The 144,179-nt window shown below is 43.4% G+C and overlaps 1 protein-coding gene across 1 annotated transcript; it reads right to left on the bottom strand.

Annotated features, from left to right (window-relative positions):
• Window positions 1-38,625: 38,625 nt before the first annotated feature.
• Window positions 38,626-115,257, bottom strand: LOC124794832 (leucine-rich repeat-containing protein 15-like). The gene is made up of 4 exons (XM_047258500.1): window positions 115,130-115,257; window positions 86,775-86,849; window positions 57,301-57,725; window positions 38,626-40,457 (listed from the first exon to the last, which is right to left on the bottom strand). Exons 2-4 carry the CDS (start codon window positions 86,799-86,801, stop codon window positions 39,725-39,727), a joined length of 1,185 nt encoding a protein of 394 aa, XP_047114456.1. The 5' UTR covers window positions 86,802-86,849; window positions 115,130-115,257; the 3' UTR covers window positions 38,626-39,724.
• Between the last annotated feature and the right edge of the window lie 28,922 nt (window positions 115,258-144,179).

A 144,179-nucleotide genomic window follows, 5' to 3' on the forward strand; every position in this document is an offset into this window, starting at 1 on the left:
GACACATGATGGAATCCCTCTTGAATTTTGCAAAAGATATTTTGATCTTATGGGCCCACCGAGGGTCAGGATGTACAGAGAGCTCCTGAACACCGGTTTTGAAGTAGCACCAGCATTCACCGAGGGTCTCTTGATTCTGGTGCCTTAACCCGACGGAGGCTGTCGCCCGCAAGATTTTCGCCGATTGATTATGCTAAACATCGCCTACAAACTGTTGACTCACGTCCTCAGTGAGGAGCTGAAATCTACGGTAATGGTGCCCATTCACACGGATCAACCCTGCCTTGAAAGCAGCAGTAACGATCCCTTATATACACCTGGTGGCACTCTTGTTGTGCTGTATTCTGACCATGCTTTCCTTCGATTTCCTGGGCACAGTTATGGAAAGGCATCGGTATATACCGCGCGTGTTGGCTTCGTTTGATCCATGGAGCGATCACGAAGATTATGGTAAACAGTTATCGGTCCGCCACGTCCGTGTCAACAGGCCCGTCAGACAGGGCTGTCTTCTTTCTGCCATGTTATTCGCCATTGCCCTCGAATTCACTCTTTGTCGATTCCGGTGATGCTTGTAAGGACTTAACCTGCGCTCCATGATCTTCAGATGTGGCCCCTAGGCCGATGACCTGATGTTCTTAGCATGGACTGATGACGTAATACGTACGAGGCTTTTCTGGCTCCTTGCGTTGAGGCTGTGGCAGACAGTGTGATCAACTAGCAGAAATCAGGCTAATCGGAGGTGGGACGAAGCATTCCTGCACAACTGCAAAACTGACAACTGACAAAGATCACAATGCTCAAATGCTTAAGAATATCCTTCCATCGACGAATACAACGTGCGGCGGCCTTTACGTATCGTAAGGTCTTACAAAGACACTAATGATGCTTGCCTAGACAAATTTAGATCTTTCGACATTCTGCGACGAGCTCTGTACGTCACTGTATGCTTGGCTTCTCAACTTAATCATTATGCCCACATATTACCGATAACAGACACTTTGGGTTCCAGGATACAGGCAGTGTTCGGACACTTGTTGAACGCTGCAGTTTTTAAATCCGTTTCGTCGCTCTTACTTCCTTACTTCCTTCCATAAAGGAGGTGCTGAACTCACTCACGTCAAGCACAGAGCTCTGGTGCTGTACCTTCGCTCAGTGCGACGACTCTGGTATTCAACAACAGACAATCTTTCTGGCATCCTGATAGCAGAGGTTGCTCCAGTCACGCTGAGCCGACCGATACCTGTTGGACATTTATCAAAAATGGTTGAAATGGCTCTGAGCACTATGGGAGTTAACATCTGAGGTCATCAGTCTCCTAGAACTTAGAACTACTTAAACCTAACTAACCTAAGGACATCACACACATCCATGCCTGAGGCAGGATTCGAACCTGCGACCGTAGCGGTCATGCGGTTCCAGACTGTAGCGCCTAGAACCGCTCGGCCACTTCGGCCGGCGGACATTTATCGCCCTCGCTACCTCATATTAGGACGCATCTCGTGGAACACAGCTACATGTTGACAGATTCATTACAGTGTTCTCCAATGCTGGAATCCGGCTAACGACGTTGTACGACGACATCCCACGTCGAATGGACGCTGATTTAGCGAGCCATCCGTTCGTCCATCCTGTCCACTTTAGTGCTGTCGACATGGTATGTGGTCACTAACGAGAAATTTCCGACCCGGCGAAGGCGTCATGCCAGTTATCTGACGATCCCATATCCCCGTTGCGCGATGGTAGATATGGACGAACAGATTGAGCTCTGGCTCCGCACCCATGTGCTGGAAACTGATCCGCCAGGTACTGGCTTTCCTGCTACGCCGCCCCTTCGCTTCGACTGTGCCCCTGGACCTCTTTCATCCCGTCGCCGTCTATTCTCTGATGACCCGGATGAATGCGGTCGGTTGGGTAAAAGGAATGGCGATTCACTATATGTACCGCGACGACGAAAGGGAAGTCATCGATTTGTGGCAGTACATGATGGCCGGGTTCGTGGTCTTAGAGAACAGAACGAAATACTACAACCTTTCTCTAACCATTTCGTGTCGTCGTTCATAGACCTACCGCCGAGCTGGGGTGCGTCGGGTGTGAGAAAAAGTTGAGCTGCCGACGTGATGTTTCCACGATCCCCATACGGTAACAGAAACAAAATCTGTGTGCAGCAGTCCCGGACACTCCGACGGTTGACGACTGATGATACCCCTTGCAATGACGACAGCCTGTTACTGGCCGCCCGTTTCTATAAGGTAATGCCAGCGGGCAAGATGGGTCTTTTCGTTCACATGATCGTCATAATTTTTGGGTTATGGCTCCCTTATATTTGTCCATTAAAAAAAAAAAAAAGAATTGTGACGGTGCACTTCGGTGATGGGAGGGGTTAGACTTTACGGCGACGCCTCGGAATTCGACCATTACTCCTTTTCTTCCTCTAGCTTGTTGCTGACTGTGCTCCTCAATAAAAAAATACATAAAATAGAATAAAAAACTTAACAGGCTGCGGCGATTTGTATAAGTGTTTCTTTGACTTTGTTATTTCTTTCCGCACCCAGTAAGCAAAAATAAGAAAGAGCGCAGTTTACCGATCGCTGGTTCAAGTTCGCATTAGTCTTTTTCTTCTTTCAATTTGAAATATTTAAGAAAATCAAATAGAAAATCAAAATAATCAAAGGGGTAACGTAAAAGATGAACTCGGGAGAGCGCTTACCCACGCAAAAGAAAAAAAAATGGTAAGGCGCCCTTTCATGACAAGCGTGAAATCCGGGTTCGAGTCCCGGTCCAGCACAAATTTTCATTGTTTTCATTCTATTATATAACTGAGGATTGTCCACGTTCCCTACTGCGAATACCTTTCGTATAGCTTCAGAATTTAAATTTGTGATTGTGAAATTGATGAAGAAAATTGGTGTCGCACTTTGGAAGGAAATATCCAGACGTTCGTCTTTAATGAATTACAGAAAGTACAGAAAATCTAAACCTGCATGGCCAGGCAGTAATTACAATTCATCTCTCTCAAAAAGCGTTCGCAGTGATGAAACTAATGGCGGAGAGCTTCCTTCGGTGCATAATAATACTACGGTGTATACTATGCTATGTCACTGAAAACCACTCTAAAAATACGTCCAATGTAAAGTAATGTATATCTGCAAATGACTATGTTTTCAGAAGTAGTAATATTCACGAAAAGTTTGTAACAGTAACCCAAGTGCAAGGAGAACATACACAAATCCAATGGTTCGGTATGGTGCTTCTGGATGGATGTACACAAGACTTAGGAAAACTGGTCAAAGAAATGGACAGTATACTTAGGTCACTACACGTACAAACGACAAACAAAGCAAAAAATGAGTTGATGAAGAATAGTAACAAGTAGAATAACATCTTGTTTAACATCGTAATTGGGAGGTGGAAGAGTCAAATAAATTCTGTTTAGGTACTAAATTTACGCAGAGTACAAGGAGCAAAGAACATGTCAGAACCAGATTGGTACTGGCAAAGAAAGCAATCGCCACCTGCCTTCGTAGCTTAACGAGCAGCGCCCAAACTTTCGAAACAGGTAGGTGAGTCGACACAGTTAGAAGCTGCCGGCGGAGTAATAAGTGGGCAGGTACGGTACTGTAATGACACATTCCGATGCAGAGACATACAATACCTTAAAGGCTGCGCCAAAGATTAAATTGAGAGGCATGTAGATTATAATCTTTGTAATGTTCACATTGGATTCTCTTTTGTTTCATATTCCAAGAAGGAGTTAAGAGACACTTTCGATTGTTGCCTTGTAGAGGATGGACGTAATTTTTGGAGTGTGCGGAAAGGCATCCATATAGTTAGTTATTATGGTTTATGCGACGAGCAGAGCAAGTCTTATTGTGTTGTGAATAAAAAAATAGTGAGAAGTATCTAAGTTTTAGGAGAATTATTTAAAGCGACGTAGCATTGTATTCCTTGGTTTCCACCTTCTTCGTGAAGTGAACCGATGCCGACTCAGGAAGGTACACACGGTCAACAAAGAGAAGAACATCGATGGCGAATAATGAATTAATATTGAGGCAGAAGGACGAATTCGATGTCTAAGGTGAGAACTCTGAATAAATCAACGATGACGTAGAATTCAAAAATGTAATTAATCGTAATGGTAAATTATATTACAGGCAAATTTCACACAGCACTGAATTTGTCCGCATTCAATACGGTCAATACAGTCCGTTAAAAAGCCTTTCAAAAATTCTAAAGTTACACTTCCATGTCCATAATTGTTCATCTTTAAAAAAAACCAATAAATTTAATTTTTTTTATTTATTTCGCCACACTGGCGACCGTGACAGGACAGTGTTGGTGGAACAAAGAGTAAGTACTTGATTGTTGTACTACAAATGTACCTGTAGTAATTACTGTTTCTCTGTTACATGACGCACATGGAAAATGACGAATTAGGTGAAACAATATTAACTGTATAAACGGATGGCACAATAACCAGAAGGAACAAGGACAAGGATTTACAAAACTAACGTAATCGTGAGTGACGCAGCTCAGCCGGAATTAAGGTAGGAAAGCGCAAACGCATGCAGCGGCTGCATCTTGGCTTAGCTCCACTTAAAGCTGAACCTTTTCCGTCCATATTAAAATCCTGTTAGTGTTGGTGGCAACACACAATTACACTTTGGTAATTACTTTTTTATGTTCAACAATCGCAGAATTAGAAGACGTAGTGCACCATCTTGTAAATTTCCGACGCGCAACAAATAACAATCACGAGATATTTTTATTAATTCAACTGTGAGAGAATTTAAAGATTTAGATTAACAGTAAAGTACAGATAAAAATAATATCTTCTCAATGGAATCGGAGAGCTTTAATTTGACAAATGTTCATGGACACGTCACCGATTCTGACAATAGTGACGTAAATGATGGCGCAATTAGTTTTTCAGCACAACATAATGTAGAAGCAAATACAATTCAATTGCATTCCACAGGGATTAGCAACAACGAACCACTTGCAAATGAAACCTTGTACACAGTCGATGAAGCATCGATTACCAGATCAGATGAAAATATTTCGCGTGAAATCAGTGAACTTAGCCCGGTTTCGATTCAATCAGACTGTGGTAGAGAAACAATGGCTACAAATAATGGCATAAGTACAAACACACAAACTTCGTCAGTTACGCTTGAGGCATTATATAGTCTGATGTCACACATGAGCGAGCAGTTATCTGATTTAAAGATCAGTCACAACACAGCGAACACAAAACTGTCGAGTCGAGTCTAGAAATCGGCCACAACACAACGAACACAAAACTGTCGAATCTAGAAATCAGCCACAACATGACAAACACAAAATTGTCAAACATTGAAATTGGGTTCCAACAGCAGTTTTCAAGTGCAAACACGCAATTTAAAAATATGCACAAACATTTCGATCAACGCTTAAATAAACTCACCAATGAAATCGATCAAAAGATCGAAGACAAAGTCATCAAAACAGTCAATAGTGTATACGATGTATTGGCAAATGATTTAGAAAAGAAATTGTCAGGTCTTACAAACAAACAGGAACAGAAACTGTCGGAAATCGGAGAAACACAAAATCTAACACAAACGGTACAAAAAAAAATACATGAAAACGTACAGGCTATTCAATTAAATTTAACCAGAGTACAGTCCGCATGTGAAGAAATACCTGACCAAGTTAATAAAGTTAACGAAGAAGTCGGTCTTCTGAAACAGGAGACTGGACGTATCAAGGCGGATATTATCAAAATAAATGAAACTTCAGAAACCGTTAATGTAAATGAATCAATAGCTGACCGGGAAACAGAACTATTTGAAAAATTAGGTAATGAAATAAAAGTAGCCGAGGACAGAATATTTAAGGAAATTGCGGGTAGACTGAATGTTTCAAATGATTTGCCTACGTCAAGCAACAGGCTGCGTGATACTTATTCCCCCGTGCCAGATTACGATGTCAATAACGCAGAATATCACGCGCCCAGTCCGGCGTATGTGCACGCAACGGCGCAGGCAAACAATGGCTATTCGCCAAACGCGGTGCTGCAACAGGCAGTAGGCGTATCGCCTTGCATCTCGACGATTCTAGTCGATGAGAGCCTGTTGAATCATAGACAGTTTCCAATTTTCTCCACAGAATCCAGAAAAACTCGTCCAGTCGTATTCGTAAGAGCATTTAAAAATGTCTTACCAAGAAACTGGACTGAGGCACAGAAGATTAGATATGTAGTAGGCTTCACTCAAGGCGACGCACTTTTGTGGGCCACAGACATGGCTGAACAGTACGTCACCTACGAACAATTTGAACGGGCTTTCTTGGAGAAATATTGGTCTACTGGGGCCCAAGAAAGACTGCGACGTGAGGTATTCAGCACACAAGCGTCCAACCTAAAAAACGGCGGGGTGAGAAAGTATTTCGAAAGCTATTTGAATAAGACGCGCTATTGGAACAATCCAATACCTTACGCAGATGTTCTCAAAATTCTGAAAAAACAGACTACCCGCGAACTCACGCGAAAAATTGGTAACCATACCGGAGAACGACCCTGAATACTTTCTTTCCGTGCTTGACTCAATTGATCTAATATATGAAGAAGAGCCGAGCACAAGTAATCGGAATGAACACGCCGTAGCCAATAAAAACAACGGTAACGGGAATCATTTTAATGGCAGTGGACAAAACCAACACAGTCGGCATCCGTATGCAACAAGGCCAAATAATGGAAACTGGAATTACGGAAATCGGAGGAATTCGGCGCCACACAGACGTCAAGTCCGAAGATATAGTACAGATTACGGTCCACGCCGGTATGGATATAACAGAAATCACGTGAATGATTGGTCAGGTCCGCGTTATGAAAGGCGGCACACAAATGAAAATTACAAAAGTTACGGTAATAGGAATGACCGACCAAGGAGAAACAGCGACGACCGGCCGCAAGAAAATGTTGCACGCAGCGGTCCGGAAACTAATTGGCGACAGAATAACCACTCAGTACACTTCGTAGAGGTAACGGACAGTAATGAAGCAACGCCGTTGTCTCCACCGATAAACAACAATCAGTCGCAATGAGCCCCCACCGGCCGACCGATTTGACAACAGGGGGCACAAACAAGCACTCATTACATCTTAAACAATTATTTTTAAGATACGATCAGGATGGTCCCGTAGAAGATGATCTATATGAAGAAGAAAGCGCCAGACAAGGTAAGTGACCTCGTGCAGGCTGTAATAACAGCAAAGATAGGAACTATAATTACCAACGTAATTTTAGACACAGGCGCATCTACGACTATTATTTCTAACAGTTTATTTAAAGAAGTTTCGAAAGCATTAAAAGTACCAGTGTTGCCAACGGAAAATTGTAAAATCTTGACAGCTGTAGATAACAAGTCAAAAAGTATTAAGTGGCAGACGCAAATACCTGTTACCATTAGCGATGTCACGATAAACTGTACATTCTTAATCGTTGACAAATTAATCGTTAATTGTATTTTAGGTATGGAAGTTTTCCGGCAGCATAAAGTAAACATCGACATAGGCAGTGGACTTTGTGAAGTAAAATTAGTTTATCCACAAGTGTTACTGATAGATATTCCTTTACCCGAACAATTAGACACGGAAATAATTAACGAACAGGCCACCCATGAGAAGGTAGGAAAATCCACTTGTCTTTCAGAAACTCAACAAAATGAACTAGCAGATCTTATTTATGAATACCGAGACATTTTTAGAAAACAGCCGACAATAATCAAAAATTATGAATACAAAATGGAAGTCTACCCACATAAAACGTACTGCCATAAATCATATGCGATACCATGGGCAAAGAAGGAAGCGGTTCGCAAAGAAATAGACAGAATGGTTCTGTGGAAGGTAATAGAACCTTCGCATTCACCGTACTGCAGTCCCATCCTAGCTGTCAGCAAACCTGACGGGTCAGTCAGATTAGTACTTGATGCGCGGGAAATTAATAAGATCATCGTACCAATACGCGCTAGGGCGGAGAACTTAGATGAGCAATTGTTTAAATTTCATGGAGTGAAGTATTTAACATCCGTTGACATGAAGGCTTCGTATTGGCAAATAGCCCTACATGCTGGCAGAAGCTATCAATTCCAAGTACTGCCATTTGGGCTCAATGTCAGTGCTGGGGTGTTTATAGAGGCTTTAGGCAGAGTATTGGGTCCAGAACTGATTAGCAAAGTGACGTTGTATGTAGACGATCTCTTGATAGCCACGGAGACCTGGCAAGAGCATGTAGAATCGGCACACAAGGTGTTCGAACAGTTCCGAGAAAATATGACGTCACAGCAAATTTTAAGAAGTCCGAATTCGGAAGGGATCGAATAAAATTTTTAGGCCACATTATTTCACTAGGCGGAATTTTATCAGATCCAATAAGCTTGATGCTATAAAATATTTCCCCTCACCACAAACACGTAAACAATTGAAAGCTTTTCTGTTGGTCACGTCATTTTTTCGAAAATTCATGCCCAAACAGTTACTGAATAGTGATTCCCTACTCAACCTTTTAAGGAAAAACCACACATGGTTGTGGACAGAAAAATGTGAGGAAGATTTCGTAAAAATCAAACAGGCACTCATAAACGCACCCATTTTGAAGCATCCTAAGATGAACTACAACTTTTGTTTGAGCTCGGACGCCTCATGTCAGGGATTAGGCTCTTGTCTGTTCCAGTTAGTAAATGATAATGGAGAACAGAAAGTAAACATTATTAATTTTGCCAGTAGAACGTTAACGGAATGTGAAAGAACCTATTCGGCAACTGAACTTGAAGCGTTAGCTGTAGTGTGGGCTTTCCGCAAGTTCCAATACTATCTCTGGGGAAGGCATACACGAGTATTTTGTGAACATCAAGAATTATCGTTTTTACTCACATGTAAATTGTTGCACAAACGGATTGCACGTTGGTGTTTATTCCTCTAGGAATTTGATTTCTAGATAGTTTATATCAAGGGTGAACAGAATGTAACTGTCGACGCATTATCGCGCTTGCCACAAGGCTTGAGCGAGTTCAATGAATTGATCGAACAGACTTCCGATTTTAGATTTTTTCTCATGCGTCATGGCACATTTGAACCATATTACAGAAAGATGTGTAAAGGCATGAGCAAACTACAAAAGGAAGACAATAGATGGACGCAAGTTATACAAAAACTACAGGCAGATGACAATAGTACATTGAAACAATATTACACATCGTCAAACGATGTTCTTTTCTACAGGCGCAATCCACAATACAACACCTGGTGTGTATGCATCCCGGAAGAATACATAGACAATCTGATAAGACACACACATAGAGCATGGGGACACTATGGGGTATCAAAATGTACAGTGAAAATATCAACGTATTGTTACTTCCCGAATCTCAGACGCAGGGTTGAACAAATAATAAAAATGTGTACAATATGCCATAAGGTTAAACATCTTAACAGATCTTGTTTGGACGTATTACACCCTATCATTCCCACTAGACCAAGAGAACTTGTTTCTGCGGACGCAGCAGGACCTAATCCACGAGCTAGGAGAGGAGTTAGATATGTGATCGCATTTTATGATGTCTTCACAAAGTACTTAAGAATGTATGCTATAAAAGCAGTACTGTCGGGATCAGTAATCAAACGCATGATAGAAGACTACATACCACTAGTGGGAAAACAGAAAATTATATTAACTGATAATGCAACAAACTTCATAAGTAATAAATGGAAAACATTTCTCGAATCTCAAACATTAAACATATATTGGTATCCAAATTTCACCCAGAATCGAGCCCGATTGAGAGAAATTTTAAAGAATTTAATCACTTTATAAAAACTTATGAACCAAATAAACAGACAAATTGGGTGGAATACATAGCCCCATTTCAGCATATTGTCAATAATTTAATTCATACTTCAACATGCTTTACACCTACAGAGTTAATGTTTCAAGGCACAGAACTTGGCGAATGGGTTAAACCTTTACCTAAATTAGGTAATAACACTAGACGAAAAGGTACGTCAAGCATTACTACAGATGGAAGAACAAGCAGAAATAAGGAGAAAACAATTCAACAAAAAGATAAGAAAGGTTACAGAATTTAACATTGGACAGGAAGTACTATTACGTACCCACCCAAAATCCTCTAAAATTAAGGCATTAAACAAAAAGTGGCAGTTGTTGTATGATGGCCCTTTCATTATAATAGACAAACCTCACCCAGGATGTTATCTGTTAGGTAACACACGAACGGGCAAGGTGAAAGGGTTATACCCCCACAAAGACATCAAGGAATTTTTTCATTAAAGGTTATATGTTATTTTAGCAAAATTGAAATTATACAGCCTTGGATCACATAGTAAATTAGCTGTCATTAACCTAAGAAACTAGCGATAACGAAGAAAAAAAAAATACTGTAAGTCCGGTGTTTGTAGTTTAACAAGTACATTGAAAAAGAGAGTCAGTTAGCGAAAAACATGCATTAAACTAGAAAACATAACTGAAGTTTCAATTAAACATCGAAACTAGTAACCAACTCGGGGCATACGCCAGCTTAAGAACGCATAGTTAACCACACCTAATGATATATGTGTTACTGGGAGTCTTAACACCATAAAATAAACCATGCGGCACTTTTGTAGTCTACCTCAGTTATTTAAGAGAGAGAAACAAAGAAAAATTAGCGCGAAGGTCAGAGTTTGTTCGCTTGAGACGAGCAACAAACCACGCGTCAAAGTTGCAATACAACGCTCAGCTGACGAGCACGCGATAGCGGCATGGCATTGGCCGCGCTGTAGGAAGCGAGCCGGGGAGAAGTCTTCCCCCCTTCCCTGTCCGATCAGCTGAGTATATACAAAGCGCGAAGGCGCATGCGCGGTCGAGTCCAGACGACACACGACTCATATTACACGATGGCGGCCATCACAAAGAATGTTCACCAACAATGCAGAGTTTTCCCCGTGCCTACAGTCCAGTCGTGGTACATAAGCGTGCATCCGGTTAAAAGTTTGAGGCCACGCTTACTATGAGACACAGTGACGAAATCCATTCAAAAACAAGAAGGAAAAGGGTACACAAGTCCTGTAAATAGTAGCTTAGAAAATTTAATTATAAGCTGGTACTACGTAATAAAAGTGAACATAAAAGTACATACTGGTCATGGACGGTATTGTAATATTATATTATATTGAGTAAAATCTTAGCTTGTACGGAAGGAGAAAGAAAATACCTCAATAGAAAAAAATAAATAATGCAGATATATAACAGAAAGGAAGGCTATGTACACGAGAACAACACACAATTACATATAGTGAAAAGCTAGCAGTAAAGAGGAAAGCAAAGAGATAACACATACATTTACATTACACAGTAGCGAGAGATTTTCAGAATGAACAACAAGGCAAATGAGTTAATTTTTGTAACTAAGGAAGCGAATGACACAAGCTTTAAAATAGGAAAATAATAAACAAATCTATGCAGCGTGAGTAATGCACGGAATCACCCTCAAAACAAATACCTAGGCTTTATAGAGAGAGAAACACATTAACGTTAGGAAACACCTAATGCACTCAGCAAAAAACTTTGTAGCACGAGGGTACATGTACGAAAGCGATAGCTAAAGTGTAAAGGAGGAAAATTGGAATGATGGCACATTAACGGACCGTAAGGCAGTTATGTATGTAAGATGAAATATTTAGTTCTAAGTATTATTAGTATGAGGGGACGATGCTCAGCACACCCTGAATTATTTTGGAATATTGAGGGAATGGTGCAGGGTACCGAAAAAGGACCCCACCAGCAAAGTGTATATTATAGTGGTAGATATTTTTTGCGTGTATAAACGTATGTATGAATATGTGAAAGGCGAAAGAAGCTCTGTACATGTACGGAACCTAAACAGCGTAGAAGTGTATAAGGAAAATTAAACTCTAAGACAACCTCATATAAACACGTAAACCTAACGTCAAGAAACAACTTAATTAAAACCGTAAGACTCTACGAGTTTACGAGAAAATACGAAAAACCTGATACACAGTGCAACATTAGCGATGCTTCACTCATGTATGCAGAAGGAAGGTATGAATTAGTTTACACACTTGAAACATGAAATGATAAATCATGTCACAATTATATCTTTCATACATATCACGATTAACAGTCACAAAAAATGAAAATGATATCGCCGCTATACGATAAACAGGTAAGTAGTGTGATCGACGACCTGTAAGCGAAGGAATCGTCTATAAAATGAATTATGAACAACAATTTCATACAGAATTTTATGCTGCACTGAAACTATGAAAGTCGGATTATTCGTGTACATAGATTTTCATGAGAACTCTTGCATATTTTTTTTCTTCTCATGGTAGCACAAGGAGCCTACAAGCACACTTTAATTAAAGATGATACACGCACACATGGGCATGCCGCTATTATGGAACACTGTTCATAGTAATAGTAGTTATACCCTGAATTTCAAGAATTTATGTTTATATGTCAATGTTAATGTGGGAAGTTTTATTAAGGGTAATGAGTTAGAAGCACACCAGAACGTGCTTAAGCACAAAACACTGTACATATTTGGGTTATGCTGCATATAAATGATTATTTCGTGGGTCTTCAGATTTTATACGTAAAAACAGTAGCATACACGTAGTCGTTGCCATTACCTTGAGTAGAAGGTAGAAAATTCCCTTCCCAAGCTTTAGTGGAGCGGCTACAGGTGTATTCTCTGCATGCTGATGCATGTCGTTGCGTATGAAGAATACGTAACGAAGGTAAACCTTAACTTACACTCGAGTTGAAGGATGAAAACAAAGGACTTGTTTCTTCTAACAGATTAATGGAAAAAGGTGTGTGTGTGTCAGTAAAATCCAAGACGAAGAAGCCACTATAAGCGATCAAAAATTTTTTCAATTTTAGTCGATAGTTTTTTTTTCTGTAATTAATGTAAACAATGTATTGTATGTGTTATATGTTATTCCATTGTATGTGATGTACTTTGTATTTCATGCCAAGTCCCGTGACTTACAAATTTGTGAATATTTCTGTACATTGACCAGAAGTATTGAGGGAAATGAATCTCGGTACAATAAGTAAAAGGGGTTAATGCGAAGAAAAAAGTGTAGTGAAAAAGAAAGTTTAGATCGCAATACTCTCGGTTAAAGTGGTGTGTGTAGAAATTAAAATTGTGCAAAGTAGTGCTACGTTGCAAGTGTCAGCGAGCCTAAACAAGTGACATCGAAAATTGAACATATTCCAATGTACCTCGTCGTATGCAGTCCAAGTGCTGTAAGGAACTACAAAAAGCACACGCATACTGAGGTTCGGAAGTCTCGACGGTACCCGCACGTCGGTGTATATTCAGTGCACTGGTGCGAACATTCAACCAATGTAGCCCGCTAACGGACGACCAAACAATCAGGCGCGCGTATCACCCGCCCATGTTCAACACTGGGGCTGGCGGACGAAGCTCGTCGCCCCAGAATAAATACAGAAAGCAATACAAGGACTTAATTTTCACCTGTGATGAGGAAGGAAACATTTGTAAATAACGTTGTATTCATTGTATATTTTATTGTACAAACTTTACTACATGATGTCGTTTTCTCAGTATTATCCAAAACTTTGTATATTAGGATTAAGGTTTGTAAATATTAGAATAAGTATACCAAAAAACTGACACACACTCAGTAATACCAATGAATTCACAGTGCCGTGAAAACGAGACAGTAAAAATGAAGTTTGTAAATAAAAGAGCCCCCAAACTTATCAGTTGCAAGTTCGACTACTGTATCCTGTCAACCAAATAAAATTTTCTAGTGACAGTATACAGCAGGGGTTAGTTGTAATGACACATTCCGATGCAGAGACATACAATACCTTAAAAGCTGCGCCAAAGATTAAATTGAGAGGCATGTAGATTATAATCTTTGTAATGTTCACATTGGATTCTCTTTTGTTTCATACTCCAAGAAGGAGTTAAGAGACACTTTCGATTGTTGCCTTGTAGAGGATGGACGTAATATTTGGAGTGTGTGGAAAGGCAGCCATATAGTTAGTAATTATGGTTTGTGCGGCGAGCAGAGCAAGTCTTTTTGTGTTGTGAATAAAAAATAGTGAGAATATCTAAGTTTTAGGAGAATTATTTAAAGCGACGTAGCATTGTATTCCTTGGTTTCCACCGTCTTCGTGAAGTGAACCGATGCCGACTCAGGAAGGTACACACGGTCAACAAAGAGAAGAACATCGATGGCGAATAATGAATTAATATTGTGGCAGAAGGACGAATTCTACGTCTAAGGTGAGAACTCTGAATAAATCAACAGTGACGTAGAAATCAAAAATGTAATAATCGGAATGGTAAATTATACTACAGGCAAATTTCACACAGCACTGAATTTGTCCGCATTCAATACGGTCAATACAGTCCGTTTAAATGCCTTCCATGTCCGTAATTGCTCCTCTTTTTAAAATAAAAAAAAAGAAAATTATTTATTTCGCCACAGTACTCCCGACAGCATAAGTGTGGTTTTTCGGAGGTTTCCCGCTCTAATTTCAGCAGATACTGAACTCACCTCAACACTGAGTTTTTTCAGTGAATACGATACACAAAGAGTTAATATACGGTCACGTACGAACAGACCCGTAGTTACACGACTGACAGAGAAATGGCGCACACGACTTCCTTCCCGTATGTTACCTTAAAGACCGTGGCGTCAGAAAGGGCATCGGCGACAGAGCGGACCATTTACAAGACGTGATTGACACTAGGGAAAAGAAGAAGAAGAAAGCTCTCTTCGATAACGAAGTTCTGTTGCGAATAGGCATTGGTATGGAAAGAGGGAAGTGGTTACTGGAAGTGCAGCATTGTGCTGAAGTGAAACGTGGACCATCGAGAAACTGCGGAGACAGTTTAATGGATAGGCAAGGCACCGCACAGAATGTGAAAGATATCGGGTACATCTAGTCGGTGGGGCAGTGGGTAACAAGTCTATTGAAGACAGACACGTTGGTGGGACGTCTCGCACGCCATTCAGAAATAACTTGGAGCTGAAAGGATAAGTGCTCTAAGAAAATACTAAGGCTGGAAAAATCCTAGAATTCGCTGAGAAAGTTTATAAAAGAAACTGGGTGTAGCATATTCATTGAAAAGATGGTGAGCATAACATAGGTGTAGACTATAAATTTAAAAACTTTTACTGTTTTATATAAGCCGATTCACTATATGTAATATCGGCTGTGAAGTAGTTATAAATGCAGCACTTGCTGATCACGATGGAAGAAGAAGCCATCCAGCGTCTTCTCATTGCGCGATATGTACGATGTTAGCTTTCAATCGATATGTGTAATCACAGAAAATGTAAAAGAAAGATGCCACTATTTCACAATAAGAATCTCGTATGTTTACCACGTGTACAATACTGATTTTCGCCCTCTTTTTCTCGTCTAACTGTACAGAATACAAGACTGTTTAATAGAAGAACTGACTAATAGAAAAATAATGTAGATCTTCATAGAGAATTTTAAAATCTTTGATCGATTTTCACATATGGAGGAACAATTGCATAATGGCTAGTAGTTCGGAATCACGTACATCTATTTCACCACACAAAAAAAAGCTTTATTTGCAGTTTTGTGAATCTCATATACTCCACATTCCATAGATCTTCGGAGGATAGAGTGGCATATTTTGCTTTGCTAGTCGATAATTTAATGAACACAGACTATAGAGAGTAATTTTTGAAATGAGGCGACGGTCATTAATTGCAAAGAATGTCCTTATACCACTTCTAGACCTTCAGTCGACAGGTCAGTATTCATATCTTGATCGCTGTGAACTTGAAACCTATGGTTCCATGCTGGAAAGAATAAAATCAGTCACAGGTTGCTGGCTTGCTTTGTGACTATTTCTTCCATTCTCTTAATTTCTGTATGTTGTACCACTACGTAAAGCCTTTCAACACGGCAAACTGTTCGGTGCGAAATGTTGTTGATTCCTCGGGTAAGACATTATCCTTCTATTGCATAATCTACAGTTCCGTTACCTGTGGGTGTTAGTTAGGATTTCAACAGACAATTAGCACAACAAGCAAACATTCTAACGGCGGATGAGTGGCACATAGGAATGGCTGCTCCGACAGGAAAAAATTGATCGTTCACGTCGACAAAAAACGCAGATGACGTAAGAGTATCGGCAAACGCATGAAACAGGTCTGTAACACATGCTTTTTATGTCCTTCCGGTTGTAAGAGGTATGCGATGTATGCGCTGCCTGCAACGGGCAAGACTTAGGCGAGTCTCTGACCAGAGAGCAGTATGTAGTTAGTTGTTGCTTGTCGCTAGTCGGCATCAGTCTTGAGTAGTCTGCGTGAGTCGGCAGTAGAGTGCAGTAGTCTTCAGTAGTCTGCGTGAGTCGGCAGTAGTCGGCAGGAGTCGGCGCGTGTCTGCGCTTGTGTGTAGTCTGCTCTGGTCGTGATTCTGGACGATGAGTATTATTGTTTAAGGTAAAGAAGCAGCCTTGCGCATATCTAGTAATATACGTTAACTGTCATCCAATTTCTTTAAAAAATGCCCCAATAATAATTTTTATAATATAAAGTATTTTTTTTTTTTTAAAAAGCATTCATTTCAATTTAAAGAATATATACAATGGATGATCATTCCTTTCATCAATCACAAAGCATAGGCCAGCATTGCACGGAGCTGTGCCGAAATTTTTTTAGGTAAGAGCAGATATATTCGCAGTTTTTATTGAGGTAAGAATCTTTCTTTTTTTTATTCAGAATACAGGGCCGAGGCGCAGCGCTGCTGTCGTCATAAAATCTACCAGGTTACTGATTTTTTTATTATTTTTGGGTTTCGGAATTTTTCTGCTTCGAACTTAACATTAAATGAGAAAAGAATTTTGTGGATACATTAAATGTGAATGCATTTCTGCACAGAGATTATCAATGGGAACTAATTTTGTTCAGAGGTTACAATATTTAAAATTCATTTAATTATTAATTCCGTGGGGAGGTTACATCTTGTTCATTATAATATTTTTGTGGGGAGGTTACATTTGGTTAATTTTAATAATTCTGTGGCGAGGTTACACTTGGTTCATTTTATTAATTTATGTGGGGAGGTTACACGGTCACTGGCTCAGAGTAGACAGAGAAGTTCGATAATAAATTCTGACAGTTTGTGATGTAGCCCACAATTTTGAGGCCTAGTTGCGTCAGCAGATCTGTACCTCCGGAAAATTCTCGAACATCATCACAGAAAGGAACACTATTCGGGTCATTCCGCAAATGTTGCCTATTTACATCAACAAGGACGTGTGGGACGAAAATCTGCAACACCGTCCAACAGTATTGCAGATAAAGCTGTGCATTGTGCTCACCCAAAAGCGTGACTTCACTTCGTTCAGCAATGACGCAACCACCCGTGCAAGGAAGTGAATTTTAAGCATAGCTCGAGAAGTCTGGTGTACCGCTAAACGCTTGTGACTGTGTGGAGCGCACTTGATGATAAGCTTCCCGAAACACAAGTGTCTCCAGTACCTTCACAAGTCTAATGAGTGTTCAGTAGATAGTGTAACGACACACCACAACGGGCGAAGCAACGAAGTCCATTTCTTGCAATTCTGCTCGCTTGAATGAAGCAACGTGCACACTACTCGATTAGTTAGCGTTATAAATTCACCATTAGTTCCTTAAGGATTGTCTGTGACCTTCTTCTTCGACACTTTTTTATTGTTGGTCTCCACCCAGTATGCGAACTGCTCCACCCGTGCGTATCTTGGAAGTTGGAGACAAAACAGTGATCAAACGCAGTTCTACAGCCTTCTTCCGGACGCTGAGTGGACGTATTATCGGAATAGTTATATGGATATATCCATATAACTATATAGTTCTGGCAATACTGGCCATGACCTTCTTCTTCTGTGCGGATGCATACATATTCCCCGAACTCGTAGGGGACTTGGTAAGTATGTCTTCCACGAGTAATGAGTATGTTAGGGTGGGACACAACGAATGTAATATGTGGACATACAAGGTGAGAATGTGGGTCTCGCGGGAGGCGTGAGTGAGATAATCCTTGGAGTCGCGGTATCCGCTGTGCCCTCGGTGACTCAGATGGATAGAGAACCTGCCAAGCATGAGATCCCGGGTTCGAGTCCCGGTCGGGGCACACCTTTCCCCGTTGATATATATCAACGATCGTTAACAGCCGAATGTAATAATATATTTTTCTAATTTTGCTATCGGAATGTTCGAATATTGGTGTGCAATATTGTCAGTTATTCGTGTCGACACCACAAATCAGTTTTTTGATGAAGAAATGGTTAACCATTACCAGTTTTCGTCTTAAAATGGTAGCACAGATTACGTTCACATGTGCGTGAACTTTTGCCTCTAGCCAGCCCTGTAATGGATGTTTAATACAATTTCTTATTCATAAATTACTCCAAAATAATAAGGTTTTTTCAAATCTGAAAAAGTTACCTAGGTACAAATAATCTGTTCAAATTTGAAAGTGTTGCCATCGAGAAAATCTTGAGAACACTGTATTTAATGGTCTATATGTTACATTATTACTTTAGTACACATCAATAGTCAACAAGCCAAGACAGATTAAGAATTATAAAAATCTGTTTCAGGTTAAAGCATTTTGAAATAAAAATCTATTGGTGGCTAATACGAATTTCCATCTTGAAGACCGGGAAAAATTTTAAATAGAAAAAACTTATTTGTTTTTCAAATATCAAGTGTTCCCTGTAAAAGACGTTCTTTCGTTTCAAGGTTTAAGATGGTGCACGACTAACGAAGTATGGATAACCGTACACACGTTACGTAACTAAATTTAAATACATGCAGAGTTTCACTCACTGTAAAAGTCTATAACTGAAGAATTAACATATCCTCTAAATAGCTGTAATAAATTTGAAACTTCCCCTTTGAACAATTTATACAAGACTGTGCTTATACTGACACACAATGTTTTTTAGCGCAACGCAATCTGACTTTCAAAATTCCCTACTAAAGAATGGCCCTGACTAACATTAAACTACACCTTTCACAAATCACTTACCTCACAAAAATCTTCGCTGCTCAAGCTACTGCAATACAGCGAGCGCCACTACTGCCAGCTAAATAAAAGATTCAAACTATGGAAGGCACTAACTACTGATAGGGATAGTTAGCAAATGAAAGATATTAGTAGAGAACAAACAATGTATTTACCTTGATATCATCATATATAAATATAGCAGTTCATGACAAATTACAAATCTCCGCCATCTCTCTCCCCACATCCACCACTGCTGGCGGCTCACCTCCAACTGCACAACGCTACGCGCTGTTCACAGCCAGCTGCCTAACACCACAATGGCGAGTATTACAACAATGCAAAGCAGCCACAGACTGCACACAGCACAGCCAGTGATTTTCATACAGAGGTGGCGTTACCAATAAAAAAACCTAAACAGCCTACTTACAAATTACACACCACTTCAATATAATATCGTAGTAGTTACAAACGCTGCACAAAAAACGCCATATCCCACAACATCATAAATGTACGGAGCGAGATGGCGCAGTGTTTAGCACACTGGACTCGCATTCGGGAGGACGACGGTTCGAAATGGCGGCCGGCCATCCTAATTTAGGTTTTCCGTGATTTCACTAAATTTCTTCAGGCAAATGCAGGGATGGTTCCGTTGAAAGGATACGCCCGACTTCCATCCCCATCCTTCCCTAACACGATGGGTCCGATGACCTCGCTGTTTGATTCCCTCCCACAAATTAACCAACCAACCAATATAATAAATGCAGGAAATTGTTTATGGCGGTTTATAGTGAGCATTCCTTCATGTGATTGTAATATTAGTCAGTGTACTGAAATACCGAGCAGGAAACATCTATCCCTGGGTACATTATCCTGCAGATTCAACGCTATCACGTTACTAAAGCAAAGAAGAAACTGGTTCAAATGCAAACCAACGGACACTCTAGATTTCTATTTGGCTTCTAAACTAAGATATATTGTAGACTTCACAAATGCATGACAAACTGGCCATTAACACCAGGAAGGATAGAAAATAAGGAAATATTTCTTATTCTATTATACAGGGTACTTGTGAAAAAATTGTTCACCCTTTTATAGGTTTTCTGTTCGCTCAAGATTTATTGTTCCAACAGTGCCTATGGAGTACCCGAAATAGCACAACGGTACAAACGATTCTGCGGTACCAGGTATCAATCCATGCTGAAACAGCCATATACTACGTTGTGTAGTCTCCACCTGCGGCAATACAGGCACTGAATCTGGCTTTCAGACTGTCGTACAGATGGCGAATACTGTCCTGAGATACAATACGCCACGCCTGCTCGGTCTGTTTATGCAGTTCTCTGCGAGTTGTTGGTTGACGTGTCGCATGAGACACTTTTCAAACCATCGGTCCCTACAGTCTGGAGATTGCGCTGGCCAGGTGAGTTGCTGCACGTCTTGCAGAGCACGTCGTTTCAAGGACAATGTGTGGGCGAGCATTATCCAGTTGGAACAACTCATAACTTTCCTTTTCCAAGAAAGGCTAAAGAATGGGTCTGCAGGTACCGAAGTTGATTAGCTTTCCCTCCAGATACACCAAAGGTGAACGAGAGTTGTATCTTTTAGTACCATACACGATAAGGCTACGAGTGGGGAAAGTCTGCCTTGGACGAATGCACTCTAGGAGGCAGCGCTCACCAGGTTTGTAGCGTATGCACAAGCGACCATCACTTTTGCACAGGCGGAACCTGCTTTCATTGCTGCACACCATTCCATCACTCAAGTGATCGAGCTATGCACATCGATGCTGTGGAAGACGGATTAGAGGTGTGCGTGCCCATAGTGTCACTGCTAATAATCGGTTCGCAACATTTCGTTCTGGTCCAGACACACCAGCCATCTTATCTGTGATGTGGTAACTGTACGACCTGTCACTGCTGCCCTTATAATACGACGATCCTGTTGGATGTCTCTGCTGCATGGACGTCCAGAACCTCGTCTACGAGTTTGAGTGTCTTCAGTGTCTTCAGGGACCCACTTATACCAGCATCGTTGCGCAGCTTGAGCGGTAATTCATCATAAGGATCATCCTGCCACTCGGAAGATCACAATTTGATCCTTTTGAAATTCTCTCAGTTTTCTGTAGGAAGCACGATTGCGTTTATGTGGCGCGGTTGTCTGATTGCTTCAAACGTTTGCACACTCTGAGCCCTCTGGGCCGGCCGCGGTGGTCTAGCGGTTCTAGGCACGCAGTCCGGAACCGCGCGGCTGCTACGGTCGCAGGTTCGAATCCTGCCTCGGGCATGGATGTGTGTGATGTCCTTAGGTTAGTTAGGTTTAAGTAGTTCTAAGTTCTAGGGGACTGATGACCATAGATGTTAAGTCCCATAGTGCTCAGAGCCATTTTGAGCCCTCTGGCTGTAAGCATTCCCTATTAAAGACACACATGGCGCTCTAGCAGGTATGCTACAACACTATCTGGTGGCGGACGGCGTTGGAGCAATTATCAGTACATCTACTATCCTCCAGGCGCCATATGCCGTCATCGGTTCTAGCTCTACGGCGCCTTCCAGGAGTATTAATTTTTTTCCAGCAGTGTGTATTTTAGGGGTAGTACGTTCAACAAATAATGAAAATTACCAAGGTCCCCGGTGATACCAGATACTGCTTCAGTTTTAAATAAATTCATCAGAAATGGTGACCGAACGTTTTTGATATAAAGAGTCAGGCTCGTTCTGCCAGTGGACTTCCCGAAGACGGCGTACATGGAATACTCTTGTTCGTGAAAAGTGGAAGAATCAGCAATGAACAATGACATAAAGACACAGAGGGCGATGGAAATTACTACATAAAATACACAATATACGTATCCACAAAAACGGTGGCCAGTTATTGCATGATTTCTTCATTGGCAAAAAATTATGGACTAATCCGTCATTCATATCTCTTGGTGGAGACCACCAAAGATAGCTAAGCATGAGAAAAAGACTAATCAACGGAAGGGTAATCTCTTACGACCCGAAGCATGCAATGCGGTAGGAAAAATATAAAACCAGAAAAGGAAGATGTGAAAGCTCGATCTACATACAGTGGGAGTCTCTGAAATGAAAGGAAATGAAAATAATGATTTCTGGTCGGATGAATGTAGGGTAAAATTAATAGTAGCAGAAAATGGTATAACGAGAATAAGGTTACGAATAGGAAAGCTGGGAAGAGTGTGACTTCCGGTGAACGGTTCAGTAACAGGACTCCTGTCATCAGAATCATGATTCTGGTATACATTCCCGCGTCAGAAACAGATACTAAAGAGTAAGAGGAAGAGGAATTATGTTAGGATGCTGAACGGTTAATTCAATATGCAAAAAGGTATCGCATTCTAATATTCAAGAAGGATTGGAACGCAGTAGTAGTGGAATTAATGGAAGAATAAGTTACGGGAGAATATGCGGTTGGTATTAAATGAGAGGGAAGCAAGAGAAAGTTCTGCAATAAATTTAAGCTAGTAATAGCGAATATATTGTTCAAACAACCTAAGAGAAGGAGTTATACTTGGAAAAGGCAAGGTAACACGGGAAGACATATTACCTATTGGCTTCTGCTTCGGGTTCTACGGCTGACGTTTCTTTGATGAATTCGTCAGCGGACAGTACGCCTCCAATAACGCATGATGAAGCTTTCAAAATGTCAGCCACCCGTACTGGTGAGGTGTCAGAAAGAATCATAGTAAAAACGTCGGCCGAAGAATCCGGGACGGAAGCCATAGGGCAGTACGTCAACAGGTGGACACGAAAGTTGCAACAACATTTTAGATACGGAAAGATTCCAGCTGGTTTCCGTCAAAGGCAGACAGAGATTTGTAAATCGGATGTTAGACTGTAAGGCGTACCCAGGTGCATTTACATTGATCACAATTTAGTAATGAAGTTGAAGAGAACGGTTGGGAATAATCAATTCGGAATGGAGTGGAATAGTGAAGTATGGAGGAATGATGAAATTGTTGATACTGCGATAATGAATACCACAGTGGGAATCGACTTCTCTAAAAAGGGCAGTCACCGAAGTTGGGCAGACGCACAGAACGTAACTGTGAACAAACCATGAGTAACAGGATAGATATCAAAAATGTTCTGGGGAAGACAGGAAAACTGCGGTACAAATTATTTAGGATTGAAAGAAACGGGACCCGCAGGGAGCCAATATGAAATGGCTGCAGCAAAAATGAGAAGAAATCGAAAAAGAAATGGTCATGTAGAGACTGATTCAGCAAGTACAAAAGCCCAAAGAACCTAGCTAGGACACAACACTACGAGTGCAATAGTAATTCCATTGTTAAACCCAGAGGGAAGAACAGACAGTTGGAATGAGTACATTGAAGGCCAATATCTGGACAAAGAAGTACCTGAGGGCTTCATAGAAGAGGAAAAGGAATCGGTGTGGATGACGTAGGATATCAGGTATTGGGGTCAGAGTTTAACATGGTCTTGGTAGACTAGCCATTAAATAAGACAGAAGAGATAAATAACATTCTTTCAAAATTTCTAAAATCACTGGGAGAAGCGGCAATCAAATGATTGTTCAAGTTCGTAAGTAAAATTATCAAACCAGAGATATTCCATCAGACCTCCGGCAAAATGCCATCCTTGCAGTCCCGGGGACAGAAGGTCAAAGAATGGCGAGAATATATCATCCAATGAAGATCTGTTAGATGATGCTGATATAATACCTAAAAACCAAGAGATGACAATAAAAGTGTAAGGCCAAAATAGAAATGGTCAGAAAGGGTGTAAGGCTGGGATGCAGTCTTTCAACTCTGCTATTCGCTCTATACTTCGAAGAAATAATGACGGAAACAAAATGAAATTTCAAGTGTGGGGATAAAATCCATGGTAATGAAATGAAATGAAATGTGTGGCTAGGGCCTCCTGTCGGGTAGACCGTTCGCCTGGTGCATGTCTTTCAAGTTGACGCCACTTCGGCGACCTGCGCGTCGATGGGGATGAAATGATGACGATTAGGACAACACAACATCCAGTCCCTGAGTGGAGAAATTCTCCGACCCAGCCGGGAATCGAACCCAGGACCTTAGGCTTGACATTCCGTCATGCTGACCACTTTTTTTTTTTTTTTTTTTTAACAGAAGATTTTAAAACAAATCACAAATTGAAAGGAACAGGGGTGTTGTTTTTATTTATTTATTTTCAATAAGGATCACTCTGTTAAAAGGAACATATAGACCATTTCATCGAATAGTATGTGCATTACATAGTGAGTGGTGAGAGAAGCGTGAGGTTCATCATCAGCTGTCAAATGTGCACACCGACTGCACCCGGCACATTCCAACTTCGTGGGGGGTCAAGGAAGACTGCCTGAAGATAATTGACAAAGGTTCTCCGATAGTGTGACCATCTATGAACCTCACTGTGGGCTTGCTGCAAGAAATACCAAAAGTCAAGTCGCGACGTGGCAGTATCCCCATAGAGGTACGCGATCGTCCAACCTTTGATCCAGATGATCGACTGTGATATAGTCGCCGGAAAGTAGTCACTCTCCGGATGTAAGAAGGAAGCAGGTGTAATATGTTGCGAGGTAACACGGAGGTAGCAAGCCACCATCTGTCTTCCTAGGAGCCAGACGTCCTCCACCGCGATACAAGTCAAGCGGTGATGGTCGTCATCCACTTGGTGACATTTCGGGCATAGTGGAGTGTCCAGTAGTCCAATTGCATGGAGCCGTTGGTGGGTGTTGAACTTGCCACAGGCGACAGAGAACCACAGTGCCCGAACGAAGGTAGGAAAGAATTTTTGGTGCACATGTCTCCAAATCTTCGGCCAATGCAACCTGGGGTGTTTCAGTCCAATTACATTACAACTTATCCGTCGTAGCAGCCAAACATAAAAATCCTTCGCGCATGGCGGTCTCGTGCGCGGAAGCTCGTCTCTGATATAACTAAGTTCCACGATAAATGTTGAGACATGCGCAAAATGTGGCATAATGTTGCCCACCGCCACCAGAGGTGTGAGGGACGCTGGAACCAGGAGATCCAGTAGGCGGGATGTAAGGGAATCACGCCCGCTACGCCATTGCTTATACATTGTGGCTAGAAGGAGCGCCGTCGCACGGCAGTGAACATTCGTAAGTCCGAGTCCCCCCTTGTCCGTAGGGAGAGTGAGCGTTTCGTATCGCACCTTGAGGGGCGATCCAATCATCACGAAATAGCCTAGTGCTGATTGAAGTCGACGTCCGAGCGTGAGTGGTAGGGGCAGGATCTGCGAAATATGCACCATTCGAGAAACCACATGGGTGTTCAGGTACTCGACTCGCTGCAAAGGATCAAGGCACCGTAGGAGATGTTGTCGGACCATGGTACGTGTTGTCTGTAAAATACGTCGGTAGTTAACTGCTGCAGTATGTTTTACAGATGAGGTAAAGTCTATGCCGAGATAGCGGAATCGTTGCACATAAGGAAACGGACTGATTTCTTCCGGCGTAAGGCCCCTTCCCACCGGCATTGCCGCCGATTTGTTCATGTTCACTGCACTACCCGCGATCACACTGTGGTCCAACAACAGTTCAAGGACCGTCTTCACCTCTTCCTCAGAACGAACGAGCAGCAGGAGGTCGTCCGCATAGGCACGACATTTGAAGGTGTAGCCCCGTAGTTCCATCCCAGAAAGAGAATTGGTGAGCCTCCCAATTAATAGTTCCAACGCTATCGCGAACAGCAGCATCGAAAGAGGGCAGCCCTGGCGAATGGATCGTCGAATTTGAATGGGCCCTGCTATACGCCCATTAACCTGTACCAAGGATTGTGCGCCCCCGTAAATCCTTCTAATGAGACCAGTAAAACGGTCTGGAAAACCCATTTGTTCCAGTACAGCATACAGATAGTTGTGGCGCACCTTATCAAAAGCACTGTCAAAATCAACCGCCACCATCGCCGCTTTAAGCCGGCACTCCTCCGCCAGCGCTATCACATCACGGCATTCGCCAGTAGCTGTTGGCACATTCACCGATCCACCCGGTGTCGTCTGTTCCGGAGAGAGAACGCTACGAATTAACATACGACATCGGGACGCTAGCAACCGTGCAAAGATCTTATAGTTGGCATTAAGCAGGGTGATGGGGCGATAATGTGTGACCGTAATTCCTGGCTTCGGTTTATGTACTGGCACCAGGAGGCCTTCCATAAAAGCCGGTGGAATAGGCGCAGCGGAATTTAACATCTCGTTGTACATTTCCGTCCATCGCGGTGCCATTTCGTTGCGAAATTCGCGATAGAATTCAGCAGGAAGCCCATCAATGCCTGGGGACAGATTCAACGCACCTTGTGCGATCGCATCATGTACTTCCTCACAGCTAATGGCTTCCAGTAAGGTTCCCGCGGCTTCCACCGTCAGTGTACGGGAGACGGACGCGGCTATACGGTCGAGGTCATCGAAAGAGGCTGCTTCTTCCCGATAGATGTGTTGGTAATGGTCGACGAATGCAGAGACAATGTCCGCTTGACGCGTCACTCTTCGGTCTTCGCGGGTGATTAACTCCCGTACCAAAACGCGTCGTCGGTGCTTTCGTTCATTCACGACGTGGTGCATGGAAGGAATCTCGTGCCTTATCGGATCGTGACATCTGGCGCGCGCCATGGTTCCCTGAAGTTGTTTCCGAGCTAAAGCCACTAGTTTAGCTTTTATCCTTTTGCGTTCGATCCAGATGTCCTGTCCCGGCGGGCCATCATCCAGGTCGCGCAGTGCTGCAAAATAAAAGTCGGTGGTACGGCGGCGCCATTCTGCCATTTCCCTGCTATATGAGATGAACGTACGGCGAAGCGCCGGTTTAGCACAAGTCAGCCACCAATCAAGCTTCGTCGCATACCTTCCAACCCTTCGCTCGCACATCGTCCATGTCTCAAGGATCCGTTGACGGCATTCAGAATCATGTAGATGTTGAATGTTTAGTTTCCACGGGGCCTTACTGTTCCACACCTCTCTACGGGGAAGAAGCACCGTACAGATGTAAGCGCTGTGATCGGAAAATGCCAATGGCCAGCGTTCCGCGTCCTGGACATCATTTTCATGAGCCCGTGAGATATAAATGCGATCTAATCTGCTCGCCGAATGACTTGTCACATAGGTGTATCCCGGTGCAGCTCCATGTCATAATTCCCACGTGTTACTAAGTACAAGGTCGTTGACAACGATTCGCAACTCCTGGCTGATGTTTGCTTGCAGCCATTGGTCTTTCTGGCTGAGAACACAGTTGAAATCTCCACCAATTATTACACATTCAGAACGTCCATGGAATAGTGGAGCAATGTCTTCTGCATAAAATCGCGCCCTTTCCAGCCGCCGATTGTTCCCGACGGTGCATAAAGATTGATGATGCGTGTCCCAAACGTCGTGAAAGCCATTCCCCTGGCCGACGGAAGATAACACACGTTTTCCACTGGGGAGCCATCTCGCACGTAAACTGCCACCCCACTCCCATTGTGATCTCCATGTGACGAATAGGATTGGTAGCCTGCGATGTATGGGAGTGCAGCTATGTGGACTTCCTGCAGCAAAGCAATATCCACATCAGATGCCCAAACCGTTTCCTTCAATAGGTGTATTTTGGCCGGTGAACGCACGTCATTGATATTTAATGTCGCAATACGGTTCGCATGGCGTTGAATCCCACTCTGTCGAGGCGCAACAACATCACCCTGCACCGGCGCCGGGGACTGAGTTAGAAAACGTTCTCTCGCCCCTCTCCCTTCACCTTCAGCAATTATTAGTCCGTCTTCGTGAGTGCCGGCTGCCTCTGTATGACGTCCGGCGCCTCCTCAATATCCTCATACCACATCTTTTCAGGCTGTGATATATTCGTGTCCTAGCCACAGCATCTGCGTCTGGAGAGCCAACTGGCTGTGATATCTCTTCAGCATCACCACGTCCCGGTACCGTCAATGTGACAGACCGCTGTGGGTCGGATCGAACAGTTCCCAGTGCCTCATCCTGTTTCGTAGAGGCTGTTGTGTCGTCTTGGTCCACGGGCACATCGTCGTCGAGGCAAGGGGAGTCATCCCGAGGAGATGTCGTGCGACGCCGCCGTTTCCTCCTTTTCGGCGAACGCTGTTTGCGTGATCTTCCGTCCGTGTCCTCAGATTGCAGGGAATCACGGCTGCCCGACAGAAAAGCATCCGTAGGAACTGGAAGTGTTTCGAGTCCCATCGTTGAACTTGGCGGGAGTTCGGTCGAAACTAATGATGTCGTCTCAGAGTGCGTTTCAGACGGAACAGCATCCGTGGTGGCTGGAACTGCTTCTTGTACTATCGGTGTGCTGGGTGGGAGTTCGGTCTCATCTGATGTCGCCGTAGATTGTATGCTCGACGGAGCAGCATGCTCTGTCATCCCGACGTCTGCGACAAGGTTTCGGAGAGTGCCATCTTGATCTTCCACCGAGGCTGTGTCCTTTCGGTCATCAGCGGACGCAGTGAGGGCTTTGGCATAGGTGATCGGTAGCACTGTCATCGCCGGCGACGGCTCCCGCACATCTGAAGGCAGTTGCGTACTCAGCCGTTGCATACAGTTCGACCTGAGGTGTCCCTCCTGGCCACATCCAGAACATGTACGTGGTTGACCATCGTAAATCACCACCGCCCGACAACCACCAATTGTCAGATAGGCCGGTACATGCTTCTGAAGATCAATACTGATCTGCCGCACTCCGTTAAGAACGGGGTATGTGGCGAATTGTGTCCAGCGTTCTGCTGTGTGACCATGTACTGTGCCGTATGGCTTAAAAGCCTCGATAACTTCGTCAGCCGGGAGCTCAAACGGCAGCTCAAAAACACGTATTGTCCGTATACCCAGACCAGCATGTTCTACAGTTACCGTGCCGACATTCCCGTCACTATGGCAAAATCGGAGACCTGCTTTTGTCGCCTGTAGAATTCTCTCACACGCCGCGTCATTTACCATCTTAACATACACCGTGGGACTAACGATGGATGGGTGAATTCCGATAATATCGTTTGGCGGTATCTTGACGTCCTCTCGAATGAATCGTTCCACTGCTAAAGCCTTTGGTCGTTCGTAGTCTTTGCAGAAATTGAATCGTAATGTAGTTTTCCTGTACTTGTTCGCCATGATCGGTGTTACTAGCCCGCGTGCAGACTAAGTCCACAAGTAAACAAAGACTCGCACACGCCGCACAGGCGGAAGTATCGGACCTCCGCTTCGCACGGCCGCTAGCGCCGAACTGTCTACTCAGCTACCGGGGCCGGACGAAAGGATAAGAGTGATATGACTTGGTGATGGCATCCCTTTCCTTAGCGAAAGCGAAGAGAAGGCACAAAATCTGTTGGATAGAATGAACGTTTTAGTGAGTACGGAATACTGATTGAGCGTTTGCCGAAGAAGAAAGTAATGAGTAATTGCAGCGATTCTAATGAATTCGGAACAGTGATTGAGAGTAAACCGAAGATAGAAGAAAATAATGAGAAATAGATTAAATAGTTCAGGGATAACCTTAACATCGAGACAAATGGTCACAAAGTGGTGAAATGATTGATTTACTCTACCTTGAAAGCAAATTAATACATTAGAAACGAAGCAACGTGGGAAAAGAAATGTGTCTAGCACCGGCATTAAGGGCACCCGTGGCCAAAAGAGACCTATTAGTGTTAAAAATAAATGTCAAGCAATGTCCTTAATCTGATAAAATAAATTCTAAAACAATACATTTGGAGTAGAGTATTGTATTGAAGTGAATTATTGTATTATAGTGAATCATGGACTATGGGAAACGTGGAAAGGAAGAAAATCGATGAGTCTGAGTTGTGGTGCTGTAGAAGGATTTTGAAAATTAGGTAAACTGAATATATAGTGAGTGAGAACTCCTCACGGTGTCGGTGAATAAAGGAACGTATGGAAAATACTGACAAAAAATGACTGGATGACAGGACATGTGTTAAGACATCATGTAATGGTACTAGAGGGAGCCGTAGAGGGTAAAAACTGTAGAGGAAGTTAGAGATTGGCATATGTCAAATAAATTATTCGGGACAAAGGATGCATGAGTTATTTTCAGATGAGTCGGTTGGAACTGGAGAGGAATTCGTGGCGAGCTGTCTCAGTCCACATAGCAGCAGCTCTGGCAGCAACAACAGGACTAACTCAGCTGGGCAGCGTGTCGAACTCAGCTTGAATTGTAGACGTCATGCTACCGTCATTGCACGCTGCGGCAACGCCAAACAAAGTATCTGTCGTGTAGTGGCATGCCAGTCTAGCAGCAGTGAGAGACTTAGGCAACGTGCTGGAAGTGGCAACAGTCGAACGCCTTCTATATCGGAAAAGGTCAATAGAGCACTGGCGTTATCGTGTTGAAAGATAACGTCACAGATCCCTCGACTGCAGCGCACAGCCACCGGCCTTAACACGTTAGAAATATAACACCTGCTATGCACACTGGATCTGACAGTGTCATCCACCCTAGGGCATTCCATACCATCACACGAAGTGCTGGACCTGAATACAGCCTGGCAACATTTGGTCTTGTCGTAGCATGTATACACTGATTCGTCCTTATGGTGTTTTGACTAGTCATTACAGCTTTGCCAAGTATTGCTGTTGTGCTCACCACTGTCGGCGTCGTTCTGCTGCCACTTCAAGAGAAACTGCAACAGTGATGGCCTCACTGACAATTCATGGTGCTCTGTACGCTGCACTGTAAGAGCTCATTTCCTGCCTAAAGGTAAATGACACGAATGATTGTACGAATACTGTGTCTGTCTTCTTGGACGCTAGTCGCGTGGCGTCGCAATGGTACTGCGTTGAGTACGGTCCTCTTCAACCCTTCAGATCCACATTCGCATTACGGTTGTGGGATCGGAAATGTCGCAGGTCGGAACAACGAACCACAGATTCGTCAGGTCGCGATTCTGTTGTTGTCCAATTCTGAATCGTGATAGTTTCTCCTCCTTGTAACAATGTCATCACTTTCTCACAAGAAACTAACTTTCAACTGCAACTTCTGCTTTGTGCACGTGTTCTGATATCCTGGCCACTTGGTTTTGCAGGTATGTGGTGGACTACTACACCTACTGCGCAAGACAATTAACGGCCCTTGGCGGAGGGCACCTTGTACCACTATATGTCATTTCCTTTCCTCTTCCACTCGCAAACAGAGCGAGGCAAAAACGACTATCTATAGGCCTCCGTATGAGCCTCAATTTCTCGTATTTTGTCTTCGTGGTACTTACGAGCAATATATGTTGCCGGGAATAGAACCGTTCGGCAGTCAGCTTCATATGCCGGTTCTCTAAATTTTCTCAATAATTTTTCTCGAAAAGAACGTTGCCTCCTCTCTGAGGATTCTCATCGCGAAGCACCTCCGTAACACTTACATGTTGTTCGAAACTATCGGTAACAAATCTAACAGCCCGTCTACGAAGGGCTTCGATGTCTTCCTACCATCCGATCCGGCACGGATTCCAAACACTCGAGCAGTACTCAAGAATAAGTCGCACCAGCGTCCTATGTGCGGTCTCCTTTACAGGTGAACCACTCTTTCCTAAAATTCTCCCAATGTACCGAAGTCGACCATTCGCCTTCCCTACCACAATTCTCACATGCTCCTTCCACCTCGTATCGCTTTGCAACGGTACGCCCAGATATTTAAACGCAGGACACTAGTAATTCTGTATCCGAACATTATAAGTCTGATCTTGCTACTCATCCGCACTAACTTACATTTTTTCACATTTAGGGCTAGCTGCTATAAACCACACCAACTGGAAATTTTGTCTATCTTCCTAAAGTCATTCAACTTCGACATCTTACCGTACACCACATCATCATCATCACCAAATAATCACAGATTGCTGCCCATACTGACGGCTAAATCATTTACGTATATAGAGAATAATAGTGGCACTATCACACTTCCCTGGAGCACTCCTGACGATACCTTTGTCTGCGATGAACACTCGCCGTCGAGGAAGACATACTCGGGTCTATTGTTTAAGAAGTCTTCGAGCCACTCGTATGTCTGTGAACCTATTACATATGCTCGTACCTTCGTTAACAGCCTGCAATGGGGCAACGTGTCAAATACTTTCCGGAAATGTAAAAATATGGAAACTACCTGTTGCCCTTCATCCATTGTTCGCAATATGTCAAGTGAGAAAAGGGCAAGCTGAGTTTCGCACGAGCGATACTTCCTAAAACTGCGCTGATTCTTGGGCGTAAGCTTCTCAGTCTCAAGAAAGTTTATTATATTCGAACTGAGAATATGCTAAGGATTCTGCAGCAAAGAGAAGTTGCCGATATTGGTCTGTAATTTTTCAGGTTCACTGTTTTACGCTTCTTATATACGGGAGTCATCTTTGCATTCTTCCAGTCTCTCGGGACTTTGTGTTGGACGAGAGATTCATGATAAATGCAAGCTAGGTAAGGGGCTAATGCCGTAGAGCACTCTTTGTAAAATAGAACTGGGGTTCCATCTGAACTTGATGATTTATTTGCTTTCAAATCTTTCAGCTGTTTCTCTATGCCTGGTACGCTTATGAATATGGGTCCAAAGGTCAAATGACGGTATTTTTGTACTATCCTTCTGTGTGAACGACTTCCTGAACGTGAAATTTGAAACTTCGGCTTTCGTTTTGCTAACTTCAGTTGCCACACTAGACTGGTCAACAAGGGAGTGAATGGAAGACTGAGACCCGCTTAGCGATTTACGTAAGACAAGAATTTTCACGGTTTCTCTGCCACATATTTTGCTGTGACGATGGTAGTTGTACGCTTCGCTCATAGGTCTTCTCACAGATGCACGAATCTCTACTAACCTTCACGTGTCTCCATCTGTGCGTTCCCTTTTGAATCGAGAGTGCAACAGTCTCTGCTTTCTCAGTTTCATCGAATTTAGTTATTAAAACATGGTGGGTCTTTTCCATTCTTGCATTGATGCCAATTCACTGTCTAAGCGAGATGCTAATAAGTGCTGATCTGTTGTATCTAGCAGAAACACTCTCCTGGGCTTGTTGACTGGTTTATTAAGTTACGTAATCATAGTTCCTGTAACGACAACATGATCGCTAACCCCTGTTTCTGTACCGACTTTGTCGATAAGGTCGGGACTATTTGTAGCTACAAGTTCTAAGAGATTTCCATTGCGTGCGTGTTGCCGACTAGCTGCTAAAGACAATTTTCAGCAAAAATGTTCAAAAGTATTTCGCATGATTCTCTGCTTCTACCTCCCGCAATTAATCCATAGACATCCCAGCCTATACGCGGCAGGTTTAAATCGCCTCCAACTAGTATTGCACGATCGGGGTATTTACGCACTATTGACAGTAGACATTGACCTCATTTGTTGTTGTGGTCTTCAGTCCAGAGACTGGTTTGATGCAGCTCTCCATGCTACTCTATCCTGTGCAAGCTTTTTCATCTCCCAGTACCTACTGCAACCTACATCCTTCTGAATCTGCTTAGTGTATTCATCTCTGGGTCTCCCTCTACGATTTTTACCCTCCACACTGCCCTCCAATACTAAATTGGTCATCCCTTGATGCCTCAACACATGTCCTACCAACCGATCCCTTCTTCTAGTCAAGTTGTGCCACAAACTTCTCTTCTCCCCAATCCTATTCAATACTCCCTCATTAGTTATGTGATCTACCCATCTAATCTTCAGCATTCTTCTGTAGCACCACATTTCGAAAACTTCTATTCTCTTCTTGTCTAAACTATTTGTCGTCCATGTTTCACTTCCATACATGGCTACACTCCATACGAATACTTTCAGAAATGACTTCCTGACACTTAAATCAATACTGGATGTTAACAAATTTCTCTTCTTCAGAAACGCTTTCCTTGCCATTGCCAGCCTACATTTTATATCCTCTCTACTTCGACCATCATCTGTTATATTGCTCCCCAAATAGCAAAACTCCTTTACTACTTTAAGTGCCTCATTTCCTAATCTAATTCCCTCAGCATCACCCGACTTAGTTAGACTACATTCCATTATCCTTGTTTTGCTTTTGTTGATGTTCATCTTATATCTTCCTTTCAAGACACTGTCCATTCCATTCAACTGCTCTTCCAAGTCCTTTGCTGTCTCTGACAGAATTACAATGTCATCGGCGAACCTCAAAGTTTTTATTTCTTCTCCATGAATTTTAATACCTACTCCGAATTTTTCTTTTGTTTCCTTTACTGCTTGCTCAATATACAGATTGAACAACGTCGGGGAGAGGCTACAACCCTGTCTTACTCCCTTCCCAACCACTGCTTCCCTTTCATGTCCCTCGACTCTTATAACTGCCATCTGGTTTCTGTACAAATTGTAAATAGCCTTTCGCTCCCTGTATTTTATCCCTGACACCTTTAGAATTTGAAAGAGAGTATTCCAGTCAACATTGTCAAAAGATTTATTTGACCTCAATAGAACAATATTATTGTCAACTGCAATGAACACTCCCCCCTCTTATGGCCTCTAATCAGTCTATCCGATACACGTCCCACGACTCGCTAAATATATCAGTTCCACTTCCGGTTTCAGCCAGCTCTCGGTCACAACAATAATTTGAGCTCAAGAACTCTCCTCGAGGGCAGTAAATTCAGGAATTATAACTATGTCGACAGTTTACTGATAAAATTGTGACAATCGAGGTGTCTTTATTCTGAATACCGAGTGTTCATCAGAGCACTTCAAAGCAGTGCCTAGCCTAAAAAAAACCTCATACGCACTCCACAAGTACTACGTCTAGCTGCTTCCTTTCTGTAGTGGATCCCTGAACTATCAAGAGGAGGTCTGGAAATCCGCACTAGATAAAGCACGTCTAGAAATCTGAAGGCAAGACCACCATAGTGTGACGAAGCCTTTGTTTGAGACCCTCGACTCGGCTCCAAACCAAATACTCCGATCAGCTCTGGGAACGCTGCTACAAATTCCAAGCTCTCCTTGCACCCCGCTCGCGAGGCCAACAATCTTCACCACCTCCTCCAGCCGGCTGTAGAACTGAGGATCGCCTCAGAACCCACGCTGCAAGCGTCGTTGGTTCCGATGAGAGCCTCAACATGCAGAAGACTGCACACTGATGTTCGATAGCTAGAGACAAGGCCACCTCCACATCTCGGATGAGACTCCCCGGCAGACATACCGAGTGAACATTGGCTTTCGCTCCAGCTGCCACTCATCCTGCCGTGAGGGCGGATCCACCGCGTCGGGCGCGGTAGGAGGTGCCTCGGAAGCAGAGCCGTGGACAAAACAAGCGACATCTGAGGTTCCCAGGCGACGCTCCAGATTCTCCGCCACCGCTGTGCCCCAAGGCAGCAGCGAGAAAGTGACCGACCGTAGCCAAAAGCAGTCAGCTGTTGGCGAACTCTGGCCAGCTCAACCTGCGTCCGCAGACAGCATGGACACACCCTATCCATGAAGAAGTGAAATATAAAAGCAGACAGTTCTAGATATGCATGATGCTACTCTCTTGATGTGTCACCAATGGACGCTGATGCTACGTAGCTGGCTGTTTGGTCAGCAACTATTGCGCCACAGACTGAATAAATTTACCCTTCACAAACACAGAAACACGCACACAAAAAGATAAACACTTACCTTTCCGCTCTGTAGCTGTATATCAACCGAGAGCTGGAGCCTGACTGACTGGCTTATTTCATGCCAGTTTTACATTTCCTGCATGTGATCTTCATAGTGCTTCGTTTCTGCTGCCTTGCATTGCGTTACGTGTCTGAATATAGGGGAGTAATTAAAATCTGATTAATGATGCAGATATAATACAATACTTGTCCATCTTCATTTCCTCATTCCCACAGTAGATTTCTCGCTACCAACTCCTGATAGCGGTACTAACGTATGGTTTTTGCAACAGTGATGCATTTGTTACTTTACCTGTCACAGTCCAAGCATTTTCTTTTAAATTCCTTACTTTTTTAAAATACTCATTGGCAAATTAAAGCCGTGTTCCAGACCAATATTTGATTGGTTCAAAATGGTTCAAATGGCTCTGAGCACTATGCTACTTAACTTCTGAGGTCATCAGTCGCCTAGAACTTAGAAATAATTAAACCTAACCAACCTAAGGATATCACACACATCAACGCCCGAGGCAGGACTCGAACCTGGGACCGTAGCGGACGCTCGGTTCCAGACTGTAGCGCCCAGAACCGCACGGCCACTCTGGCCGGCACTTGATTGGAAACCTTATCTTTCGTGGGCATTACTGTTACGAAATATCTCTTTCTTACTTGCCAAAAAACAACAAGAAAAAAAGCTCTCCTGCGTAGCTCACGCGATGAGCACTCCTGTAAGGGTTGGTTTGTTTGGGGAAGGAGACCAGACAGCGCTGTCATCGGTCTCATTGGATTAGGAAAAGAAGGGGAAGGAAGTCGGCCGTGCCCTTTCAAAGGAACCATCCCGGCATTTGCCTGGAGTGATTTAGGGAAATCACGGAAAACCTAAATTAGGATGGCCGGACGCGGGATTGAACCGTCGTCCTCCCGAATGCGAGTCCAGTGTCTAACCACTGCGCCGCCTCGCTCAGTGCACTCCTGTAAGAATGCAAGAAAAGGTTGCGCGATTTCGCTTGCGAGGCCCACTCCGCCACAGTTGCAGTCATTCTTCTCGTCATTTTATAGCTGCGTAAAATGACAGATTTCACCGATGTTTCCACAAACACATCCAGACACAACCAGATCTGCATCCAATCAGCGTCCAAGAAACTTTATGCGCTCACCTTAGCTTCCGCCGGAAAAATCGGCATGGAACGAAGCGCCTTTGGTGGACCCTAGCATATCAATAATATTGTGTAACATATCCTACTGTGAAAAAGATTGAAGGTTCTACAGTATATTGACGAACACACTATAATTTGATTTTTATCGTGCAAAGCAGTTGGAGTGTATATTCCCTCTCCGATACTGCATATTTTCATCATCCCACTCCAATATATCAAATTGTTTATTCTTTGTTTTTCTGGATTTTTTGATTTCTGCAAACTGAATCACTATAGGCAATTACTTTCAGTATTGTCTTTGAAATTACTGTCCCTTTTCTTAACTGTAGTTGTAACCATTTGCAGAAGCATCGCCGCGCGGGATTAGCCGAGCCGTCTAGGGCGCTGCAGTCATGGACTGTGCGGCTGGTCCCGGCGCAGGTTTGAGTCCTCCCTCGGGCATGGGTGTGTGTGTTTGTCCTTAGGATAATTTAGGTTAAGTAGTGTGTAAGGTTAGGGACTGATGGCCTTAGCAGTTAAGTCCCGTAAGACTTCACACATATTTGAACATTTTTTTTTTGCAGAAGTATCACAAACGAGCGAGTGTCCATCCATAGAGAGTTGCGATAATTATTTGACTTGAGTATGCGCCATCTTTCCTTTCCCAGTGCGAAAGAAAGCCCAAAGGCCAAATAACAGCTGGAAACCATCTGGCAACATCACTTCACTGTCTGGAACTTACTGTCAATGTATTGCATAATGCTATAAAACTGCCAAACGTAACCGACACTCCAGGAGCCCCTAATGACAAAGCAAGAGACCTTCATGTTAGTTTTGATGCCCATGACAAATGCTCTACATGTTCCAATGAGGGTGCACCCAGTGTAGGATAAACAATGGATTCGGTAATAAAATATTGCATAAAATAGTCTTGATCGCATAAAAACACTTTTATTCATAAGTGGTGACCGGTTTCGACCCGTTGTGGATCATATTCAGACCATGCTCCAGCGACGGCATGTGGAGACGATGGCTTGCAGCAGAAACTACGAATACCACACACTGATGTTGACTGCTTCCATCAGTAAGCGGTACCCCCATTTCGTGCCATCGTCTCTATACGTCATCACTAGAGTATGGTCCGAGGATGATCAACCTCGGGTCGAAACCGTGTGCCACTTTTAAATGAAAGTGTTTTTATGCGATAAATACTGTTATATATTATATTTTATTGCTGTTCACTGGGATCACTGGTACGGCCATTTACAATGGGTACACTCTATTACGGAGCTCAGGACAAAATGGAAGAAAAAACAGAGGCTGTCAAATAACTGCTCGTGAATCTTCCGGATTGTATGTCCGTGGTCTTAAAAACTTTTCTGGCCCTGACGTTTCGTGCAGAGCAGCGCCGGAAATCATCGGAGGTGCTCGTGGTGCTGGGGTCTTGTCGACTGAGACAGCAATCGCCATGAGATAATCCGAAGATGACTTTCGAAGCTCTGGACGAAAGGTCACGAAGCGAAAATTTTCTTCGATCACCCGGAAAACTCACCAGCATCTTAGACATCAGGTCGTGGAAGCCTTATTTGTGTCAGTCAGTTGTGTGCGAACCCGCTGCGCCTTCTCAAGGCCGTTAATTTGTGTAGAAATTAGATGTGTAGAGCTGTGGAATTACGCAAGAAAAATGCGGAAAAGAGCGAACAAATAAGGCATGGAGTCGACTGGTTGAAATTCATAGTTTGCCCTATCGAAATAAATATTCAGTCGTAGATAAAAATTTGGTAATAGATTTAAAGTTAACTGAAATAAAATATTTGTTTTACTATAAATAGGAAAATCTTTATTTACACTCAGTCTTACATATTCTGATAATTCACGAGCCTTCCATCTCAGACACATAAAAATTTAAGACTACAGTAACCACTGCTCACGTTGTTTTCCGGCCCTCTCCTTCTAATTTCAGTACCAGAGATGATATTCTAAGTGTTATAACACACCTCATAAATGTCTGCTTTCGTTTTTAATCACGAGAACGACTTCAACATATTAAACATCTGAATACCTGGCTTTATTGAATGATGTACCATTATCCTGGTACTGTTAACAGATAAAAGTTTGTATGACTATCTCATTATTCATAGGTCATATTTGTTCACAGAAGAGTAGAATAAACAGATATTGCCTTATTCATTAATTGTTTATGAAAGAAAATCTCCTTCTTGATTCCGTGGAAACGTTTACCACTTTACTGCAAAGAGAATGGTTTATTTCTAACGGTAACAGTTTAATGGTCTGCCATTTTTAGTGAATGTCACATATAGAAACGTCCCGTTATTTATCTTTTGTGCACATGAAACATCTGTTTGTACGAGAAATTCATCGTTCTACCAACAGCAAAACTCACACGAGAACTTTCGTCTGCAGTCGTATAGTTTTAAGGAAGTAGCCCACAGTTTATTTGTCGTTACGTGTAACAAAGAACAGAAAATATTTCATTCAGTATCTTCCATAGTCGACGACGTTCGTATCCTCTTCCTACAATCGGCACTACACAGGCTGATGAAATCTATGGAGGTCTCTAAGCTGCGGATCAGGAATAGAATGCACCACAATTTTCCCTGCAGTTGGAAAATTACTTCCACTGTTTAGCAGGAACTTCAGTTCCATTCTATGGAGAGCTCGTTAAGAAGAATTTGATAAGGTTCGAGTTGCAGAGTAGTTAACGACTGCAGTTGGGTAGGAGTAGAGTCCGTTGCGGAGGATCTACTTCGCTTTGTTGCCTCAAATATAAAACACAATTTTGTTGTTTAGGTTCTTGTGTCAAGTTTCTGTGCTGTATCGTTTCATTGACGCTGCGTGCAGGAGACAGATTTCCAATAACAACACAGAACAAAGATATGAAAAAGTGGTTCGTTCTTCTCTTGTGGTAATGAGCGGCACGATGGATGATGGTGCTAGACTACTGACTCCTCGTCTTCTGACGTCAGCTTCTCCCCGTCGTGCCTGACGCAGAAGCGTTTCTCGCGGCACAGGATGTAGATCTTGCGTATCAGGATGACGGCCACTACAGCGAGGCAGATCGACACGAGGAGGATGAAACTGAAGGCGAGTGTGTCCTGCGCGTGGTTGTAAGCCGGATTGAAAGGGACGTCCGTTGTATTCGTGACGGTAGCGGGTGTCACGGAAGAGTTGGCAGCCGCTGCAGAAGGTCTTGAACTCGTCTCTCGGATACTTGTCGGTACACGTCCGAGCAGTGTCGGTGACGTGGCGGAGACGCCTGTGGCGCTGGGGTCGATGTAGCAGTAGCGCAGCACGTGCAGCAGCTGCGAGTCCCTGAGGTCTGGCGGCGAGGCGCACACCATGGGGTCCTCCATGTCCTCCAGGAAGTTGCGGCGGGCGACGAGCGCGGCTAGGTCGCCGGTGGCGTCGCACGCGCAGTGCCAGGGGTTCCCCTCGAGGCGCAGCTCCCGCAGCGCCGGCAGCCGATCCAGGGCGGCCGCATCCGCGCGCCGCAGCATGTTGTCGCTGAGGTCCAGCTCCTCCAGCGCAACGGGCCACGCGGCAGGCAGGCTCTCCAGCTGGTTCTTGTGCAGCCGCAGCAGCCGCAGCGATCGCGGGAACGCGTCCGCCGGCACCGACGTCAGTTGGTTCCCACTCAGGTCCAGTTCCAGCAGCTTTGGCAGCCCACTGAAACAATATCACAATACTATGACATGAGGCATCAACGTCACACTGTCTTCTTATTGCCTGCACTTCACTTCCATAAGTAAGGGCTGGTACTGCTATTGTTGTAGAAAACTTCAGCTTCAATTCTTTGCTGGCTATATTCTGCAAAAATCTTAACGATGGTTCCACACATGGAAGTAAATTTATTTAATTTTTGGTAAACGTGATGGTTATATTCATACGTGATGTCCCATGCTACATATTTAAGACCTTTTACATGCCCCAAGATATTATTATTCAGGACTATTTTATATCTTACTCTTGTCTACACTGAAATGTCTTCTACCGGCAATGTTAGGTTGTAATTTGTGGCTATGTGTTCCAACTTATACACTCCTGCCTACATTAGTTGTAAGCAGATTTAGGTCATCCACATATAAAATTACATTTAGAAAATAGAATACAGGCTCAAGAAATAGTTCTTAGAAGACTGGAAGGATATGCAAGGTATGATCGGAAAAGAAATGAAGATATAAGCCAAGATTTAGGAAAATTTAACGTAAAGGAGAAAATAAAGGAAAATAGGAGGAAATGGAAGGAATATGGGTGCAAAAAATTTCGTAAGGAACACATCGTGCTTAAGTGGGAGCGATCTAGATGGTTGTAAAACAATAAACTGGTAGCCAAGATCGCTGGAGTTCTTTTTATTCCATGATTACCGGTTTTGGCGAAACTAAAGCCGCCATCATCGAATCCTAGGACACATACAGATCTTGATGTTGTAACCTGTATGTGTCCTAAGATCCGATGATGGGGGCTTTAGGTTCGCCGAAACCGGTAATTATGGTATAAAATGAATTCCTGCGATCTTGGCTACCAGTTTATTGTTTTGCAAAAAAATTTCTTATAAAGATTCTAAATAATAAAGGCCCTGGAAGAAGAAATGTATGAATACCACGAGAGAAATGATTAGTGTAACAGGTAATTTGCCTAATACATGAAGTGAAGAAGAAAAGGAAGAACAAGATTAGCATCAATATTATATGGAGCATCAAACGAGTATTTCTTGGTAGGGACGACACAGCATGTGAATCTTTCGCCCAGCGGAGAGTAACAGGCAAATGCAAAAGAGCAGGGGTGATCCCATGTGCAGGATGTAAAGCATAACAGTTTACAACGTATCACGGTGGTGTAGGGAAAGTCGAGGCACAACATTTTTGTATTGAACATTTGCGGTCGATCAATCCTGGAAGAACCTCCAACTGAATAAAATATTCGCTGGTTTCCAGTCTTGTCAAGTGGTTAACACTCCGCGAGCTTTCAAACCGACCACTCCTCTGTCATTGTCAAGAGATTGGTAGGCCCATATGTATACTAGCTGCCGACTGTGACACCACTGGTACCGCCATGTATGGGCACACGTCGCCTCGGCCTTCGATGTGCCACCTCGCAGTCGCCGGATTCCACGACGCAGTGAGCTGCCGTCCGCCGTCTGTATTAAGGGTATTGTCGGTGATTTTCATTTCGATGGCTTCTTTAATTACGCCGTCGGAGAAGCCGTTAGTGTGAGCCAGGACGAGGTTTCGTCAAATTTGATCTGGTGACTGTTCCCTAAAGCATGCTCAGCTAAGCGAATTTCTCGAAGCAGCGTAAACAAAATCCGTCATACTCCTTCCTGTGTTTATTCTATTCGTCCCACGTACGACTGACCACACTCGCAAGGTATCTTGTCGATTCCCAGCTATTCACGCCGATTACGTGTCACATGAGCTGAGCCTACTAATCAATGTGTTCAGGGGCAACGGCTACAACGTTCACCGTATGAATGAAATGATCTCAAGCAAGAATCACACTAAGACCACTGGTGAAGAGCACGTAAAGAAACTAATCGTTCCTTCACCCCTTGTAGGGCAAGATAAGTCGCCTGCTGTAAAGACACACACGGTCAAATCGGTATTCATGGCTCGGTCTAAAGGCGCCTCTGATTCTGTAATTAAAGAAGCCATCGAATAAAAATCACCGATTGGGCCCTTTATAGATTAAGGAGGACTGCAGCTCACCACGGTGTGGTATCCATCGACCGCGAGGTTGAAGTGGACACATTGAATGCCGATTTAACATAAGCCAACACAAGTAAGCCAATATACGACGATACCGTGAGCACCGGTGACGTTACAGCTGGCAGTATATACATAAGGGCGTATAAGTGGCCCACTGGTAGTCATAATACTTCACAATGGTCAAAGAGTGCTTGGCCGAAAGTCGTGGTATTTTGAGCATTGCACGCTGTAATGCATCCGTGCATTCCATTCACGTGTTTATGCTAAGTATTAGGCACATTTATGTGCTCGGGAATGCTCAGTAGCAGCCAGGCTACATGTACATCTGACCATTATGCGTCAGCAAGGAACATTAACGATAATATCGTAGGAGGCAATGTTGTGCAACCTTGGACAAGATCCGACTACTCGGGAGTAGGATCTTACAATCTGACTCACTGTTCCGAGACAAACTTCAGTCACAATGTCCGCAAAGTGACGTCAGATCCGCCTGGCAACAGCGATCTAAAAGCCTATTGGTTAAAAGTTTTGATATGTATAGGTATTAGGATACGAGTGAAGTGTCCCTATTGGCTGAGGGAGAAAGGTGGGGTCTCTCTTGTGCGTCGGGAAGACAGGGTGAGTTACTAGTGAGGCGCAACTCAAAACGCACAGTCGAGCAACCGGGGGCGGCTCCAAAACAACGGTCGCGAGTAAATATTCGAGCTGTTAAACAAGATGTCAAGTAAAAGTGAAGGTACTAGTTATCAATGAACGCCACGTGTCGTGGACAGTATCTATCACGAGTATGGAAAGTGATAAATGTGTTGAAAAGGGTTGAATATAACGGTGTAGGCAAGAGCCGCCATATTGGAAATTCTGTGACGAGTGTTGCAAAATATTCTTCATTAAAAAGAATATATTACAAAAAGTTGTTAAAATTTAACAATTGGCATCCCGACACACCCCACTTCAGGAGGACCACAAGCCGACATTTAACCTTGCACCTGAACGCTACTACTGTGCGACGAGGGACTACCGAAGCAGCAAGACACCAGGTAAGTAATACCGAAACCAGAGAAGTAAGGCAAAGTCACTTCCTTCTCGCTACAATGCCACAGAGGGCCTTGTAACGTGGCCAGAAACCCGAGACCAATTGCGCGGCACATCCCGCCAGAGGTTCGAGTCCTCCCTCAGGCATGGGTGTGTGTGTGTGTGTTGTTATTAGCGTAAGTTAGTTTAAGTAGTGTGTAAGTCTAGGGATCGATGACCTCAGCAGTTTGGTCCCTTAGGGATTCACACACATTTGAATATATTTTTGGAAACCCAAGACGTCATACAGAAACACACTTGCTGTTCCATCTACATATAAGCCCTAAGAGCACAGTAGTTTTCCGAGCCAGACAAATTAATATATTTAATTGTTAATTTTATGGTGTAAATATTCATAGTATTATGAGGTAAATTTTTGGCCGAAGTATTGCGTGACTGTCATGCAATGTAGCTTAGGTGGCTTTTTAGGTCAATTTGAGGCTGTATCACTTTGTTCGTTTCGATTTTAACCACACCACTTCGGTAAACAGTTATCGTCCTGTATAATACGAGTGCAAGAATAGACCTGCAAAATACCAACGAATATCCTTAATTGTAGTTCACTGCTGAATTCATCAGCATATTCTAAGTTCTAATTTCATAAATTTCCTTGAGTGAGATACGTTTTTACACACAAATCAACACAGATTTAGAAAGCATCACCCGTGTGACGATCAGCTCACCCCTTTCCTGCTGGATATCCTCCTCATCGGAGGATAAAGGGCAACAGGTGAATACCATATTCCTAGTTGTCTGTAAAGCATTTGACACAGTGCCGCATTCCAGACTGTTAACATAGATTATCAGATGTGTGAGTGGTTTGAAAACATTCTAAGTAACAGAAAACAGTACGTTGTCCTTGATGGCGAGTGATAATAGGAGACAGAAGTACCGTCAGGAATGCCCCAGGGATGTGTAAGGACCGCTCGCCTCCTCTATTCGAGTAAACGATCTGACGGGTATGGTGAACAGCAATCTGCGGCTGTTACTCGAAAGTTCTGTAGGAGGATACAGATGTAAAAATCACTAAGGAACGGAATAAACAGAAAGTGCGGGGAAACTAAGACAAAGTGACTAATTGGAAAATCTGAAGAAATCTAAAAAGAAAGGATCGTCAGAAGGACGGACTCAACCCATAGAAAAGTCAAAACAACCTTCAGTGTAACTAAAAGCAAGAACGAAAACATTAAGATTGCAAGGAAATTCCTCTGTTAAATGCAGATGAGACAGGTGGAAAGAGTGCATTGAAGGTCTTTACGAGGGAAAGGCTTGTCCCATGACGTGATAGAAGATGAAATTGGAGTCGACAGGGATGACATAAGCGATCTTCTATTAGAATTCCAATTTGAAAGAGTATTGGAAGACTTAATATCAAATAAGGCAGCAGTGATAGATAAAATTCCATAAGAATTCCTGAAATCACTGGGGGAAGTAGAAATAAAATGAGAATTCACGTTGGCGCGTAGAATGTGTCAGTCTGGCAATACAGAAACAGAATTCCGGAAAAATGTCATCCACACAGTTACGAAGACAGCAAGAGCCGACAAGTACGAGACTTACCGCACGATCTGTTTAACAGCTCATACATCCAAGATGCTGACAGAAATAATACGCAGAAGAATGGAAAAAATAATTGTGGAACTGCTAGACGACGTTCAGTTTTGCTTTAGGAGTGATAAAGGCACCAAAAAGGCAGTTATGACGTTGCCGTTGATAGAGGAAGCAAGATTGAGGAATAATCAAGACATGTCCATAGAATTTGTTGACCTACAAAAAGGGTTCGGAGATGTTAAATGGTGCAAGATGTTCGAAATTCTGAGGAAATTAGGGATACGATATAGCGAAAGACGGGTAGTGCACAATATGTACAAAAAACAAGAGGAGCCAAAGGAGAGGATGCAAGAGCCATGAGTGTGTCACACACAGATGCAGTCATTCGCCCCTCCTTTCCATTCTATACATCGAAGAAGCAATGACATAAAAAATAAAGGTCCAAGAGTGGGATTAAAATTCAGAGTGAAAAGATATCAATGATAAGATTCGCTGATGACATTTCTATCCTCAGTGAAAGTGAAGAAGAATTACAGGTTGTAGTGAATGGAGCGAAGTGTCTAATGAGTACAGAATATGGATTGAGAGTAAATCGAAGGAATATGAAAGCAGTGAGAAGCAGCAGAAACGAGAACAATTAGAAACTCAACATCATATTTGATCACGAAGTAGATGAAGTTAAGAAATTCAGATACCTAGGTATTAAGCCAACCCTTGACGGCTGGAGGAAGAAGGACATATAAAGCAATCTAGCACCAGCAAAAAGGGCTTATCGTCCAAGAGAAGTTTACTAATATCAATCGTAGGTGTTAATTTGAGGAAGAAATTTTACAGAATGTACGTCTCTAGTGTAGCGTTGTATGGTAGCAACACATATACTGTGGGAGATGTGGTGCTACAGAATAACGTTGAAGATTAGGTTGGCTGACAAGGTAAGAAATGAGGATGTTTCCTCCGTAGAATTGGTGAGGAAATGAACATACGGAAATCACTGACAAGAAGAAGGTATAGAATGATAGGACATTTGTTAAGACATCAGGGAATAACTTCCATGGTACTAGAGGGGGCTGTAGAAGGTAAAACCTGTAGAAGAAGAATACATTCGGCAGATAACTGAGAACGTAGGCTGCAATTGCTGCTCTGAGATGATAAGGATGTCACTGAGCGCTTCAAACCGGTCAGAAGACTTATGCCTCTTTGGTCTAATCATTCGGTAGTTTGTTGTAGATGTGGAAACAAGTATGAGGGCGAATAGAAAAGACAATCCCTGTAATGTTCAAATACATTATTAGCGGCGTGCTGCTTGACAAAGAATGTCGTTTAAATATCTAGGCGTAACGCTACAAAGCGAAATGAAATGTGTGAGATATACACGTCATCGTGGCTCTTACAGAATTATTAACTTCTTATTTCCATATATCGATCTGAGAGTAAACCAAGTTGGTCTGCGACCTTTGGTTGTGTTGTTACACCGTCTCTGCCTGAGGGCGCCGGAAGAGAGATTATAAGAGAGATTATTACTAAACTCTGTTTTCCATTGTGGACGGAGAACAGCGGCTGGTCAAATATCTAACAAAGAAATTCGCCAAAGAGCAGTGCAAACTGTTCAAATCTGAGTGAAATCTTATGGGACTTAACTGGTCATCAGTCCCTAAGCTTACACACTACTAAACCTAAATTATCCTAAGGACAAACACACACACCCATGGCCGAGGGAGAACTCGAACCTCCGCAGGGACCAGCCGCACAGTGCATGACTGCAGTGCCTTAGACCGCTCGGCCGTTCAAATTAAGAAGTTCTCTTTAGTTCTTGCAAGTGTAGTCCAGTCTTCGAATGAAGAACTTGAGGATTAACGACATCTAGAAACATATGGCCCCAGTGTGCAAATATCGATTATTTCTTAGAAGCCTGCGGGTAACGAACTGCCGAAACTGGTAGCGAAAATAAGCCAACAGAACTTCTCAATTTGCACGACTGTTTGGCGAACTTCTTTGTTAAATAAAGATTATTACTAGTCGATGTGTGTTGGAAAGTAGACGTGGAGCTTAATGGTCAGGAAATTTTTGTCTGGAATCGAGCTGCTAAATACTGAATACAGTTTTGCTTAAATTATTGAATGAGACGAAGATGGGAGTATTTATGAATTTTAAAGAGTTTCGTGATGAATTGCGGTTCAAGGTAAATTCGCAGTTTCGTATACCAGCGCGTAGTTAACATTCTGTTGGAAAATTAATTGTTGTACCGATATTTTCTTGAAGTAGTTGTCTCATGGATTGCTCACATCTGGCGAACTTAATTGTCGTGTCCCACATACATATTTTGTGAAAAATAGAGATAATTTTGAATAGGTTAATTTTTCGGTAAAGTAAGTCATTCACAACTGTTTCTAAAACCTGTCATTATTGTAGAAAGCTAATATCATAAAGCATCAGGAAACACCTCATGAAGACACCGAGTTACGACGACGACGAAATATGGTGTTGAGAAGACCCGCAGTACACCAGATTCTGTAAGATGACAAAGTCAAAATTTATCACGACCTTAAAAAGTGAAGTCATGAAGCAATTCATTTCTATAAAATTGTTCTAGAAAAATCATTTGTAGAACATTAGCATCCAAAATTATTCCCATGCAAGAAATTCTACATTGTTTGTGTTCACATTGCACGCCACATGTCACTACAATCCTTCAAGCACGTACCACAGTCGTCTTTGTAATACAAGGGGTCGTTAACGTTTAGGCAGACATTTGCGCTTTGCCTGACAAGCTTCACATCTCGAAAACTGTGTTAATGAAAACAACGGGAGTAATAGACCGTAATGGAAAAGTGAGTCACGCGAGGAAAAGTTATTCATTTCCGGTCCGGTACCCGTTATCTTTTGACTTCCTCAGCTCAACACTCTGGTTGTGTCGTCTCTCATTACACTACCCTCAAAACTTTTTTTTTTTTCGGGAAGTTAGATTAGGGCTTCGGTCCCGTCAACGAAGAGGTAATTAAAAACGTAGCACAAAGTTTGATTTTGGGAAAGTTAGGAAGGAAATATGTCACGACCTTTGAAAGGAATTATCCCGGAATCCGCCTTAAGAGATGTAAGGAAGTCCTGAAAAAATTAAATTTAGATAGAGGACGGGTGATCTGAACCGCCGTACACACGAACACTGGTCCAGCGTCTTACTACTGGGCCACATGGCTCGGCTTGTTAGTACTGTGATGAATTTCTGTGGCTCAACTTGAAAAGTAAATTTTACGACGAGATTGGCAACGTTGAGCCACAAATTATATGCCAGTTGAAATAGGTTCCACCAGAATCATTCCGTTTGGATTTAAGTTGTTAGGATTAGTACGTAATTGTTTTAAATCTGATATAAGAAATAAGTAATAGGTCGAACGAAAAAAGCATTTCGAATAAATTTCTTTTGTGTATTACGACAAGTCAGATTTTTATTTCTAGTTTTTGTGCGAAGTCAGTCTTGTGACTAGTTTGATGTACTCAGCCACTAATTACACTCTTGTACCAACATTGTCATCTCCGAGTTGAACTAACAACCTACTTACTCATTTACTTACTGAATGTATTCCCATCTCTGCCCTCCTGTATAGTTTTCATCCTCTGCCGCCCGTTGTAGTACTGTGCTAGCTAACCCCTTGTGTCTTAACACATATTTTGTCATCGTGTCCCTCCTTATTATTAGTGTTTCCCAAATTCAGTTCTACGCAGCTTCTGCAGCGGATATCCTCATTCCCTATCAGTCCACATACTTCTTAACATTCTTCAGCAGCACCGCATATCAAATGTTTGGATTCTCTTCTGTTACAGTTTTGCTACTATCAGTGAATCACTTCCATACAATGCTGCGCTCCAAATGTACATTCTCAGAAATTTGTTCCTCAAATTAACACCTACGTTTGATACCAGTAAACTTCTTTTGGCCAGGAATGCCTTCTTTGCCCTGGTTAGACTGCTTTTTATGTCCTCTCTGCTTCATCCACCGTGGGTTGTTTTGTTTCCAAGATAGCAGAATTCCTTCAATTCATCTACTTCGTATCACCAATTAGGATGTTAAGTTTCTCCATGTTCCTATTTCTGCTAGTTTTCATTACTTTCGCCTTTCTTCGATATACTCTCAATCCATATTCTGTATTCATCAGACTATTCATTCCATTGAACTGATCCTGTAACTCTTCTTCACTTTCACTTAGGGTAGCAATGCCATTTGTGAATCTTGTCATTGATATTCTTTCAGTCTGAATTTTAATCCCAATTTTGAATCTTTCGATTCCGTCGTGACTTCTTCGACGCATAGATTGAACAGCAGGGGTGAAAGACGACATCCCTGTCTTACACCCATTTTAATTAGAGCACTTCGTTCTTTGTCTTCCAGTCTTATTGTTCACACTTGGTATATACTTTATGTTACCTGTCTTTCCCTAAAGCTTCCTACTATTTTTCTCAGAGTTTCGAACATTTTGCACCATTTAACGTTGTCGAAGGCTTTTCCTAGGTCGAAAAATCCTATGAACATATCTTGATTTTTCTTCTTCACGTCACAACTGTTTCTGTGGTGCCTTTCTCTTTTCTAAAGCCAAACTGCTTCTCATATAACAGGTCTTCATTACGAATCTCTTAAAAACTATAAATGGTTCAAATGGCTCTGAGCACTATGGGACTTAACATCTTAGGTCATCAGTCTCCTAGAACTTAGAACTACTTAAACCTAACTAACGTAAGGACATCACACACATCCATGCCCGAGGCAAGATTCGAACCTGCGACCCTAGCAGTCCCGCGGTTCCGGACTGCAGCGCCTAGAACCAGACGGCCACCGCGGCCGGCAAAAACTATAAAACGGACTTATCTGTCTCTGCAGATCTCCATTCCTTGGTAACTAAATTGTTCAGTCACATTGAAGAGAACTGTTGCACTTCCGGCTCATAAGTCTGTTTCACAACTACCGCAGCCAAATACCGGAAAGGATGTTTAGACAACATAGAGGAATGTGGCAGGTTAACATCTTCCACAACTGTCAGTCGAACGTATTCCTTCGATCACCATCTGAGGTTAGTGTCGTTTTAGGTTTTGTAAAGGATAATGTTGGTTAGCGCAAGACAGGTATCTTTTGAAGTTGTGCCATGTCACCCCACCGTATCCGTTGAAGTTGTGCCATGTCACGCATTGCTCAGTGCACGGACGGTTGGAGGACCCGTCTACAGGGCGTGAGCATCACACACGCTTACAGCAGTCGGGCAAATCTGCTATCGTAGAACATTGTCTTGGTACAGGTCATCCTCCGTGCACCTCCAACTATTGCGCTAGTGTTAGTAAGGAAGCAGCTGAAATTTTAATTAGCAAGTAACCTCATTAATAGAAATGGGGGTTTTTGATCGAATTGCTTGGAACCCTGCTCTCTTCCACTATGTCATCGCACTGGTTGTATACTGTGTGTGTGTGTGTGTGTGTGTGTGTTTTAGTGCGTGTTTCTGCATAAAAATGGTTCAAATGGCTCTGAGCACTAAGGGACGTAACTTCTAAGGTCATCAGTCCCCTAGAACTTAGAACTACTTAAACCTACCTAACCTAAGGACATCACACAAGTCCATGCCCGAGGCAGGATACGAACCTGTGACCGTAGAAATGGTTCAAATGGGTCTGAGCACTATGGGACTCAACTGCTGTGGTCATAAGTCCCCTAGAACCTAGAACTAGTTAAACCTAACTAACCTAAGGACATCACAAACATCCATGCCCGAGGCAGGATTCGAACCTGCGACCGTAGCGGTCGTGCGGTTCCAGACTGTAGCGCCTTTAACCGCTCGGCCACTCCGGCCGGCCTGACCGTAGAGGTCGCACGGTTCCAGACTGTAGCGCCTAGAACCGATCGGCCACTCCGGCCGGCTTTCTGCATAAACCGCTAATCTCTCGTTGCATTTGTGCGTTGAAAATGACGGATTCCGCACCAGTCGAAATATCAGCGATTGTCGAGGACGCTAAGCGGCTGTTTCTCCATCAGCCGTTTGAACGTTTTATACGGAGGGAGAAACTCATTCTAAACTGACCTCGCTGTGGAAGTTTCAGTAACGGTTTTCATTTTTTTCCCAAACGATACTACTACCTGGAATTTTCGAGCTGCAGGATGACAGAAGAGCACGTATCGTTTGCACCTGGCCTAATGCATGAGTGGTCCTTACGTGCAACTGTTGACGGACGACTACACGCGCGGGACGTCCCGACCCATGAGGCGAACAGCGCGCTGGGTGGGTTCGGGGAATCCCCTACCACTGTGCAGACCTTGTGCTGTGAGACGAAGCTTCGTGGAATCCAGCGGCACGGCGCGCGCTTCCGACAGCCGCCCGCTGGTGGCGATGTTAGTGTCGTGACTGTCCCACGTACTGTTCTTTGGGAAGCACTCCCGTAAAACCGCACTTAACAGTGTTATTCATAATTCTTTGCAAAAGGAGAACGTACAAAATTAATGTAAATCGAAAGTTTCAATGCTCTGAGACACAGATAATCCCAACCGCTTTGCACTTATGTATAAATTAAAACCGGTGAATTTACGATAAAGACAAGAACTTGGTACTTATCCTTTTTACGTCAGCCGACCTACAGGCAAATGGCGGCAGTTCATTTGCAATATTCACGGGCCATTTAAAGTGTTTTTTTTCTAAAACATTTTACTGGATGAGTAGGAGCTACGATGCTGTTGGACGCCATGGATTTTCGTTAACATTAACGTCATTAGAGATGAAGCAATGTGCTCGACAGAGACGACTATGGTATTTGGCAGTAGTTCTTATTGATGAAAGCAGACTTAGTCATCGGATACGATTCACTGAGAGAAGGCAAAGTCCGAATTGGAATGGATGCGGAGTTGTGCTCCATATGTATAGACTAAGTCCAGTAACTCATCAGACTAGATGTGTTTTGAATTCTCAGGTTCTCTTTGCGTGGAACCGGGTGCTCAGACGAGTTGTTGTATCCATTTTATGCACAGTGTTTGGACGCCTGACCCAGTTCTTCACATGCTGTGAGTTTTCAGCGATTTGATGCAGCCTGCCACAACTTGTTCTCCTGTGCTAAACTCTTCTTCTCAGAGTAGCAACATCCTCGATTGTTTGTTTACATTTCAGCCATTGTATCTTCCCTACAGATTTTTCATTGTGCATCTCCTTCTATCACTTTGATTCCCGTATCATCTCCTTCTATCACCTTGATTCCCGTATCATCTCCTTCTATCACCTTGATTCCCGTATGCTGTAACATACCTATCGTCCTGTGCCTACTTTTAGTTAGTGTTTTCCAAAAATTCGTTTCCTCGCCTATTCTGCGGAGAATCTCGTCATTTCTTATCACAGGCCGCTTCATGTTCAGCATTCTGAAACGCCAGTTGCCTAATGCTTCGATTGTCTTCTTTTCCTGTTTTTCCACAGTCCTACATAATGCTATACGCTGGATGTAGAGTCACAAAATTTCTTCCTCATATTAAGGCCTGTCTTTGATATCTATGCTTCATTCTAGTAGAGTTGTTTCAGTGACGAATGTTTTTTTTTTTTTGCTTCTGTTAGGCTGCATCTTTTGACATCCTTGCTTAGTCCGTGAGTTATTTTCTCTCCAGCGAAGCAGAATTCGTTCACTTAGTTTATTATGGTGTCCTCAGTTTTCATGTTAAGACTATAAGTCATTTCGGGCTACTCCTCATTACGTTGGTCTTTTCTTGCATTACTTTCAGCTTACATTCTGCGTCAATTAGGCAGTTCATTCCATTCACTAGGTCCTATTTTCCTCACATGACCTGAAAAAAGCAATGTTATCGGTGAATCTTACCAATGATACCGCTTCATCGTGAATTTCAATCCCACGCTTGAACCTTTCTTTTTTCAGTAATTTCGTCGACGTATATACTGAACAGTAGGAGCGAAAGGCTGCGTCATTGTCTTCCACCCTTTTTAATGGGAGCACTGCTCTTGTTTGTTCGTCTACTTCCTAATCCAGTATTTCTCTCTGGACCTTCCATTCTTTATGTTGCCTCTGTGTTAATGTACATCACGTTGTACATAATGCTTCTACCTCTGTAATTTAACCCTATTTCTGTAACTGCACTTCCTTAATGCTGTGTTAAACTAAATTTACAATAGAAATTCTGTCCGGTCTGAGTGGCATTATGTGCTGTACGACATCGCAGCAATGAGTACGACAGGATTTTTCGTCATTTAAAGTGTATGAGTAAAACAGCTCAACTCTGTTGATAATTAAAGTAATACTCACTCTCCCCTCCCTCCTCCCTCTCCCTGACAAAATTTTCTAAGTTATGAAAAGATTTTAAATCCGGTGAGAATGCCCCATACGCATCAGAGCCTGATCGACACATCCGGTGTTCCACAAAGTTTATGTTTCGCTGTAGTTGTGTATCAGCACTCTGGTACGCTGAACATCCATATGGCTAGGACCACGTGTTACTGCATCAACAGTTCCGTGTTCAGAAGCTTAGCATCAGTCCAGTCACTCTAGCCCAACTATTCATTGAACATTAGCTAGTAACAGTTAATAACAAAATTCTTATATGAATATTAAAATAACAATCATAAGTCAGGTAAGCCGCATCTGTGATTAGCACGTGTACGCGAATGACAGAATCGTTTCTGTTGTATAGATCACCCCTTCAATTTAATTATTCTCTCTAATTTTTCATGAACATATTTTCTTGATTTCTTGAAGTATAAATCACTGCGGCCTAAGTGCCAGGCAAGGTCGTCATCACAACAGAGGTTCTTTGATTCCCTCAACTGCTGACCCAAGTGATCTGCCCCAATGCGCTCGACGTGTACAACCAGTAAGCTCTCTTTTCCATCGGCTACGAGCTGGTAAGTGTTTGGTGCCTAAATCCTGTGTGGACCTAGGTCTGAAATGATTCTCACCGCACGATCCCACCTAGACAGTCTAGTGACCTTGTAAATCAATCTGGGCGTGCGCAGCTGCACCCCGTTTATCTTGTAATCCTTGTCAAATTTGTTCTTCTGATCGTAAGCATCCTACAGACGCCCACACGGAAACGACAGTCTTACATTTGTAAACTGATCACCTCTAGATCTCTCGTAGACTGGCTGACGATCTCTCAAGCCAGTCTGGGCGCAGCCAGCTGTACCTCGCACAAAGTATGACCTTCCTTGTGATCCACGAGAAAAACTTCTGCACGCAACCAAACGATGCCAACGTCTTGTCTACTCTAACCCGGCTCGCCTTGCACAGACGTACTGTTACAGTAAAGAAACCGTTGGCCAGAGTTGAAATATTATGCGAAATGGATCGTTCTATGCCAGAGAATAGAAGATGTTCGGTGTACAGAACCTAACATACAGCCAATAACTGGTACGTGCACTGAAGTATTAGAAGAGAGCGACGGTGTGCACGTCGTGATCAGTGCTCTGCAATGTTGGTAATATGTCGTAAATGACAAGTAACAGTTAATACATCATGCTCAAGAAACGGTTCTCCTTATATGATCTTGCAAGTGTATCGCCGAAGCTCTGAAGGAACTCCTAGATATTGCAACGCAATAACACAGGTTATAAAAAAGGGTATGGTCAGACTTGCAGAAAAGATGTCTCTCACATAGAGAAAGAAACTATGTTATTTGGACATCGGTTCGGAAGCGCTTTATTTCAATGTTAGAACTCATTTTCTGCAACTTTTCAACACATTTATCATCTACTTAGGAACGAAGCGTCGTCCGTGAACAGCGAATTTACAATAATTTGAGGGCTGACATATTGTTGAATAAACCATTTGCAGAAGTGTACCCGTGCAAAAATACCAGGCCGCGATAGTGACTGCGTACGCTGTACCAATGTGATAAATGTTAACTATTGCGGTTAATTTCCTTGCGCTGACACTAGAGTTGACGGAGATGTTCGTCTTCCAGTTGAGGTGCACTCGTCCTTCTAGGCCTTTCGCAGCCACGAGTAGAACGTTTAAAAGTCCCATGCTCCCTTATATGACGATTAATTGCTTCGAAAGTGCTCCTGCCAAGGCACCATCGTTCTGGAAATGTCTCCCGATACAAACGGTGAGCGCCACGGCTACTGTCATTTTCTGATCCTTACAGCAAACGGGCGTCTGGCAATTCTGCATTTGAGTACGTTTCCACTGCACTGTACCGAAAACCAAGTTTGTGGTGAACACCAAACACTTGATGCTACGTTGCTATTTTGTCAAAAACAAACATTTTGAGCCAGTGGCTGTGGCCAAAATACAGGTTGATCTCATATAGAAGACAACAGCAACCAACCACTTTTTACAAACGCTATTAGCGGCTTCGGTCAAGAATACTATCACAACGACCGGGAGAGCGGTGTGCTGACCCCACGCCCCTCCTATCCGCATCCTCCACTGAGGATGACACAGCGTCGGATGGTCCCGATGGGCCACGTGGGGCCTGCAGACGGAGTGTTTTTTTTAGTTATTTAATTAAACAGCGTCATTACCGGATTCGAACCGACAAGTTCATCTTCAGACGCTAGTTCACGTTTCAGATTAGTTTTCGCCTTTTGTTTTCGCAACCGATGAAATTTCCTTGGGGTTGTGGTGCCCTACAACCAAAACAAGATGTGAGACAATGTCTTTTTAACTGTAATTGTGCCTCACAACGTTTCTAAGTGATGCAAACGAATTATTAAAGGGAAGATGGTTCTTCCCTTTCAGTGATGTAAACAAATTATTAAATGGAAGAAACATCTTCTCTTTACTAATTTGTTTACAGTATTTAAATTCGTTGTGAGGCACAATTACAGTTAAAAAGACATTGTCCCACACCTTGTTTTGGTTGTAGGGCACGACCACCCAATGGAAATTTCATCAGATGGCAAAACGAAAGGTGAAAACTAATGTAAAACGTGAACTAGCCGTCTGAAGATGGCCTGTCGGTTCGAAACCGGCAACGGCGCTATTTAAATAAATAAATAGCGTCGTAAAATGTGATGCTAAGCTGGCCGGAGTGACCGAGCGGTTATAGGCGCTAAAGTCTGGAGCCGCGCGACCACTACGGTCGGAGGTTCGAATCCTGCCTCGGGCATGGATGTGTGTGATGTCCTTAGGTTAGGTTTAAGTAGTTCTTAGTTCTAGGGGACTGATGACCTAAGAAGATAAGTCCCATAGTGCTCAGAGCCATTTGAACCATTTTTTGTGATGCTAAGTACTTGATGCTCATAGAGAAATGAAGTCTGTCACACGTAAACGCAAGCAATGTAGCGAGTCACACGTCAGCATTACTTCTGTTCAGTTGGAAAAACAAACACTGAGGTGAACCTGTGAAATACAACTTACTGTACACTCTAACCAAACAAAACGAAGAACGTATTTTGAACATGCCATGTCAGAAGACGATCCATGTAATGCTGGTAGATTCTGTGCCTGTGTTGTAACGTCCCCTTAGAAAAATTATACATGACTGTGCTTAAACTGACACACAATATTTTTTTTAGCGCAACGCAGTCTGACTTTCAGTAATCCCTATAAGAGAATGGCTCTGACTAAATTAACCTATACGTTTCACAAATCACTTACCTCACAAAAATCTTCGTTACTCAAGCTACTGCAATACAGTGAGCGCCACTACTGCCAGCTAAATAAAAGATTCGAACTACGGAAGGCACTAACTACCGATAGGCATAGTTAGCAAATGAACGATTTTAATAGAGAACAAACGATGTATTTACCTTTATAGTCATAATATATATAACAGTTGATGACATCCATTCTTACAAATGTACTGTTTCTGATGGACACACCTCCAGATTATCCATTCTCAAAAATCCCCCATCTCACTTCCCCACATCCACCACGGCTGGCGGCTCGCCTCCAACTGCGCAACGCTACGCGCTGTTAACACCCAGCTGCCCAACACTACAATGGCAGACAACTATGCAAACTAGCCACAGACTGCACACACCACAGCCAGTGATTTTCATACAGAGCGCTACGTGGCGTTACCAATAAAAAAACCTACACAGCCTACTTACAGTGTTTCTCATGATTAATGCGAATACGAAGTAGAAAACGAGATCTAACACTAAAATAAATCGTTCCCGGACTCATGTCCGTGTGTTTCTTGAAACTTTGGCCATACTTTCTTTTTTACATCCCGTACATGTACTACGGAAGTGGCTCTGGCAATCTTTTATTTTTACCTGAAGATTTCCGGTGGTAGAGACGACAGATGGTTTTCGCTGAGAACAAGTTTCTGCAGATTTGCCACGGGAAGGAACATCGTCGGAGAGACGCTTTTTATTCTGTTCTCTGACAGGTAGATCTCCCGCAGCCGCGGCGTGTAGCGGAACAGGTCCTGCGGCAGGTCGGTGATGAGGTTGCCCTCTGCAGAGAGGAACCTCAGGAGCGAGAACGGCCGCAGCTGGTCGGCGGTGAGCTCCTGTATGCTGTTGTGGTCCAGGTAGAGCTGGGTGACCGCCTCGCCCGGCAGGCAGGCCGGCACCCTCGTCAGGTCCATGAAGCTGCAGGTGGCCAGGTGTCCCTGCGGCTCGCAGGCGCACGCCGGGCCCACGCCGCCCTCACCGGAGGCGACCTCCCTCATCGTTGCCAGAGACACTAGCAGCAGCTGCAACAAGCACACACATCATACTGTACACATGTCATCTACTATTGGCCATTAAAATTGCTACACTACGGAGATGACGTGCTACAGACACGAAATTTAACAGACAGGAAGAAGATGCGGTGATATGCAAATGATTAGCTTTTCAGAGCATTCACACAACGTTGGCGCCGGTGGCGACACCTACAACGTGCTGACATGAGGAAAGTTTCCAACCGATTTCTCATACACAAACAGCAATTGACCAGCGTTGCCTGGTGAAACATTGTTGTGATGCCTCGTGTAAGGAGGAGAAATGCGTAGCATCATGTTTCCGACTTTGATACAGGTCGGATTGTAGCCTATCGCGATTGCGGTGTATCGTATCGCAACACTACTGCTCGCGTTGATCGAGATTCAATCACTGTTAGCAGAATATGCAATCGGTGGGTTCAGGAGGGTAATACGGAACGTCGTGCTGCATCCCAACGGCCTCGTATCACTAGCAGTCGAGATAACAGGCATCTTATCCGCATGGCTGTAACGGATCGTGCAGCCACGTATCCATCCCTGAGTCAACCGATGGGGATGTTTGCAAGACAACAACCATCTTCACGAACAGTTCGACGACGTTTGCAGCAGCATGGACTATCAGCTCGGAGACCATGGCTGCGGTTACCCTTGACGCGCATCACAGACAGGAGTGCATGCGATGGTGTTCTCAACGACGAACCTGGGTGCACGTATGCCAAAACGTCATTTTTTCGGATGAATCCAGGTTCTGTTTACAGCATCATGATGGTCGCATGCGTGTTTGGCGACATCGCGGTGGACGCAGATTGGAAGCGTGTATTTGTCGTCGCCATACTGGCGTTTGATCTGTCGTGATGGTATGGGGTGCTATTGGTTACACGTCTCTGTCACCTCTTGTCTGCATTGACGTTACATTTCAGATGTGGTACGGCCCGTGGATCTACCCTTCATTCGATACCTGCGAAACCTTACATTTCAGCAGCATAATGCACGACAGCATGTTGCAGGTCCTGTACGGGTCTTTCTGGATACAGAAACTGTTCGACTGCTGCCCTGGACAGCACATTCTCCAGATCTCTCACCAATTGAAACGTCTGGTCAATGGTGGCCGAACAACTGGCTCGTCACAATGCGCCAGTCACTACTCTTGATGAACTGTGGTATCGCGTTGAAGCTGCATGGGCATCTGTACCTGTACACGCCAACCACGCTCTGTTGGACTCAATACCCAGCCGTATCAAGGCCGTTGTTCTGGGTACTGATTTCTCAGGATCTATGCGCCCAAATTGCGTCAAAATGTAATCACATGTCAGTCCTAGTATAATATATTTGTCCAATGAATACCCGTTTATCATCTGGATTTCTTCTTCGCGTAGCAATTTTAATGGCCAGTAGTGTATGTACGTGTGTAAGGTTCAGTGACAGCCAGAAAAAATTACAGGAAAATTCAATTCAATGAGAAGGTACCAAGCACAGAGCAAACCGAAGAAGGACCAAAGTGAGGAGCAGCAGATATGGGATTAGTAAGACACTTATCATCAAACTTGGGAACCACCACGTAGATGAATTTAAGGATCTGTGCTACACTCAGAGCAAAATGACACACGACGAGCGAGGAAAGTAGGACATAAAAGTACCTTAGCAGAGGCAAAGACGGGATTTCTCGCCAAGAGAAGACAGTATAAAAAAAACTTTGTATAACGAAGATCTCATTAATTAATATTCATTATCTACAAATGGTTTCGATAGTTGAAACTGTCATCTTCTGATCTTCAAAACGTTTTTCCCCTCCCGCCGGAGGTTTGAGTCCTCCCTCGGGCATGGGTGTGTGTGTTGTTCTTAGCATAAGTTAGTTTACGTTAGTTTAAGTTCAAAAAAATGGTTCAAATGGCTCTGAGCACTATGGGACTTAACATCTGAGGTCATCGGTTCCCTAGAACGTAGAACTACTTAAACCTAACTAACCTAAGGACATCACATACATCCATGCCCGGGGCAGGATTCGAACCTGCGACCGTAGCAGTCTCGCGGTTTCGGACTGAAGCGCGTAGAACCACACGGCCACCGCGGCCGGCTTAGTTTAAGTACTATGTAAGTCTAGGGACCCATGACCTTAGCAATTTGGTCCCTTAGGAATTCACACACATTTGAACATTTTTCTGGCAGTATCGAGAAACAGCTATTAACCGCCCGGGCGACAGTTTTGTAATCGAAATTAAGTAGTGTGATTGGGCGGAATTTATCCATGTCAGGACGTCTGGTTGTCTTCAGAATTAGAACGATTTTACCTACCTTAAAGAGGTTGGGAACCAAATCTCCCCGGATTATCTCATTTACCAGTCACGTATTGGTATCGTCTGTAAGAGGCTAAAAATGTACCCAAAATTACATTCGAACACATGAGTCCTCGGTCACAAATATTAAGTCAAAATTGACGAGGTTTCGACGCTACTATGAGCGTCGTCTTCAGAATTCTTGTTGCAACCCTTCTTCACTCAAGTACGAGCAGCCCATAGCGGCTCGCCATCTTGTTTACAACTATTCATGACGTCGCCTATCCGGCTTAGATTTTTTTTAAAACGTGACTTGTAAGTACTGCATTTCTTTCCAATCTGTACAAACTATAATTTTATTAATGTATTATATACCTAATATGTTTTAGAACAGTTAATTTAATTCTGAAGACGACGCTCATACTAGCGTCGAAACCTGGTCAATTTTGACTTAATATTTGTGACCGAGGACTTATTTGTTCTACTATAATTCTGACACGGTCACTGAACGTTAGCAGCTATGTTGAAAGTTGTACACAAAATTCCTTAGGAGTACCGTCGGCCCCTGGATAACTAGCAGAATTCCTCAAACATCTACGACGTATATACGTAGACTGAAGCGACAAATGAAAATTTTTACCAAAGACGGAAATACCAAGTCGGCTGAGGTGAAAACAACATGTTTGGGTAGGCCGCGCAGGTGGGAAAATCTGTTGTACCAGTCTGGCATAGTGGTTAGCGCACATGCATAGTGAACAGGATACACGGGTTCGAATTCCTGCCTCGGTACAAATTTTAGTTCGGCGTTTCAGTCTGCATACATACATCATAGATGTTTGAGACTTGGAAAGATCTCTATAACCATATAGTTTCATTTGATTAAAGCACCTATGCCCGGGTTTCAAGCAGAATCCCAGGTTTCAAAAAATAATGTTCAAATGTGTGTGAAATCTCATGGGGCCACTGGCTATCTCTACGCGGTGTCGGCGTGAGAGGGCTGTTACCATTTATACGAGGTCCGTGGCTCACCAAACCTGGACACGAAATGTTTCCTCATCTTGTTTTTGCTGTCCAGCATGGTGTGTAGTTTGACAGCTCCATGTATGATTGGTTGTGGACGCCAATATCTTCTACGTTGTTCCATTGAAGTCTCTGTTGTGCCCTGGTCGGATGAAGTGGAAGTTATCTTGTCGGTGGGTCCGTTGAGTGCCGATTGGTTGGGTTGTCGTCGGATCGTGAATGGTTGGGCCGACTGCCTGTCTCACCTAAGCGAGCGTTAGTGTTTGAATTCCAGGGGGACTCTGGAACATCTGGGCACCCTTGGGTGTACTGCCTTTTATATGTGTTTTTGTTGTTTGCACTTGTATGGCTTCTAGCCAATTTTTTATTAAAATTATGATTGTTTTGCCCTTAAGTCGTGAGATTCTTTAGGCCTTCAGCCTAATTTAAAGAACTGTTTCACGTAAGGCCTTTGGTATTTAAAAAAATGAATGTTACGAAGTTTTAAGTCTTAGACCTTCAGCCTATTTGAATTTAACTTCTTTGCTCTTGAAGTGTCTGATTCATTGGGCCTTTAGCCTAACCAAGGAAATGTTTTAAGATAAGACTTTGGCTTTTAAATTTCTGTTTTGGTTGAGTTTTGCCTAATTGTTGTTGTTGTGGTCTTCAGTCCTGAGACTGGTTTGATGCAGCTCTCCATGTTACTCTATCCTGTGCAAGCTTCTTCATCTCCCAGTACCTACTGCAGCCTACATTCTTCTGAATCTGCTTAGTGTATTCATCTCTTGGTCTCCTTCTACGATTTTTACCCTCCACGCTGCCCTCCAATACTAAATTGGTGATTCCTCGATGTCTCAGAACATATCCTACCAACCGATCCCTTAACCTAGTTAAGTTGTGCCACAAGCTCCTCTCCTCTTCTCCCCAAGTCTATTCAATACCTCCTCATTAGTTATGTGATCTACCCATCTAATGTTAAACATTCTTCTGTAGCACCACATTTCGAAAGCTTCTATTCTCTTCTTGTCTAAACTATTTATTGTCCACGTTTCACTGCCATAGCCCGCATCTCGTGGTCGTGCGGTAGCGTTCTCGCTTCCCACGCCCGGGTTCCCGGGTTCGACTCCCGGTGGGGTCAGGGATTTTCTCTGCCTCGTGATGGCTGGGTGTTGTGTGCTGTCTTTAGGTTAGTTAGGTTTAAGTAGTTCTAAGTTCTAGGGGACTGATGACCATAGATGTTAAGTCCCATAATGCTCAGAGCCATTTGAACCATCTTTTTTCACTTCCATACATGGCTACACTCCATACAAATACTTTCAGAAACGACTTCCAAACATTTAAATCTATACTCGATGTTAACAAATTTTTCTTCTTCAGAAACGATTTCCCTCCCATTGCCAGTCTACATTTTATATTCTCTCTACTTCGACCATCATCAGTTATTTTGCTCACCAAATAGCAAAACTCCTTTACTACTCGTACTTTAAGTGTCTCATTTTCTAATCTAATTCCCTCAGCATCACCCGACTTAATTCGACTACATTCCATTATCCTCGTTTTGCTTTTGTTGATGTTCATCTTATACCCTCCTATCAAGACACTGTCCATTCCGTTCAACTGCTCTTCCAAGTCCTTTGCTGTCTCTGACAGAATTACAATGTCATCGGCGAACCTCAAAGTTTTTTTTTCTTCTCCATGGATTTTAATACCTACTCCGAACTTTTCTTTCGTTTCCTTTACTGCTTGCTCGATATACAGATTGAATAGCATCGGGGAGAGGCTACAACCCTGTCTCACCCCCTTCCCAACCACTTCTTCCCTTTCATACACCTCGACTCTTATTAGTGCCATCTGCTTTCTGTATAAATTGTAAATAGCCTTTCGCTCTCTGTACTTTACCCCTGCCACCTACAGAATTTGAAAGAGAGTATTCCAATCAACATTGTCAAAAGCTTTCTCCAAGTCTACAAATGCTAGAAACGTAGGTTTGCCTTTCCTTAATCTTTCTTCTAAGATAAGTCGTAGGGTCAGTATTGCCTCACGTGTTCCAACATTTCTACGGAATCCAAACTGACCTTCCCCGAGGTCGGCTTCTATCAGTTTTTCCATTCGTCTGTAAAGAATTCGCGTTAGTATTTTGCAGCTGTGACTTATTAAACTGATTGTTCGGTAATTTTCACATCTGTCAACACCTGCTTTCTTTGGGATTGGAATTATTATATTCTTCTTGAAGTCTGAGGGTATTTTGCCTGACTCATACATCTTGCTCACCAGATGGTAGAGTTTTGTGAGGACTGGCTCTCCCAAGGCTGTCAGTAGTTCTAATGGAATGTTGTCTACTCCGGGGGCCTTGTTTCGACTCAGGTCTTTCAGTGCTCTGTCAAACTCTTCACGCAGTATCATATCTCCCATTTTATCTTCATCTACATCCTATTCCATTTCCATAATATTATCCTCAAGTGCATCGCCCTTGTATAGACCCTCTATATACTCCTTCCACCTTTCTGCTTTCCCTTCTTTGCTTAGAACTGGGTTTCCATCTGAGCTCTTGATATTCATCAAGTGGTTCTCCTTTCTCCAAAGGTCTCTTTAATTTTCCTGTAAGCAGTATCTATCTCACCCCTAGTGAGATAAGCCTCTACATCCTTACATTTGTCCTCTAGCCATCGCTGCTTAGCCATTTTGCACTTCCTGTCGATCTGATTTTTGAGGCGTTTGTATTCCTTCTTGCCTGCTTCAATTACTGCATTTTTATATTTTCTCCTTTCATCAATTAAATTCAATATTTCTTCTGTTACCCAAGGGTTTCTACTAGCCCCCGTCTTTTTACCTATTTGATCCTCTGCTGCCTTCACTATTTCATCCCTCAAAGCTACCCATTCTTCTTCTACTGTATTTCTTTCCTCCAGTCCTGTCAATTGTTCCCTTATGCTCTCCCTGAAACTCTCTACAACGTCTGGTTCTTTCAGTTTATACAGGTCCCATCTGCTTAAATTCCCACCTTTTTGCAGTTTCTTCATAACCAATAGATTGTGGTCAGAGTCCACATCTGCCCCTGGCAATGTCTTACAATTTAAAACCTGGTTCCTAAATCTCTGTCTTACCATTATATAATCTATCTGATACCTTTTAGTATCTCCAGGGTTCTTCCATGTATACAACCTTTTTCATGATTCTTGAACCAAGTGTTGGCTATGATTAAGTTATGCTCTGCGCAAAATTCTACCAGGCGGCTTCCTCTTTCATTTCTTAGCCCCAATCCATATTCACCTACTAAGTTTCCTTCTCTCCCTTTTCCTACTGACGAATTCCAGTCACTATTAAATTTTCGTCTCCCTTCTGTACCTGAATTATTTCTTTTATCTCATCATACATTTCATCAATTTCATCGTCATCTGCAGAGCTAGTTGGCATATAAACTTGTACTACTGTAGTAGGCGTGGGCTTCGTGTCTCTCTTGGCCACAATAATGCGTTCACTATGCTGTTTGTAGTACCTTACCCGCACTCCTATTTTTTTTATTCATTATTAATCCTACTTCTTCATTACCCCTTTTTGACTTTGTATTTATAACCCTGTATTCACCTGACCAAAAGTCTTGTTCCTCCTGCCACCGAAGTTCACTAATTCGCACCATATCTAACTTTAACCTATCCATTTCCCTTTTTAAATTTTCTAACCTACTTGCCCGATTAAGGGATCTGACATTCCACGCTCCGATCCGTAGAACGCCAGTTTTCTTTCTCCTGATAATGATGTCCTCCCGAGTAGTCCCCGCCCGGAGATCCGAATGGGGGACTATTTTACCTCCGGAATATTTTACCCAAGAGGACGCCATCATCATTTAATCATACAGTAAAACTGCATGCCCTCGAGAAAAATTACAGCCGTAGTTTCCCCTTGCTTTCAGCCGTTCGCAGTACCAGAACAGCAAGGCCATTTTGGTTAGTGTTACAAGGCCAGATCAGTCAATCATCCAGACTGCTGCCCTTGCAACTACTGAAAAGGCTGCTGCACCTCTTCAGGAACCACACGTTTGTCTGGCCTCTCCACAGATACCCCTCCGTTGTGGTTGCACCTACGGTACGGCTATCTGTATCGTTGAGGCACGCAAGCCTCCCCACCAACGGCAAGGTCCATGGTTCATAGGGAGGTTTGCCTAATTAAGAACTGCTACACATAAGGCCTTAAGTGTTGGGCTTTAGGCGATTTTGAAATCAAATTGTTTGCTCTGAAAATCTCAGACTCTTTGGGCCTTTAGCGTAAATAAAGAACTGTAGTAGATAAGGCTTGCCTTTTAAATTTCTGATCATGCTGGCGTTTTAAGTTATTGGCCTTCAGCCGTTGTTAAATTAAAGTGGCTTTCAGCGGTTAATTAAGTCCCAGAGATTAAAGCTGTGTGTTTAAGAAATTTTTTTTTGGGCTCTTGTATTGTTTGAGCACATAATAAAGTTGTACGTTCGAGCGTAACTGACAGTCCCTTATTTTGGTCCTTTTCCACAATTTAAACTACCTGTCCTATCCTGCGGGTTTACCAGGGCGTTCCAGAAACGTAAAAATAGCTGCCACCAATTCACGAAAGCAGTTTAGAAGCCATTTTGGGCAGTACAGGAACGTGGACACAGAGGGGGAGTGAGAATGACACTTTCTGCAGCGCAAGTCTAATGAATTCTGCACCTGATTAATCAACTGAAATGCGAGTAAAGGAGGGAGACTTGCTTTTTTTAAGATCTAACTGATGGGCACTTACAATATTTTGATTCAGTGAATCAAAATTGCGTGACGCTGAAGGGTGCAGAGAACTGGTTTTCCTCGTCGGAGGCGCACTGCAGAAACCTCTTAGGCTGCAGACTTGACGTGCAGTATTCTTCTCTGGCATGGTTCGCCATGGGCAGATAACACTTCTTGACGACTTAATCGAGTCTCGCATTGGACGAGAGCTGAACTTAGAGGCAGAAGGAGAGTAATTGTTGGTAAAGAACCAACGAATTATTTTGCAACCACTTTAGCAGCCAGCTGCAGATTATGAGTACGATGAGCTGCAGGTGCACCAACAAGGTGATCTATAGGAAAAATCGTTTCATTTTCAACAATGTTCAGTAATTATAATCTTCATATCAAAGACTTGTTTGCAGTTAGAGGTACAACACATATTAACTCTGGTACAGGTGCACAGTCAAATCCTTCTGTAGTATGATCTCTCTCTACGCACTAACATTCGCCCAATCACTGAACGACTTCCACGAATGTAAATGCTTTAGCCAAATACGCATTTGTTTGAACCACATTCCAAGGCATTACATTATTACTCTCAATGATTTTTGAAACATGTCTTTTGAATTTACGTGTAATATATTCAGTTCCTTGAGATCATTGTTTAATTGTGTAGTCAGGTGAATTCCTTTATCATTATTGTGGAGGGCAATGATCTACTTTTGTCAAAGATATACTGTCATATTAAGATATTAAATTAATGATTCATTTAAAGCGTCCAACCACAGTTGCAACAAAGGTAACCGGTGACTTACAGTGGCGCCGCAAGGTGCGAATCACCACTGTTGACAAACTACACTTTGTGACGCCTTAACCGACCGATCGAAACCGTTAATCATAAATGAAGGAAACAGTAATTTTTTAGAACATTTTTCTTGGAGGACAGCGGTTTTTTATTACTTTAAAATGAACATAACAGACTCGACCGCAAAAATTATTTTTCGTTTTACTGGTTTTGCTTTGCAAGAAACATTTTTTTTGTTCTACTGGTTTCGCTTTGGTTTAGACAATCTTCAGATCTCATTCGGTCATGTTGGGCGGTGGCGGTGGTCGGGGTAGGTGTTGCGACTCCACGAACGCCGAGGAGAAACAGTGATCCAGATTGTGCTTCATTCATTATATTACGGAAGTGCATTTACGGTATAGAAAAACAGTGTACAGATACTCCTCCAATAATGGAGTCTTAGGATTCTCACATTTCCTGCGTATCTCAGAATGCTTCTGTGCAAAAAGCCAATACTTACTTTGCAGTTGCGAATGTGGACATTCTAGATGTGTATAATGGAATGACGACATTGAAAATTTGTGCCGGACTGGGACTCGAACTCAGATTTCCCGCGTGTAGTGAGCTTTCCACTTAACTACTTCACCTACCCGAGCACGCTTCGTTGCCAGACCCAAACTTCCATACGTCGTTTTCCCTAAGCTTACAACCAGCACTCATATATTCATTATGTATTCCCCTGTACAGATGAGACATACGCTATGTGGTTAAAAGTATCCGGACACCAACAGGAACACACGTTTTCATATTAGGGGCATTGTGCTGCCTCCTTCTGCCAGGAACTCCATATGAGTGATCTCACTCACCATTAGACATAGTGAGAGAGCAGAATGGCCGGCCGAAGTGGCCGTGCGGTTCTAGGCGCTGTAATCTGGAACCGCGAGACCGCTACGGTCGCAGGTTCGAATCCTGCCTCGGGCACGGATGTGTGTGATGTCTTTAGGTTAGTTAGGTTTAACTAGTTCTAAGTTCTAGGGGACTAATGACCTCAGCAGTTGAGTCCCATAGTGCTCAGAGCCATTTGAACCATTTTTTTAAGAGCAGAATGGGGCGCCCCAAGAAACTCACGGACTTAGAACGTGGTCAGGTGATTGGGTGTCACTTGTGTCACACTTCTGTACCCGAGATTTCCACACTCCTAAACATCCCTAGGTCCTCCGTTTCCGGTGTGATGGTGAAGCGGAAACGTGAAGGGACACGTACAGCACGAAACCGTACAGGCTGACCTCGTCTGCTGACTGACAGAGATGGCCGACATTTGAAGAGGGTAATAATGTGTAATAAGCAGACATCTATGCAGACTGTGACACAGGAATTCCAAACTGCATGAGGATCCACTGCAAGTACCATGACAGATAGGCAGGAGGTGAGAAAACTTGGATTTCAGGTCGAGCGGCTGCTCATAAGCCAAACATCACACCGCTAAATGCCAAACGACGCCTAGCTTGGTGCCAGGAGCGTAGAAAATGGACGACTCACCAGTAGAAAAAGTTATGTGTAGTGGCGAATCACGGTACACAATGTGGCGATCGGATGGCAGGGTGTTGGTTTGGCGAATGCCCGGTAAACGTCACCCGCCAGTGTGTGTAATGCCAACAGTAAAATTCGGAGTCGGTGGTGTTATGGTGTGATCTTGTTTATCATATAGGGAACTTGCACCTCTTGTTGTTTTGCGTCGCATTATCACAGCACAGGCCTACATTGATGTTTTAAGCCCCTTTGTGCTTCCCATTCTTGAAGAGAAATTCGGAGATTGCGATTGCATCTGTCAACACGATCGAGCACCTGTTAATAATGCACGGCCTGTGGCAGAGCAGTTACATGACAATAACATCCCTGTAATGGACTGGCCTGCAAAGAGTCCTGACCTGAATTCTATAGAACACCTTTGGGATGTTTTGCAACCCTGGCTTCGTGCCAGGCCTCACCGACCAATATCGATACCTCTCCTCAGTCCAGCACTCCGTGAAGAATGGGATGCCATTCTCCAAGAAACCTTCCAGCACCTGATTGAACATATGCTTGCGAGAGTGGAAGCTGTCATAAAGGCTAAGGGTGGGCCAACACCATAATGAATACCAGCATTACCGAACGAGGGCGCCACGAACTTGTAATTTACTTTCAGCCACGTGTCCGGATACTTTTGATCACATTGTGTATGTCTCCACTGTTTCGGAATATACATAATGAGTTATTTCTTTGACAAAACGGAGCATTCCTTAAACTTAATACAGTCGTACTGCAGTAGTTGAAGGTAGTTACTTGACCGAAACTACACCACTCATGGATTAAGCTTTAGTCCTGTTCCGGCTGAACGATTGCCGCCTACAAAGCAGCACGAGGAGCGATCTATGACAGTGGGATATGTAGTCAGCTTGTCGCCGCCAACCCCTCCAGCTGTTATTCCCTGTAGATGAGTCCTGGTGATGCTACTACTTCTTTAATCAAGCAGTTCTCCATCTGGCCTTTCGAGGGCGAGTGGAAACCGTATTACAGCCCCCAACCTTAGCAAAAACTGGAGGAGTTACCATGAATGGAACCTAGATTCTTCCGCACTGAAGGCAACGACGCTAGCCACGGAGCTACTGAGGCTTTAAAACCGCTTTTTTGTGACTAAATACTTCATTATAACAGTCTCTGGTTGTTCCAGGTTGCCGTTTTTTTCTTTTTTTATTTATTTATTTTTTTTAAATATAATGACGCTAAACAGGACGGCCACAAGCTCAGTATCTTCAGAGTAGTTCAGTATATTCACAGGAGCTCAGACGTCGTCGGTAATGTCGACTTAAACACGTGATCTGAGCTGTTTAGTCAGTTCACACGTACTGTTATGCAGCGCACATTGACCGAGCAGCGGCACTTGCTTTTAACAACGTTGACCACGAGCAGAGGCTGTGTGAGAGCGACGCCACCTCGCTCTGGCGGAGCGACGAATTAGAGTGCCGGCGGGCGGCAGGAAGGAGTGTGAGCGTGATGAAGCGGCCGGAAGCTGCCGGAGCGGCTGAGCGTGCCGCCGTCGGCGCGCCCACGCACTGGGCGGTGACGTCACGCCGGAAATTGTTCCGCCGCGTACGTACGCACTGTGCGGCCAGGAGGACGCCGCCGTGGTGACCCCGAGGGACTGCTGTGCCCGAGCCGGCGAAAGCACTGGCCTACCAGCTTCACTGTCTGAGAGAGACTAACACCTGCTGCGTGCCTTCAGGTTTTCACTTCCGCATCCAAGTAAGGTGTGTCAGTACAGTATTCGATCTCTTAAATGTGAATTTAAAAATTGTACTAACATAAGTCAGTCACATTTTCAAACTTTCAGATATGCTTCCCTTCTGTCAGGTACCGCAGCCGTATAAAATTTCAGAAACGACAACATTTGCCCATCTACTACTACTACTACTACTACTACTACGTGATCAGGCCCAGTGGACCGCACGCATCTACAAGTTTCCTCCTCCACTGTATTCTGTCCATTGCTGCTATCCGCCATCCGTTCACATCTATTGACACTTGGTTTAAATCCTTATGGAGTCCATCCCTCCAACGTTTCTTGGGTCTCCCTGGCGGTTTCTTCCCTGTAGGTGTGAAATCCAGGAACTTCCGAGGCCATCTGTGATCCTCCACCCGGGCCACATGGCCGGCCTACTGCATTCGTTTGGCTTTGACAGTTCCTGCTATGTTGGGCTGTTGGTATATATCCTCAAGCTCTTGGTTGTATCTGATGCTCCATTACCCTGTATCTGCATCCAGAACCGGACCGAAGATCTTCCAAAGCACTTTTCTCTCAAAAACAAGGAGCTTATGGAAGTCCTGTTTCCGGATACTCCATGTCTCATAGCCATATAGAACAATAGGCTGGCTCAGGGTTTTGTACAGTAGAATCTTGAACTGTCTGGAGAGATATTTAGACCGATGCAGTTGTGTAGGCTGTGGTAAGATCGGTTTCCTGCTTGTATCTCTGCTTCACACGACGAGTTCTCAGTGAAAAGTGCCCCTAGGTATATGAATTCTTGCACTCTCTCGTAATTATCCTTTTGTGTCCACCATCGCAGAATTATGATTGTTTTTGTATTTCCATCCTTCTGCTTGGAGGTTTGAGGGACTTCGGCCGTTCATTAATGTATCAGGCACGTTCAAAAAGAAACGAGCCTGAGGCATAATTACATAAACCAGTACCTTTATGATAGAGGTATTGACCCTGGCCGTTGAGACAATTGCCCCACTGTGACACAAGGCGGTGAATGGCTGTCTCATAAAATTGCCGGGACTGCGATGTTAACCAGTTCCGCACGTACCGCTGAACATCGTCATCCGAGGTGAGTCGTTTGCCCCTCAGAGCCTTTTAAAGGGGACAAAAAATGGCGTAATCACAGGGGGAGAGGTCCAGAATGAATGGAGTGTGGGCGAGAACCTCACATTTGGATTTCTGCAGGAGTGATGCGACTGTATTGGCCGTATGAGACCCTGCATTTTCGTGAAGCAGAATGACCCAACGGGTGGGATTGCCTGGTCGTTTTGATTTGATCGCTTGGCGAAGGGTGGTCAAGGTTTGCGAGTAACGCTGGGCGTTCGCTGTTGTCCCGTGCTGCAGGAAGTGAATCAGAAGGGGGCCATTTATGGTCTCCTTAAAAAGGCTCTGAGGCGCAAACGATTCACCTCGGACGACGACGTCCAGCTGTACGTGCGGAACTGGCTAACACCGCAGCCCCGAGAATTTTATGAGCAGCCATTCACCACCTCGTGTCACAGTGGGACAAGTGTCTCAACAGCCAGGGTCGGTACTTCTAACATACAGGTACTGGTTTCTGAAATTACGACTCCTGCTCATTCATTTTTGAACGCCCCCATAAAATAGAACACTGCAGCCGTCCTTACGATGTTAAATTATGTCCATCCTTCTGCTTGGAGGTTTATGGGACTTCGGCCGTTCCCTAATGTAATAAAATGGAACACTGCAGCTGTCATTACGATGTTATTTATTATATGACTACCAGTTTCGGTGATTCAGTACACCATCTTCAGGCCTTAACTGACGCGGAGGTGTTAACTCCATTTGTATAAACAACTGATCAGTGGCAAAAATCTATGAACTGGTTTTCGCAGACTGTTTGTAACAACGACGTATGACGTCGGTTTCAGGGTGATTCCTTTCATATGATTGTCTATTACTGTACACGTCGGCTGCTCGTAAGTTTGGCAGTATGTCACATATGAAAGTGAAATCTATAACGTGTGACGGGGCAACTGATCACATTTATTTCGATGCAGTTTTCTGTTTCATTGTTTTTACGTCAACTATTTCCATGTGGAATAAATTCCGTCAGAACAGTTTCTATCCGCTATGTACTCCAGACTCCATTTTGTGGGTAACGAAAATTATTTCTGCCTCTACAATTAATCGTTGTCGTATTAATCCCACATTAACTACGCTGTAATCGATGTCCCTCTAATCCGTCGCTTCTTCTGGTAAATGTTTTCCTTTTCACATTATATGGCGACGTAATTTGAATGCATCCCACGGTGCACATTCCTTTGCCACACAGTTCTGTGCATGAGAAATATACATTTGGGTGATCACTGAAGGTACTGTAGTTTACTTAGTTAATGTTTACCGTTAGATATCAGTTTAATTTTTCGTCAAAAGTAATCCTAAACCATATTCCGAAATAGCGTTTCGTTTCTCCACTAGGCAGTGCCACAAGTTCCTCCAAAATTCGTAACACAACACACACACAAATGTAATACTTACTAATGTAAATACACCCGGTTATGGAGGTTTAAACCTTCGAAACGCGTCGTGGAAATAAATAAAACGGTGACTGGTAACAGTGAACTTGTTGTTTCATTTAATGTCAGTAACAGTCACGGTAAAGCCTAACCTAAAAATGTTCGCATTTAAAAAAAATACGTTTGGGATTTTGTTCCTCTATAACACGTCATATTATTGGTAGTGTTGTTTGGAGTAGGTATTTTGCTTGTGGAAATCTACTTTTAATAACTTCCTTATACCGATCAGACAGTGTAAACTCGCTTTCCGTAAAGCACTATGTCCCCACTACTATTATGCTTTTCTCGTTATTGATGTTAAATCAGTTATTATATTTCTGATGTCCACCATACTCAACAGTTCTTCTACATTCCGCTCGAATTTTGCCAGAGCCAAATCGCAAATTACCACCGTACTTTTATTCCTCTTCTTTAACTTTTCTTCGCTTCCTTCGTGACACCTTTGACATACAAGCGATACAGTTTTGGCAATAAGCAACTGCCGTACCTTAAATCTTTGTTAACAGAAAACTGGCTTTCACAAACTTCCAGGTTACTTATTTGGGATTGTTTTACACAGTTGCTGTGAATGACGATCTCTGAAATACTCCACCCAGTTCAAAATAGGCGATGTATTCACAGTTAAAACTAGTAGGTTTATTCAGTCCGATAAAAAAAAAATCTGCTCAGTTACTTACCGGGGGGTTTAATACGAGGCTGAGATTCGGTTAAACTCTCTGAGCATATTTGATATGGTAAACAATGTGGACAGTCTTCAACAGATACTGGATCCACTTCATTATAGCAGACATTCCTATAGTAACTTGTACGTAATACCGCTTGCTATAAATTTTTTTCAGTGTGGGACATCTTGTTATTCTATCTAAAGCTGCGACAAAATCTGTAGGAGAAACTAAGTCGTTCGCGGATGGCAAAGGCCTGAGTTAGGTTATCTCTCTGGCCTATCATATGCATCTGTTAGAGGGAGGCAACAGTTCAGATTTTGCTTCTTTACATTAACCTAGACACCTTCCTGGTTCAGTTTTAACAGACAGCCCAGACTGCCAACATAACAGAGAACACAACATAAAAACTGTTTTCCACTCAACGGTTGAAATCAATAACATGCTTGGGACAAATGTTTCAAATGGCTCTGAGCACTATGGGACTTAACTTCAGAGGTCATCAGTCCCCTAGAACTTATAACAGCTTAAACCTAATTAACCTAAGGACATCACACACATCCATGCCCGAGGCAGGATTCGAACCTGCGACCATAGCGGTCACGCGGTTCCAGACTGTAGCGCCTAGAGCCGCTCGGCCACCCCGGCCGGCTGCTTGGGACAGTCAAAGACCAATCGGAGCTAGGGCTTCCCGCCGTCTACAGCATCAGTTATGAGTGTGCTATGCAAGACATTGGCCATACACAGCAATCCATATCGCGACGCTGTTCACAACATTTGAGAAGTATTCGCCTTGGCCAAATCGAGATGCCTGCATTGGCAGATCACAACATCAACGAAGGAGATAGAGTGTCTGGACAAAAGTATGGAAACACTGCGAAAAATGCATGCTTGAACATAAATACAGATGATAGCCAACCCTGCAAGTTGCACTGTTTTATTTGACCACCAGTGTCCTCAGTACGTTGCAAGTGTCAGTCGCGGTCAGAACAGTGTTCTGTTGTGAGTGAATTACGTCGAAAGTACGTGAATTCTAACTTCGACATGTATGGTGGGAGCTTCCGCAACGAAGAAAGCTGAAGTGTTTGACGTTTAAACTGGCACCTTATCGGAGATTTATATCACATCCAGCAAAATTGGAGAAACATCACCTGCTAAGTCACAACGCGGACGAAAATGTATGTTCAGTGGTCGTGAGGGACAGTCGCTAAAGAGGGCCGTGACGGGAAACAGCAGGATGACAACTGCCAAGGTATCTGGAGAACTGAATGTCGCACTCGCAAACCTTGTCAGCACCAAAACAACAGGAAGCGAACTCCATAAGCAGGGAATTGCAAAGTGAGATGGAGTTCCAAAACCACTCATCAGTGATGCAAATGCTCGCTACAGGAAAACGTGGTGCCGAAGCCATAACACCTGGACTCTGCAGGAAAAAAAATGGTTCAAATGGCTCTGAGCACTATGGGACTTAACATCCGTGGTCATCAATACCCTAGAACTTAGAACTACTTAAACCTAACTAACCTAAGGACACCACACACATCCATGCCCGAGGCAGGATTCGAACCTGCGACCGTAGCCTCTGCAGGAAAGGTTTAGTCTTGTTTCACATTGTTTCATACTTGTAGTCGAGTTTACGTCCCACGAGTGAAACATGGCGGCGATTCGGTGATCATCTTGACAGCTATATCGTAGTATTAAGAGCGCCATGGTGTCTGCGAGGACAGTTCGACGCCATTTGCTTCGTGGCGCAAAGGCCTTTGTATCTACTTGGACTCTCTATAAATCATAAACATCTCAAAGTGCAACGGGCAGACGCATGCCATCGCTGGTATGTTAAGTGTAAAAATGTAGTGTTCCTCTCATTTTGTCCGTGTTAGACTACGCTATCGAAATATTTTATCGTACAGGTGATAAATTGAAATAGTTATCGGCGTCAATCACCTACATTCTTCCACGACGCGTTTTCAGCGTCATCTTCAGCTGCATCCATGGATTGCATGAGAATTTCTACTGGCTGTAGCCAGCGGCGTGCCCTACATTTCAGTTCGCTACAGATTAGTTATTACCTCTCACATACTACCATTGCCTCTCACTTTCTGTCATGAGTTATTACCTCTCACTGTCTATCATTAGTTATTACCTCTGACTTCCTATCATTGCCTCTCACTTTCTATCATGAGTTATTACCTATCACTTTCTATCATAATGTAGCACTTCCGTGATAACAGAACTACTGACAGGATGATCCAGCAAATGGTCACTGTAGGTCGTTACAAACACGCACTTGTGCCACTGAATAAAAAAGTGAAATTAAAAGGTAAAAAGTGTCCAGAGATCGTTCAGGTATGGAAAAACAATGAGTCAGAGAGCATTACTAATGTACATTGCCAATAAAAATCATATCAGCAATGTCAGCCAGTAATGCGCTTTGACAGGTTTTTAATTTCTTTTTATTTTTGTGAGATTCAGTTATATAAATGTGCAAAGGTATAGCTACAGTAAACAGCTACATATATGTTCTATAAGACTATTTAGGTTGCTTTTTGCTAGAAGATACTATTAGTAGCGTTGTGATAGTCTGTAATGTGTGTCTTAATGGCAATATCGTTATGTCAGACATCTGGCTACATCCAAGCAAAGAAATACTCATATAATACATTGATCCTGAAGACGAGGGTGTATGCTATCGAAATGCATGCCAGAAGAAAATAAAAGTGATTTATACCGACCGTTGTGGTAATTTCCGTTTTTTAAAATCTGATGCTTTCTGAAGACCAACCGGTCTTAGCCATGGTGGCATACGTATTACATGCATCCGCGATGGCCGTTGTCCGGCAGTGTGGATTAACGTCACTTCGTACATCATGTGAAATAGACTTGAAATCAATGGGTGTCTGAACAGTTACCGCTATGCTACAGAAGCTTTAAAGGTTGAGATACTATCGTTTCTTCAGTTAACTACATATATCTTAGAAAAACAATGTAGGCAAACCTTTCCCGAAGGAAGAGTACGTAATTCTCCTTTGGTCAACTCGTTGACAAGCTGACAGCCAGTCACATCAGAGACATTGTCAATGGTTGACATGTTCGTCAAGGTCCACCAGATATCACGGTTGATGTCTTGTGGACTATCATACAAACAGCGTGGAAGCAGGTTCTCCAGTTATACATCTGACTCTCATCACGTTTCCATGTCCTTATTGGTTCGCGTGGGGGCTTGGTACCACATAGAATCCTAATAGTCACATTAAATGTACACGTAATTTGTGCTGTCATGGCTTTAACCTGTAATAATACTTATTTTCAGATAACTTCCTTTTGCTCTCGACGGTATAGTTTGATTCATTAAAATTACACCCTACAATGTTACATTTAGTTAGTTAGCTTAATGTTTAATGGATCATTGTCACAATTAGTGGTAACTAGATGGAACGTGTCACATATCACTGAAGCAACAAAGAAACTGATATATTCATGCATATTCAAATACGGAGATATGTAACCAGGCAGAATATGGCGCTGCAGCCGCCAACGCCTATATAAGACAACAAGTATCTGGCGCATTTGTTAGATCGGTTGCTACTGCTTCAATGGCAGGTTATCGAGAATTAAGTGACTCTGAAAGTGGTGTTATAGTCGGCGCACGAGCGATGGAACACGACCTCCGAGGTAGAGATGAAGTGGTGACTTTCCCGTACGATCATTTCACGAGTGTACCGTGAATATCAGGAGTCCGGTAAGACATTGAATCTCCGAAATCGCTGTGGCCGGAAAAAACACTCTGGAAGAAAGGGACTGAAGAGAATTGCTGCAGATTTCAGAGCTGAGCCATCAACAAGTGTCAGCATGTGAACTATTCAACGATACAACATCGATATTGGTTTTCTGAGCAGAAGGCCCACTCGTGTACCCTTCATGACCGCACGACGCAAAGCCTGTGCCCGTCAACTCCTACATCGGACTGTTGATAACTGGAAACATGTTGTCTGGTCGGACGAGTCTCGTTTCAAATTGTATCGGGGCGATGGACGTGTACAGGAATGAAGACAACTTTATGAATGCATGGACCCCGCATGCCAGCAGGGGACTGTTCAAGCTGGTAGAAGCCCTGTAACGGTGTGCGGCATGTGCAATTGGAGCGATATGGGACCGTTGCGGTATGTGGGCGAGCGTTATCCTGTCGAAAAACATTTCCTGGAATGCTGTTCATGAATGGCAGAGCAACAGGTCTCCCACTTCTCTGACGTTCAAATTTTCAATCAGCGTGCCTGGGATAACCATGAGAGTACTCCTGCTGTCATACGAAATCGCACTCCAGACTTTAACTCCAGGCATAGGTTCAGTGTGTCTACCACGCTGCAATGTTGGTTACAGGCCCTCAAGTGGTCTCCTTCTAACCAACACACGGCTATCACTGACACCGGAGCAGAACCAGCTTTCATCAGAAAATACAACAGACCTCTAGCCTGCCCTCCGATGTGCTCCCGCTTGACACCATTGAAGTAGCAACCAGCAGTGGCCAGGAGTCAGTATAATGTATACTACAGTTCGTCTGGCTTGGAGCTGTCCTTGAAGAAAGCGATTTATAACAGTTCGTCTTGTCTCTTTGGTGCCAGCTATTGCTCAAATTATTGCTGCAGATGCAGTGCGATGCGCCAGAACCATGCGCCGTACACGGTGGTCTTCCCTCTGGTTGTGTCACGTAGCCGTACGAACCCCTCTCTTCTTTCAACTTCTTGAGACCGTACATTCTCGTGACCACCACTACCGGGAATAACGTACAGTAGCTACATTCCTGCTAAGTCTTTCTCTAATTTCTCGTAGCTGTTTTAACGACCTCGTTCAAACTCAGTGAAATGTCGATAATGTCGTCTTTGTCGCCTTAAAGGCATTCTTGCCTAACAGCAACTCACCACGTCCGATCTCAAAAGTAACTAATAGTCACGACCTTTACAGCGTGTATTTAAAACAAAACTGATTTGCTGCAACTAGCTTTCAAATGTTGTCAGACGACACTGCCATTTGGATGCTCTTTTAACAACCGTTCTTATCATTTGACCACACTATTATTTTTCCGATAATCTTACGCATTTCAACTAATAATAATAATAATAATAATCGCGTGTGACTAGGGCCTCCCGTCGGGTACATCGTTCATCGTTCGATATGACGCCACTTCGGCGACTTGCGCGTCGATGGGGATGAAATGATGACGATCGGGACAACGCAACTCCCAGTCCCTGAGCGGAGAAAATCTCCGACCCAACCGGGATTCGAACCCGGGCCCTTAGGATTGACCGTCTGTCGAGCTGACCACTCAGCTACCGGGGGCGGACCGCGTTTCAACTTTCCGTCATTTTCAAAGGGTACAAAATACAACACAAAACTGTTATCATAAGGTATGAAAATATGATACATTTAACCACTGATAAGAGACATAACGACTAAAACGTGGATTCCTAGTTTACTAGTGTTATGTCTGTCTTGGTCTTTAGATACATTGTGTCACGCCAACATTTCCGAACACGAGACAAGTGCAACTGCCACCAAGGGAAAATTTTGGAAGCCAGGTGGACTAAATCGCTTAGCGGCACTGCGTACGAGTTACACGCTGCAATTTGTTTCTCTTTACAACCACAATTTTCATTGCGTAAATCAATTTCATCAGTAAACATGGAAATCACTTTACAGTGTTTTGCAAAAGATAGTACTCTACAAAAATAGTACACTGGAAGAAAGGGCTGATTGGCCTTTGGGCCAACAGTCTATTAACTAACAAATCTTCCCCTTTTCCACAACTTACAGCACATAAATTACTATCATGAGTGAAAGTACACTGATAAAGGTTAAAATTATAGACATCACTGGAGGGTTGGAAGGGAATTGGCCGGCCGGAGTGGCCGAGCGGTCCTAGGCGCTACAGTCTGGAACCGCGCGACCGTTACGGTCGCAGGTTCGCATCCTGCTTCGGGCATGGATGTGTGTGACGTCCTTAGGTTAGTTAGGTTTAAGTAGTTCTAAGTTCTAGGGGACTGATGACCTCAGATCTTAAGTCCCCTAGTGCTCAGAGCCATTTGAACCATTTCAAGGGAATTGGTTAACGTTGGAACACTGTTGATAACTTACATAAGATCTTACGTGGTTGTATTACCATAAAATTGTTTTCTGTGAGTAACAAGCATTGGAGAACACCATGATGCAAATTAAGGAAGAGCGGAGAGGTGATGACCGGATACTTGGTATTAATCTTGACATATCAAAAATCCTGTAAAACTGTTTAAAACTCTGCACAACGCCCCGATATGGCCGCTATTAAATGCGCTTGAGGAATTGCAGGTTTCTCAGAGTAAAATAAAATTTTCGTAGAAATAGTTGACGAGCAAGCAAATTTCACCAAGAATTGGTTTTTCAGTCTATTTACGGAACACTTATAGTTCTGCCGTTATCCTGGTGCCTCAGGAGAGGGCGACGCACTACGGCTGATCACTAGACAGTATTCTTTTTGTGATTAGTGGCTTGCTGTTCTGCATTTTACCCCCAAGTCTGTACAATTTCGTGTGGCTTTCTCCTGCGTCCCGTGTTGTGCACAACATGATGAAAGTTTAATTATTTACTACATATTTAGTGTCATACGCGATGATTGGTCAAAGGCCGATAGAGTATTCTAAGCAGATTTTCAGGGCTTTATGCTGTATGACACAAGTTAAAAACTGTTGACAACAGCGCTTGTATAGCTATTTCATAAAGGTTTCTCGTTATTTTATTCAAGTTGTCACTTTATAAACATTTGTAGCTTCAGTATTGTATATAGCTCTAAAGGAATTGTCAATATGTCAAGATTAATGTAGTGTACCACAGTACCCCTCGCCCCCTTCTTTAATTGCGTCGTGGTCATTTGCAATGTTTCTGTTCATAGAAAACAGCCTTATGGTTATACCACCACAAAAGATCTTAGGCGCGTTACTTTACGTACGCCAGCTTTAACCAGTTCCCTTCTAATCCTCTACTTATCTCCATGATTTTAACTTTTATTTGCGTACTTCCACTGATGATAGTATTTTGTGTGCTGTAAGCTGTAAAAAAAGTAACATTTGTTAGTTAACAGTTGGCCTGAACGCCAATCAGCGCGTTCTTCCATGGCATTGATTTAAAAAATCTATTGCACACTGTTTTGTAGTGTTACACCTTCTTGTAAAGCATTCTAAGGGATTTACATGTTTACCGACGATTTGGTATTTCTGGATTTCCGGAAAACTTTCGCCACTGTACCATACAAACTGCTTGCTTGTGGAATATCTTCTCAGTTATGTGACTCGCTTTGTGATTTCCTGTCAGAGAGGCCACAGTTCGTAGTAATTCACGGAAAGCAGCGAGAAAACTGAAGTGACTTCTGCCCTTCCCCAAGGTAGTGTCATGGGCCCTTTGCTGTTGCTTATATATACAAACGATTTCTGAAACAATCTGAGTGGCCGTCATAGGTTTTATGCAGATGACACTATCGTTTATCGTCTAGTAAAGTCATCAGAAGATCAAAACAAATTGCAAAACGATTTAGAAAAGATGTCTGTATGGTGCGAAAATTGGAAATTTTATTTATTTATTTATTTATTTATTTATTGTTCCGTAGGACCAAATTAAGGAGAAGTCTCCATGGTCATGGACCGAGTCAATACATGAAATTATAACACGATATTAGAAACAGATAAAATGAAATATAAAAAAACATATTCAGGTGACAAGTCGTAAGTTTAAATGAAGAAAATCAACAATGTAACACCGGAATTTGCTTAATTTTTTAGCTCTTCCAGGAGCTCCTCGACAGAATAGAAGAAGTGAGCCATGAGGAAACTCTTCAGTTTAGACATAAAAGAGTTTGGGCTACTGCTAAGATTTTTCAGTTCTTGTGGTAGCTTATTGAAAATGGATGCAGCTGAATACTGCACTCCTTTCTGCACAAGAGTCAAGGAAGTGCATTCTACATGCAGATTTGATTTCTGCCTAGTATTAACTGAGTGAAAGCTGCTAACTCTTGGGAATAGGCTAATATTGCTAACAACAAACGACATTAAAGAAAATATATACTGTGAGGGCAATGTCAGAATTCCAAGATTTTTGAATAGGGGTCGATAAGACGTTCTCGAACTTACACCACATATAGCTCGAACAGCCCGTTTTTGAGCCAAAAATACCCTTTTTGAATCAGAAGAATTACCCCAAAAAATAATACCATACGACATAACCGTATGAAAATATGTGAAGTAGACTACTTTTCGTGTTGAAGTGTCACCTATTTCAGCTACTGTTCTAATGGTAAATAAAGCAGCATTTAGCTTCTGAACAAGATCCTGGACATGGGGTTTTCACAACAGCTTACTATCTATCCGAACGTCTAGGAACTTGAACTGTTCCGTCTCGCTTATAATATGCCTATTCTGTCTGATCAAAATATCGGTTCTTGTTGAATAGTGAGTTAGAAACTGTAAAAACTGAGTCTTACTGTGATTTAGCATCAAATTATTTTCCACAAGCCACGAACTTATTTCATGAACTACATCATTTGTTACTGTTTCAATATTACACACAAGATCCTTCACTATCAACCTGGTGTCATCAGCAAACAGAAATATTTTTGAATCACCTGTAATACTAGAAGGCATATCATTTATATAAATAAGAAACAGCAGTGGCCCCAGCACCGACCCTTGGGGAACGCCCCACTTAACAGTACCCCATTGGGACTGAACATCACTACCACTCTCAATATTGCGGAGAATTACGCTCTGCTTTCTGTTCTTAAAGTAAGAGGCGAACCAATTGTAAGCTACTCCCCTTACTCCATAATGGTCCAACTTCTGCAGTAATATTTTGTGGTCAACAGAGACAAAGGCCTTCGTTAAATCACAGAAAACACCTAGCGTTCGCAACCTTTTATTTAATCCGTCCAAAACCTCACAGAGAAAAGAGAATATAGCATTTTCAGTTGTTAAGCCATTTCTAAAACCAAACTGAACATTTGACAGCAAATTATGTGAATTTAAATGCTCCAGTAACCTTGTATATACAACCTTCTCGATAACTTTAGCAAACACCGATGGCATAGAAATAGGTCTAAAATTGTCAACATTATCAATGTCTCCCTTTTTATAACGTGTACCGAGTACTTTAATCGGTCAGGAAACCGACCACTCCTAAAGGAAAAGTTACAGATATGGCTGAGAACTGGGCTAACATACATAGAACAATACTTCAGTATTCTGCTAGATACCCCGTCATATCCATGAGAGTTCTTGGTCTTTAGTGATTTAATTATTAACTCAATCTCCCTCTTGTCAGTATCATGGAGGAGCATTTCAGGTAACAGTCTCGGAACACTTTTTCCTAAGAGCGCTATATGATTCCCTGTTGGGACTAGGTTTCTATTTAGTTCACCTGCTATATTCAGAAAGTGATTATTAAATACTGTACATATACGAGACTTATCAGTAACACGGACATTCCCACTACGCACTGATTCTATATCCTCGACCTGTCTCTGCAGACCAGCAACTTCCTTTACGACTGACCATATGGTTTTAATTTTATCCTGAGACTTAGCTATTCTATCAGCATACCACATACTTTTTGCCTTCCTAATAACATTTTAAAGCACCTTACAATACTGTTTGTAATGGGCTGCTGCATTTAGATTTTGACTGTTTCTAACGTTTTGATATAATTGCCACTTTGTTCTACAAGATATTCTTATCCCTCTAGTCAGCCACCCAGGCTGCCTGTTTGCGCTAGTACCCTGTTTTAAACGTTCTAATGGAAAGCAACTTTCAAAGAGCATGAGAAAAGTCTTGAGAAAAGCATTATATTTATCGTCTACTGCATCAGCGCTATAAACATCTTTCCACTCTTGTTCCTTTATAAGGTTTACAAAGGTCTCTACAGCAACTGGATCAGCTTTCCTGAACAGCTGATGACTATATTTAACACGTGTTGCAGCACAAAAATCTTTTAAAGTTAAAATTTGTGCATCATGATCTGAAAGGCCATTCACCTTTTTGCTAACAGAATGCCCTTCTGGTAATGAGGAATGAACAAAAATGTTGTCTATGGTTGTTCTACTGTTCCCTTGCACTCTCGTTGGAAAGAACACGGTTTGCATAAGATTATATGAATTAAAGAGGTCTACCAGCATCCTCTTCCTTGCAGAGTCACTTATACAATTAATATTGACGTCACCACACATAACTAACATTTTGTATTTCCTATAAAGTGAACCAAGAACCTCCTCTAGCTTTAACAAAAATGTTGTGAAATCGGAGTCTGGGGATCTACAAATAACAACAGTTAGAAGTTTAGCTCCGTTAAATATAACCACACCTGCACAACATTCAAACACCTTTTCAGTGCAGTACTTTGAAACATCAATTGACTCAAATGGGATGCCGTTTTTGACATACATGGCTACTCCCCCACAACGCAAAGAGCTCCTCGAAAAGCTGCCAGCCAACCTGTGTCCTGGTAAAGGAAGCCTCTGAATTATCTCCTTAGTTAAGAAGTGTTCAGATATACCAATAATTTCAGAGTCAACATCTATAAGCAGTTCACTAACTTTATCTCTAATACCTTGTATATATTGATGAAATATACTAATTCCCTCATTACTCGGATACCTAAGCTTTGTAAAAAGTGATTCCCTTGTTAGAGAGACTTCCCTTAAGCAGGAATACTTATCAGCTGACATCAATCTAAAAAAGGTGCAGCTCTAACACCCACAACTACCGGAATTTTCCCATGAGTGATCCCACCAACCCCACCTATGCTGTCACCTATAAGCTTTGCCAACCTCCCCTTCCCATACCTGTTGAGGTGCAGGCCATGTCTAGTGAAACCCGTCCTGCTGATAGACTCCACCGACACCACTGAAATGTGACCCATGCTTTCTGTCATCAGCGCACCCCCAAGTCTCATGTTATTACGCTTGACGGCTGTATTAAGATGAGGCAGATCGTGACGCTCAAACAGTTCCACGAAATGCACATTCGTGTTGCCAGTCTGAGTGGCTATCTTTTCCAGGTCACCATCTATGTTATACTCCCCATCCCTGCCAATACTATTACCAGCCCCACCCACAATCACTACCTGATCCTCTTTAGTAAAATCCCTACATAACCCCCCTATGTTAACAGTCACCTGAGACAACCCTGCATTAGGCTTCACAATGCTGGTGACCTGGTACTCACTACCCAGCACTTCCAGCAACTGCTGGCCTACACCTCTGCCATGAGAACTACCTAACAGCAGAACCTTCTTCTTCCTCTTCGACTTTGCAACTGTTCTAGGCACAGTAACTACTGAGGTCTGTTGCATACTTCCTACATCTACAGCTACTAGAGATTCCTCTCCACTAGACTCTGACAGTGGGTCATATCTATTGTAAACACCAATAGTAAAACAATCTGAAAATCTTCTTCTCCTAGCAGATCTCTTGCCAACAGCCACCTCCCATTACCCAACCCCCTTCTCCCTCCTCATCCTATCTAGCTCCTCCCGTGCGTTTTTCAACTGCACCTGAAGGGCACAGATCTTACGCTCCTGCTCCTCTATCAACTTACTCTTGCTACATAACCTGCAGTTCCAGGAGAGGATCTCACCTGAATTCCCACTGGCTTCCCCACTGCATTCCCCCCAGTGAAAATGCTTCGAACAAGTCTCACACCGCAATCCACTACCGACGAACCTACGGCAAAGCCCACACTTCTCACTCATGGTAAAATTTTACTTTTTCTATGTTCCGCTACTACAATAAGAAGATGTAAAAAACCTGACTACAATAATCACAAACTTACTCTACAAGGGAAGTAACGACTATTATTAAAAGTATTAATAAACAACAAATGTGAATATAACAAAAGACTAATACAGAAAGAGAATCAAACGTCTAATGACACAGTAACGAAGCTGAAAACAGTTCCCAAAAGGTTCTTCTGAAATTATTTCACCAGAGAACACCAAGAACACCGATTGACGACTACTAAAGTTCCTAAATAAACCACTATACACAAACAATTAATTAGTACTTAGCTTTCGATGCGCCGCTACAGCTGCAACTGGTCAGCGCGGAATGTAAACACAGGCAAGAGGTTAAGTTGCTCTATACGAAACACTCACAAATATCAGGTCACAACACAAGAAAGGCAGAGGTGAATAAAGAAACCACTAATACGTCACTTATATAGTAAATATTATCACAAAAACCGTTAAAATATGTATCTGAAACCTAAAAATATATGAAAACTTTGAGAGCGATCTCTCACACCGTCACTCGCTTATGACGTCACACCAAAGGTCAGGTGATGTATTGACCCTAAATAACGAAAAGTGAGGTCATTCACATGAGTGCTCAAAGGAATCCGTTGAACTTTGGTTACACGATAAATTAGTCGAATCTAAAGGCCGTAAATTCAACCAGATACCTATGAATTACAATTACGAACAGCTTAAATTGGTAGGAACATATAGAAAATGTTGTGGGGAAGGCTAACCAAAGACTGCGTTTTATTGGCAGGACACTAAGAAAATGTAACAGATCAACCAAGGAGACTGCCTACACAAAGCTTGTCCTTCCTGTTTTAGAATACTGCTGCGCCGTGTGGCTTGCTTCCCAGGTAGGACTGACGGAGTACATCGAAAAAGTTTATGAAGGGCAGCACGTTTAATATTGTCGCGAAATAGGGGACAGAGTGTCACCGAAATGATACAAGGTTTGGGGTGGACATCATTAATACAAAGGCATTTTTCGTTGCGACGGAATCTTCTCACGAAATTCCAATCACCTACTTTCTCCTGCGTATGCGAAAATATTTTGTTGACGCCGACCTGCACAGGGAGAAACGATCACCATGATAAAATAAGGAAACTCAGAGGTCTTACGGAAAGATATACGTGCTCAGTTTTTCCGAGCGCTATACGAGATTGGAATAATAGAGAACTGTAAAGGTGGTTCGATGAACCCTCTGCCGAACACTTGTGCGTGATTTGCAGAGTATCCATCTAGATGTAGATGAAACTGTTTTACACGATGAAAATTGTAGCTGTAACCAGAAACAAATTGCAGCGTGTACCACTTACCCAGAAACAAATTGCAGCGTGTACCACGTACCTAGCGCCGCCTAGCGGTTTACAACTCTTGATTTCTAAGCTTTTCCCTTGGTAGCAGTTTGCATTTGTCTCGTGATCAGGAATCTTGACGTGATATAATGTATCTAGCGACCAATTTTATATGACTGACATAACACTGATAAGCTAGGAAGCCATGTTCTAGTCGTTATGATATACCTCGTATCAAGGGTGAAATGTATCATATTTTCATACCTTCTGATAGCAGGTTTTCCGTTGTATTTTGTAGCCTTTCAAAATGACGGAAAATCGAAACGCATAAGGTTGTTGGGAAAGCAAATGTATGGTAAAGACACAAGAAAAATTATTAAAACTGGTTTACCGTTCTCTTTTGGGCGTTACCAGCGCCACTCTTACTAGACTGGCGCGATGCTTGAATGGACACCATCTTTCAGACGTAGAAACATGTCTACCAACTTCCGTTTATGTTGCACAACTCCCTCTTCCGTCAGTGTTACTCTAGTTTTTGAAAATCGCTGAGCATTTTTCATCTGTGTTCATGAAAACGACACTGATAACATCGTTTTAAAAAATGTGTGGTGATAGGGAAACATCAGTTTCTTCTTCGCGTCAGATTCCATAAATTCAAGGAAAAACTCACCTTGAAAGACATGTTGAGCATCAGCATGATGTATACTAAGGCCAGACAATCAGATGCAGCTCACTAACGTGTTCCCTGTAAAACAGAAACACGTGTTGTCATTCTTGTCGGTTATTCACGAGTCCTGTAAAAAGGAAAAATTATACACAGAAAAAGCCAGAAACAGGAAATGAGACCCTGAAACTTCATTGAAAACATCGTAATGAGTTTTCTGTAGCGGCCATGAGTGCTTGGTGTAAGTAATTTAAGTAACTTTTATTTATTACATTTCCTCTTGGGCACAAACGTTTTTACTGTAACTGTTTACTTTTTGCGGTTGATAACGACAATATACTTTACTGTAACAATTCTTGATTTGATCGTTCAGTGTTCTCACATTAGTGTCACATTTGGCATTGTGTAGTATGGTACGAAGTTCTCCTTATAATATCACTATCCATTTCATTGCTGTGTGTATAACATCAGTAGAACTAAATTTTCGCTTTTGAGTCCCGCTATGACGTACACATCATCTATTGAAGTGAGAAACGGTTAATACATTCCAACGGCAAATGTTTCAGGTATTAATGACGTACGCTAACGCTGAAGGAACCGTCGATACATCGAAGTATGCGACTTGTTAATGCAGGATTTGCACAGAGTTCTGCTAGAGCACATGCAAAACAATGGATAGTGACTATATAGGTGAAACAGCTGAAGATAGTTGCTTCTCCGAGAAACTGAAACGCCCTGTTTGACATGCCGGGACTCTTCTGTTTGGCGCCAATAGCAAAAGCCCCTTCTTACCGAGCCGTGTCTTCGGAAATCGAAGACGAGGCCCGGTCTATTGCTCTTACCTGCGGCTACGTAAACAGCCGAACGTCTCTCTCCAAAAGGGATGGAAGATGCTGCCTGTCTAGAAAAGCGCTTCGCGGAATCTTTAAAATGCCACGGCGGCGACTGAAACGAAACACAAGCGAAGATATTGAGAAGAAAATTATCTTTTACTGTGGTAAAATTAAGGGGACTTTTATTAATAGGAAACCTTTTAAGAAAAGAATTATGAAAAGCACATGACAAGAAATCGAACGTGAGAGGCACAAGCAATGCACGAAGCACTTCTGGAATAACTGAATGCAGTGGTGTTGGGTAGTTAAATACTCAGCGAACGACGTTAATTTGTGAAGCTGAGTTATAAAGATATACACACATTTATTTCTCGTTGCTCATTGAAATTGGTCCCAACTGACCAAGCCACTGTTTGTGAATGCAGCTATCCCTGAGGCATCAAAAGGATCGATCTCTGTGGTGAACCCTGTGGTACTCCTAAAGATATGGATGTTTAGAAGAATTAAGAGATAAGGGGAGTGATTCTGTCTGAAGCACACAGACTGGTCATGTTCTATCGGCCCTCAGTCCTTCTAGTGACAGAAGGAAAGGGCAATGTTCCGTTTCAATTATACTACGGAGAAACTCATACGGAAGCATCCTATACGTAATATAGGGTAATCTACTTTCTCTCCTCGAAAAATGTTCAAAAACGTGCCGCAGTGTACCATTCACGTATACATGACTATTAAAAACCCTAACACAAAACTGAGTTGGACTCTCCTGCACCAGCACACAGTGTAGGTATCCTTTCATATACTCGATTTGTCAAAGAACAAATGGAAACACAAGGAAAACATACTGGAAGATATACTGCTCACTTAGTCCTCCGTCTTCAGTTGAAGATTTTGAGTAGTATGGAGCTAGGTGAAGTGTAAGCTACGATAAAAACACGCAGCTCGCGAGCTTCTTTTTATCACGTACGACTGACAGACGAAATAACGTAACTGAAATAACGGAAGTTGTTTTAGTCAAGAGTTCGTTTAGAAACGGCGAAAGTGTCATGGGGAAAGTCATTCAGCTACAATGGCAAACGCTACAAGACTGGCATTGTGCATCACGGTGTGGTTTACTACTGGAAAGTTTGGAAAGCATACTTACTAGAAACTCAACTAATGTAGGATGGTCAGAAACAGTCTGAGAACCTTGTAAGGGTGTTTCAGGGGAGGTAATGCTGAGAAATAAATCTTAAGAAGAATATTACTCTGAAGCGTCAAAGAAACTGGTATAGGTATGCGTATTCAAACACACAGTTGTGTAAACAGGTAGAATACGGCTGTATAAGATAAGTGACTGACGCAGTTGTTAAGTCGGTTACTACTGCTGCAATGGCATGTTATTAGGAGTGAGTTCGAACGTGCTGTATAGACGGCGCACGAGCGATGGGACCCAGCATCTCCGAGGTTGCGATGAAGTAAAGATTTTCCCGTGCGACCATTTCAGGAGTGCACCGTGAATATCCGGAATCCGGTAAAAAATCAAATCTCCGATATCACTGCGGCCGGAGAAAGGTCCTGAAGGAACGGGCCAACGAGGACTGAAGACAATCGGTCAACATGACAGAATGTAACCATTCCACAAACTGCTGCATATTTCAGTGCTGGGCCATCAACAAGTGTCAGCGTGCGAACCATTCAATGAGACATCATCGATATGGGCTTTCGTAGCCGAAAGTCCACTCGTGTATCCTTGATGACTCTTGTATCGTTGATGCTTTACACCTCGCCTGGGCCCGTCAACAATGACATTGCACTATTGCCGGGCGGACGATTCTCGTTTCAAATTGTATCGAGCATATGAACGTGTACGGGTATGGATACAATCTTACGAATCCATGGACCCTGGATGTCAGTAACCGAATGTTCAATCTGGCAGAGGCTCTGTAATGGAGTAGGGCGTGTGCAGTTGGAGTGATATACGAACGCTGATACTTCTAGATACGACTCTGATAGGTCACACATACGTCAGCATCCTATCCATTGTGCATTCCAACGGACTTGGGCAATTACAGCAGGACAATGCGACACACAACACGTCCAAATTACTACAGAGAGACTCTTCTGAGTTTAAACGCTTCTGCTGACCACCAAACACCCCAGATATGAACATTATTGAACGTATCTGAGATGCCTTGCAACGTGCTGTTCAGGAGGGATCTCCACCCCCTCGCACGGACTTATGGGCAGCCCTGCAGGATTCATGGTGTCATTTCCTTCCAGTACTATTTCAGACGTTAGTCGAGTCCATTTCACTTCGTGTTGCGGCACTTCTGCGTGCTCGCGGGGGCCCTACATCATATTTGGCAGCTATACTAGTTCCTATGGCTCCTCTGTGTAGATACATTGCACCGTTGTCGACCTGTTAAGCACTGATGTTAGTCAATCACGTCGTTTCGTGCACAAATTCAAGCATTTGCACGCGCTAAAATGTGGTAACGCAGAGACATCTGTGCTCCGTGAGCTACCACTTGTTCAAATGCTCATTAACAGTTAAAAAATGTTTTTTTCGGAAGTAATGCATTTAAGGTAGGTGAACCAAAACTACACTTGTTCGGTTTTCACTTTTTGTGACACTGTCTCTGGTAGCTGCTTTAATCTCCGTGCCCGACGACCTGAGCGGCTAACTTCAATGCTAAATATCTCGGAAAAGGCACATCAGATCAATTTTTTTTCTTAAAAATTATTTCTCAGCACAACCTTCCCTGAAACACCTTTACAACCTTCTAGTGCTGTTTCTGACTAGCCTGTATATTATTTCCTCTAACTTACGTTACGCCAGAAGACCATAGGGGTAAAATTTTAGAGATTAGAGGTCGTACAGAGCTTTACAAACTGTCGTTCTTCCCACGCACCATCCGCTTAGTGTAAATTACGAGTGGGCACGAAGCACACTGCCACAAGCCGTAAAGTGGCTTGAAGAGCGTACATGCAGATACAGAACATTTCATCATCGTGTCGCTTGCCAGGGTTTATAGTCGAAATGGAGAGATAATTTGCAGTAAGTCGCGTTTAGAGCAGGTCAGAGACTCCGTTTGTTAGTGTGGCGTCGATTTGAAGAGTGGGTACTTGTGGAATGTAGCTCAGAGACATCCAGGATCAACACCGACAGTGTGGTGCGAAAAGCCACAGATGTCGTTCATAGAGAAAACACAGAATTTACAGAACCGGACATCGGACTCACTTCGGATACGGTAGCGGTTCCGGTCCATAATTTAGATTTCTCTTTGATTCCCTAAATCGCTCAAGTTAAATGCCGGGACGGTTGCTTTAAAATGAAACAGCCTATTTCCTTCCGCATCTGTCCACCAAACGGGATTGTGCTCCGTCTCCAGCGGCCTTGTCGACGGAGGGACATTAAATTCCTGACCTTCCCTTTAAATTGCAGAATGCGTGGAGAACAAATTCAGAGCATTGTGTTGAATTACCTGCGACATCGACGATATGTGGTCTCTCGAGAGAACATTGTATATAATTGGATAATAGGTGGCCAAAACGTGTTATCGGTTTTTAGCATGAAGCTCATAGCAATAAATTAGATAGGAGAAGATTGGATAAAGTAGCAGGCTATTTGGTGTTGCGAAATGATAAACGTTCATATCCTCACTACAATTACTGCTTTTGCGAATACACAATTACAGGTATCTATTATGTACAAATATCCCAAGAAAAACGAAATAAATGAAATGAAGTAACGATGATTGAGATTTATGTTACTGGGACCTTCTAAGGTCTACATATATTCCGTCTGGCTTTAAGACAGACTTTCAGTATATAGCAGACATATTTCACGTTATTTTAGTACGGCGAGTGTATGACAACACAGCACGTTTGTCTGGCCTCTCAATAGACACAATTGAGAGGCCAGACAAACGTGTGGTTCCTGAGGATCGGCAGCAGCCTTTTCAATACCTGCAGGGGCAACAGTCTGGATGATTGATCTGACGTTGTAACATCAACCAAAACGACCTTGCTGTGGTGCTACAGCGAACAGCTGAAAGCAAAGGGAAACTACAGCCGTAATTTTTCCGGAAGGCTTGCAGCTCAGAAGGGTATAAGTTGCAGTTCTTATTCGGAGATAAAGAGGCTTGCACAGGATAGGATATCATGGAGAACAGCCCCACACCAGTCTTCGGTCTGAACACCACAACAACAACAGTTTCTATTACAGAAATCTTTGAAGATATCGTCAAGTAAGATTTCCAAAATGTTGAAGTCCGCAACAGAAGTGGTCGTCTGTTATTTTCAGCAATATCTTAGGGTCATCTTCCTATCTAGATAAAGGTGTCTCTCAGTTTCTCCACTATTATAAAACGTTTTTCCACCAGTTGACTTCCACTAGGAAATCCAGAACTGTTTTTGTCACGATTACGCAATCGTGTCACTTGTATTGCATTTCTTCTCCTTTGAGTAATAGCGTACTCTCTTGTTCACGAAGTATGCCATTGTTGTAATAAACGAAATCCATCGTTTTGCAGAAAAACTTTGTCTTCTCCATAGACTGTTCGCTTTCAGTTTGTCAGGGTCACGTCTACATCTACATCTACATCTATACTCCGCGAGCCACCTTACGGTGTGTGGCGGAGGGTACTTATTGTACCACTATCTGATCCCCCCTTCCCTGTTCCATTCACGAATTGTGCGTGGGAAGAACGACTGCTTGTAAGTCTCCGTATTTGCTCTAATTTCTCGGATCTTTTCGTTGTGATCATTACGCGAGATATATGTGGGCGGTAGTAATATGTTGCCCATCTCTTCCCGGAATGTGCTCTCTCGTAATTTCGATAATAAACCTCTCCGTATTGCGTAACGCCTTTCTTGAAGTGTCCGCCACTGGAGCTTGTTCAGCATCTCCGTAACGCTCTCGCGCTGACTAAATGTCCCCATGACGAATCGCGCTGCTTTTCGCTGGATCATGTCTATCTCTTCTATTAATCCAACCTGGTAAGGGTCCCATACTGATGAGCAATACTCAAGAATCGGACGAACAAGCGTTTTGTAAGCTACTTCTTTCGTCGATGAGTCACATTTTCTTAGAATTCTTCCTATGAATCTCAACCTGGCGCCTGCTTTTCCCACTATTTGTTTTATGTGATCATTCCACTTCAGATCGCTCCGGATAGTAACTCCTAAGTATTTTACGGTCGTTACCGCTTCCAATGATTTACCACCTATGGCATAATCGTACTGGAATGGATTTCTGCCCCTATGTATGCGCATTATATTACATTTATCTACGTTTAGGGAAAGCTGCCAGCTGTCGCACCATGCATTAATCCTCTGCAGGTCCTCCTGGAGTACGTACGAGTCTTCTGATGTTGCTACTTTCTTGTAGACAACCGTGTCATCTGCAAATAGCCTCACGGAGCTACCGATGTTGTCAACTAAGTCATTTATGTATATTGTAAACAATAAAGGTCCTATCACGCTTCCCTCGTTTTAAGCGTTTATTCCGTTCCACCGTCCCCCTCCCACATCACGCACCCTCCACGATAGGCAATCTGATAGTTAATTACAGAAGTAAAAACTGGTGTGTCTTGCAAAGATTTAAAAACCTTTATGTATTTCCTTGGACCTACTTGGGAGGAAAAGTGTAGGTTATAATGTGGATAGTGTCGCTATTCACTTCAGCAGGAAGTAAGATACCCCTGGAGCACCAGAAAACATACTAAGCACGTTGTCCTTGTGGCGAAATGTACTAAACTGAAAGGATATTGCATAATGCTACGCGTTGTTGCACATCCTCGGGGAACAACGGAAGGATAACGAGTAAGGATGTGGTCGACCATGTCGTCGCAACCTCGGAGTACGGGATGTTCCGGTCGGCTCTAGCACCTTCTTCCTCTCAGTTTCATTGAGGGAACCACACCCGTGCAGCGCGCCATAGTGTCATCCAAGATATTTGTGTGTGTGTGTGTGTGTGTGTGTGTGTGTGTGTGTGTGTGTGTGTGTGAGTGTGTGTGTAAGTGTGCGCGTGCCTGTGCGTGCGTGAGTTTCCGTATGCATACGATTAACACTGCGGGGCAAAGAATGAAACTTAACCCAGTTTCGTAACGTTGACTCTCCAGAAAACTGATTTTTCCCTGGCACATGCAGCTTCGAGTACGGCTGCAATCGTCGACATATTTGTCTTAATCAAACTTATTGACACAAGACGACCTCTCTTTCTCTTTCATATAAATAAGAATGGCGTAAAATACAATAATAATAACGGTGAGCCGGCCGCGGTGGCCGAGCGGTTCTAGCCGCTTCAGTCCGGAACCGCGCTGCTGCTACGGTCGCCGGTTCGAATCCTGCCTCGGGCACGGATGTTTGTGATGTCCTTAGCTTAGTTAGGTTAAGTGGTTCTAAGTCGAGGGGACTGATGACCTCAGATGTTAAGTTCCATAGTGCTTAGAGCCTCCCCCCCCCCCCCCCTTTTGAATTCCGGTGAATGGACACAAAACTTGTTCCTAGTTGTGCTTAGGAGAAAACTCGATTTTCTTTTTTTTTTTTTTCAAGAAAAGGTTTACTTCGTTAAAGGCTGTGATTTTACGCACTCTGGCCCGTAGACACCAACAGACAGATTGTACAGTGGAAACCGGAGTTAAGACGAAAGTGAGCTGTTAAATGTAAAGAAAGTTGATGAAATTCACTGTGCGCAATAATGTACACTCCTGGAAATTGAAATAAGAACACCGTGAATTCATTGTCCCAGGAAGGGGAAACTTTATTGACACATTCCTGGGGTCAGATACATCACATGATCACACTGACAGAACCACAGGCACATAGACACAGGCAACAGAGCATGCACAATGTCGGCACTAGTACAGTGTATATCCACCTTTCGCAGCAATGCAGGCTGCTATTCTCCCATGGAGACGATCGTAGAGATGCTGGATGTAGTCCTGTGGAACGGCTTGCCATGCCATTTCCACCTGGCGCCTCAGTTGGACCAGCGTTCGTGCTGGACGTGCAGACCGCGTGAGACGACGCTTCATCCAGTCCCAAACATGCTCAATGGGGGACAGATCGCCATATACCGCAAGTATGAACTTTTAGTGCAATCAAAAGTATTTCTCCGAAAATAGCACCTTGTTTTAAAGAGACTAGTACGTTTTTAGATGACGTACCGCAGAAGCTATGCTGATTTGGCGACTAACGGTCCGCAGTTTGGAAAACTACTGTCACCAGCTGTTCAGGTTTATTTGTGTGGGCTTCTGTCTAAGAGACAAACAGGCTCGACAGATCCCGTGTGCATAGGCAAGGTCCAATGATAACGTGACGTTCACGACAAGATTTCGAAACGCCGCCGGTAAGAGGCTGAAGCAGAAACGTAAACTTTCCTCACACGCTCTGGTAAGCTCGTCGGTTTGCACCGACCGCCGTGTCATCACCCGCCAATGGTGTCTTTGGATGCAGCACACCGCTCTCCCAGCCATATCCGATTTTCGTGACTTGGAGCCGCTACTAATCGCTCGAGTAGCTCCTCAGTCAGCATCACGAGGCGTACGTGCACTCTTTTCCACTCCTTCCACGAAAGAAAATTATCTGGCAGTATCGCCTTTCGAACCTGTGTCCTCCGAAACGTGGTCAACCTCGATGACTACTCAGCTACGCGAGTGGACAAAGAGAGTGATTTAGCGAGGCTATAATTCCGCAGATTCAGAATGAAGAATACGTAGCTATGACTTGAGTCACTGCGTTCGATAAGTGCTCCATGGTAGCAGAAGGCACTAAATTACTACAATGTCTTCCTGTGTACAGTGAAACGAGTGTTGTGTAGTAAAATCTTCCACCGCCAAATTCTTAAGTTTCGTACATAAAGCTTCCGTTCGCGCAATAAACCTACTGAAAATTTAGATTTCGGAACAGTGCTTATTTCATTTAGAATCGATAAAAGAATTACGGGTAAATGAGAAACGTATTTTGTCTAATTTCTTCTGAGCGAATGTACCAAGAGAGTAAGGAACGTGTACAACGTCGGCTGAGACAAGTTTTTTCTTCATTCTTCGACACGAAGCTAATAGTTGGGCATAAAAACTTCGCGAAAATGTCACTGCGAGTATCAGTCATGTGAGATTCGTATACTCCGTCCTACACTCTGGCTCGCCTCTTATTTCATCTGAACAAGGCACACGTATGAGTCATGGAACACGGAAGGGTCCGGATGGCGATCTGTCTGGGAGTGCCATGGAACGGAGTTGTACCCACAGAGGGAAACGCAAGTTCGTCAGCGAGTATGGTTGACATTGCTGCCCGTGCACCAGTAAAATGACTCCCATTCTCGTTTGAGTTAATAAATACTTGCCGTGTGAATAATCCACTAAATTTCGGGCAAGCAGCCGCGCAAATAAAATTTCCTCCACTGATATTTCGGCCGCGTTCGTCCGGTCATCCTCAGTGACAAGACTTGTGACTCACTCTGAGGATGGCCGGACGATACGTGGCCGAAATATCAGTGCAGGAAATTTTATTTGCGCGGCTGCATGCCTGAAATTTAATGAATTATTCTTTACGCCGCGAGAAGTAGAAAATGCACACTTGTCGGGTGGTTATAATTAAATTACAGGTACTCACAGAAGTACAGTATCTGCTGTAATTATCACATGGCAGCGAAACTCGGCAACTAGGCCTGTTCTAGCGCGTTAACGTGGAACCGATTTACGATGGACAGGAAATTAGTTGCAGTTTTGGCCACCAGGTGCGAATCTGAACTATGAATGCAATAAATACGTATAGAGATGTTTCTATGTGTAAAGGGTTAGAAACGGGATATGGGCAGTAAAGGTCAAATTAGCGATAAATGTATAATGTCGACTTTTTTATTACGTAATTTGTTCGACATGGGCACCAAATACACTGTCGCCATGCTGTGCGGTGTCAGATTTGCACGTGGTGGCCAAAATGTCCAGCGTAATTCGGTTACGCATTAACACATTAGGTTATCTACCACGCCGGCAGCGGTGACCGAACGGTTCTGGGCGCTTCAGTCCGGAACAGCGCGACTGCTACGGTCGCAGGTTCGAATCCTGCCTCGGGCATGGATGTGTGTGATGTCCTTAGGTTAGTTAGGTTTAAGTAGTTCTAAGTTCTATGTGACTGATGACCTCAGATGTTAAGTCTCATAGTGCTCAGAATCATCTGAACGAAATCCACCAAGTTTCGCTGCCACACAATTACAACCCACACTGGACCTTCATAAGTAGGTAAACTTTAATTGTAACCACCTGGTATTTAATTGATTAAATTGCGACAGATGACGCACAAACCCATAAGCAGAGCAGGCGCCACCGCCGCAACAGAAAGCCACTGTACGTACTGGTGGGTACCGCTGCCAGCCTCGTTGTGTCTGAAGGTCGACGCGGGTGACTCATCTCAGTGGCCTGCCCGGCCGGTTGGCCGTGCGGTCTAACGCACGGCTTTCCGGGCGGGAAGGGGCGCCTGGTCCCCGGGACGAATCCGCCTGGCGGATTTGTGTCGAGGTCCGGTGAGCCGGCCAGTCTGTGGATGGTTTTCAGGCGGTTTTCCACCTCCCTCGGCAAATACGGGCTGGTTCCCCTTATCTACATCTACATCCATATTCCGCAAGCCACCTGACGGTGTGTGGCGGAGGGTACACAGAGTACCTCTATTGGTTCTCCCTTCTATTCCAGTCTCGTGTTGTTTGTGGAAAGAAGGATTGTCGGTATGCTTCTGTGTGGGCTCTAATCTCTCTGATTTTATCCTCATGGTCTCTTCGCGAGATATACGTAGGAGGGAGCAATATACTGCTTGACTCTTCGGTGAAGGTATGTTCTCGAAACTTCAATAAAAGCCCGTAGCGAGCTACTGAGCGTCTCTCCTGCAGAGTCTTCCACTGGAGTTTCTCTATCATCTCCGTAACGCTTTCGCGATTACTAAATGATCCTGTAACGAAGCGCGCTTCTCTCCGTTGGATTTTCTCTATCTCTTCTATCAACCCTATGTGGTACGTATCCCACACTGTTGACCAGTATTCAAGCAGTGGGCGAACAAGCTTACTGTAACCTACTTTCTTTGTTTTCGGATTACATTTCCTTAGCATTCTTCCAATGAATCTCAGTCTGACATCTGCTTTACCAACGATCATCTTTATATGATCATTCCATTTTAAATCACTCCTAATGCGTACTCCCAGATAACTTATGGAATTAACTGCTTCCAGTTGCTGACCTGCTATTTTGTAGATAAATGATAAGGGAACAATCTTTCTATGTATTCGCAGCACATTACACTTGCCTACATTGAGATTCAATTGCCATTCCCTGCATCATGCGTCAATTCGCTGCAGATCCTCCTGCATTTCAGTACAATTTTCCATTGTTACAACCTCTCGATACACCACAGCATCATCTGCAAAAAGCCTCAGTGAACTTCCGATATGATCCACAAGGTCATTTATGTATATTGTGAATAGCAACGGTCCTATGGCACTCCCCTGCGGCACACCTGAAATCACTCTTACTTCGGAAGACTTCTCTCCATTGAGAATGTCATGCTACTTTCTGTTATCTAGGAACTCTTCAGTCCAATCACACAATTGGTCCTCCACAATTCCGCCTCAGCTACACTATTTCGGCGATTGCTGCGTAAACAAGTTCTCCACGTACGTGTACACTACCATACTCTACCTCCAAGCATAGGGGTTACATTCGTGGGGGGTCCACCGGGGGCCGAACCGCACAATAACCCTGGGTTCCGTGTGGGGCAGCGGAGGGGTGAAGTGGACTGCGGTAGTCGTCGTGGGGTTGCGGACAACTGCGGCTGCGGCTGGGGCGGAGCCTCTCCGTCGTTTCTAGATCCCCGGTTAACATAATATAACAACATAACATCTCACTGCGGCTAGTTCATACCGCTGTCCAAGATCCCAAGATCTAAGTGACAAAAGCCACTGCCCTTCTTCCTTTGTACTCTTTCCAATTGAACACTGCCCTTGTAACAACTCTCCATTATACAGTCTGCTTGTAAACAACATGGTGTAAGAAACGTTGAATAAAGGCAAACTGAAACGTTTCCAACCTGGCGTTGAAGGGCAGCCGTCCCAATTTACAGGCGCCACTTTACGTTAATTTCTTTCGGTATGTTCGAGTGAATGGGTTACACACACAAAAATTTTTAAGGCCCACGTTTTAGCTTCTGACTCCCAATTTAAATTCAGTAATTATAGCTACAATTCCGATCTTATGGTTGTTGTAAGGTGGAAGATTCTTCTCTCTGCATGTCGCAAAAGCTATAAACACTTTCAGGCATAAACTTTAGCTGAAACAGTTAAACACACGTCAAAGAGTGGAATCAAGAAATTTCCGTTCGGATGAAGCAGAGCATCATTTTTGTGCCAGATCTGTTCTTCCACAAACCCAGTAACTGATCTGTATGCTCCTTCAGAAGCCACAAGAATAATCACCTGCTTCAATGTCAGCAAAACGAAGTATAGCGTCTTATTTAGGTGGCAATTTAGGAACAAATTACAATGAAAATTTGAACAACAAAATTGAACAGTGCCAAGAAGGAAAACATGCAGATGTACGACAGGAATGTGACCTTTCCCGACTCTTATTTATTATTCGTATAAGTAAAATCATCCAAGAGTGGGATAAATGCCACACGACGTCATTTCAATGAGCAGGAACACAAAGCTAGACGATTTAGTTTATGTAGAAGATTTAGCTGTTATACCATCTGAAAACAACGAGCATTCTGGACCCAATTTACAAGTGGTATCCGAGAAACATGTCTTGAATATCAACAAAAAATGGTTCAAATGGCTCTGAGCGCTATGGGACTTAACATATGAGGTCATCAGTCCCATAGAACTTAGAACTAATTAAACCTAACTAACCTAAGGACATCATACACATCCATGCCCGAGGCAGGATTCGAACCTGCGACCGTAGCGGTCACGCGGGTCCAGACTGAAGCGCCTAGAACCGCTCGGACACACAAGCCGGCCGGATATCAGCACTGAAAACACAAAAACTATGGCCTTCTGCGGAAAATATCCACTACAAAGTAAGATCATCTTCATTTTCTCTTCAGGTATTAGGCAGAAATTGCCTGTTGCGGTACCCATCTCTGTCGGTGTCTTCCTCTGTCTCTTCTCCCATGGAACTTATAATTTCTTGTCTTTAAGGGAAGTTCGTCACTCTCCATTCTTTCTTCAAAAGAAAATCCTGGTCCTCCTAGAAGGGGTTGAGCAGATGGCTGGTAACCAACTCTCAGAAAACACAGACTACTCCCAGAACCCAAATGAGCCTCGGTAACAAGACGGTCTCAAAGGTAAATGACAAAGTAAGATATGCCTAAAAAATGAAATTCTGGGAGGAGTGAAATCATTCATAGATTTAAGCTATGAACTGTCCTTTCTGTAGGAAACGCACCGAGCTGAAAAAGTAACGAGGTATACAAAAACAATGGGAGTCATTACTAATGTAATGAAATTTTTCCTAGTCCAGAAACACACCGGAATACTCTTTTGTACGATCGTGGTAAGATCTAGGCTGGGCAAGCCTGGACAAACACTAACAGCCGGTTACATGAAAGTCTTGAGACGAATCGATAGCTAGACCAAATGGAATCACAAAAGAAATGAAGATATGTTGAAGGAACTTGGAATGGAACCCATCATGTATCAATCTTTGTTGGTCCATCATGGACAGTGGACATCGACTGGTTAAGGAATTGTCAGTGTCAATGGAAATCACCAACTGCCGTGTAACTTAAGATGTTATTTTATTTTATTTTGAGGGCTACCAGTTTGAGCATTTCGCTATGCCATTTCAGGCCCAGTATGCATCTCTCCAAATAAACGAAAATGTCATATAGAGCTATAAATCCCTAGATGTCGTGATTTCAGGCGCTTCATTTGAAGACTTGATAGCTTGAGTTGCTATCAAGTTTTCGATTGAAGCACTAGTACAACGACTAAATTCACGATGTCCAGATTTTTATGGCTCTATATGACATTTTCGTTTATTTTGAGAGATGCATATGCGGCCTGAAGATGGCATAGTGAAATGCTGAAACTGGTAGCCTTCAAAATAAAATAAAATAACATTTTAAGTTACAGGCTGTTGGTAAATTTCATGACATTAGTAATTAATCATACATCATGTTGAAAACTACCAGACCAACTGAACAAAACATGTACAGTGAATGAGCTCAAGGAGGATCCTATACTTCTTGTTACACCAAGACTCCTATGGTGTAAGACCTCTAGGTGGTCCAATGAAAACATGGCAGTGAAAAGATGAGACGGTAACAAGTCATGAGGCCTAATACACGGAAGGAAGGTGATGACAATGATGATATATGGTATATTTCTGCATTTGATTACCCTCATCCTACTTGAGAATAGGGACACTTTACGTTAAACACCCTGTATATGATCCATAATTAAAACTGTACGTTCGACAGCTTTGCCGATATTCTGGCCGTCACGAATATGTAGTTGTGAAGTAGCACTTCACGCTTGTACGCAATGTTCACTTAACCCTCTGCTGTCAAGTACACACAATTTGTAATATACAAAGCCAGGAAAACGTCCAAAACACACCAGTACTGCGTTCAGAAGCATCGGGGCGTAATATGTGCAAACTGAGGAGTTGTAGTGTTAGTGATTAATTTGTCACGATTATCGGCGATCAGTTGGCTCTCAGGTTACCCGTCTGTGCGCCCTCTATTTTGACTCTGCAAGCACTAAGTGTGCTGACAGGAACGGTGTTTGCAACATTCATTCTAGGGTACTACTACGCGCCACCGGCCCGAGTACGTACTCCTGTTGAACAGTTACAGCCATTTGAATGGGGATCGCACTCTGGGCCTGCCGGAAGATAGATGGATGCATCGATGGATTGCTGCAGGTGTTGGGCACAGTATATCGGTGATGTGCCGCTGCTTTCAGTACTGGCCTGTAGAACATTCCTGCACCAGGTAACCCAGGTTCTGGACGTCCGCGTAGTACAGACGCGTCAAGATCATCACTTGTGCCTCTGGCCACGTCGTCGCCAAGCATGGTGTCTGGTATCGTGAAAGAACTGACTGGAGAGTGGAATGACGTCCTATTGTCTTCAGTGAAGAGTATTTGTCTGTAAGTAAGTGACTGGATACACACGTCTATGGTATAAACCCGGTGAGCTGCCTATTCCAGAGTGCATTTGTCCACGACATCCAAGCTCCATCCCAGGCTTTATGGTGTGTGTGTGTGTGTGTGTGTGTGTGTGTGTGTGTGTGTGTGTGTGTGTGTGTGTGTGTGTGCGTGTGTGTGTGTGTGTTTCTATTTGTGTCTATCTACATCTGCATCCATACTACGCTAGCCACCTGACGGTGTGTGGCGGAGGGTACACAGAGTACCTCTATCGGTTCTCCCTTCTGTTCCAGTCTCGTACTGTTCGTGGAAAGAAGGATTGTCGGTATGCTTCTGTGTGGGCTCTAATCTCTCTGATTTTATCCTCATGGTCTCTTCGCGAGATATACGTAGGAGGGAGCAATATACTGCTTGACTCTTTGGTGGAAGTATGTTCTCGAAACATTAATAAAAGCCCGTAGCGAGCTACTGAGCGTCTATCCTGCAGAGTCTTCCACTGGAGTTTATCTATCGTCTCCGTAACGCTTTCGCGATTACTAAATGATCCTGTAACGATGCGCGCTTCTCTCCGTTGGATCTTCTCTATCTCTTCTATCAACCCTATGTGGTACGGATCCCACACTGCTGATCAGTATTCAAGCAGTGGGCGAACAAGCGTACTGTAACCTACTTCCTTTGTTTTCGGATTACATTTCCTTAGGATTCTTCCAATGAATCTCTGTCTGGCATCTGCTTTACCAACGATCAACTTTATATGATCATTCCATTTTAAATCACTCCAAATGCGTACTCCCAGATAATTTATGGAATTCACTGCTTCCAGTTTCTGACCTGCTATTTTGTAGCTAAATGATAAGGGAACAATCTTTCTATGTATTCGCAGCACATTACACTTGTCTACATTGAGATTCAATTGCCATTCCCTGCACCATGCGTCAATTCGCTGCAGATCCTCCTGCATCTCAGTATAATTTTCCATTGTTACAACCTCTCGATACACCACAGAATCATCTGCAAAAAGCCTCAGGGAACTTCCAATGTCATCCACAAGGTCATTTATGTATATTGTGAATAGCAACGGTCCTATGACACTCCCCTGCGGCACACCTGAAATCACTCTCACTTCGGAAGACTTCTCTCCATTGAGAATGACATGCTGCGTTCTGTTATCTAGGAACTCTTCAGTCCAATCACACAATTGGTCTGATAGTCCATATGCTCTTACTATTTTCATTAAACGACTGTGGCGAACTGTATCCAACGCCTTACGGAAGTCAAGAAACACGGCATCTACCTGTGAACCCGTGTCTATGGCCCTCTGAGTCTCGTGGACGAATAGCGCGAGCTGGGTTTCACAGGACCGTGTAAGTGCGTAGCAGGTGGTAGGGGCAAGGACATCAGTTACAGCTTGCGGTCTCATTTACTGTTTGGTGTTCGGGCAGGGTAAAGTATCCAGTGCCTGATACATTGCACAGGCTGTTACTGCACTGCTACCGCAATTTGTTCAACAGGAAGGTGATGTGCATTTTCAGCATCACACTACACGTCCACATACATCTGCTGCGACACAACGTGCTCTTCGTGGTGCATAGCAAGTGCCCTAGCCAGCAAGAGCAGTAAACAGCCCGCCGTGTGGCATATGGACACGCCAAATAACTACTGCCATCCATATGCTTCTGAATCGTTGACTCCCTCTAAGATTTTACACCCCCCCCCCCCCCCCCCCCACACACACTTCCCGCCACCACTAAACTGTGATCCCTCGATGTTCGAGAATGCGTTCTCTCAACAGGTTGTGCCACAAATTTCTTGTTTCCCCAATACTGTTCAGTGTCTCTCAATTAGTTGCGTAATCTACCCATCTAATCTTCAACTTCTTAAAGTCTCTGTTTATCTAAGCTGTTTATAGTCCATGTTTCACTTCCAAATATGGCTCCACCCCATACAAATACTTTCAGAAAAGACTTCCTAGGACCTAAATTTTTATTCGGTGTTAACAAATTTCTTTTCTTCAGAAATGCTTTTCTGGCCATTCCCATTCTAGATTTTACATTCTCTCTGCTTTGTCAATCATCAGTTATTTTGCTGTCCAAATAGCTAAACTCGTCTACTACTCTAAGTATCTCGTTTTGTATTCTGATTTGATTCTACTACATTCCATTATCCTCGTTTCGCTTTTGTTGATGATGACCATGTATCCTGTTTTCAAAACACCGTCCATTCTGTTCAACTGCTGATCCAAGTTCTTTGTTGTCTCTGACAGAATTACAATGTCATGGGCCATCCTCAAACTTCCTATTTCTTCTCCCTGAACTTTAATTACAGTTCTATTTATTCAGAGATGAAGAGGCTCGCACAGGATAGTGCACCATGGACAACAGCATCAAACCAGTCTTCGGACTGAAGACCACTTCAAGAACAATAAGATATGATTAATCGGGAACTTATTCGTTCTCCGGGCCCTGGAAGAACCGTTGCCTAGTCGCAATAAAAAGTGCAAGACACTTGTGTGAGTCCATTTGGTACCCTTATTATCGTTTTTGTTTACATCCGAGCATACACGCTTGCGTAGCCGAAAGAGGGTGGTGGGCGGGGTGGGGGGAGAGGCAGGGTAGTGGTTAGGGAGGGGGGGGCGGGGGTGCACGGTGAATTGATGGTACTTCCTGGGTGCCTTTTACTGTAACATTCGTGTTTCATTGGTCTGAATTTGCTGTCGTATATTCCTCCAATGAGCTACTCTTCACCTCACTTGTCAAGAAAACATCCTTGTCCATGAGGATGTTGCGTTATTTTGCCTGAAGTATACTTCTATCGCCTAACTTTAACGAATTTTTCCGTGGAACCGTATCACGTGTAGCGGAACAAGTATTGCGACTGGTGGTCCCTGTGGAGTGGTGCTCTTCCATGATGAGAAAAGTGGCTCCATCAAGGAAGAGAGCGTATTCGGACGCGAGGCTCAGGGGAAGTAGGAAGCAGTCGCGCCGGGACTGTCCCGGCGAAAGTGGGTCGCGGCAGTACGTTACGTTACGATGTGTTACGAAACTACGTTACCTAAAGGCGACCACCGCCTTCTGGGCTGATTACATCTCAGAAAGAACCTGGCGTACTTGTCCCCAGGGTCTTGTGTAGATATAAAAATGCCGCATGTGTACAATAGTCTATTCAGCTAAGAATATTCCCAATAGCTTGACAATGTATCGTGAGCATCTTATTATTCGCTCACTCTCCATTATTTTGCACAGGAGTAGTGCTGTGGCATAACTGATTTACCTTCCATGGCCTCTCTCATTCATTGACTCAAATAATGGCTATTTATTCTTCGTCACAGGCAGCCATTTATAAATACCCAACTTCACGGTGTAACGAACAACCCCTTATAAAAGACTAAAATGCTACCTGTGAAGGGTGTCGACTGCTCCAGAGACAATCTTTCCGCTTTTTATAAGAGTTGCCACGCTCAGATTAGAAGGCGACTTAGCCATTTTGCCTAACATTAAAGAGTATACGTGAAGAGTTTTTCAGTGGACCGGATTGCTTCCTTGGCATAGAACCAAGGCTAAATGCATACATATCGAATATGAATGCGAGAAAGGACATTAGAAGGTAAAATTACGACATATGATTTGTCAGTTCTGGAGGAGAAGAAGAATAATTCAAAGCCTTATGATTCTAGGAAGGAAGATCACACCGAATTGTTTAAGCACAATGCGCACCACAAGTGTACTAAGCAGGGTATCAGTGGTATCCCCAAGAGCTCTTACATCAATTTTGGCATGGTTTTAGGAAGGAGTCCGTGAGAGCACGGGTACAAAACTGTACGAGAGCGAAACCCTGAGTACAGGAAAACAGGATAAAATGAAAATAAACGTATTTGTAATACGGTGATGTAGAAGACTGTTGCAGCCGAGGTCTAGTAGCAGCATCTGTCACTAGTAACCAAAAGTCCTGGATTCAGAACAGCCACTGCTTACATTTCGAATGAAAGTTATCAGTAACGGTAGCCAAAGGATTCCGGTATAAGGACGCAACCTCGTTCTTCCAACGAGGGAGGAGAAGCGGAAGGGCTTCCAGAATGAAGTCTTGTGTTTGGGATAAGAAATTGACTAAAAGCTGTAAGAACCAGCAAAGATCAATGGCATGAAGATGCAGAAGGCAAGGAAACCACTACATTATAGATACACGTTCTACACGATCCAGTCACATTAATATGGCCACTGTCCAAACTCGATGTCAATGTGCAGTAACTTCTCGTAGACAGCACTAGCAGTGGTGGGTATATAAGGCGATCGGGTGGGTGGAAGAGGGGGATGGAGGCCGCGGAGAACAGCGCAGTCTACATTATGCGCAAAGGGATCGAATTATCTGACGTCCAAAAGGTCAAGCACCGAGCGAAGAGTGGAAGCATTTCGGAAACGGCAAAGTCTGTAAACCGTACGCGTACCGTCGTACGTGGGCGGCAAAATGACGCTATCCAAAACCGGCACCAAGGCAACTGTAGTGCACCACGGGACATAGATAACAGTGATGAGCGACGGCTGTGGGGAGGTGACTAGGTGAATAGACATGAAACTATTGATCACAACAGTCGTGGACTGTGTGGCTGGTCCGGCGGAAGTTCGAGTCCTCCCTCGGGCATGGGTATGTGTGTTTGTCCTTAGGATAATTTAGGTTAAGTAGTGTGTAGGCTTGGGGACTGATGTCCTTAGCAGGTAAGTCCCATAAGATTTCACACACATTTGAACATTTTTTATTGAGCACCCACATGAACCAAGGGGTTACCAACAGTGTCCCCTAAATGTTTAGTGAGCGTTGATCCACCGAAGAAGACGCCTGGTGCATGCATTCATGCTGACTGCTGTTCATCAGCGACGAAGGCAGGCGTTTCCCTGCTAATACAGGAACTGGACGTCCAGTGAGTGACGGCAGGTGACCTTTCCAGAAGAATCACGTGTTGCGCCCCATCGGAGAGATGGGTCCAGCGTTATGGTTTAGGGAATGTTGAGGCATCCCTGGGGTGGTCTCGTCATTCTGGAATTCATGATTAATAAACACAGCAGCACAATACAGCACGTCACACAGGTCATAGCATGAGTTTACCGTACTGCCCTGGTCACCTAACCCCATAGACTTAGACCCAGTCGAGAACCTCTGGGATCACCTCGATGAGGCTGCTTGCGCCATGGATCCTCAGCTGTGAAACCTAATGAAGCTGGTCACGGCCTTGAAGTCGGCATGGCTATACTAACCCGTCGGTACATTTCAGAACCTCACTGACTCTATTCCCGCGCGTCCGCGCTGCAAAAGGTGGTTATTCAGGCATTCGACAGGTGTCACATTGATATGATTGGAGCGTGAACATTCGCAAGATTTGTAGTCAGTTATTGGACATCGACAAACGTTTCCGTATTAGTACCCCATCTGGATCTCTAAGAGGCGACTACGAAGAGGGAGGTAACATTGACAAGTCGTTTTTTAACTTTTTTTCTTTTTTTATAGTTACCAGCTAGATTCTGACTGGTCTGATGGATCTGCCACAAGTTCCTACCCTAGAAGAACTGAAAAAGAAAATGCAAACACTAATATAGATATCTTGGAGGACAGTGAAGTGAAATGGAAACACCGAAATCTGGTCACACGAATAAGCGGTAATATTAACAGCAGCAGAAAATGGTAAAACTGGAGTAGGATTGCTTGTAAATGTGAAGATAGGCTAGAAAGCGCAGTGCGGCATACTCGTGTGAGACAACCTGACAGAGTGTGAAACAAGCCTCAGTGTGGGTCTCCATTTGGCTGACTGGTCGAATCGTTTAATATCCAGGTTTGTCGGCGTTCAGATATGACAACGACCCGGTGTAGGACTACATGGGGATGTTAGTCCTGACAAAGACTAACCATCACAAGGGAAGATCGCCGTATTGCGCACCAAGCACATCGTAACCTCTTCGCATTTGCGCCTACCATCCGACGACAGGTAACGGACACCATGCAACGTTCTGTGTCATCCCCTATCATTAGTTGCAGACTAGAAGCAGCCGAATAAGGCAGTTATAGTCCCATGCATACAAGCCATGGAGAGATACGTGACCGCAAAGAATAGGCTGCTGATGAATGGCGTCACATTATGCACAGCGAAGAGTTGCAGTTTTGTTCTAACTCTGATTCAACTTGTGGTTTAGGGGCGGCGTCTTTTATCGATAATCAAAACGTCCCCGGGCCTTGATTCGAACACCTTCACCGCCTTAATTCTGAATAAAAATCATGAGCTAAGGCGGCCAAATACTTCCGGCATAAGATGTCACCCTTATTCAGCCAATGACCTCGTCAAAGAGAGAGGAGGTGAAGAGACACGTTCGGGCACTCTCTAGTCCTTCAGGTGTCCCTGAGAGCGGGAGAATTAGCTATGATGTACGGCATGAGATGCAGAAGGCAATGGAAACCACTACATTGAAGGAACATAATATGTATCCACAAGACATGTGGCCTATCAGTGTAAGGGTCTCGTGACGATCTCCCCATTGGCGAAAGATTCCGGACTAGTCTCCCATTCGGATCTCTGGAACGAGACTACCAAAGAGGAGGTGACCAACAGAAAAACTGAATAACTAAATAAAGGATAACGTTCTAGTACTCGGGGGGGGGGGGGGGGCGGGGATGGAATTTGAGAATTTTGAATACGGCAGGGAAGCTAGAAAATCTGAAAAGGGAACTGCAAATGCTCCATCTAGATACAGTGAGAGTCAGTGAAATGAAACGGAAAAAAAAGGATTTCTGGTCAGATGAGTATAAAGTAATATCAACAGCAGCAGAAAATGATACATTGGGAGCAGGACCCGTTATGAATAGGAACGCTGGACAGAGAGTGAGTTCCTCTGATAAGTTCAATGATAGGATTGTACTCATTAGAATCGACAGCAAACCGACACCGATAATGATAGCTCCGATATATATGTCGACGTCGCAAGCAGCAGATGAAGAGATAGAGAATTTACTTGAGGATATTGAACGAGTAATTCTGTACATAATGGAATATGAAAATCTAATAGTTATGGGGCTTAGTAGTAGGAATGAGAGAGAGGAGAAATATTAATTATTGAGTTCCACAATAAATTTCAGCTAGTAACAGCGAGTACCCCATTCAAGACTCACAAGAGGAGGAGGTACGCATGGAAACAGGCGTGAGATCTGGGAAGATTTCAGTTAGATTATATCAGGTAGTGGTACCGAAATCAGATTCTGGATTGTAAGGCGTACCCATGAGCAGATACATACACAGATCACAATTTAATAACGATGTAGAGTAGGCTGAAGTTAAAGAGACTAGTCGAGCATAGTCTATGCGCAAAGAAGCGGGACACGGAAGTAGTAAGAAACGAATAAATACGCTTGAGTTTCTCTTAGGCTACAGAGACTGCGATAAGAAATAGCTCAGTAGACACTTCAATTGAAGAGGAGTGGACATCTCTAAAAAGGCAATCATGGAAATTGGAAAGAAAACCTTAGGTACTACGAAGGTAACTGCGAAGAAACTACGGGTATCAGAAGCATCATATCAGTTGATCGGTGAAAGAAGGAAGTTCAGGGAAATTCAGGAATACAGAAATAAAAATCACTTAGGTATGAAATAAATGAGAGGTGTAGGGAAGCTAAGATGACTAAAAACTGTGAAGAAATCTAGAAAGAAATGATGGTCGGAAGGAATGACTCAGCATATCTTAAAGTCAAATCAACCTTCGGTGAAACTGACGTTGAGAGAGCAACGGGATTTCAACTTTTTAATGTTGTGGAGAGAGTGGATAGGTGGAAAGAGCACACTGAAGGCCTCTATGAGGGGGAAGACTTGTCTGACGAATACAGTCACTAGGGGAAGTTGTTACAAAACGGCTATTCCCGTTGGTGTTGAATATGTGGGTAAGACGATATATTATCTGACTTCTGGAAATGTATCTTCCACACAATTCCGAAGATTGTAAGAGCCAACAAATGCGAGTATTGTCACACAATGAGCTTAACAGCTCATGCATACAAGTTGATGACAAAAATAATATACAAATGAATGAAAAAGAAAACTGATGATGTGAAACTTCCTGGCAGATTAAAACTGAATGCCGGATCGAGACTCGACCTTGGGACTTTTGCCTTTCGCGGCCAGTTGCTCTACCATCTGAGCTACCCAACCACGACTCACACCCCGTCCTCACAGCTTTACTTCCGCAAGTACCTCGTCTCCTACCTTCCAAACTTTACAGAATCTCTCCTGCGAGCCTTCCAGGAGAGCTTCTGTAAAGTTTGGAAGGTAGGAGACGAGGTACTTGCGGAAGTAAAGCTGTGAGGACGGGGTGTGAGTCGTGCTTGGGTAGCTCAGATGGTAGAGCACTTGCCCGCGAAAGGCAGAAGTCCCAAGATCGAGTCTCGGTCCGGCACACAGTTAATCTGTCAGAAAGTTTTATATCAGCGCACACTCCGCTGAAGAGTGAAAATCTCATTCTGAAAATTGTCGATATGTTAGATAACGATCAATTTGGTTATAAGAAAGATAAAGGCACTGCTGATAATGGAAGTAGCACTACAGAAAAATCAAGAAACGTTCGTAGGAACAACAGTGCCACGTGGAGCGTATTATGAGAAAAGTGAGCGTAAGCTGAATGGAAAGACGGTAACATACAAAGTGTACAAGAGCGTAGCGGAGACAATAAGAATGGAGGTCCAAGAACGAAGTGCTCGAATTAAAAAGAATGTAAGATAGGGATGTAATCTTTTGCCCCTGCTGTTCAATCTCTACATCGAAGAAGTAATGGCGGAAATAAAAGAGAGATTCAAGAGTGGGATTGAAATTGAATGTGAATGGATATCTGTGATAAAATTCGCTGATGACATTGCTGTCCTCATTGAAGGTGAAGACGAATTACAGAATCTGCTGAACAGAATGAATAGTCTCATGAGTACAGAATATGGACTGAGGGTAAATCGAAACGAGACGAAAGTTATTAGAAGTAACAGAAGTGGAAAGAACGAGAAATTTACCATGAGGATTATTGATCACTACGTAGATGAAGTTACGGAATTCTGCTAGCCAGGCAACAAAATAACCCACGACGGACGAAGTAGGGAGGACACAAAAAGAAGACTAGAAGTGGCAAAAAGGATATTCCTGACCAAGGGGTGTATATTATACGTCTTAATTTGGGGAAGAACTTAAAAAGAATGTACGTTTGACACAGCATTTTGTGGTACTGAACATTGGACAGTGGGAAAACCAGAACAGATAAGAATTGAAGCACTATGGGACTTAACATCTTAGGTCATCAGTCCCCTAGAACTTAGAACTACTTAAACCTAACTAACCTAAGGACATCACACACATCCATGCCCGAGGCAGGATTCGAACCTGCGACCGTTGCAGTCCCGCGGTTCCGGACTTAAGCGGCTAGAACCGCACGGCCACCGCGGCTGGCGAACTGTGACAGGAGCCCGAACAATAGAGGACTGACGTACTTGGACATGTATTAAAACCCTGAAATACTGGTATGTAATATATTGCATAAGCGATGTAAGTTACGCCATGAGTTGTAAATTGATATGCTATCGTCTTACTATGAACTTCTTATGTCTTTTTTAGCACTGATAATGGCTAGTTACTAGCCGAAATCTAGATTTGCTCTAATAAAGCCCCAAAGGAAAGGATGACTGGTTGTTGTTCTCCATCATTTCGAAAGTCATTATTTTATTTTATTATTACACGATTTCGAATAATAACTGGAAGCATTCGCATCCATTGCATATCAAGGGGTATACCCATGGAGTGATTTAAAGTGGAGCGACCGCGTCAAGCTAATCGCAGATAGATTCATTTGAGGAATGCTCAGAATGTGTAGTCCATCCACAAAATAGGTATCTTACAAAGTCCACGTTCGATCAGTTCTTGAACATAACACATCAATCTGGTATCCACACCACGTCGGATTCACAGATGAAACAGAGGAGGTCCAAAGAAGAGCAACTCGTTTAGCTTGGAGCTTCGTTTAGAAAGCGCAAATGCGTCAAGATGAATCTCAGCCAATTCTAGTGGCAGACACTGCAAGAGAGGCGTTCTGCATCTTAGCCTTGTTTGCCTGACACAATTCCGAGAGCGCTCGTTCCTGCGAGTCAATCTTCCTCCTACCTGTGTCTCGCGAAAAGACCATGAACGTAAAATTAGCGAGGTTCAAGCTCAGACGGAGGCTTAGCAACGGTCTTTTTTCTCGCGAAGCATTCGCCGCTGGAACGGAAACGGGTAGATGTGGCAGTAGTACACATAGTTAAAGTGAGGAGACATCGCATTTTGGACAGAAAAGTTCCGATTATTTGAGTCCAGTTCACTTGTCCCCGTCGGGCTCTGCTGCGACGCCTCAATGTTTCGGTTTTTGAAATCAAATCACATTCTCAGTCACGTGAGGTTTCCACAAAGGCTAAGACTTTTTATATTTCCAGTAAGTATCTATGCTTTATTTCAATATCGTAACGCTAACATAACATACGTGAAGCGCCGAATTACAAATTGCTTTGAAGTTCGAGATCTTCAATAGTACTTTTGCTGAAGTTGACATGACCGAGCTGGATTTCCTTAACGGGAACCCTAATGCTTTCACGTGTATTTCTTTTCGCAAGAGTTTTGTAGTACCTCTCATGCGGCTGCATTGAAGGCAGGACAGCATGCTACAACGTTAAAGGTTGGAGAAGCACTTTATGATTTAAGAATGAATATGACTGAAAAACGAAAAACCGGACTGATGCCACGCGTTATAAGAGCCACTTCAAGCAAACTTGTGTCTGAGAGGGAGGGGGGGGGGGGGAGGGGGTGGAAACGTCAAGAAGCTCAGTGAAACGGAGTAAGAATTTTATGACAGCAGAATACTGAACAATGGACGGATCTTTTCACGTCTTTTCAGACTGTAATTGGGTTCTTTCGCAGTACGTACCTACATTGGTTGAAGTGCAAAAATGCTACGAGTCTCTTACAAATGTGTTGCTAAACTGCAAAACTAATGATAATAACTTGTTCCCAAAGCGCGTTAACAAGCAGCACATAGGGAAATGAATCACAGGTTCAAATGGTTCAAATGGCTCTGAGCACTATGGGATCTGAGATCATCAGTCCCCTAGAACTTAGAACTTCTTAAACCTAACTAACCTAAGGGCATCACAAACATCCATGCCCGAGGCAGGATTCGAACCTGTTACCGTAGCGATCGCGCGGTTCCAGACATCGCGTCTACCACCGCTCGGTCACACTACCCGGCTTGAATCACAGGAAAAATTGTAACTGATGAGCATTGGACACAAATGTTATAGCACTTCACATTCGAATATATATCTTATGAAAATATGTTTAACACTGTAGAGTCCATGTTATGCGTTCCTGGTACAAATGCAGCAGTCGAGCGTATACTTCCCTTAAATAATAAGATACGGACATCATAACTCAAATGTAAGTAGACGACTTTGAAAATTATAATGATCAAGAAAGTTAATTGGGAAATACCGCTGTTCGGAATTCTATGACTTCTGAAAATTAAAAGACAATGAATATCAGCTGAATCAAATTCATTCATCGCCGAAGTATGGTGGCATAAATAACTGAGTGTTGAAAGTTATGTGTAGTTACCTAAACAAATGATTTGTCCCGTGTACTATCTTTTAACATTTCGGTGTATTATAATTACACAGGGATGAAAGAAAAAAAAATGTGGAGTAAGAGTCAGTGTTCTGGGAGGAGAAATAAAACTTTGAGGGAGACATGACTGTCTTAAGGAGTGCGACTAAATGTAAGTTTTTTTCAAATTTGATTTCAGAACAGTAGTCAAGCCATAGTCGCACTAAATTACAGAGAGTTTACATGACTAGTTTCGGCGAAGCTCAGTCACCATTATCAAAAGTAGGAAGTATGAAACAAGTCGGTTATTAATTATGAGAACCTGAATATTTCATACTTATTAATTTGATAATGGTGGCTGAACTTCACCGAAACTAATTACGTAAACTTTCCGTAATTTACTGAAAGTATGGATGGACTACTGTACTGAAGTCAAATAAATTTGAAGAAAGAAGCTTTGAAATCTACTGCTAACAGCAAAGGACTTGGAAGAGCAGTCAAATGGGATGGACAGTGTCTTCAAAGAGGGATATAAGATGAACATCAACAAAAGCAAGACAAGGATAAGGATTTAGTCGGATTAGATCAGGTGCTGCTAAGGGAATTAGATTAGAAAAAGGGACACCTAAAGTAGTAAACGAGTTTTGCTATTTGGGCAGCAAAATAACTGTTGAGGGCAGAAGTAGAGAAGATACGAAATGTGGACTGGAATTGGGGAGAAAAGCGTTTCTGAAGGAGAGACTTTTGTTAACATTGAATATAGGTTATAAAGTCTTTCCTGGAGGTATTCACTTTGAGTGTAGACATGTACGAAAGTGGAACATGGACGATAAAAAGTTTAGACAAGAAGAGAATAAAAGTTTTTGAAATTTTGTGCTACAGATAAGTGCTGAAGTTTAGATGGGTGGATCATGTAGTTAATGACGAGGTACTGAATAGAACTGATGAGAAAAGAATTTTGTGACACAATATAAGTAGAACAAGGGATCGTTAATAGGACACATTCTGACTGTGAGACGTCGAGGGATGGCGAATTTAGTATTGGCGGGAAGAGTGCTGGGTATAAGCCCTGGAGGGAGACGAAGAGATGAATACAGTAAGCTGGACTGTGGGTTGTAGTGACAGCTGTGACTGGAGACCACAACAATAACATAATTATATAATAACTATGGATGTGCCTAGGTTTTAAATTACGTTTGTTATGTTAACTTGTGGTGACTGCTATTCATCTCGTTGTAAGCTCTCGTAATGTGTAATAGTTCAGAATTGTTCCATTTCGAGCAGTGAGAAATTATAAAACAGGTCCCATCTTCGACTCTCATAAATATGGTAACCTTAACGATGTACCCTCATTACATACTGAAGGTGGTTCAGATGGTTCAAATGGCTTTGAGCACTATGGGACTTAATTGCTGAGGTCATCAGACCCCTTGAACTTAGAACTACTTAAACCCAACAAACCTAAGGACATCACACACATCCATGCCCGAGGCAGTATTCGAACCTGCGACCGTAGTGGTCGCGCGGTTACAGACTGTAGCGCCTGGAACCGATCGGTCACTCCGGCCGGCCTCCGAAGGTGGCTTGTGGCGTGTAGATGTAAATGTAGATTTAGATTTAGTGTTCCCTACTACGTGCAGTACAAACAACATACGAAAACTGTCGTTTCTCTGCAGTAGTAACACCAGCGCGTATAGAGTGGATGGAGCTGAACTACAGCAGGAAAGACTGTCTGCATATACTGGGGCAAGGTAAGCGTGGCGTCTTTCATACTCACCTACAGGCGGCTTCTGCTAAGAACAGTAGCTGGCGTCATAACGGCGATGCGGTGTCAGCTGCTCTGTTCGCGGGCAGCGTCGTCGGTGACTGGTATGCACTGCACTCTCGCCTGAGCAGCTGCCGCGGTGCCCCGGCGCCCCTCCTCCCCACCCTCCACTACTACCTCCTCTCCTCTTTATCGTCGTCCCGGCAAGCTACTCGGCTGTCGTTGAAGAGGCATGTCGCTACGCGTGTCATCGCCGGCCCGGGGACCCAGATATGGAACGCCATAAGAGGGGGCGGGGTCGACGGCAGGAAGAATCTGGCGGGGCACTGTGGGGGGGGGGGGGGGAAGACCCCTCCTTACCTCCTCCACACCGCACTACGCCCTGCTCCTACTGTACTGTGGACTACACACGTGCGTCCGTGCGAGCAACTGGCTGCCAGACACTTGTTGCTCAGAGTCGCCACGCCAGCGCGCACTCCGTCGGTCGCTTGTTTACGCCCACGTTCGCTTTGTTTCCGAGGAGTGTCTTTGTACTGCAGGGGTCTGAGTCAGCGTTAGTTCAGCTCTTGCTTATCTGCTGCCCGTAAGCTGCGTGCCAGTTCCGTCTGTTGGCTTTTTCCAAGAATCTTTCTCGACTGTGTGTCCACAACAGTGGCGCCGAGCATAACGTACGGAAGTCCCACTGCACACAACCGTTATAAATTATGGGAATGCGTACTATATGCATACAGTTTAAATAGGTATATCTCATTCTTCGAGCACGTTACTCATGTAGACTGATGCACAGCACAAGGCAAAAGTTATCTTCGACAGTGCGGTGGTACTGCAATTAAAGAAGTAAAAGCCTGAACAATGAACCAGGAAGAGACATTGCAACTAGTCTCGCTGAACATGAACGCAGCTGGAGCACGTAATGAGTGAAGCCCACAGTGCCCCGTTCTTCACTTATCAAACGTGTGTATTAGGTTCCACTCCCGATACCAGGTAGTTACAAACATTTTCTGTTGAATCCGTGTCGGGCGTTTAATGGGTAACACGAGTCCTATAAGGTTCGTTGTGAACACAGCTGTTATATTGGATGACGGGCGTCAGCAGCACATTCATCTCTTTTTTGTTGTTAGTCTTCTGGCTGGTTTGATGCGGCCCGGCACGAATTCCTCTCCTATGCCAAACTTTTCATCTCAGAACAGCAGTTGCAACATTCTGAATCCAATTATTTAGTGGATATATTTCAATCTCTGTTTTCATCCGCAGTTTTTACCTTCTACAGCTTCCTCTTGTGCCATGGAAGTTATTCCTTAATGGCCTAACAGAAGTCGTGTCACCCCATCCCTTCTCCTTTTCAGTGTTTTCCGATTATCGCTTCCCTCGGAGATACTATGCAGAACCTCCTCATTCCTTACCTTATCAGTCAATCTAATTTTCAACATTCGTCTGTAGCGCCACATCTCAAATACTTCGATTCTCTTCTACTCCGGTTTTCCCACAATCCATGTATAGCCATTGTAAAATGCTGCGCTCTAAACGTACGTTCTCAGAAATTTATTCCTCAAATTAAGGCCCACCAATCTGGTACGAGCAGATTTCTTTTGACGACGAATAATGTTTTTTGCCAGTGCTTGTTTCCTTTTTATGTCCTCCTTTCTCGTCCATCAAGGGTTATTCTGCTGCCTAGATAATAGTAATCGTTAACATTGTCCGTGATACACAATTCTGATATTAAGTTTCTCGCTGTTCTCATTCCTGCTGCTTCTCATTACCTTTGTCTTTCTTCTGTTTACTCTTAATCCATGTTCGGGAGCTCATTAGCCTGTTACTTTAATTCAGCAGATCCTGTACTTCCTCTTCACTTTCACTGAGGATTCTTTGATGCGAATAAATGTTTCCTCGAATTGAGATGTTACGCCATATTGTTGGGACACATGTCGAAGTATCTTACTAGGCCATCTGAATACTTGTGGTATTATTTCGTTTCTGTTTTAAATGAAATATTTTTATAGTGGGGTAATAAATCTCACTTTCTCAGCATTACTTTCTTTCGACGAACTATGTAAATGACGCCTGCTTTCATTTCCTATTGATATTCATACAACTTTTATTAACCGCTGAGCGAGGTGGCGCAGTGGTTAGCACAGTACATTCGCATTCGGGAGAACCACGATTCAAATCCGCGATCGGCCATCGTGATTTAAGTTTTTCGTGCTTTTCCTACATTCCCTTCAGGAAAATGCCCGGATGGTTCCTTTGAAAGGGCACTGCCGATTTCCTTCCCCATCCTACCCTAATCCGAGCTTGTGCTCCGTCGCTAATGACCTCGTTGTTGACTGGAAGTTAAACACTAATCTCCTCCTCCTCCTCCTCTATTAACCGCCGCGGAGGCGCAGCTGTCTGATAATTTGTCCGAGGTGGGCCCGGGTTCGAATCCGGTGTGGCGTGGAAGTTGCGTTTTTCTAAAGATACTGGCTCTTTGCCTCCTGTGGAGTCAGTGGCCCTAACTACGACAGGCGCCTGTGGTCTTTAATCGCTAAGTAAAAATAGAGACAAAAACTTGTTAAGTAAATACATTTTTTGCTTAAAGTGTTCCTTCAATCAAAGTTACTGGACTTGAAATATTCTTCTTCTGTACAGAATAACAATTAAGTTTCAGTACAAAATGAAAATGTAACTTCGATGATTAAAATTTTTCTGTGTTATACCGCGTCATTGTATAAAATACTTTAATTATAAACGCTAAAACCAGCTTTTTGATAGTATTACAGTGGCCTTCCTCAGACTAAACTTAGTTTTGTGGAGGTTTAAATGGTTCAAATGGCTCTAAGCACCATGGGGCTTAACATATGAGGTCATCAGTCCCCTAGACTTAGAACTACTTATACTCAACTAACCTGAGGACATCACACACATCCATGCGTGAGGCAGGATTCGAACCTGCGACCGTAGCAGCAGCGCGGTTCCGGACTCAAGCGCCTAGAATTGCTCGGCCACAGCGGCCGGCTTGGTGGAGGAAAGGTGGCTCTATTTATTACAGATGATGTCAATATGTCATACCTGTAAAATTCTACTGCCTCTAGATTGTAAAGTGGAGAGGGTAGGAAAGAAGTTGTTCGTGGCCTAGCTGGGTTGTCTGTGATAGGTGGCAGTCTGCTGATCAGCTCTTTGTTCCTCGTGGGCACATTTCCTTCTAGGTGTGCGTGGAAATGCACTGAAAGTTTCCCTGCAGCTGTTCGTTTATGCTGTCGCTACCGTGTCCGCTGAGGCTTCTGCTCCGAGACCGCTCGCAGCCTTTCGGACACGGATAGCTTCCAGCCAGGACACCGGAAGTTTGTAGCTGTCTTCTCCATTGATGCTGTGTGGCTACTTAATGATTTCAGTCGCCTCCCTAATTTTGCATTGGCACGTCCCCGATTTCCGCCAGGTCTAGAGCTTCCTGGAACAAGATAAGCTGTCCACAGTTATGGTGATGTTCCGCTGTCGCCGATTTATTAAGCTGTGCTAATCGCACGTACCTTTCATGTTCTGCTAAGCGTGTGCTAAGTGGTCTCCACGTCTCCCCTATGTAGACAACTCTGCACTCATAAAATATTTCGTGTACTCTAGCAGTGTTTATTTTGTGGTCAGCATACTTGGGGGATCCTATCATGTTGTGGAATCTGTGGCTGCTGAAGAAAATATGTGTGAAACCTCGTTGGTGGAGGACGTTGCTTAGCCGTTCACTGAATGCCCTTCCCATACTGTAAGCGCCATATCGGAAGCTTCTCGTCGTTGCTCTCTTTTCTTATTTTATTTCGGTTGTCCTTGGTCGTCGTTCTTATAATGCTGTTGCCGTAAACGTTGGCGTGAAACCTCAATTCTTCTTTGATGTCGTTAGAGTTGCTTTCCCGGTAGGCACAGGCAGTGAATGTGTGCAGAACTGAATACTTCTGAGCTAGATAATGGTGGCTCTCGACATGCAAGTACCGATTTGTGGGGATTGGCTTTTGTTTCCAGTGTACCATTCGCGGTTCTGCATAAACCGTTCTCAGTTTCGTCAGTGAACTACACTCCTGGAAATTGAAATAAGAACACCGTGAATTCATTGTCCCAGGAAGGGGAAACTTTATTGACACATTCCTGGGGTCAGATACATCACATGATCACACTGACAGAACCACAGGCACATAGACACAGGCAACAGAGCATGCACAATGTCGGCACTAGTACAGTGTATATCCACCTTTCGCAGCAATGCAGGCTGCTATTCTCCCATGGAGACGATCGTAGAGATGCTGGATGTAGTCCTGCGGAACGGCTTGCCATGCCATTTCCACCTGGCGCCTCAGTTGGACCAGCGTTCGTGCTGGACGTGCAGACCGCGTGAGACGACGCTTCATCCAGTCCCAAACATGCTCAATGGGGGACAGATCCGGAGATCTTGCTGGCCAGAGTAGTTGACTTACACCTTCTAGAGCACGTTGGGTGGCACGGGATACATGCGGACGTGCATTGTCCTGTTGGAACAGCAAGTTCCCTTGCCGGTCTAGGAATGGTAGAACGATGGGTTCGATGACGGTTTGGATGTACCGTGCACTATTCAGTGTCCCCTCGACGATCACCAGTGGTGTACGGCCAGTGTAGGAGATGGCTCCCCACACCATGATGCCGGGTGTTGGCCCTGTGTGCCTCGGTCGTATGCAGTCCTGATTGTGGCGCTCACCTGCACGGCGCCAAACACGCATACGACCATCATTGGCACCAAGGCAGAAGCGACTCTCATCGCTGAAGACGACACGTCTCCATTCGTCCCTCCATTCACGCCCGTCGCGACACCACTGGAGGCGGGCTGCACGATGTTGGGGCGTGAGCGGAAGACGGCCTAACGGTGTGCGGGACCGTAGCCCAGCTTCATGGAGACAGTTGCGAATGGTCCTCGCCGATACCCCAGGAGCAACAGTGTCCCTAATTTGCTGGGAAGTGGCGGTGCGGTCCCCTACGGCACTGCGTAGGATCCTACGGTCTTGGCGTGCATCCGTGCGTCGCTGCGGTCCGGTCCCAGGTCGACGGGCACGTGCACCTTCCGCCGACCACTGGCGACAACATCGATGTACTGTGGAGACCTCACGCCCCACGTGTTGAGCAATTCGGCGGTACGTCCACCCGGCCTCCCGCATGCCCACTATACGCCCTCGCTCAAAGTCCGTCAACTGCACATACGGTTCACGTCCACGCTGTCGCGGCATGCTACCAGTGTTAAAGACTGCGATGGAGCTCCGTATGCCACGGCAAACTGGCTGACACTGACGGCGGCGGTGCACAAATGCTTCGCAGCTAGCGCCATTCGACGGCCAACACCGCGGTTCCTGGTGTGTCCGCCGTGTCGTGCGTGTGATCATTGCTTGTACAGCCCTCTCGCAGTGTCCGGAGCAAGTATGGTGGGTCTGACACACCGGTGTCAATGTGTTCTTTTTTCCATTTCCAGGAGTGTATATATTCCTGTGCCGACTTCCCAACTGCGCTTCCCCCCTGTATCCAGACATAGAATGTCTTATCTAGATATACCGTAGCCAGATAAGGGGGTGTAACAGTGCAGAAGACAGGGTCGTTTGCTGAAATCTTTCACGATGGTGTCAGCAGTGACTGGGGAGAGGGAGGAGCCCATTGTCGCTCCATGTAATTACTCGTAAAAATTCCCGAGCCAGGTGAAGTACGTTGACGATAGAATAGGCACACCAAATCGCAATATCAAGTGGGATCTGCTCGTCTAGGATGCGAGCAGTTTATTGTATTGGTAAAGAGCGACTTGGTATCAAATCTAACCATAATGTTATACAAGAAATGTATTCGCAGGTGCGAATATGGACAAACATCAGCTGTATAACGGATTTACGACAGTGAAAATTTGTACCCGACCGGTATTCGAACCCAGATTGCCTGGTTGTCGCGGGCGGCTGTTTTACTATTTGGCTTTCCGAGCACGGCTAGACCCAAACTTCCATGTGTTGTCAACCATGAGTCTACAACCTGTACTCCTACATCCATTATGTATATTCCCGTATAGGGAATTCATTTTACTCGAAAGTTGCTCATCTGGTGCCTACGAATAAATACTAAATCCGTGTTCGAATCACTGTCCGGCACAAATTTTCACTGTCATCAATCCATTATACAGCTGATGGTCGTCCATATTGGCAACTGCGAATACATTTCTTATATTCCATAACGGCTTTAATTACTGCAGTAATTAATCTTGACTGGGAAGAACGCAGGCACTGCAATATCGTAACCATTTTCTTAGTTGACTGTATCCATTCCTCTTTAATCGGTTACACGAAGCGGGAAGAAACCACATAAAAGTCTGTTTATCGCAGAAGACGGCGCAGTTTAGCTACCAGATGTTTCGCTCCGTAATACCTAGCTGAGGTGATTCCGTTCACTACAAGCCACAGTGGGTTAGCCTGCTCATGGAGCTTATGTACTTCATAAATTCTAAGAGGCACGAGAACTTTGTTGACGAGTCTCTTGGCAGTGTACGAGTCAGTTCTTGGGTCCTTTACCAAGGTCTCCTTGTTTTTCACTCTCTCTACCGTCGGGTTAATTCTTAATTCTGTTTAAATTGGGTCGTTCAGTAGTTTGTTTATTTTCTTTTCAAACTCTGAGGTGCCCATCTAAACAGTAACGTTGCATTTGTCTGCAAGTAGAGCTCAATATCCTCGTTGTTCCTAGGTTCTTTGGTGGCTTGTCTTTCTTCATGTGTAGTGTTGTGTCTTGGTGGCATAGCTCTTTGTAATATTCTGACGGGTTCTTGCCTTCTCTTTTCTGTTTCCACTTGTGGTACTCATTGGAGCGAAGTCTCCACAGACTGAATAAATTCCTCTGTGGGAATCGTCGTGCAATGGTGAATCCTTTGGGTAGTACTGTGGTCGCTGCCACACTATTGGTCTGCGTCGATATGTTTATCACTGTACGGCCTACATCCGAGTGGGTTGTGTATGTTGTTTCCTGTTAGTTCCTCGAATTTCTTTTTCTGTCAACTGTTGACGAGTTTTCCGTACATGTAGGCTTGCTTGTAAGGTATTCTGACGATGTTATCCCTGTCTTTTCCTGATAACTTCGACGACAACCACAAATCCTTCCTGTACAGTTGCCTGTTGTTGCAGTCTATGAAGCAGCGGAGTTGTTGCATCCTTTCCCTTAGTAAAGCATCTCCTGCTTAGCCCATAGGATTACAGAGTAAGTAGGGGAAAGTATCAGAGGAAAACTGGAGCTAGTGGAAAAATTTTCCTCAACAAAACAGATTTACTACTAAAGAGAAACGGAATTAAGAATTAGTTACATGTTAGAAAAATACACTAGATTTCTTTGAAACACCGGTATATAGATGTAAAACATTTCCATACTGAAAATATAGATATTTAATACATATTGCAAAAGACAGCTGAGGGAGGAAATTTATGGAAAGCCATTAATTGAAGGGGCACGGTCGGCCGGAGTGGCCGAGCGGTTCTAGGCGCTACAGTCTCGAACCGCGCGACCACTACGGTCGCAGGTTCGAATCCTGCCTCGGGCATGGACGTGTGTGACGTTCTTCGGTTAGTTAGGTTTAAGTGGTTCTAAGTTCTAGGGGACTGATGACCTCAGAAGTTAAGTCCCATAGTGCTCAGAGCAATTTGAACCACTTTTAGAAGGGGCACGTTGTGGAGCTTATACTAAAATGCATCTAAGAGGGATAACTCTAAGAGGAGATAGGGTGTAGGGTGTGAAAAACAGTGTGTTGGTGATAATGGATGTAGTCGGTGTGCAAGGGTGAAAATAACAGTGAAGCATACGAAGAGTAGTTGGACGATGTAACACAGTCGCCCATTTTATCAAAAAAAAAAAAAAAAAAAAAATGGTTCCAATGGCTCTGAGCACTATGGGAGTTAACATCTGAGGCCATCAGTCCCCTAGAGTTTAGAACTACTTAAACCTAAGTAACCTAAGGACATCACACACACCCATGGTCGAGGCAGGATTCGACCCTGCCACTGTACCGGTCGCGCGGTTCCAGACTGAAGCACCTAGAACCGCTCGGCGAGAACGGCCGGCGCCATTTTATCAATGGAACAAAATTGTACTGCCAACTTTCAAATGAGCTGTGTTATTCAGAAAACTATGAGTGAAGCTTCCAAACCATAGCCATAATTTCTTTAAACAATGTAAGAACTCGGAAGGACATCAAGTGATACACTTTCAGGGATGCACGTATATGTGCAGTTCTCTAGTTGCTTATCGCGTTCTTGTTTGCTTAGAACTTTTATAGCCGAATCATTATGAAGTGTAAAATCATACTCTTTCTTACTTTCATTTACACTGAAACGCCAAAGAAACTGGTGTAGGCAAGAGTATTCAAATACAGAGATATGTGAACAGGCAGAATTCGGTGATGTAGTCGGCAACGCCCTTATAAGACAAAAAGAATCTGGCGCAGTTGTTGGATCGGTTACTGCTGCAGATTATCAAGATTTAAGTCAGTTTGAACGTAATGCAATAGTCAGGGCAAGAGCGATGCGACACAGCGTTCCAAGGTAGAGCGATGAAGTGAGAATTTTCCACTACGACCATTTCACGAGTGTATCGCGAATATCAGGAACCCGATAAGACATCAGATTTCACACATCGCTGCAGCCGAAAAGAGATCCAGCAAGAACGGGACCAATGACGACTGAAGGGAATCGTTCAACCTGACAGAAGTGCAACCCTTCCGCAAATTGCTGCAGATTTCAATGATAGGCCATTAACAAGTGTCAGCGTGCGGACCATTCGAAGAACCATCATCCATATGGACTTTGGAGCCGAAGTCCCACTCATGTACCCTTGATGACTGCACGACTCAAAGCTTTACGCCTCGCCTGGGCCCGTCAACACCGACGTTGGACTGTAGACGACTGGAAACATGTTGCGTGGTCGGACGAGTCTAATTTCAAATTGTATCGAGCGGATGAACTTGTACGGGTATGGAGGCAACCTCACGAATCCATGGACCCTGCATGTCAGCAGAGGACTGCTCAAGATGGTGGAGGCTATGTAATGGTGAGGGGCGCGTGCAGTTGGAGTGATATGAGACCCCTAATATGGCTAGATACGACTGTGTCAGCTGACATGTACGTAAGCATTACAGCTGATCACCTGCATCCATTCATGTCCATTGTGCATTCCGAAAAATGCGACACCCCACACGTCAAGATTTGCTACAGAGTGGCTCCACGAGCACTCTTCTGAGTTTAAACACTTCCGCTGGTCACCAAACTCCCCAGACATGAACATTATTGAGCATATCTCGGATGGCTTGCAAGGTGCTGTTCTCCATCCACTCGTATTCTTACGGATTTATGGACAACCCTGCAGGATTCATGGTGTCTTCTTCAGATATTAGTCGAGTCCATGCCACGTCGTTTCATCATGCCATTTTCTCAGTATCAGGTGGAACACAACTTCAGCAGAGCTTCTCTTTGTCCCTATTTTTTTCCTCCTTTCGAAAAATAGGCTATGTCTGGTCAATGTTGTACAGGCAAATGAAAGAAGGAGAAAACAACAAAGATTATTTTCGTGCATCGTCAATGTCGAAGTAAATCGAAACATATCACAGTGCTGTACTTGGGCACCACATGAATGGAAGTGGGTGAACTTTGTCGTGCAACAAGAAAACCTTTTTCCTAGACCTGCCCAGAAAGCTGGTAGGTGCGTCGCTTCCCACTCTAATTCGCCCAGCGGATTAACGAGACAGGTCGGTGTGAGGAGAACTTGGATGCCTTTTTAGGCGGTTTACCACGTACCGTTAGGTGAGTACAGGTCTGTTACCCGAGTCCCGCCTCAGTTACACGATTCGCAAACATTTAGAAAACTTCCGCTCACTTTCACATGTCTAACACTACAAGCAGTCCGTCCTATGGGGTAATGGGGAGGTGTGTCTGCACCGATGCTAGCCAAGGGAACAAGACAAAGGGAAAATAAGAAATAAAAACAGTTGTAGAGTGTGTCTCAAATGATCTGCATCTACGTGTATGTGTATTCTGCAAACCACTGAGAAATATGTACCAGTCGGTACTTCCCATTGTACCAGTGTGTATTCTGAACAGTCTATTTATGTATACTGACCTAGATTCCTCACCTAAAATTGTTCCTTGGAACGTAATAAGTAGGCTTTCGAAGAATGGTTCATTTTCAAGCGACTGCCAGTACAGGTATTTTTCACAATATCCGTTACGCTGCCTTGTGAGTGAAACAAACTGGAGACCATTCGTACTGTTCATGTTTCTAATCCTTGAACATCCCTCGTTAATCAAATTGAGCAATATTCTATGATGAGTCGCACTCACGTTTTGTAAGCTGTCTCCCTTGTGGTCTGACTGCACTTTCCCAGCGAACCGAAGTCTGCTACTTGCTACACGGAAGAATGAGTATTTGACAAATTCATTTCACTGGGTTAAACAACAGTCTATATAGCAATAATACTTTTAGTAATCACCGCTTACGACTTTATGTAGAGGTCGTCTTCAGAAATAAGCTTTGTTAGAGCAAGAATAGCAAAGTTACAGAAAGTTTGATGATCATGGCGTCAGAGGAAAGTATAGAGAAGAAGGAGGTAATATTTATCCATCTGCCTGCTGCTGGTGGCTCCTCGGATGGTCGTGAGGCAAACCAATCCTAAACTGCTGACTGAGGGCAGCAAAGACGCGAGTTAAATAGTGCACGAATTTCTCGCCAAAAACAGATTACGTCAGCCCCAGCCAATGGTAAACGCTTCACATAATGTGAGATAATAAAGTTATATACAAAGTGAATTATCGTAAACAGAGTAAGAATATATAAATAGGTAAACAGTTACAGATGATCAAACAATTAGTCTGTTTAATGTCAAAATAAGTGAGCTTGCAGATTTGTAGGAGATGACGTGGAACCTAGTGTCTCTGCTACAAAGACGGCTCACTTTTTCATTGAAATGGAATGGTGTCTGGTCACTAAACACTAAGAGTGGAAGAAGACAGCCATCCTCCATCTTGCTAAGTACGAAATTACGGAACTCCACAGGTTGTTGTTTGTCACCACGAAGAGCTTGCAGTAGCTGAATTTTGAATGGTTTCACGTGTAAACGTTGGCGCTGCTCACGCCAGACGGACATCGGGAGCATGCTGAGCTGTCGGGATGCACGGCGAACAGATTTCTGCGGACTCCTTGTGAAACAATGGCGGATGAGTTCGACGTCTGTCAGACACTCGGGGACGGCCCGGTGATTTGCCTTTACACAAACAACGTATTTCTCCGAATCGTTCATTCCAACTTCTAATGCTCTGTGCTGCAGGAGGATCCACATCATACCTGGTAAGAAAGTCACGCTGAACAGTTATTGCTGATCCCCATTCCGCAAAACGTAGAATACAGAACGCCTTCTGTTGTCCCGACACCATTTTTACTATAAATGAAGCGACGCACACTGCTGCTATCTAGCGGGAACCATGTAAAACTCGAGAGTTTGCTCTTTCCAAGAGTACGTTGTTCAGGCACACATCTCAAATAACATAATAGTTACGATTTTCTTAAATCGGATTATTCTTTTTCATACAATCTGTCCATTGATTCAAAACATTCTCTTTGAGAGGAATGGGATGGTTAGTTTTCAGAACTATATTCAGTTCAGCAAAAAAAAAAAAAAAAAAAAAAAAAACTCCAACCAGTACATAAAAAAAAATTGTGGTAAGTCCTATGGGACCAAACTGCTGAGGCCATCGGTCCCTAAGCTTACATACTACTTAGCCTAATTTACACAAACATACGCCAAGGACAACACACACACCCATGCCCGAGGGAGGACTCGAACCTCCGACGGAGGGAGCCGCGAGAACTGTGACGGCGCCAGAACTACATCGCGCGGCTACCTCGCGCGGCAACCAGTATATATAATATCAGATGTAACACTAGCGGTTGTAATTAACAATTGTCAGTAACTATTCAAACTACTAGAGATGGGCACCGACATTTGATAACAGTGGATATTACAGTGTCATAATAGCGGAATTTCTTGTATTAACTGGAAATTTTTAGAAATGCTATTTGTTGATATTGAGTGCCGCAGCTACTACTAGTCAACGTAGAAGATTAATTCGTTTCTATTGTACCTTCTGTTCATCAAATGTCAGAGACGTTCTCACTGATGTGGAGCTATTTTCACGCAAGGCAAAGTAATTGGAGCAATAAACCGAATTAATCTTAATTTTAGTATTACAATGAGCCATTTAGAAGCCTAAATACTTAGAATATAAACATGAACAACCTCCGAAATATTAACGATGAAGTTCGTGTTTATCTTGTGGAGATTAGCATTATTGGCACTACGGAATAGATTAAATAACAGTAACTGAACAGAGCCATTAGGTCCGATGGCATTACTGTGAGATTCTACACAGGAACTGCAGCAGGGAGAGCTTCTCATTTGAGCGTAATATTGTGCGCATATCGGGTAAAAACTGTAAGCTAAGACAGAGACTGGAATATGTTGAAGTAATTTTTTGCTTCTTATGGTAAATTTTTAAGATGAACAGATTACCATGTAAGGAAAAATATTTCATAAAACGTCTAATATATTACACTACTGGCCATTAAAATTGCTACACCAAGAAGATGACGTGCTACAAACTCGAAATTTAACCGACAGGAGGAAGATGCTGTGATATGCAAATGATTAGCTTTTCAGAGCATTCACACAAGGTGGGCGCCGGTGGTGACACCTGCAACGTGCTGACATGAGGAAAGTTTCCAACCGATTTCTCATACACAAACAGCAGTTGATCGGCATTGTCTGGTGAAACTTTGCTGTGATGATGCCTCGTGTAAGAAGGAGAGATGCGTACCATCTCGTTTACGACTTTGATAAAGGCCGGATTGTGGCCTATCGCAATTGCGGTTTATCGTATCGCGACATTTCTGCTCCCGTTGGTAGATATCCAATGACTGTTTGCAGAATATGGAATCGGTGAGTTCAGGAGGGTAATAACGAACGCCGTGCTGGATCCCAACGGCCTCGTATCACTAGCAGTCGAGATGACGGGCATCTTATCCGCATGCCTGTAACGGATCGTGCAGCCACGTCTCGATCCCTGAGTCAACAGATGGGGACGTTTGCAAGACAACAACCACCTGCACGAACAGTTCGACGACGTTTGCAGCAGCATGGACTAACAGCTAGGAGATTGTGGCTGCGGTTAACCTTGACGCCGCATCACAGACAGGAGCGCCTGTGTACTCAACGACGAACCTGGGTGCACGAGTGGCAAAACGTCATTTTTTTCGGATGAATCCAGGTTCCCTTTACAGCATCATGATGGTCCCATCCGTGTTTGGCGACATCGCGGTGAACGCAGATTGGAAGCGTGTATTCGTCATTGCCATACTGGCGTATCACCCGGCGTGATGGATTGAGGTGCCATTGGTTACAAGTCTCCGTCACCTCTTGTTCGCATTGACGGCACTTTGAACAGTGGACGTTACATTTCAGATGTGTTACGACCCGTGGCTCTACACTTCATTCGATCCCTCTGAAACCCTACATTTCAGCAGGATAATGCACGACCGCATGTTGCCGGTCCTGCTCGGGCCTTTCTGTACACAGAACATGTTCGACTACTGCCCTGGCCAGCACATTCTCCAGATCTCTCACCATATGAAAACGTCTGGTCAATGGTGGCCGAGCAACTCGTTTTTCACAATACGCCAGTCACTACTCTTGATGAACAGTGGTATCGTGTTCAAGCTGCATGGGCAGCTGCACCTGTACACGTCATCCAAGCTCTGTTTGACTCAATGCCCAGGCGTATCAAGGCCGTTATTACGGCCAGAGGTGGCTGTTCTGGGTACTGATTTCTCAGGATCTATGCACTCAAATTGCGTGAAAATGTAATCACATGTCAGTTCTAGTGTATTTTGTATTTAAAAAATGAGTTATCTTGAACACTGCAACCTGCATGGACGACGAAAACGCCGGTCATAAGAAATCTTATTCACATTTTTGTCATATGCCATCTTGACAGTCAGGCGTCAAAGCGGGACGGTAGTTGCCGAATGTCTTTACTTTCGGAAAGCGTTTCACTCAGTATCTAGCCAACACTTATTAACAAAATTACGATCAAACGTTATTTTCTACTGGACTGGCGATTTTAGGTTGGGATGACGAGGCTTGTTACCTCGAATGTGGAGCTAAGAACACGTGTACGTCACACCAAGCGTGTCTCAACTCAATGATATTGCATTCTTGGTGTTATTGTTGTTCATTATTGATCTGGTAGAACGGCATCAATGGTAAACTCAGACATTTTGCTACGGTACATTGTACAAAATTACAACCCAATAAATATGCACAAATTTCCCGCCTTCACTTGATAAGTTTCCAAAGTGTTTCAAACATGGTAAACATTCTTTAAAGGTTTTTAAATGTAAAAAAATGCTAAAAAATGTAGGACACCTTCTGTGAAGTTTAGAAGGTAAGAGACGATGTCCTGAGGAAGTGAAGCTGTGAGGAGGGGTCAGGAGTCGTGCTTGGGTAGCTCAGACGGTAGCCGGCACGGTAGCTTAGCGTGTTCGGTCAGCGGGCTGAATGCCATCTGTAATAAAAAAAAACTGTGTAAATGAATCAACGACCAACTTGAACGGATGACATGTGACGTCCCCCCAGACCAAATGACACGAGTAATACCGAACAAAATGAAAAAGAAAAAAAAATTGGTACACCAGCTCGAGTCGCGGTCCGGCACACAGTTTTGATCTGCCAGGAAGTTTCATATCAGCTCATACTCCACTGCAGAGTGAAAATTTCATTCTGGTATAGTATCCTATGTCTACAATACCAGTGGCAACTGGAATCATCCAACTCATACAAATACAGGAAGTTGGAATTTGAAATGGAATGTTTACAAATTTAGTCAACATGGTCAAGACGAGTAACAGCTATATGGTGATACAACTGGTTTAAAACAACGGCGGAACGGCATCTCCTCAAATGCGTACCTGTACCACTACGGGTATTGTATAACAGTTGTACATAGATCTTTTAATGTATCTATCTTGTCATTTAGTACCTCGCTTGCTTTAGATTTTGCGCAATGGAACTTCAGTACATAAATGCATTTCGTACAACTTCCGACCAATGTTTTCTAAATTTTAAATAGCAATGTATCTAACCGCTCATAAGACCAGGTTGGCCTATCTATTAACAACTTCTATTTACTAACGATACGCCGTCAGATGGCAACATTGCGTATACACTGGTTTAATTTCCTAGCAACCCATGATATGTATGAGTCGTGCTCTTAAAGTTCTCTGAAGGTACCAGCTATCTGTCGTTACCATGGCTACAGTTGGCACCTCCGTGTATATTTCTTCGATTTCCTAGCTTCCAGTTTGGTCTCCATGGCACCATGTACATACTAGTATGACTTGGGGGGGGGGGGAGGAGCGTAATGTGTAATAGTTACAGAATGATATTTTAATATTTTTTGATTTTTACTTAGTATCTGGCTTGAAATTGTATTATGCGCAGTATAACACCAAAACATAAAGATCTTCTTCTAATATTAACTATTTATCAAATCACGCTCAGTCACGTGGTAACGATGTTTTTCAGTTTTCCAGCGACCTATCTCAGGGGTTCAAAAAAATGTTCAAATGTGTGTGAAATCTTATGGGACTTAACTGCTAAGGTCATCAGTCCCTAAGCTTACACACTACTTAACCTAAATTATCCTAACGACAAACACACCCACCCATGCCCGAGGGAGGACTCGAACCTCCGCCGGGACCAGCCGCACAGTCCATGACTGCAGCGTATCTCAGGGATTGTCCATGCAAAGATATTTAAAGATATCGGCTCGTACTGTTACCATGCCTACAATCGACTTCCCTTCCTGTACTTCTCTGATGTCTTAGCTCTCATCTTGGTGTCTGTGTTATCTTGACAACGACGTCTTTCGAGTAAGACTAGTGAGTTCATTGCATAGCAGCTGTACGCGATATTTGTATACTTCAGTATTTTCATCATTTAATGCAGTTGACTGCTAGTTGTATGTCGCGTCAGCCAGCACGCATATCAAAAATAAATAAAAAAAATTGTTTTCTTATTTTGCTTATAGGATGGAAACTACTGAGGACGCCGTGTTTGTAACAGATCTTAAGTAAATATATGAATCATGCCCGCGAATCAACTAAAGCTGTCCATGCCTGCTCTTTTAGAGCCTGTGTTTAGCGTATAATTTTTTCTTGTGTTAGTCCACACTACCACCTCCAAAAATATGGACAACAAGGGCATGCAGTAGAAGGGGTCCACTGGTAGAGGTATCAGAACGATTTTCGCTTGTAACTTTCAGCTTCGTCATTCCCGGACTAGGGTTCCTTACCTCAAATTAACACATTTACCTTTCTCCACTGTCTCGGAAAGTTCGCAAAATCATCACAGAATCACCCTAAGTACCAACATCATTAAGTAATAAAGAAAGGGGAAGGGCACATCTTGGCAAAACTAAAAGTATGTGCTTCACTCACAGATGAAACTACCGTGTTCCCATGTTGGAAGAGACGCTTCCTGAAATATGAGACGATCTGTAGCCCAAATCAAGACCCTTGAAGTGTGAAATGATCTTGGTGGCTTAGTACCAAAAGATAATCTGAGGAAAGCTTAAAATTTTATTCCATGCAGTAAATTTCCTAACGACCCGTGAACAGTTACTGAAGCTGCAATCACAAGGAAGGAAAATACTAAGATCTTGTCGGTTCCACTCAACATTTTAGTGAATTTCCCTGAACTCCACAGCCTTTTACGTAAGTCAGTACTTTTTTCTTGGTTAATGTAGGAATGAAAGAGAGAATGAACACCCAAGTTATGCAACAAAGCACGGAAAAGTAGTGATAATTTATTATGTACAAGTGATGGAGCAGCATTGGAGATTTCGATCACAAAGTGCCTATACGAAACGCTGGTGTCAATCAGTTGACCAGTCGCCATCTATAGTGGAGGGGATATTATCGTAAAGGCACTAGTCCAAGTTTGGCAAATTTTTCATTTGTTAATGGGACAGAACAACGAGCGGCTCATGCTAGCATCCTAATCAACTTATGACGTTTTCCAGTCCTTTAAAACAAAAGCGGATCTAAAAGGATAGCCATCGGAGTGACAATGCAATATACAATTACACTAGATTATATCCAATATGAACGACATAACAAGGATAAGGAAAGATCGATCTACTCAAATCAGTAATTCTCACACAAACAAAAGGATGAACCAAGAAAGTTCCATGGTAAGTTTATTTTTGCCAGCCCAGAGGAAGAGAAACGTTCACTGACATCTGAAATCCGTAATCCGACCGTGGTGGCCGAGCGGTTCTAGGCATTTCAGTCTGGAACGCGCGACCGCTACGGTCGCAGGTTCGAATCCTGCCTCGGGCATGGATGTGTGTGATGTCCTTAGATTAGTTAGGTTTAAGTAGTTCTAAGTTCTAGGGGACTGATGACCTCAGATGTTAAGTCCCATAGTGCTCAGAGCCATTTGAATCATTTTTTAACATCTTCATCTAATGAGCTATGCCCGTTGAAGACTGTTGGCTAAAACCATATCCATCGATTTTTGCGACAGCCATGATTGGCTTCGTGAACTTTTACTACACTCCTATTTTAAAACGGAGCATTCTAAAGGTATTTAATAGGTTACTGATTACAGAAGAGTGGGGAAAATGATTAGTATAGGCTTCATATGTGCTGTAACTCCCACTAAGAGAGATATATGAACTTTGTCGTGTGGTCTGGTGTAACCTCATAGCGCACTGTGAACATCACTCCAGTATCAATTGCACCTTCATAAATACTGAAGGCTTCATCAGATCCACCTGCTAAAATTTCCGCTCTCTGCACGCGACTACTTACAATTAAACCAGCCCATTCCTTTAGCGGCAAAGGAAAAAAAGAAAAAGCATTAAAGGCCGCACCCGAAAAGAGTTCAAAATACATAAAGATTATTTTTTACGATTGATAAACTAACTTCCCTTTTACATCATTGGTGAAAGCAAGTACTATTAATCAGAGATTAAGTTTAAATTTTCTGCCCCGTGGCTATTCATTATGGTGTTTCTATTTTGAAACAAATATTCCTTTCTGTATTGACATATGATTTTGTTTCTACTGTAAAGTAATTAACTGAAAATTAAACAATTTTAAATTATGAAATCGTTTCTAATTATTGTATGCCTGCGTGTTTTGTATGAAAATACGCGGTAACGAAGCCAATAATGGAATTAAATGCATATTTTTATAGAAAATCTGTCAATGCGTTTGCGTAAATATCTGGGGGAAAGTGACATGCTAATTATCTCACACAACTTCCTGTTGTCCAGCAGTCAAATATTTCATTGGTGGCGTGAAGAGACCGTACAAGCAAATGATGTTTTTTGAAAGTAGAAACTATCTCATGAAGTTGATAGATTTAGGCGAATATTTCCCAAGCAAATAAAGCTGTCGTATTCGTTTTCACTTTACATCCGGTACATCACCAAAAGCAACGAGTTATGGTGATCAGCTTTACGCTCTTGCACATTTTGGAATCGTACGCTCACAAAGAACATTGCGTACTGAACGGCCACAAGCTTCGTATTCTCAAACAGAGTAAACCTCAGGCAGCTATCGCTCGAAGAAAGGCACATAGTTAGTTTCAAAAATCAGTTTTTTAAATTCCGACATTTGTGAAGCTTGAAATAGACTATTTTTCTGGAACCTTTGTAGAAGAACATCATTTTAGCACTAAAATGAACAGAGGTACAGATGGAATCAAGTCTCATAAGCTTCATTCTGCAGTAAAATGCGAAGGAACTATCATTTGCGATAAAACAGAAGGTATCAAAATAAATGGTTCAAATGGCTCTGAGCAATATGGGACTCAGTATCTATGGTCATCAGTCCCCTAGAACTTAGCATTACTTAAACCTAACTAACCTAAGGACATAACATAACACCCAGTCATCACGAGGGAGAGAAAATCCCTGACCCGCCAGGAATCGAACCCGGGAACCCGAGCGCGAAAAGCGAGAACGCTACCGCACGACCACGAGCTGCAGACAAACAGAAGGTATCCTCGGCCATACACTTTAAAGTGATTCACCAGATTAGAAGTAGCTGTTGATGGATTGATAAAATGTTTTTCCTCCCATAAATCGACTACGTCCACTATTCAAGTATCGCCAATTCCTTGGGTGAATTTAAACTAAAATAATAATCAGACTTTTGTAGCGTAGGCATTAGGTGGAGTGATGTTCGGCATGAGGACGGTGCAAACATAGTACTCAATTTTTTTTGTCACTTCATCGATCGTGCACAGACTTACACTCCTGGAAATGGAAAAAAGAACACATTGACACCGGTGTGTCAGACCCACCATACTTGCTCCGGACACTGCGAGAGGGCTGTACAAGCAATGATCACACGCACGGCACAGCGGACACACCAGGAACCGCGGTGTTGGCCGTCGAATGGCGCTAGCTGCGCAGCATTTGTGCACCGCCGCCGTCAGTGTCAGCCAGTTTGCCGTGGCATACGGAGCTCCATCGCAGTCTTTAACACTGGTAGCATGCCGCGACAGCGTGGACGTGAACCGTATGTGCAGTTGACGGACTTTGAGCGAGGGCGTATAGTGGGCATGCGGGAGGCCAGGTGGACGTAACGCCGAATTGCTCAACACGTGGAGCGTGAGGTCTCCACAGTACATCGATGTTGTCGCCAGTGGTCGGCGGAAGGTGCACGTGACCATCGACCTGGGACCGGACCGCAGCGACGCACGGATGCACGCCAAGACCGTAGGATCCTACGCAGTGCCGTAGGGGACCGCACCGCCACTTCCCAGCAAATTAGGGATGCTGTTGCTCCTGGGGTATCGGCGAGGACCATTCGCAACCGTCTCCATGAAGCTGGGCTACGGTCCCGCACACCGTTAGGCCGTCTTCCGCTCACGCCCCAACTTCGTGCAGCCCGCCTCCAGTGGTGTCGCGACAGGCGTGAATGGAGGGACGAATGGAGACGTGTCGTCTTCAGCGATGAGAGTCGCTTCTGCCTTGGTGCCAATGACGGTCGTATGCGTGTTTGACGCCGTGCAGGTGAGCGCCACAATCAGGACTGCATACGACCGAGGCACACAGGGCCAACACCCAGCATCATGGTGTGGGGAGCGATCTCCTACACTGGCCGTACACCACTGGTGATCGTCGAGGGGACACTGAATAGTGCACGGTACATCCAAACCGTCATCGAACCCATTGTTCTACCATTCCTAGACCGGCAAGGGAACTTGCTGTTCCAACAGGACAATGCACGTCCGCATGTATCCCGTGCCACCCAACGTGCTCTAGAAGGTGTAAGTCAACTACCCTGGCCGGCAAGATCTCCGGATCTGTCCCCCATTGAGCATGTTTGGGACTGGATGAAGCGTCGTCTCACGTGGTCTGCACGTCCAGCATGAACGCTGGTCCAACTGAGTCGCCAGGTGGAAATGGCATGGCAAGCCGTTCCACAGGACTACATCCAGCATCTCTACGATCGTCTCCATGGGAGAATAGCAGCCTGCATTGCTGCGAAAGGTGGATATACACTGTACTAGTGCCGACATTGTGCATGCTCTGTTGCCTGTGTCTATGTGCCTGTGGTTCTGTCAGTGTGATCATGTGATGTATCTGACCCCAGGAATGTGTCAATAAAGTTTCCCCTTCCTGGGACAATGAATTCACGGTGTTCTTATTTCAATTTCCAGGAGTGTATTTGACAAAACGGAATACAGTATTATGAACAAAAGATTCTTTCAGGTTCAAATAAATTTGAACAGGGTTTAACACAAAATATATTCTTCAAATAGCGACGCAACACTTTACAGTGTACAGACTTCGGCCTACATATGTTTTGGCAACAGTAACATATTATACGAGAAAAAAGTTCACTTGTACATAAAACGAATCTGATTAAAATCGTAACTAGGTACTTCTTGCCTAGCTAGTACTAACTATTTCTCCCCTCCCATTCAACACAAAGGCACACACAACCAATAAACGACTCTACTACCCACGCTTGTCCGTCTCTGTAGCTGTGTGATCAGCGCAGTTCGCTGCAATGCTGAGGACCACGATTCGATTTCAGATGCTGCCAGAAATTTTTCCTTGGTGGTAGTAATGGGTCAGGGCGCTCTCACCCTGTGAGGCCACGTGAGGAGTTCGAGGCCACGTGAGGAGTTCGTAGGCCACGTGAGGAGTTCGAAGGTCAAGAATCATAACAACCGAGGCCACGTGAACAGTTCGAAGGTCAAGAAACACAACAACCGGGAGAGCAGTGTACTGACCACATACCCCTACACACCAAATCTTATGACACCAATCGCAGAGCATGACAGTGCAGTCCAGTGGAACGGATTGGCCGGTCTATTGTCAGAACGGCGAACTATAACTTTTCTACCTCATCCACGCTTACAGCCGAGTGATCACTACACCGATACATACATATAAAAGCCACAAACTCAAAGCTCGCAGCTTGCTGATGAAATTAACCACAGTTGACTCCACTTAATGCACCTTTGCACTTAAACACAAGAACACCAGGATGTGAACATTAATGGCAACAGCGCACTGGCCTCCTGCCACGGTAGTTCCTGGGTAAACGGTTGCCAAGCTCTGTAGTGTAACAGACGAAAAACTTCAGTTTATCGATGAAAGATGGAAGTACAAACAAAGTGTTCAGGGAAATTCAGGAACACAGAAATACAAGTCGCTGAGTAATTAAATACAGAGGAAGCGCAGGAAAGCTAAGACGAAATGGCTGTATGAGAAATGTGAAGAAATCGAAAAAGAAATGATTGTCGGTAGGACTGACTCAGCGGATAGGAAAGTCAAAATAATCTTCTGTGAAATTAAAAACCGAGGTTGTAACATTAAGAGTGAAAAGGGATTCCACTGCTAAATACAGAAGAGAGACCGGATGGGTGGAAAGAGTACACTGAAGGTCTTTCTGAGGGGGCAGATTTGTCTGATGTGATAGAAGAAAAACAGGAGTCGATTCAGAAGAGAGAGGGGAACCAGTATTTGAATCGTAACGTAAGAGAGCTTTGGAGGACTAAAAAACAAATAAGGCAGAACAGATAGCTAACATTCCATCAGAATTTCTAAAATCATTGGGTGGAAGTGGCAACAGAACGACTATTCACGTTATTGTATAGAATCTATGAGACTGGCGACATACCATCTGACTTTCGGAAAAACATCATCGACGCAATTCCAAAGACCGCAAAAGCTAACAAGTGCGAGAATTAACGCGCAATCGGTTGAAAAGTTCATGCATACAAGTTGCTGCCAATAATTATACACAGAAGCATAGAAAAGAAAACTGAGGATTTATTAGATGACGATCAGTTTGGCTGTAGAAAAGGGAAATGCACTAGAGAGGCAATTCTGACGTTGCGGTTGATAGTGAAAGCAAGACTAAAGAAAAATCAAGACACGTTCGTAGGATTTATCGAACTCGAAAAGGTGTTCAACAATGTGAAATGGCATAATATGTTCGAAATTCTGAGAAAAACGGAACTAAGCTTTAAGGAGAGACGGGTTACAAACAATATGTAGGAGAGCCAAGAGAGAATAATAACAGTTGGTGACCAAGAACGAAGTGCTCGTATTAAAAAGGGTGTAAGACAGGGATTTAGTCTTTCGCCTCTAAAATTTAAGGTGAAATGATATCAGTGATACTGTTCGCTGTTGACACTACTATCCTGATTGAAAGTGAAGAAGAAATATATTATCAGCTGAATTGAATGAACAGTCTAATGAGTACAGAACATGTATTGAGAGTAAATCGAAGAAAAATGAAAGTAACGAGAAGTAACAGAAATGAGGATTGATGGTCACGAAGAAGATGACGTTAAGGAATTCTACTACCTAGGCAGCAAAACAACGAACGACGGACGGAGCAAGGAGGAGATAAAAACAGACTAGAAGAGGAAGAGATTTCTGAGAATGTACGTTTGGAACACAGCACTGTATGGTATTGAAACATCGACTGTGGCAAAACGGAAGAGAAGAGAATCGAAACATTTGAGATGTGACGCTACAGACGGATGTTGAAAATTTGGTGGACTGATAAGGTGAGGAGGTTCTGCGCAGAATCGGAGAGGAAAGGAATATGTGGAAAACACTGACAAGGAGAAGCGACGGGATGATGACGTCTATTAAGAGAGGAGGGGAGAGGAGGAGAGATGATTGTTTTAACCTTCCGTCGACAACGAAGGATCGGGAAGGAAATCGGCCATGCCCTTTGAAAGGAACCATCACGGCATTTGTCTGAAACGATTTAGGGAAATCACAGAAAACGTAAATCAGGATGTCCGGAGACTGGTTTGAACCATCGTCCTCCCGAATGCGAGTCCAGTGTGCTAACCACTGCGCCACCTGGCTCGGTCTGTTAAGATATTAGGGAATGACTTCCATGGTACTAGATGGAGCTGTGGAGACCAAAAATTGTAGAGGAAGACAGAGGGTGGAATACACCCATATATAAGTAAGGACGTAGGTCGCAGCTGATATTCTGAAAAAAATGTTCAAATGTGTGTGAAAACTTATGGGACTTAACTGCTAAGGTCATCAGTCCCTAAGCTACACACTACTTAACCTAAATTATCCTGAGGACAAACACACACAGCCATGCCAGAGGGAGGACTCGAACCTCCGCCGGGATCAGCCACACAGTCCGTGACTGCTGCGCCTTAGACCGCTCGGCTAATCCCGCGCGGCTGCTATTCTGAGATAAAGAGTTTGGCACAGGAGAGGTATTCGTGGCAGGTCGCATCAAAGCAGTCAGAAGACTGATGACTCGAAAGAAGAAGAAAAAAAAAGAGCCTACCGCTTTCGACGTCGTATGATCAATTTTGGTAGCGTTATTGTCAAGGACATTAGGAAGAGAAAGAATGCAGAATCAATTCAACTGAAATACTTTTAGTGTGCTGCAACGGTACATCATACCATTACATACCGGTACCATTACTGCTAAAAAGGTGCTCGGTATGGTGCTCACCAGTGTCCAGGAGAGTCTGAAAGAGCAAGATTGCGTTCTGCACATCAGAACGAAGCATGTCCGTAGGTATGCGACTACCTCTCTTGATATGCTGCACTTCAGATCAGCACATGCTTGAATGTTCCCCTGGTAAACCCTGTCCTTCCGGTAGCCCCACGACTAGAAATTACCGGGAGTGAGATCAGGTGATCGTGGCGGCGAAACATTTGGAACGATCGGCTGATAATTCGATCGTTTCTAAATGTGTTTCGGAGAAGCAGGTGAACTTCACGAACGATGAGCGGTGGGACCCCCATGTAGAATGAAAACTGTTGAGTTCTATGAGTCTCTTTCCTGTAGGCCGGGTATGACATGCTGGCGAAGCATATCGTTGTATTGCTGGCCATACTGCACGTTTGGTCCCTGAGTTCCAACCTGTTCAAAAAAGGATGTGCCAATGATGAACGTTGCCCTGCAGCCACTTCGTAGGGTGACACGTACGCCCTACGGAGGAACATGATGCACAGTGACTGGAAGAAAGGATCTCCACAGCCCGCAATTCTGCGTTTTCACGTCACCCGCCGCAAGAAATAGAGCTTCGTCTGTCCATAGGAAGGTCTAGGGCCAGCCATCGTCCACCACAATCCTTGCGAGAAAGTGGAAAGCGATGTCAACACATCGCTATGCGTCCTGTGGTGGAAGCTGTTGTACGACGTGGTTTCTTGCACGGACACCATTTGACAATGGTTCGAAGCACCTTCCGTACATTTGAGCACGGGATGTTCAACTGTCGCGACACAGCACGCGCACTGCCTGACGATCGGGAACTGCGTGCAGCGTTGTCTGCCACAGCAACAGCGATTTCATCAACCACCTGTGGTGCCAGCGGTCGTCGACCTCTTCCCGGAGCGACGTCAAGTTCTTCATTTGTTTCGATAGTCTTTATCATGCTCCGCACATCAGGTGGAGAAAGAAGACTCTTCTGTAATCCTTTCAGCGGGCGGTATTCTTGAAGTGCAGCTACAGCATAACTGTTGTTTTGATAATAGAGCTTCAGTAATAATGGCCTGCTCCTTTTTTCCAAACTCGTTTTGACAGGCTACAAGAGCACTGCGGCTGGTATATATGAACGACAACGCGCTGTTTGACACTAAACCGCGAGTGGCTGACGCTGTTGCCCGTATAAAACTCGACAACGGTGCATTCACGCGGTGACGTGGTTGCGCACTTCGGCAGACTTGCACAGGAAGCAAGCCACGTTGCCTCTTTTCAAAAAAAAAAAAAAAAAACATCTGAGGTCATCAGTCCCCTAGAACTTAGAACTACTTAAACCTAACTAACCTAAGGACATCACACACATCCAAGCCTGAGGCAGGATTCGAACCTGTGACCGTAGTGGTCGTGCGGTTCCAGACTGAAGCGCCTAGAACCGCTCGGCCACACCGTCCGGCAAGCCTCTTTTCACTGCTGACTTCTGCCACGTTCACGCTGCATGGATTTCGACAAAGAGAATCTTATTTTCGAAGTAGAAAACCATCCAGCCATCTGGAATATGAAGGTGAACGAATGCAGTGGCAGAATTTTAAACCATATATTCTGGGAAGTGATAAAAGACATATTTAGAGGAAAAGAATTGTCACACAATGAAAAGAAAATGCTAGGTAAGAAGATTGGCCTTTATTTTTATAACATTATTACCTTTTCTCACATCTTTTTGAATATTGTGCTTCAGATGTTAAGCGAATCCATCTTGGCATTGCAGGCGATTGACATTTACAAATCATACATTTACAAGCATACATTCACAATTACAAAGAAATCTGCTATTACGTCTATTTTGTGAATAACTGATCGGTTTCCTCTCTGGCCTGTTCTATTTTCAGTATCCTCCAAACCCTATTGTGGCTTATGTAAAGTCTGCTCGAAATTAACACCACGTCTTTCACGTGTGAAGTTGTGAAGTACACAACGAGCTTTAATAAGTTGCCAAGTTTCTGTTAACATTTAGAGGTCGATGTAATATTAGCCATTTGTTAGCCAAAATGGGAAAAATAAATTCAATACATCTAAGCGCTCTGCTGAGCCGATAACTAAATATTCTTTTGTTTTTACTTAAATTATTTCCTGCATATGGTCGCAAAAATGTGTTAATAGGCTAAATTCCTCGTCATCGACAATGAAGTTACGAATTTTGCCTTGAATCCCTTCTGTTTCCTCATCGGTAGGTATTTCTGTATTTCCCATCAGATGTTTGTACAAGAATGAATCTTTGAAAACCGACAAATCACTACATTACCCGTATACTGCACCATCAACATACATTAATTTATAATTGCTGTCAAAAAGTGTCAATAAAACTATTGACAAAAATTATTTATAGTTGCAATAAAGCAATCCTGTGTTGCTTGGTTTTATTAAACGAACATATTTCCCGTCTATAGATTCTACAGCAATAGGAAAATTCACTCTGATTCTAATTTCTCAGCTTTATCTAACCACGATTTTGTTGTCGATTGGGGAAGGCATTCTGCTTTGAACGTGATTCATATCGCTTGAGAAACTTGTAGCACAATTTCGCTAACTGTAGTTCTTCCCAAGTAATAGGCGTGGTGAACGTCAGCAAAAGAGCATCTAGAAGCGAAGTATCTAAAACGTAAATGCATTTCTTTTCAGAACCGTCGTTTGCAACAGAACTGGAAACATCTGAGAGAAAGTTTTGTGAAAGAATATCGGAGTTAGCAGTTTGGGAAGTGGGTCAGGTACTACACGGAAATCCACGTACATCTACTTCAACCAGCTTATGTTTCTCGCAGACGTTGTTTCAAGAAAGACACGGATGCCAATTTGAGTTTAACTGATGTAGGTCAGAATGGCACGGAAGATGAGCCTACTGAAGAACCACATGAGACTTCAGAGTGCAGGTCATCTAGACTGAAAAAGAGAAAAGCTTATGACACTGAAACTTAAAATACAGAAGTACTGTTTGTTGGGGTACTGAAGAAAATTATATCAAGAAACGACGAAACTCCTGAGCACCACTTTCTGTAGCCATTGTTGAATGATTTTAATCGAGTGTCTGAGCATTTGAAGGCAATAACCAAGGTGAGTATTATGAAAGTGATCATGGATGCTTTTTATCAACAGAGCCTACCACCCTAGAGCTGTCCACGAAATACCAGTTTCATAAATACTGTTCAGGCATCAACTAGCTACATAGATATATATGAAAATGTAAGTGACGTAAGATCTTCAGCAACTTTATATCATATATTGGATCATTCCTAAGCAAGTGACTATTACTAACAGTTTAACATCAGTAATAATGTAACCAATCAGTATGAAGTTGCAATGAAAATGTTTGTATTACTGATCTATGTACTTCATTATATAAAAACCTATAAATTAAAAATATTTGAACAGAATAGCAACATGCTTACCTGATTCTTACCAGCAGCTTTTCTTCAGAGTCTATACACGAGCGCAAGTTTGTTGACATTCTGGTTATTGTTCCTCTACTTTTAGAAAAAGATGTAGACAATCTGGAGTAACTACAAAAATTATCGTCATTGTTTCTTAACTCCTTCTAAAAGACGACAATAGTACCACTGGTATTTCTTTTCTAAAGAAAAGGATGTGCCCAGCATACGCGTTTTCTGCGTCTGCTGCGTCTTCCTTCTTCAAACGGTACCAAGAGCCAAAAGCCACAGCACCATCCGCAGACTCAAACATTTTCTGCATAATTTGAAGAACAATCAAACAATTTAGAATCAGAGGGGTAAAGTAGTCTATGTTAAACAGAGTGGAAGTCCAAGTCCGCAGTAACTTTATTTTGTTTTCACTGTATGACGAGGGGTCATACTCTGGAGGTATAGCTTTTGATACGCGGCACTTTCTGGAATTAAGGAAAACGTGGAAGGGAAGACCCACCAATGTAACTTCCTTTTCACACAACCTGTTTACTTAACAATTATAAACTGTGTTTTACAGATAATCGAAGCATTTAACCATAAAATGTTGTTTAACCAAATGAACAAACCTGAAAAATTCTTTTTACCCAAAACCTTAAGTTGAATAAGCTTTTAATCTTTGCGAAAGAAGTCTGAAGACCTACATTGCAAAATATGACGGTGATTACAAGACGGCCGGACCTGCAGCTCGCCCGTTATCGGGTGACACAGCGGTGTTTACTACCGCACTGGACACAGCCTGTCTTATTAAATGTCCTTCTGCAACAAACGAAAACTACATAAGCACCATTGATAACAAGAGTGATTCAATTACTCAAAAGAAATCTCTTAACTTTAATTTGGAAGCTGGATGTCGAAAGGTTCCAGGTGAAGATGCGCAGCTATGCTTAAAGGTTAAACAGATTAGCAAACAATATGACAATGATAAGGTTTACTTCAAAGTAACCAACCTCTTAATTTCAATCGGCAACCAAGAAGCGACTGAATCCCAACCCATCCCTTCTGACAATTCACTAAAGCCCTGGTGACAGTTGGCAGTTAATATTTTCAACATTAAATTGTCAGTTATTAAGACCGCTCTGAAGGACCGTCTTAAAACGTCACTTCCGAATTCTTACTACAACAGAACTCACTTGACAGAACCACAAGATCCAGCTGAAGTACACCAATAATGACTGGGTCTTTCAAAGACGGAAGCGAACAGCATAGTACAACAGGTTGTTCAGATTATAAGTAATGACTGAGAAATGCAATTACAATCAAAGAATTGAACTGGTTAACAGGTAAATCTAACCACAAGGACCTTCTTCGTTTAACAGAAACCTGCGCCTTAGTGCAATTTTTCCGGCTGTATTTACGACCAATAGCTGATTGATTAGAATATTGATAATTGGGTACAAACTAGAAAGGAGATGCCACATAACAGCGGGACAAATTTTCAAATGACAACTAGTGTCTTAGTACAATACTACTGCCTATATTTACGACCAAAGAGCAGACCGAGTAAACCTCTGAGGGCCGGGTACAAAACAGAAAAC

Source organism: Schistocerca piceifrons, chromosome 1 (assembly GCF_021461385.2).
Source record: "Schistocerca piceifrons isolate TAMUIC-IGC-003096 chromosome 1, iqSchPice1.1, whole genome shotgun sequence".
NCBI classification, from domain to species: Eukaryota; Metazoa; Arthropoda; class Insecta; order Orthoptera; family Acrididae; genus Schistocerca; species Schistocerca piceifrons.

Coding starts and splice junctions, on each gene's coding strand:
- LOC124794832 (XM_047258500.1), bottom strand. CDS start 86,801: ATGCTGATGCTCAACATGTCTTTCAAG. Junction 57,726..86,774: donor TGCTCAACATGTCTTTCAAG/GTGAGTTTTTCC, acceptor TGCTTGTTGCAG/CTGCTGCTAGTGTCTCTGGC. Junction 40,458..57,300: donor CTACCACCGGAAATCTTCAG/GTAAAAATAAAA, acceptor ATATTGTTTCAG/TGGGCTGCCAAAGCTGCTGG.